Source organism: Vicugna pacos, chromosome 2, assembly GCF_048564905.1.
Source record: "Vicugna pacos chromosome 2, VicPac4, whole genome shotgun sequence".
Lineage (NCBI taxonomy): Eukaryota > Metazoa > Chordata > Mammalia > Artiodactyla > Camelidae > Vicugna > Vicugna pacos.
Window position 1 is genome coordinate 10,065,150 of NC_132988.1, and position 144,179 is coordinate 10,209,328.

General features: G+C 39.2%; 1 protein-coding gene across 1 annotated transcript in view; it reads left to right on the plus strand.

Annotated features, from left to right (window-relative positions):
* Positions 1 to 6,306, plus strand: part of CPE (carboxypeptidase E) — a 120,429-nt gene extending 114,123 nt beyond the window's left edge. The window contains exons 7-9 of the mRNA XM_006213184.3: positions 364 to 463; positions 3,588 to 3,706; positions 5,263 to 6,306. Coding sequence (XP_006213246.2) covers positions 364 to 463; positions 3,588 to 3,706; positions 5,263 to 5,361 — 318 coding nt within the window. The 3' untranslated portion in view covers positions 5,362 to 6,306. The remainder of the gene's footprint in view (positions 1 to 363; positions 464 to 3,587; positions 3,707 to 5,262) is intronic.
* Positions 6,307 to 144,179: the final 137,873 nt, after the last annotated feature.

The following is a 144,179-nucleotide window of genomic DNA, read 5'->3' on the forward strand; positions in this document are numbered from 1 at the left end:
CAAGTGACCACATTTATAATAGAAAGCAATGAAATGTGTGAAGATCAGAACTATTTTACAGAGTTAACAGACTTACTTCTTTTGTTTCATTTTTTTTGTTTGTTTTGATGGTTTGGAAGATACTGCAGGGTCTTTGACTCAGAATAAGATACTGGTTTTCAGGGAGTTACTTCTTATTTGCCTGCTTGAGAAAAAGCAGAGTAAAGAGTGCACAAAAAAATTCAGTGACGTTTGGAGCATATTTTGATTCTTAAACAAGGGAGATCTGCCGTATTTTGCTAGAAAATCAGGAGATGCTTGATAGGAAGCATGTTTTTAGGTTGTTTCTAATACGAATGTCTTGGTTCTTCTTGACCTTCACAGATACACCGAGGAGTTAAAGGATTTGTTCGAGACCTTCAAGGTAACCCAATTGCCAACGCAACCATCTCCGTGGAAGGAATAGACCATGACGTCACATCCGGTGGGTGTTTTCCGGGTGATCCGAGGCTCTAGTATTGCACAGGAGAGCCTGATGACTTGTTGCCATAGATCTGCTTCTTATACTGTTCTAAGCGGAGCAATTAAATGCCTCATGTCTCTCTACCTCGTCTCTCCCCCAGCATTGCTCTAGTTAAATTTCCTTTGGGGAGCAGGTCAGGCAGTGAGGAGGGCTGCTGTGTTTGGAAGTCGGGGTGCAGCAGGTGGCGCCCTTTCCTCAGCTGTGTCTCCCCAGAGCTCATCAGAGAGTCTCTGCAGTGCTTGAGGCCAAGAAAGGTGGACCAGCGGGAGCCAGAATAGCGTGTCTTTCTGATCTCTCCTAGGAGAAGTGCTGATGAGCTGCTAACTGGTGGCCCTCAGGCGGGAGCAGAAGAGTGGGAAAGGAGATAACTGTCAAGTGTATTGTGTGGCTAGGATTTCTTCCTTTAATCCGTATCCTAAACCCAGATGTATTTAAGGCTGAACAGGATGTTACAGGGTCGAGGTTAATGTTTGTCATTTCTGGGTTTAGAGCCCCATTTCCACTTGCCTAGTTTGGGGAAAATGATGCATTTCCCTGGCAAACCTACCTACTCCTGGGAGTAAGCAGCCGTCCTGCTCATTTGAGCGTCACTCTCATTTGTTGGGATCTTTTCAGCAAGAACAGGATCTTTTTAGCTATGAACTTTTTACAGGTTTCTTGACCTTAGCACTAATTAACCTTTAACTTATTTTCCAAACATCCTATACCATTACTTCTTTCTTAACCTCCACATTTATAATTTGTATTTTTTAATCTGTAACATTCATTCTCTAAAACTCCATTTGTTTATTCATTCAGCAATTCTTATCAACCCCACAAAGTGCCAGCACACCTTCCCAACCAATATGCCCAAACCTGTGCTGAGTGACTGCTCCCTCGCCCTCAGGGAGGGGGTCCTGAAGGACCCCAATGTGTCTCCTCTGGCCACAAGAAGCTACTTCTATCTGTTAACTCTAGTGTGACATACAAACAGTATTTTCTTTGCATTTCATGATGTGGAAACTTTAGGAAAATCTGATGCTGGGAATAAATATAGGTAGAAAAGAACGAAATCTGAGGACTGGGCTCGGGGACACTGCAGCTTGTCGAGGGCAGGGTAATAAGGAGGGACGAGAAATGGAGTCTCAGGTGGAGAGGAAACCCAGTGCGTTGTCCTGGGAGCCTGGAAGGGTTTCAGGAACGAGGGAGGGCTGACCAGTGTCAGCTACAGGAACCTCGTGGAGGAGGCCGTGTGGAGAGTCCTGACAAGTCTGTTTCAGTGGACCAGTGGGGGCCTCACTGGGAAGGATCTAAGAGAGACTAGGAGAGACGTTAGAAATGGAGAGTGCTGGCAAGTCTTTCCAGAAATTTCGCTGAAAACGAAGAAGATAAATGAGGCACTGGCTGAAGGAGATGTGGAGTCCAGAGGGAGACTGGAAGGGATGGTGATGGGGGCTCACTTTTCCCCAACTGTTTCCATATTCACAGTGAAACACAGTGTGAAGCATCAGCTGAGAGTGAGGATGCAGAGGAAGCTTTAGAGGTGTTAGGAGAAAGGAGAACGCGTGAAAAGAAAGTCCACTAGGCCTAGCTCTTCAGAGTGTGGTACCCAGCAGCAGCCGGATTCAGTGTTGCCGTGAGCTGGTTAGAAGTGCAGAATCTCGGGCCTCACCCCAGAGCTGGTGAACAAGAGTTTGCATTTTACCATTTCCCAGGTGATTGGTCCGCACCCATCTGGGAAATGGGGGAGTGAAGGGAGCCTGGAGGAAGACGGGGCAGGACCCAGGCCTGTGGAAGGCTGCTGTTGGTGGACGGGAGACAGCTCAGCAGGGTTTGTGTTTTCTCCAGCCTCCCACAGCCACAGGGGCAGGCGTAGGGTAGAGAGGCGGGTGTTACCCAGCGCTGGGGGTTTGCCAGGCCTGTAAAGCAGATGGGGAACAGCAGACCAGCGGAAGGCTACGTGTGAGCGTGGCTGACTGGGGGGGTTTGGGAGCCTAAGCTGCGACAGGAGAGAGGTGGGGGCTCACGGGGAGGAGGGGGAGTGGGCACACAGCTCGGAACCCTCTGGGGGCGGTTGAAGATGGGTTCCTATGAGGCACGCCAGGCCGGCTGTTCTGAGTCTTTAGCAACCTCAGTTTCTGACAGGTGCCTGAGGGTTTGTTATCCCCCCAAAAAGGAAAACAAAAAGTCCTTGTCTTACCCGAAAGACAAGATTACAGACGGGAGATGGAGAGCGTTGTGTAGTGGAAGATTTTAAAGGATTTATTTAGGAAAAAAGAAGTACCCCTCCAAGAGCGGGTGGTGGGCTGATCCAAAGGGCGAAAGCGTCGATCTTTGCCCATTTTCTTACATCCTCGCTTAGAGGTGGTCTTTTGATTGGTTGATGGCTCTTGCGCCTGGAGTGCTTAGTCATTCATGTTTGGCCTCTTTGCACATGTCCTTACCCATGACACACACAGAACAACCCATGAGGGGCGGGGCTAAATGGCAATGTTAATTATATTACAATGAGCACTAGGTCATGTCTGGTTAGGTCCTTGTCGCTATGTGCAGTTGCGGCTGTTGGGTCCTGACTAGTTTCTTGTTGGCACTCATTTAGAGGAAGTAAAGCCCCTTTATGCTGGAGGGGGCATAACACCATCTTCTGGACCCTCCTCCCTCTCCTCCACCTGTCTGCCTGGTGCCCCCACTTACCTAACCACCTAACAGGTTGGCAAGTGCCTTTACGCTGCGCTTTGTGAGACATTGACCTAGACTCTCAGAGAACCAGGGCTTCACAGCCAGATACTTGGCAAGAACTGAAACATGGTGCCAGACAGTCGGATCCCACTGCCTGGGGATTTCATGTATCTGCTTACCTGTGCTACTGCTGACATGATTACAAAGATTCATTATCTTAGAAGATTTATTAGATAATCTAACATTAATATCTGTAAAATTGCCATAAGAAGTGATGCCCTCTAGAGATGTGACACTCTTTTCAATGGAATTTCATCAAATTCTATGACCATCTACTTTAAAGACAGAGAATCAAAACTGAACTAAGATGGCATAATTATGCATTTCACATATGTGCCTGTGACTTGGTATTTTGTATTCCCCACAGCCAAGGATGGTGATTACTGGCGACTGCTGGTACCTGGAAACTATAAACTTACAGCCTCTGCACCGGGCTATCTGGCAGTAACAAAGAAAGTGGCGGTTCCTTATAGCCCTGCTGTCAGGGTAAGTGATCATGACAATAGCTAAGACTTATGAAGCACTTACTGCGGGTCAGGCATATTTAAGGCTCTTATATTTAATGTTCATGATAACCCTAGAAACTGTCACTATCCCCATTTAACAGATGAGAAAACTGAGGCCTAGCAAATTTAAGTGACTTGCCCAAGGGCTCAGTGGTTGATTTAATACCACTCAATGTGAAGCCCTGTTACCATTTCCCAGTTTTTGAAGAGATCCTCCAAAAAAATGAAATAAAACTTTAAAACATTCAACTTTTATTTGCTGACCCTTGATTTTAATCTAAGTGATAGTCTGTTCGATTTATCTTCTTACTTCTAGCACTTGGAATAATACCTTACACAGTAAGTACTTGGAAAAATAAATTAGTCCTGCAGGGTAATTTTAGGCCTTAACTAAACATTTATTAAGCACCTGCTATAAGCAAGGCCCTCTATGCTAAGCACTACCAAATATGACACCTTCTTTAAGTAGATACCATGTATCTTACTAGGAAGGTGATGGGGAGGAGACCACAGGTCTCTTGCAGCAGGGTGTTACTACTGTCCTGTATCACATCACTGGGACTGTGGAATGGCCTACAGGGTTTCCAATTAAATGGCTTACTTGAAGTGAATTTATTGTGTTTCTGTTTAGGCACCCAAACTTGGGAGTATAAATGCTTGGTTTTTAACCGGTGCTTTGGTTTCGATTGTGTGTATGCGTACATTAGGTTGTATGTGTATTAGAATCGGGAGGTAAATTTGGGCAAATGAAACCTGGACAAATGTAGCTCCAGAACCAGGTTGAGAAAGGTTCTGCTATTTTGACCCTTAGCCTTTCTAGCAAGTGTTAGTTCGAGGAGGTGGTGAGTAACAACTTTCCTAATAACCAGAGGTGTAAGTGTCCGAACCAGAGAACTCTGAGTTCCATCTGGAAGGGGGGTGGGTATCTCGTGGGCCCAGGGAGGACTAGCGTTGGGAGCTGCAGAGCCTGAACAGTCCTTTACGCAGAAGTGCATGAACTCTCCATACCTGATGAGGACGCCCAGTTCACATGCGAGCTGAGTTCCTGGACCACTGGCCTTCGTGGTGGTTTGGGTATGTGTGTGTTCCCATCAGTTCAACAGACTCAGGATTCTAGAAAGTGGAACCCTGTGATTTGGGACACCAGGACACTCAACTGCATTCTTCCATATTCCCCCAGCTTTTAGGAGAAAATTCAAGGTTGACAGGAGAAGCTCATTGGATAGTCAAAAGCAGAAGACAAATTATAAGTCATATCTTTTATGGAGGGCGGGGGAAGAGTGCTTTTAAATAATCTGCTTTCCAGCAATCCTACAAAGTTCCTAGATCAAAGCATATTTCAAACATAATGGCTTTGGATATTCTTGTCCCTGAAAGTATCTTTTTGCTTATCATGAGAGATTTTTTAGGATATACTTACATTCAGGAGGCAGGGTTGCGCTTTATTCTAGTAAACTATAAACCTGCTCTTTTCTAATTTGTTTTTAAAAGTGCATAATCAGTTTGATAACAACATATTCTTATTTTCTCCTTTAGGTCGATTTTGAACTGGAGTCATTTTCTGAAAGGAAAGAAGAGGAGAAGGAAGAATTGATGGAATGGTGGAAAATGATGTCAGAAACTCTAAATTTTTAAAAAAGCTTCTAATTAGCTGCTTTTAATCTCTATATAATGTAGTATGATATAATGTAGTCGTTTTCTTTTAGATTTTGTGCAGTTCATATTTAACATTGATTTATTTTTTACGCATTTAAATATTAATAGACATTACATAAATAGACTCTTAGGTAAAAATATAAGAACTTGGTCTATAACATACATTTTTCCTACATACATGACACGGAGGACCATAAAGAGATTTCAGTGATTTTGCCATTTTAGGCTTAGATGCAATATTTCACATGTTATTTACAGTAGAGAACTTTTTAAGTAATTCTAGCTTTTAAAAATTAGTGAGGCCTTTTAATGTAATCGGTGACAGTATCACGTAATGAATGCCATTGGAAAGGTCAACAGCTACAGCTTGAGTTGTGAACACAATATATTGCAAGATTTAATTAGTCCAGTGTAAATCGCCATTTGTCTCTTGTGCTGACCAGCTACATAAGCATGATCTTGTTACTGCATTCTTGACGGGAAGAAAATGTAAATGTTTAGCAAGAGGTTTTACGAAGGGAATAGAAATTGACTTCTTGCTTGTTCATATGGGGGCACTGCTATGGTATTATTCAGTCTGTTAACACTACTTCGGAGTGTAGGGTTTCTCTTGGTGGTAGATTGTCCCAGAATTGCATTCTGAATGAATAAAGGTTAAAAAAAAAATCCCCATGGTCTGTATTTTAATTCTCTGTGATTTTTTTGGTCTGGAATTGTGGTCTCGTGATTTTAAAAAAAAGCATGCCGTTGACAGTGGCCTCTCACTGGTCCATCCTCTGTACTTTGAAATGTATTACGTGACTGCTGCATGCCAAGCACAGTGCAAGCTCTGAGCACTGTTTTGGTGAACAGAAGGGTCTGATTCCATAGATCTTAGGGATCAGTTGTGGACACAGACTTTAAATAAACTTATGCACAAATGAATATGTGCTTATGCATTGTGATGAGTAAATGGCAGGAAGGACTGATATGTAGGGAAAGAGCGTCAGAGCAACTTCCGTTAGCCTGGATGAGGGCGCTCAGGGGTGGCCTCTCATGCATGTGAGCAATGCGGAATGCTTGAGCGCAGGGGGAGTGAGTGTGTGTGTGTGTGTGTGTTCGTGCGCATTTACGGTAGTGGTGGTGTGAATGCTCAACTCTCTAGGTGCAGATTTTTGTTAAAATAGTGCTGACTGTTGTGGGAACAGACCCCTGGCTATATAATGGCGTAAACACAATAGAAGTGTATTTCTTATTCAGGTTCCTGTACCGGGCAGAAGGCAGGAAGATGAGATGGTTTTTCTCTACGCAGTCATTCTTGGGTTCATTCTGACAGAAGATCTGCCAACTTGTACATTTTGCCACCAAGTTGCCTGCTGGGCATCTCCATCTAAGCTGGTGGGAAAGACGAAAGAGCATGGAGGAGCGTGTGGGGATGTCTGTATGGGCCACGTTACTTCTGCTCACATCGTATCACCTAGAATTGTGTCGTTGGGCCATAATAACTGCAGAGGAGTCTGGGAAACGTAGTCTAGCAGCACCCCTAGGTAGGTGAGGAGGATGTGGTCTTCGGCGAGCATTTAACAGTCCTCCAGGTGGAAGGAATGGTACGTCCATCGGCATTGGCATAGGAAAGAACGTAGCTCTCTGGAGGACTACAGAAAGGCCAGAATGGGTTGATCAGAGATGTGGGAGCTGGGAGGTAAGACCAGGGAAGTCGACAGGGACAAAATCATGCAGGACCTTATGGGCCAGAATTGAAGATGTAAGATTTTATTATTTTTAGAATCACTGAATGGTCTTAAGCTAGGAAGGGACATGATTGAATTTTAAGTTTTAAAGGTCATTCTTGCTGCTGTGTCAAGAGTAGAAGCAAGAGTAGGGACGAGTTAGGAAGCTATCGCTGGGGTGGCAGTAGAGATGAGAAGAGGCTGGTGAGGTCGTGCTTTATTTCAGAGGTAGAATTGACAGACAGCTCTTGGTGAGAAACTGGATGTGGGTGATGAGGGGGAGGCAGGTGTCACAGATGACATCATGTTTCTAACTTGAGCAAATGGGTCCATGGCATGTGGTGTTTTGAAGAAGCAGCAGATTGGAAAAGGTGAGAAGAAAAAATGTCAATATTGGAGATGTTAAGCTTGAGATGCATATGCTTGTGAGATGCACAGATGGAGGTGCTGAGTTTATGGTTGCATGGTCTGTGTGCGAAGCTCTAAAAGAGGAAGTAGAGATTTGGGTGTAATTGACATACAAATAAAGCACTCTATTATTTAATTATCCAAACCAGGGCAGTTTTGAGAATGAAAGGGGCACAGCTAGTTTTGCCAGGACAGCAAGTGCAAGCCAAGAACTGCCTGGGGCAAGCTTGGGAGTCGGCTCTCCTGCATGTCGGTGGTGTTTAAAGTCCTGGGAGAATATAACATCCCCTAGGAGGAGCCCACAGAGTTAGAAGGAGAACAAGACCCAGACTGAGCTCTGAGGAACTTCTGAATTCTGCTCCTTGTGGTTTATATGCCAGTATAGCTCGTCTATGCTTCAGGAAGAAGCGGTCCTGACTCTCAGTGGTTTAACTTAACAGTAATTTCATGGAATGTGTGTAGGCCCATGTAAGTCTCCAGGGGGGCTGTCCTGCACGCGGTGACGCAGAGTGGAGGATGTGTCAGGCCTGTGGCTCTGTGTTCTCAGCATAGCTTCCTCTGCCTCTCGTCTGGGTCACAGGAACAGACACCTGGGGTCACTGCCATCCACGGCTCACTGGCCAGACCAAGGCATGTAGCCTTGCTGGACCACGGCGTTTGTAGTCTCCCCTTCAGGTCACCAACATACCTTTGCTCTCCTTTTTCCAAATACAGGTTTTAATTAACCCCTCCACAGGAGCGGGTGCTTACAGTCAGATCAAATCAAGGCTTGAGATTTTTGTGGAATCCCATGATAGCCTCTGTATCAGGCCTGAATATGGTCACTCTTGCTTCAGAGACTTATGAACTAAAAAAGACAGGTTGTATGAACCCCCCACACCCACTGCATGATGACAGAGCAGAGTCAAGATAGTGTCAGCAAACACCCCTTTTGGAATGGTGCGCTCTGCAGCATGAGAGGGGTGCGGCGCTCACTGTGTTACTGGAGGCAAGTTCCTGTGCCCGCCGCACCATGAGACCAGACAAACTGAAACATCGGAGTTTGGAGCAGAGAAAGGTTCAGTGCAGGGCCCAGCAAAGAGGACGGGGTGGCTCATGCCCCAAGCAAACCCTGAACTCCCCGAAGGGTTTCAACCAAGCATATATAAAGGCAGGAGGTGAGGGGGGCAGTTCTGCAGGGTATGTGATCAGCTTGTGCGCAATCTTCTGACTGGTTGATGTCGAGGGAACAGAGCGATCAACAGTATCAACCCTGAGGCGCCAGAAGGTCTGGGAGGGGGGCACGTGCTCTCCATCACCAAGTTGTTCATTTCTTCCTTTTGGTGGTGGTTTTCAGCATCTGAAACATTCAGGAAATACACATGAGATACTGTTATGTGGATGATTCCGGGAGGAGCTACAGCAGAGGCCATGGGGAAGGGGTCTGACCCTGGGAGGCCTCACGGGCCTTGCTCGGCCACAGCTGGTCTGCAGAAATTCTTACGTCTTCCTGAGCGGGTATTTCACAGGCCTCATCTCCCGGGGATGGAGACGGTTCCTGGCTTCAGAATAGGTTCTACACTCTGGAAAGCGCTTCCTTCTCTCATCATTCCCCCGGCCATGGCCTCGCCATCTTGAACTTCTCTCTCATTCACTCAGGACCTAGGTTGACCGATGCCCCACCCAGCAAAGCTGCACCATCTGGAACATGGGACCTCCCGGGTCAATGCAGCACAGGGAAAGAGAGACCCAGGAACCAAGGACGGACTGGCCTCAGGCCACAGGGGACATGTCTGCCCTGCTCACAATTCACTGGGCAGGACTAGTCACGTGGCCTCGCCTAACTGAACGGGATGCTGGGAACAATGGGCAGGGGGGCAAGTAGAATGTCTCTGCCAGGTGGCCATGCAGACCGATTGGCCACCCATTCGGCTGTTGGAAGGAAGGTGTTAATTTCATGTAGCCTTGCCCTGCAACCATTTGCGAGTATGATACAAGGTTTCAAAGGTCTGAGCTCTCCTGGTCATGGTCTCAACATGCCCTGATTTTATCTGATGAGGAGTCTAGAACTGACTGCTGTTGAGAAGGAAACTCCTTTCATTTGGTCAGTGTTTCTATGTTGAAGGGCCCCTACTGGAATCAGACTCTTGGCTACTAGTCCACTACTCACTCACTTCTTCCTACAGAGAAGCCAGCCACTTAATTGTTAGGTGATGACAGGTGTTCCACCAATTGGGTAGAACAAATCTATAAAAGGAATGTAAGCCTTTCCTTTCCCTCCCTTCCCTGCCCCAGGCAGAGGCAGCTCTGGACTCTCCCTTGAGAGCTGAGGGAGGCTTTGAGTGTGTGCACTGGGGTGCAGGGCGTGCTTGTAGGCACAGCAGGCTCTTTTGTCCACAGATCTAAAGTTACTTTCTCTAATTAGTTTATCAATAATAAAACTGACAGTGCAACCTGTCTGTTGTTTTCCTATGTCTTTTTTTCCAGCTGGTTCTGAATTCGTGGATATTGTATATTGAATCTCTAAAACCTTTAAAAGACATAAATACTTTAATATGTTAAGTGTGGCTTTTTTTTTCAAAAGTGAGATAGAAGGGATAAGTTAGAAGTTTGAGATTTGCAGATACTAACTACCATATGTAAAATAGATAAACAGCAAGTTTCTTCTGAATAGCACAGGGAACTATATTCAATATCTTGTAGTAACCTATCATGAAAAGAATATGAAAAGGAATATATGTATGTATATACACAACTGAAACATTATGCGGCACACCAGAAATTGACACAATGTTGTAAACTGACTATACTTCAATAAAAAAGAATGCAAATTTAAAAAAAATGTGAAATGAGGCCAGCACCTCTTGCATTGTTTTTTAAACATTTTATTGATACACAGTCGGTTTCCAATGCTGTGTCAATTTCTGGTGTACAGCACAGTGATGCATTCTGAACACTGTACTTCTCTCATCTCCAAGATGATACTGACCTTTTTTTAGAGGTTATGTCACATTGTTGCCTCACATAAACTTACCATAAATGAAAACTCTGAATTAAGGTTTTTTGATTTGGTTTGAAACTACAGGTTGGGGCAGACAAGAACATGGAGGATGTGAGAACTGAAGGGTAAGTTAAGCAGATCGGATTATGGACAAGAAAAATTGTGTTAGGTAACAAAAATCAGAAAGGGAGGGGACTGGACAGTTGATTTTAATGAAACCATGAACATATTTGAACTTTACTCTCCTCACTGACAGGGAAAATCAGACCTTACTATGGAAGGAATAGCTAATCTCAACTCGCATTTGGATATTCAATTCTTCACATAAACAAAGACGAACTTTACTTGCAGAAAGAGAACTATGAACTCTGATATTCAGATTTTATTTATGCAACCTCTGAAATCTTTCCGCAGTTTGGTGTCATGGGAGACTAAAAACCCATCACTGTCCCAATGTATGACTCAACTTCACTTTTCAGAATCCTCCTGACGGTTGTCTTCTGTGGTTGGGACTGAGTGGCGTTTGGAGTGTCTGCCTCAGGAAAGTCTGGACAGAAGACACACTTTATGTCTGTGCTACTTCCTGTTTTGGCTGTTCTTTGGCAAACATCGTTCTATGTACTTACACATGTTCTGATTCTTCATCCTTTATTTCTTTCTAATAGACAACCTGTAGATCAACTCAGTCATAACTTGAGTTTCTAGAATAGTGTGGGACATACCTTTAGTTTCATGTGATAATTTAAATCACTGCAAATTCCCTGAGAATCAGAGTTTTTAAAAACAGAGCAAAACTCGGGTGCATCAAGGGTCCTCAGTGCAACCTAAGCAGGTATTGAAATAGCCTGTAATGGTTCAGAAAAGAAGAATCACCTTGATCAAGCTTATTGGAAATGTTTATGATGCCAGGAGCCGTGAGGCTGGTTCTGTAGATTGCTTTACTTTCTTCTGCCTTCTAGTTTTTAATCTATCTTGTCTTTTTTCCTCTTTTCCCTTCCTCCTCTTTTCTTCATTCTTTCCTTTTGATGTCTCCTTCAGCAGTTACCAAGTGCTCATGCTGTGGTCTCATCTCCATGGTCCATGGCCATGGTCCCCACCGCTGCAGTAGCCATCATTACATGACTATCATCCTTCCCACTACTGAGCATGTGTCTGTGCCAAGCGCTGCGCCGGGCCCTTGAAAGGCCATATTTTGAACCCCACCTGCAGGACTTTAAGATAGGAAGTGTCACAGCATCTCTGTTTAACAGATGAAGAAACAGGTGCAGAAAAATTCCTCACCTCACACAGCTGGTAAATGGCAGACCAACACAAACTCCTGATGGCTTTGAAGTGGGAGGAAAGGGGTCAGGGCACAACCATGGAAGGAACGACACAGCCACTGAGGACAGGACACACTGGTTAGAACCAAGATGGCAGAAGATTCGACTTCCAGCAGACCTTGAGCCTCATGGCGCACCCACAGGTGCCATCACAGTGCCTAGGCTGACCAAAAAAGGGCAAAAAGTGTGCGGGAGGTGTTTCCTGGACGTCCTCACCCTTTCCCCAAGGTAGTTGGAATAATCCTCTGCTCATTAGCATAAAATTTACTGACCCCATAAAACCTAACAACTCCACACCTCGTGGTCTCTCTCTTGCCTTCTGAGATGGCCCACACTCTGTCTATGGAGTGTGTATCTGCTTTTGCTTTAAACTAAACACCCCACACCTATTGGCTTCTCTCCCTCTCGCCTTTCTGAGATGGCCACATTCTGCATATGGACTATGTATCTCCTAGGCTGCTCTCCCTTCTGAGAGAGACAGACCCCACTCTGTCTGTGGAGTGTGTATCTCTAAATAAACTTGCTTTCACTTTACCACGCCTTGCTCTTGAATTCTTTCCTGTGCGAGGCAAGAACCTATTCTCCTGCAACAGCCTGACCCTGGGTCCATCCTGTTTCCACTCTACCCCATTTCTTTAGCATGACCTGGAAAGAGTTGTAATCTCCTTGATTAAACACATCTTTGTTTTATATTCCTTTGACTACTCGCACATGCCAATTGCTATACTTTGAATTTCTGGGGAGTATTTATTACTTATTCTGATAAAAACCCTTTAAAGATAACTTAAAAAATTTGCAGATGAACACAGTGAGCCTATTTTATAACTTTGTGCTACATGGAATTTCTGTGAATCAGTTCCATTCATTTCCCCGTGGACATGGTGTTGTTTGGCACGGATGTTACGTTTGGTCTGACATAAATGCTGGAGAGACACACATTTCGGGGTTTACCAGGGCGTGTCAGAAACTGACAGCAAAGCAGGGCGGGTGAGTGTTGACGGAAATAAACACATAGCCTAAAAGTTGAGAGTTATACTTTATTTGATGGGCATTTCTGAGGACTTGAACCCCTTCCGAGCCCAGGATGACAGCCTCTCAGATGGCTCTGAGGGACTGCTCTGAAGAGGCAGGGGAGGAGCCAGGATATACAGGAGCTTTACAACAAACACCAGGTTGTTGGAACACTAAAAGTTTACTTGTGAGCTAAAGAAAACCGGACATCTCAAGTTACAGAATTTAGTGCTTTTCTATGTATGGGAGGGAGCAAACATTTGGGCTCATTGAAATCATTCCTTTGACAAGCATCTAGCTATCCAGGGTCTGTCCTTTCACATTCTGAGTCCCCTCTGGCTGCAGAGGCCGGGCTGCAGGCTTGTCTTCACTGGGGGGTGGTGGCAGCACTGATGGCTTGATGGCTTCAGCATTCTTTGTTTACTGATATGGTTAGTAGAGTTTTTGGTTCACATGAGGAAAGCAGAGCCTGGCACCATGGCTGCCTCCTGTGGCCCCTTCCTCCATGGGAGCAGGGGTTTCTGGGGTGGCCGACCCACTGTGGATTATGGTTGCAGAAGTTGTGTTTGTCCTGAGGTTGCAGTCAGGGCCAACTACAGCAGGGGTGGAGGGAGGGCAGTAGATGAGGTAGTCGGGGCCCTAAGGTCAGGTAGAAATTGATGGGGACAGCACTTCACTAAAGGGACGAAGGGACTCAGACTCTCGTGTCAAGGCAGCTCTCCAAGCAGAGTGAGGCTTCTGCTCCCGGACAAAGGTTCCTGGTCAGACTACAATCTTACGAGGAAGGCCGGCAAGGAGAGGCCTGTGATGCACATAGTAAACGAATTAATATGTGTCAGGCATTTGCAAAACTGCCTGGCATGGAGCAGGTGCTTAAAAATGTCATTCTTCTTATTATTATTATCACTCAACAATATGTTATTCTTACTCAAAGGTGTATTACTTTACTTTTATTACTACTGCCATTATTGCAAGGTAAATTATGAGATTTGTTACTGAGAAACTGGGGCCGTGGAAGAAATCCCAGCAAAAGACCCACAGGTGGGAACCAGTGCTTGGAAATGAGGTGAAAACAGAGGTGTGATGGTGCAACCCAGGGATCTAGGTAAGACTCTTGGAGCTGTTTAAATACCCCTCAGTTAGATCGGGATCAGCGTAGGCACCTGAAGGTGACCTGAGTCTGATGATAGTTCAGTGAACAGCGAAGAGAAAGAGCTGTGGGCATCGTGCAGAAGAGTATTCTTCAGTAACAATTTTAGTGTCAACTGTAGCAGTACTTGAAAAACATAAAATTATGTAAAATAATTATTCGTATTTTTCGACTCTATGTTGTGTTTCATCAGTAGCCACTTAATATTAAGGCCAGAATTCTTAAGCAGTTAGATAAGTTGGGGCACCAGGCAGACAGGTGGGGGAGAGGGAGGAGGGTCCAGGAGATGGCGGTGTGCCCGCTTCCAGCATAAAGGGGCTTTACTTCCTCTAAATGAGTGCCAGCCAGAAACCAGTTAGAACCCGACAGCCACGCCTGCTCGGTACCATAAAGGACTTAACTGGACACAACCCAATGCTCATTGTATTATAGTTAACATTTCAGTTTAGGCGCCCCCCCCCACCATGGGTTCTTCTGTGTGCATCACGGGTAAGGACGTGCACAAAGGGGACAGACATGACTGAACACTCCAGGGACAAGAGCCGTCAATTAATCAAGAGACCCCTCTAAGCGAGGGTATAAGAGAAGGGGAGACAAAAACTGCCACTTTTCCTCCCTTGGATCAGCCCGCCCCCCGTTCATGGAGGTGTATTTTTCCTTTTTTAAATAAATCTTTCAAAATCTTTTGCTACACAATGCACCATTTCCTGACGGTAAACTTATCTTTCAGGTATGACAAGAACTGAGGTCTTTACCTTTTGGGGTAAGAGAATGATAATATGAAAAAGAGAAATGAAGCCCTAATGAGTCTATACTTCAGGATTTGTGAAGTTAGCATCCAACCTACATTGTGAAAACTTGGTGTTTATGAAATGTCTAAACAGCCATGTGGAGGGGACAGTGGTGGAAGATGGTGGACTCGGGGTAACTGGGCGTGGATGTCTCTCCACGAGTACCTGTTGGAAGGATGATGCTGTGAGAGAGGAGAGGTGCACGGTGTCGGGTGAGTAGCCTGCTGGTGAACAAAGGTGTCCCAACACCGACCTACAGATAAATCAGAGCCCGATCAACAGCAAGCAATTTGCCACTTTTAGAAAACTTACAGGAAAGACAATGCTGATGAAATAGACATAAACAACCCTGCTCGTTTTACTTTATAAACACGGCAACTGCTGTAAAACTGGAAGAAATACAGTCCTTTTCCTCATATTTCTATTCTATATGATTTTTCAGAGTTAAACTGTAGCTAGTTCTGTGTGTTAAAATTGATCTGGCAGAAATCCTATTTGTGGACGTGAAAAAAACTGACTAATGAATATTTAATGAATTTCTAAGAAATCACTGATTGATTTTACCATAAAACAAAGCATAACACATGTACAAAATATGTAAACCAGAAAATGATACGACTTTTTTGAATCAGTGGTTAAGTTAGTCAAGTTTCAGGAGTTTTAGTGTCATAATAATGCATTCTTCTTATTGTCCTGATTAGATGACTTACAGTTTTTCAGTGAGCGTTCTGGCCAAAACTCCTGTTTCTTTTTACCCACATTTACACTAATATTTACTCTAGAAATTCCTGAAACATCAGCCCTGACACCAACAGGCCCACTTCCATCTCTGCCCTTGCAGTGAAACCATCTAAGAGCAGCTGGCCACAGTCATTTGCCCACACCTACCTTTGCTCCAGAAACTTCCCAGCAGGTTTTCCTCTGTGTTTATTTTAAACCTTACACTTGAAGAGCGAGATGTTGAGAAGAACACGTTGAGCCTGACCAGGGCTCCTTGCATCTGCTGCCCGGCTCCTCTGGGCACGTGAAGCGGGGCTGTGAGATCCGGCGTCTGGTCAGGGAAGATGAAACCTGCTGTGGTGCAGCCTTCTTCGCTTTAAACCTAAAATATCTTTCCCTGTGCACTGAACACATGGAGGTATTTCAAAGCCAAGTCTGTGTGTAATTAAAGAAAGAAAGCGCCAGCTGTGAGCGGACACCTCACGGTCCAGCCGCACGTGCTCTTTGTCAGTCTGTGGGCAGCGCCAGCAAACACCCAGCGCTGACAGGCAGATGTGAGAAAAGGATTAAGTGCTGGATTTTGGGTTGAGTCCTTTGTCCAGTGGATGGTCCTTGCAGGCTCCTGCCTGCACAAACTTGGTCATGTTATCTCTTCTTTTAGTCACCTGCACAGACGTGAGAATGTAGCCCCCGGGAATCAGAACACAAGATAACCCAAACTCTAGCACCGTAACTGGGGCAGCTCTGAGCCACCCATCCGTAACCTGTAACTGGCCTACTTCAGGGATTGGATAGTGTGCCCAGTAGTGACAGATGCTTTGGGATTGTACCTAAGCAAAAAATGGAAAAGCAGAAAGTCATTTTTTCCCCACACTTAGGGATCATTTTTTGGAGTTTTTGTAACACGCAGCATGTGCCCGTTGCTCCTGCGTTTCTACTTTTCTGTTTCTGCCTTTGTCTCCTTCTTCCTCTGTCTTTCTTTGCACGCTCGCACTCTTTTCCTCTGCGCCCTGGACCTCTCTGGGTCACGACGGCGTTTAGCGGGGAAAGCGGCTGAGGTCCAGCAGCAGGTGCTCTGCCCCCCCCCCCACTGGCCCTCCCTCGGGAAGGGCCTTCCTTGGCCTCAGCCTTTCTCTGGCAGCTCACCTGCTAGAGGACCCACCTGACCTTGTACTCAACCTCTGACTCCCCCAACCCCAGCCCTGACCCCAGGAGCCCGGATCCTAATTCTGGAGTCTCCTGGTTTATCTGAAATCAGGTCCCTGAATGAAGCAGAAATTTAGTAAAGAATGAAGTTCCTTCTTGCATTATTGACAAATAGGGGAAACTGTAACCAAACTAACCTAGCCTCAGGAAGAATGAGTTTGGAAAATCAGGCAGCATGGTGGGCTGGACAGAGCCCTGGGCTCTGCTCAGGAGGCCTCGCCGAATGACAGGTGAGGTGGCCTTGGCACCTTCTGGAAGCCGTCTCCTTATATTTAACTAGAAGTTGTTATTAAAATATTTATTAAAGTTCTTTTCTGATAATCCCATAAGCCTAAAAATAGGAAATTCACTATGGAATGTAAGGGAAAGCCAAAAGGGAAGACACACTAAAATCTTGAGATTGTGGTGTTGAGTATGTTCTGGATAAAACGTGCCATGGTTCAGAAATAGCTTTGTAAGGGCTGGTAAAATGTGGCCATAAGAACGTTATGGCTTCGAAGTGTCAGTACTGTTGACTCCTTGAGCAAGACAAGCAATCAAGTCCTTATACACACGCTCTCCACCCCTTGCCCCTCGCAGAGTGGATCTCAGGAATGTAAAGGAGCCCACAGTCTGATGTCGCAACCCTAGGGGAAGAGGCTCAATGAAAACTGACACTATAACTGAGGGCAAGGGCCAGGCGGTGAGGGCAGGGAGATGACAGCTGGGTGCTGCAGCTGGGGTCACAGCCCAAAGGGGCGATGCTGCTGTGGGACCAACTGCTGCTTCTGACATGGGAAGAATCTCTTTCTCCACCTCCATCTCCATCTGTATGTTGACTTTGCGCAAGAGCTGTTACCACATCAGTTCAGTATCAGTTGCATCCACTGGGGTTTCAGAGTACCAGAACCCTGAGAGGATCCTGTCTTTGAACCAGAGATGTGACAAAAGAGGACAAGTAGGCAGATGGTGCCACTTTGACCTTTGTCTACTCTCTGTGTTACTGAAAGCAAGTTTTTTCCCCGCTGCACCGTGAGGCCAAACTGCAACATCGAAATTTGGAGCAGAGAAAGGTTTACTGCAGGGCAGAGCAAGGAGGAAGGGGTGGTTCATGCCGAACTCCCTGAAGGGTTTCAGCAAAGCTTATTTGAAGGCAGATGACAGGTTAGGGGAGTCACAGGGTACATGATAAGCTCCTGCATAATTCTCTGATTGGTTCATGCCGAGGGAACAGAGCGGTTAACACTGTCAACCCCAAGGCGCCAGAAGGTCTGGGGACCATGTACTCTCTGTCACGAAGTAGTTCATTTCTTCCCTTTGGTGATGGTTTTTAGCATGTGAAACACTCAGGAAATACACACGAGACACTATTATCTGGGTCCTTCCGAGAGGCGCCACAGCGGAGGATGTAGGGAAGGGTCTGACCCTGCAGAGTCTCACAGGGCCCTGCTCTGTTACACCTGTATTAAATAGTCCTGTTTCTTTTTCATTTTTGAGAACCTTGTGTTAAGAAGGCCCACTTCTTAGAGAGGGCTGAAATAAGCTATCTTTAAATTTCTCACCATGGCTTAGAGGACATTTTGAAATAGTTTTCCTGGTGCTTGTCAGAATGAGATTATGAGATTATTTAAATAATAGCTACTGTGCTACACTGATATGTGTGAGACCTTGGTGATGTATATTTCCATGTACATATGTGTGCCAAGTAAGAGCAAAGCAGTTACGATGCTATGGGTGGACATCGTGTGTAACTGCTTGGAAAAAAAAGTATTTCTGAATTTTAAAAGGGCTATTAATCTCTCCTTGCAGTAGATTGTTTTGCTAAAAGACAAAAGCAAGAATGTGACAGCAGCCAAATGAGAAAAAAGACCGTCTGGCTTTGGCTGCTTTGTGGCTACGTGCAGCCATGCGTCCTCTTCACTGTAGAAACACACTTAGTAGAGCTCAGATCATGCAAACTTTTAGTTTTAAAATATCGCCTTTGATGTGAACTTGGGCTAATTTTTGAATGTCAAACTTTGTTACGGTTTTGCAAGTTTTTTTTACTCCCTTTCCTTTAAAAACCATTGATTAGAAGACAAAAACGAGGCCAGGGGATGTAGGTCAGCCAGTGACTAATCTTGCACGATGTGATACAACCCTAAACCAACAGCAGTCCCACTGCTATTCCGTGGCATTTGGTGCCTCGTGTTTGCTGGAAGTCAAATGTCAGCGGAGGTTCCTTTCACTCATTTTTTTTTCTTTTTCTTCAATATCTGTGCATATTTTTGATGGTCAGTGGAAAGTGCTTGGCACAGGGCCTGGGTCCTCGCAAGTGCTCAGCAAATCCTACCTGTTAAGTCTGCCTCTGGTTTATTCTGAATGCTTTTAACAGTGGATTTCAGGACGTGTGGGAGAGAGTGTCACAGTCGGCCAGGAAATCAAGGCCCGCTGTGTACCTGAGGTCTAGAAAAAATTAAGACAGGATAGAGTGAGCTCAGTTTGCATGAGGGGAAAACGATGAACCTCCTCATCCTCTTGCCTCGTCCTGTTGGGTTTTTTTGGCATCCTGACCCAGCAGGCACATGTGCCCTCTGAGCTCGAGGACAAACAGGGCCTGGTGGGGCAGGGTGGGTGGAAGGAGCCAGCTGCATTTGAAACAAGGGGCAGCAGAGTGGTGGATTTGGTACTGGGACGAGGACTGGGATGTTTCTTAAGTGTTTTTTTTTTTTTAAATTGAAGTACAGTCAATTACAATGTGTCAATTTCTGGTGTACAGCACCGTGTTTCAATCATACACACACACATACACACATATGTTTGTTTTCATATTCTTCTTCATTATAGGTTACTATAAGATATTGAATATAGTTCCCTGTGCTCTACAGAAGAAATTTGTTTTTTACCTGTTTTATATATAGTGTTAGTATTTGCATATCTTGAACTCCCAGTTTACCCCTTCCCAGCCTTTTTCCTCTGATAACCACAAGTTTGTTTACTATGACTGCGAGTTTCTGTTTCTGGTTTGTAGGTAAGTTCATTAGTGTCTTCTTTTTTCTTTTCTTTTCTTTATTTTTACAGTCCACATATGAGTGATATCGTATGGTATTTTTCTTTCTCTTTCTGGCTTATTTCACTTAGAATGACAATCTCCAGGTCAATACATGTTGCTACAAATGGCATTATTTTATTCTTTTTTATGATTGAGTAGCGTCTTTATCTGGTCATCTGTCGATGGACATTTAGATTGTTTCCATGTCTTGGCTATTATATATAGTGCTTCTATGAACATTGAGGTGCATGTATCTTTTGAATATGAGTTCCCTCTGGATATATGCCCAGGAATGGGATTGCTAGATCATATGGTAAGTGTATTTTTAGTGTTTTTAGGAATCTCCATACTGTTTTTTATAACGTCTGCACCAAACTGCATTCCCATCATTCATGGACTTCTGAATGATGGCCATTCTGGCTGGTGTGAGATGATACCTCACTGTAGTTTTGATTTGCATTTCTCCGATAATTAGTGATATTGAGCATTTTTTCATGTGTCTATTGGCCATTTGTATGTCTTCATTGGAGAACTGCTTGTTTAGGTCTTCTGTCCATTTTTGGATTGGGTTTTTAAAGCTGTTGGAGAGAGACTTTGGTGAGAAAAGTGGCTGCTCTTCATCAGATTTCTGCTGCAGATGCATTAGGTAGATGCTCCCCCAGGGCCACTGCAGCCCAGTGGGGACATTCACTGTGGTCACCTCCTCGGGTGCCCTAACCTGACCTGCAGGTGTCTTCATCACCCTGGTGAGGGCCCAGAGCAGGAATGCCGCTCGGGAGAACAGTGAGTCTAGGAATGGACATGGGCTTTGGGGGGGACAGCTCTGGGTTCCAGTCCAGGCTCAGCCACTTAGAAACTGTGTAATATTTGACAAGTTGTTTAATCTCTCAGGGACTTAGTTTCATAATCCAAAGCACAAATAAAAACACCTCCTTTGCCTGGTTTTCATGAGGGTAACTTGAGATAAAGTGTACAAAACCTCTGCTTAGAGGGACTGATTAACATCATTTTCCTGCACAATTTCATGATTTAGGGAAAGCAATCTTCCACCTTTTCAAAAGACCTGTGATAAGTTAAAATAAACTTAAATATGGTTACCAAACTATGTAATTGGCTGAATTTACGTAAAACAATAAAACTGTTTCTTAACTGAAGAATGAAAAGTCCAAGATCCTGGTCTAATCAAGAAAAAAAAAAACCCAAATACAGGTTGGGGATGTTTTTTGTTTTATTTACGAAATAAAGAAATGGCAAAGGAACGCTGAGGCTGTCTTGGTGATGACGTTTGTTAGCTCAAGGCAAAATAAGGCTTCCATTAGCAAGTCAGTTGTAGGTTGATATATTTTTGTGAAGGAGGATATTGGGTAAGTTTTAGAATTTTTGTCTAAGATCAGCAACTCATTTTTCCAGAGATCTCATGGAGTCAGGTGATGTCAAACAGAGAGAACTCCGAAGTGGGGTGAGAGGGTTATTCTAGAGCAAAGCAGTGGTGGGAGGCATGGTTCCCGAGACCCAGGTGGTAGCAGTTGTAATAATTCTCATGTTGGTAATAGTGATGATGATGATGATGATGATAATAATAATAATAATAATAATAATAATAATAATAATAATAATAGTAGTAGTAGTAGTAGCAGCAGTTGTTGGCATTATTGGAGAAATTACTGTGTGACAGGGAACTAGTCAAGCACATTTCCTGCCTTTTCTCCTTTACTCTCCGTAACCAACCCGAGTACTACTTCTGATCCCCATTTCACAGAGGAGGAAACCAAAGCATGGTTAGAAACGCAGTTAAAGGATGTGAGAGATGTGGACTGTGGAGCTGCGTTTGCAGGTCCTGGTGAGAAGCGTCATCCAGTGTTCGGCTTCTGCTAATAATCATTAGGATGTGCAAGTGTCAATAAATCCTTCATTAGAATTTACTCAGACCAAATGTGTTAATAAAACCTGATTTCACTAAAAAAATAGCTGAAAATAAATAAATTGTTAATGCACTTACAAATTATTTTCCCACCTCATATTCCAGGAATATTTCTTTAGCTCAGGGTTTCTCAACCTCAATACTGTAGACACTTTGCAGTGGGTAATTCTCTGTAGTGTAGGCTGGCCTGGCAGCCGTGCGATGCTTACCAACCCCACGCACTAGATATGAGTAACACCCCCAATTGTGACCACCAAATGTCCCAGACATTGCTAAATAGCTCCATGTGTGTGCAGGGGATGGTGGAGGTGGGGGATAATAGCCCCTGGCCGAGGACCACTGCTTTAGAGTCTTGAGAAACTCTTCTAAGATAATCCTGCAAATGTCATATATATAGGCTGGTTCCAGGAGCATCTCGCCTTGGAACCTGGGCATCTTGCCCAGGAACGGGTCATCCAGAAAGGGCAGCACCACAAAACTCACAAACACTAGGGAGTACAAGGTCTTTTCCTTTAAAAACACAACTTGTCCCTCGTTTGCAGAAGCCTTGCAGCTGGAAGCGTCTTTCACATGTCACCTTTTGTCTGAAGCACAGTAACACCTGCATGTCCGTCGATGCTGACACAGGATCCATCACCTATTATATGCATGGTCTATTAGTTTTCCAGGGATGCTGTGATAAAGTACCACAAATTTGGATGGCTTAAACAATACAAACTTATTGTGTCACAGTTCTGGGGATTAGAAGTCCAAAATCAAGGGAGAAGCAGGGCCTTGGTCTCTTCAAAGCCTCTCCACCTTCTGGTGGTGGCTGGGAGTCCTTCGCACGTCTTGGTTTGTGGGTGCATCACTCTGGTCTCTGCTTCTGTAGTCGCACAGTGTAATCCCTGGTCTGAGTCCAACTTTTCCTCCTCTTACAAGAACACCTGTCATTGCAACCTACAGAACGGGAGAAAATATTTGCAAATGACATGACCAGTAAGGGACTAATTTCCAAAATATACAAACAGCTTAATATAAAAAAAACCCCAAGCACTCCAATCATAAAATAGGCAGAAGGCCTAAATAGACAGTTCTCCAAAGAAGACATCCAGATGGCCGAGAGGCACATGAAAAGATGCTCAGTATCACTAATTACCAGAGAAATGCAAATCAAAACTACCATGAGGTATCACTTCGCACCAGTCAGAATGGCCATAGTTGAAAAGTCTATAAATAATAAATGCTGGAGAGGGTATGGAGAGAAGGGAGCCCTCCTACACTGCTGGTGGGAATATAAATTAGTGCAGCCACTATGGAGGACAGTATGGAGATTCCTTAAAAACCTAAACAGAGTTACCATATGATCCAGCAGTCCCACTCCTGGGCATACATCCAGAGAAAACTCCAATTCAAAAAGACACGTGCACCCCAATGTTCACAGCAGCACTGTTTACAACAGCCAAGACATGGAAACAACCCAAATATCCATCAACAGATGACTGGATAAAGAAGCTGTGATATATGTATACAATGGAATACTACTCAGCCATAAAAAGAATGAAATAATGCCATTTGCAGAAGCATGGATGGACCTAGAGATTATCATATTAAGTGAAGTAAGTAAGAGAAAGACTAATATCATATGATGTCACTTATATGTATAATCTAAAAAAAGATACAAATTTTATTTACAAACCAGAAATAGACTCATGGACACAGAAAACAAACCATGGTTATTAAAGTGGAAAGGGGTAGGAAGGGATAAATCATAAGTTTGGGATTAACAGATACACACTACTGTATATAAAATAGATAAACAACAAGGACCTCCTGTATAGCACAGAGAACTATATTCAATTCCTTGTAATGAGCTATAATAGAAAATAATCTGAATATATAAAACTAACATTGTAAATCAACTACACTTCAATAAAAAATAAACTTAAAAAAGAAAGACCACCATCCCTGGATTAGGGCCCACCCTACCCAGTATGACCTCCTCATAACTTGATAAGAGCCACAAAGATCCTATTTCTGAATAAGATCACATTCACAGGTACCAGGGCTTAAACTTGAATGGATCTTGTCTGGGGACACAGTTCCACCCACAGCACATGGTGCAGTCCCATGCGATACAGAACTTAGCAAGAATCCTTGTGCTGACTAGTTTTGTTTATCCTTCCAGACCCACTCTGCTCTGGGCTGCGTCCACCAGCTCTTGGTCTTTAGGCTTGTAGGAGGTGATGCCCCTGGTAGGTCGGCAGGAGATGGGTCGGCAGGAGGAATGTGTTTATTCCCTGGGCCGCCTCCCTGCCCCTGACACTGTGGGCTGGCTGTGTTCCTCTGTCAGGTGGCCCTTGCTACACGTCCGCCATGTCCAGGGCCCCTCCCCTCGTCCTGGTCCCAGGGTGGAGTGAGGGCTCTGCTGTCGCTGACCCGAGTGTGGCCCGGCCCTGTCAGTTTCCCTGGGCCAGCAGGAGTCTGCTCTCTGGCCTCTGCCAGACCCTGACACTGCAACACTCAGCACTGTGACAGTTTGTTTAGAAATAATGTTACAGACCCAAAATGAGTTCCAGATTCCTGTTTCTTCTCCCTCTTCCGTGAGCAGATCAAGATTCTGACAGGCTGGCTCTGGGCCAGGGCGGATGAAGACATGCAGTCTCCTCCTGCTTGGTCTTCCTGACAAGAGTGTGGTGAAATGGACCTGGCGGGCAACAGTCTTCCCTTTCACGAACATTGTAGGTTGCTTTTTAGCCTAACAGATCTCGTTTGCCTTCAGCTGCAGCAGAGCATAGGTGAGGACAATTGGTCTCTTTGGCGTCAAATCATTCAGAGCTTGTAAATCGTTCATCAAAATGGGAAGAAGTTGCATTTCTGGCTTGGTCTACAGCAGCCACAGCCAAATTAGGTGTCATTAAGCAGCTTTTCATGCATGTTGGAGCTTAAGGGTCAGGCGTGTCAGTGGCTCCTTCCCTCCTTTCCGCCTCCATCCCCTCTCCCTCTGTGAATGGACAGACCTCCTGGGTCTAAGCCCACTCACTGGAGCCTTGCAGCAGAAGTACCAGTGAGCGTGAAAGGATGCCGATCCTGCTCCTGGAAAAGGCAGCACATGATAAATAGTCACCTTCTTTGTTCCTTCCATCTTCATTTCTCCTAATTTCAAAGGAAGTGGGGAGGGGTGGGGGAAGGGAACTTTGGAAGGAGGAGAGAAGACATTATAGGTCTTGCGGTAGAGCGATGGGCTTGTGCAGTTTTTGCAGCTTTGTTGACTTGTGCAGTGTTTGGTTTGACAGCAGTGCCTTGAGTGCACCCTCCCTCGCCCCTTATGTCCATTCGGCTCTCTGGAGGTGTGCAGTGCTGGACTGGGCTGGGGGAAATAGAAGCAGTAGCTGCCTATTAAGACTCAAGGAGAATCCTTCCTTCCGAGCTATCCAGCCAGCTCACCAGTGCAGGAAGGGAGACAGCTCAGGGCACTGGCCGCTGGCTGGAGTGGTCATTTCTCCCAGAGCTCCAGGGAGTGAGGAAGGGTGACCAAGCCCAGCATCAGGTTTCATAAACAAAGGCGCCTCAGAATTCCTGAAAGGACAAAAAGTTACACGGGTTGTAGTATCACCCTCGTCTGTCAAAGTATTGTATATTCTAAAAAATTTCTTTGAAGCCCTTGCCTTCCAATTAAGTATTTATGATTGAATAAGCACTAAGGAGAGAGTTTAGGAGTAAAATATCTTAAATGCTACTTAATCAAGACATCAAGACCTTAAATGCTACTTAATCAAGAAATGGAGACCACTTAAAAGTACTGTGGGGAGGTGGAGGAGAAACCTCAGGCTGTTCCATTTGGACATGACCTAAAGGATACTTCCTGTTGGCACATCAGTCACTTCCTGCAACACTTTACAGAAGTCCGGTCTCCTGGGGGCTAGAAGTTCCAACACCCAAGGGCTTGACTTCACCATTTCCTTTGGTAAAGTTTGCTTAACAGGCATTTTCACCTATATAGATATTTTATTTCACAACAATCCTCTGAGGTAGACCAGGCAGGTATGATATCTCCATTCTTAGATGAGGAAGTTAGGGCTTTAAGAAGTGAAATGGCTGGCCCTGGATCAGCTAATGAGGGCTGGAATAAGCTCTTCTACTAATGCTCGATCCACTGAGTGTACTGTTTCTCCTGACGATGGAGAGCATCTGCTCTTGAGGACATTGTGCAATGAGAATTATCAAAAAACTCTTTGGAATGTGGGGTTTGGAGGCAGGAGCTATTTACAGTATTTGAACCAGACACAGAAACTGCTCCAGCTGAGCAGATATCTCAAAGAATTCTCGGAAGTGGGAGTTTTTTTTTTTTTAATCTAGAAAATTGTTGCATCTTTTATGAGTTAAGGCCTAAAAATCATACGGCTGACATGACCTTTCTTATTTTACAGATGAGAAAACTGAGTCTCAGAGATGTTTAGTAATGTGTAGTAAAGAATTTAGACTTAATATCTATGTATATGTATGACTGAGACATGATTACACCAGAAATTGACACACCATTAGTAAACTGACTATGCTTCAATTTAAGAAAGAATGAATTCAGACTTGCCCAAAGAGAGTGCTGGCCTTTGCCCTGGACTTCTGGGAGGTAATCTATGCCATACCTGATAGAATGTCTTCAGATAGCATAGGGGCTGACCACACCTGACATCCTCAGGTGTCAATTGGCTACACCAAAGAGACCAACCATGAGATATAGGGTGGAGGTGATGGGTACAAAGTATTAATCACTTTGGATGCAGGGTTCAACCATGAGGGAAATCAATCAGTGAAAGGCAGTCAAAGGCAGACTAGATAATGCCAAAGAAAGAATAAATGATTTAGAAGACAGGATAACAGAAATCACCCAATCAGAACAGCAGACAGAAAAGCAAATGAAAACCAATGAAAGCAATGTAAGGGTCCTATGGGATAATATAAAATGTGCCAACCTATACATAATAGGGGTCCCAGAAGGAGAAGAAAAGAAAAGGGCATTGAAAAGATATTTGAAGAAATCATGACTAAAAACTTCCCAAATCTAAAGAAGAAATCAGATATCCAAGTACAGGAAGCACAGAGGGTCCCAAACAAGAAGAACCCAAATAGACCTACCCCAAGACATATTGTAATTAATATGGCCAAGGTTAAAGATAAAGAAATTATTCTAAAGTCAGCAAGAGAAAAACACAGAGTTAATTTCAAGGGGACCCCCATAGACTTTCAGCTGATTTCTCAGCACAAACACTGCTGGCCAGAAGGGAGTGGCAAGTTATATTCCAAGTCCTGAATGAGAGAAAGTTGCAACCTCGGATACTCTATCTGGCAAGACTATCCTTTAGAATAGGAGAGAGAAAGAATTTCACAGACAAGCAAAAACTAAAGAATCCAGCAATATTAAACCTATGCTAAAAGAACTACTGAAAGGTCTACTCTAAATAGAAAAGAAGCCAGGACTCTATAGAAAGGAGAAAACCATAATTGGAAAGGCAATAACCACAATGAGTTGCAAGAGAATAAACATGAAGATGTAAAGAGGAGTTCAAAATCATTAAAGGTGGGAGAGGGGAGCAAGAAAATATAATAGATTTTCTTTTCTTTTTCTTTTTGTTCTTTTTAGGATGTATTTGAGCTTATATGACTATCAGTTTAAAGCAAACGGATATAGTGGTGGGTAATATACTTGAAAAACAGAGTAACCACAAATCAAAGCATACAACAGAGTCACAAAACCCAAAAAGAAACCAAGATAGTACAAAAGAAAATTATCAAACCACAAAAAGAAAAAGAAAAGAGTAAAGAGGAAATACCAACTCCACCTTCCTGAAGGGAGAAGGGATTTTTGTCCTTATTTAGTCTGGATCATAAGTGTCATGGTGTCGGTGCATGATGGGTACTTCTGATCTGCAAGGCTAATTTTATTGAAATGAGGGCATAATAAACAATTGGTTATATCTGTATGCTGGCGATAGCTCCTTTTTCCCACATTTGTCAGCCTCCAGGCTTCTTGTTACCCTAAAATGTGTGATCACTTATCTGCCCAGAGTTCCTGCTTTTCCTTCTCTGCCCAGGGACCCCTGTAATTACATGGTGTGTGGTTTCCTGCATTTGGCCTGTGCCCCTCCTTTTTTGCCCAATTCCTTCCATTTGGCCGGTGTCCCCCTTTCTCTGCTCACATCTAGCTATCTGCCTGCTCTAACATGATGACCACTTGTCTTGGGGTAGCAACAGTGGGAATCAAAGTAGAGACCCCAAATCCAGAGTGAGGAAAGTGAGGGAAGAATTTTTGTGACAGAGAACTTCAGGAAATGGCTCTGGGTCCTACCTGCTGAGCTGCTACATCAGGGTAAGTGAGAGTCAGCTCCCAGGCCAGGCCCAAGCACATACCTACTGCAACTGAGCAGGACCCTGTGGGGCCTTCCCCCGACAGATGCCCGCCCCCCCCCCCCCACAACCCCATATCTTCTGCTGCAGCTCCTCTCTGAAGTGCTTGGATAATCATATCTGATGGACACTTCCTGAGTTGTTTTGCAGGTGGGAAAGCCACTCCCAGATGGAAGAAGTTAACTACCTGATGATCACGAGCCCGCCAGACCTACCGGCACTTAAGGATTGGCGATGCTAACCACTGTGACACCACTCTGTTACCTCACCATCAACAAATCAGAGAATTGTGCACCAGCTGATCACATACCCTGTGCGTGCCCTCCACTCCTTTCTGGCCTTTAAAAATACTTTGCTGAAACCATTTGAGGACTTTCGAGTTTTAGCGCACAAGCCACCCCTCCTCCTTGTTTTGGCATCTTCAGAATAAATACTGCCCTCTCCTTCCCCACAACCCGGTGTCAGTAGATTGACTGTACTGTGCATGGGTGAGCAGACCCAAGTTTGGTTCGATAACATTACCATGGCATTTGCACACAGGTATTTCCTGAACAGAATGAAAGCAAACCATTTAATAAAGTCAGAACTCAAGCCTCAGATTATTATTAGGCATCAGAAAGTATGATATATCATAGCTTAGGCTACAGCAGAGGCAGCACACTTGAAAGCACAATTAGAAACGCAGCAGAGTTAAAAGTGAGCTTGGAAGGTTAAAAGCAAGACCTGAGGGGTGGGAAAAGTACCAGAGCTCAGGCGCAGAGATCACAACACACAGGTCTGCAGAGACCACAATCTGGCGACAAGTGCTTGGAAGCATTCATTAGGGCTTAAAATATTTGATGGTATTTCCTTCTGTACCTAAGAAGATCAGAGGTTGAGGGAATCCCTTCAGTGTGTGCTTTGTAGACAGCTTGCATTCTTCCCTCCAGGGTAGAGCTTATGTTAATAAGTCCCCTTCACAGATGTGTGCCTGCCTCTAATGACTAGCATTCTCCATGTCTTTGCCCTGTAGGCTTCATTATTACCTTATGGATAAATACAGGAAAGGGGGAGATAAAGATGACCTTTAACTGCATCATTTATGGTAAACATTGATGCAGAGTGCTTTGGTTACAGAAATTCTGGTCACAAGGTGTGTTGGGGACAGGGAACAGAAAACATCATGCAGAAGCAGCTGTGTGGGTCTGTAAAGTCCCTGTCACCCTGACCTTAATAAGCCAAGCATTTGACTCACTCAGAGTTGGAAGGCACCTTAGCCCATTCCTCTTGCCAGGACTTGGGCTTCAGCAGCAAAGTAGTGATTTTAGACAGAGGAGGAAAGAGACTGGAGTCCTGCAGGTCAGCCGTCGAGTTTCAGAGCTCTCAAACACTTGGAACATGGAAGTGTTCTAGAGAGTGCAAAGCTCTACACAAGTTGGCAGTTATCCCAGACAAGTGGAGAGAGGCTAAGGGGTCAGGAAGTTCAGAACTTAAGTTCCTGTTCTGCTCAACACCCTGCCTTGTTATACAAGGCACTGGAGACCCTCCACGTGATCAGGTTCCATCTCTAGTCATTCTTCTTCTGCTTTGTTCCACTGAAGCCACTCTATCCTATCACCTCCTAGAACATGGCAGGCTCTTTCCCATCTGGAGACACTTGGGACTGTAGATTCCTCTGGCTAGAAATGTTTCCCCAAAAGGGAAAGGGAAAAGACGCCAGTTCTTGTCTTACCCAAAAGATAAGACTACAGACAGGAGATGGTGCGCTGTGTAGCAGAAGATTATAAAGAATTTATTTAGGAAAGAAAAGCGCACCTCCAAGAATGGGAAGCAGGCTGATTCAAGGGAAGGAAAAGCAGTGGTGTTTCTTTGCCTTTTCTCTTACACCCTCCCTTAGAGGTGGCCTTTTGATTGATTGACGGTTCTTGCCCCAAGCGTGCTTGGTCATATTTGTCCCTTTTATGCATGTCTGTACCCATGATACACACAGAAAAACCCATGGGGGAGCCTAAACCATAATGCAAATTATATTGCAATGAGCACTGGATCATGTCCTGTTAAGTGTTTCTTGCTACCGCGCAGCTGCGGCTGCTGGGTTCTAACCGGTTTCTTGCTGGTACTCATTTAGAGGAAGTAAAGCCCTTTATGCTGAAAGTGGGCATAACACCATCTTCTGGACCACCCTCTCTCTTCCGCCTGTCTGCCCGGTGCCCCCACTTATCTAACCACCTAACAGAAACAGACCCTCTTCCCCCACCAGGCACTTTCGTCTCACATTCTGGAGGATGGAAGTCAAAGATCAGGACCCAAGCAGGTTCAGTGTCTGTGAGGGTGTCATTGTCACTCATTGTCACTCACCTTTGACTTGTGCATGAGCCATACAGTTTGAGGTCACTAGATGGCAATGTAACACCAATGAAAAAGCTAGGAAAATACTTCCAAATCCAAAGCAAGTTTGATATATGCTATCACAGTTTGAAGAAAACTCTATTGAGAGGCGTTAATTGTGTACTAAGAGTAAAAAAAAAAAGGACATCTATTTTTTTAATAATAAAAATGAAAAATCAGATTGCTCTCAAGAGTGAAAGCTTATCTAACTTCTCTTCTTTCAGCCTTCAGACAATCCAGGCTTGTAACTCGGTTTTTCTATTTAGAATACACTGAACTAATCTTGTAAGATTCTTCTTTCTTAGTCCCTGAAGAAGTTTTGGTACCTCCTAGATAAGCAAGCCTTGGAAGAAAGGAGTCCATATGGAACTTTGTTGTTGTTTAGGGACATAGACAACAGACAAAGTAAGCTAATTTGATAGCATATTGGAAGGTAAGCGCTGTGGAGAAATATCAAGCAGTGGAAGGACAGAGGTGCAGTCAAAAGAGGGCCTTACTGGGAGGCTGACATGTGCTTGAAAACTCAAAAGAAATGGGAAAAAGAGCCGTAGGCAGAGAGTAGCAAGTGCAAAGCCCTGGAGCAGGAACACATCTGGTGAGTTCGAGGAATTGCACAGAGGCCAACGTGGCTGGAGCGAATGAAGGGAGATTTAGGGGACTTGTCAGGGAGATAGTGAGTGACAGGTCATGCAGGGCCTTGTTGGCCATTGAAATGTCAACTTGGACTGGAGTCCGGGAGTCATGGCTTCTTTACAGAGATGAGATCTCATTTTATTTTCAAGAGGATCGCTCTGACTGTTGTGATAAAAATGTTTTAAGGAGTCAAAGAAGGAAGCCAGGAGACCAGAAATCCAGGAGAAGATACTAGTAGCTTGGACCTGGGTGGTAGTAGTAAGAGGTATTGAGAAATGGTAAAATACAGACTGGATTTTGAAGGTACAGCAACAGAATTTCCTAATGGATTGGATGGGACTTTTTTTAAGAGCTAAAGAGAGGCAGCATGGTTGACTGACAAACATTTGGGCTGACCAACTGAAGTGCAGAGGAGCCATTAATTGAGATGAGGAACCTGAGGGAGCAGGTTCTGGGGTCAAAGACCAGGAGATCAGTTTAGAACGTGTCATGATTGACATGTCTGTTAGTCATTCAGAGATTGATGCCTTGTTTCTCTAGGTCTGTGTTGAAGGTACAAATTTGGGAGTTGACTTTATTACCATGTCATGGTATTGAAAGCTACAAGCTGGGTGAGTGAGTGACTTAGGGGTGTGTGAGGGGGAATGCAAATCTCTGAAGAAGACGTTCCAGGAGGGATCTGAAGGCTGCAGAAGTTAGTTGAACGGAGAGTGGTAGGAACTCTCTCCTCTCAGTGGCATCACTAATCAGCTAATCTACTGACAGAGTGAAAAATGAGGGAACAGTCTAATGATGGAGACTTCATTAGATACCAGACAGGAGTCTTGGGGTGAGAAGGTAGCTTTCCTCTAACAGATCTATGAACTTTCAGTGCAGTACTGAAGTAGGTGGAATCCTAAAATATTTCCTAAAGAATCTCATATAAAAATGAGGTGTGATCTTTATCATTGAAAATGACCCTGTGACGTGTATGTGTGGTAGCAATGGAGGTCTGAAGGCAGTTGTCACTGAGAGGTGACAGCACACATTGCCCCAGGCTGCTTGGGGCTGAGTTCCGGGGCTGCCACTTTCAGGCTGTGTAATTTCAAGCCGGTTGTTTAAGCTTTTTGTGCTTTAGCTTGGTGTTCAGTGAAACAGACATAAAGCTGGTTTTGCCACGAGGATCAGATGAGAGTATGATGTTACTCAAAGTGCTTGGATGATAGTAAGGCTTCAACAGCAGGAGGTAATTACACTTTTTATTGCTGTGAATCACCGTAGAATTCATTTTTAAGATGAAGAATACGGAAGCAGTCAGATATATTTCTGGTTGAGAAAAACAGACCATATTGGATAATAAAACACCTGTTTACCACTTACTATGGCTTTACCTGAACTTTTAATTAGTGAGACTGTAAAAGAATGCCAGATATTGAGAACTGACTACAAGTAAAGCATTGCACATCTATTATCTTTTTTGTTTTTTTTTTATCTTTACCATCTTGTATGGGAGGTGGAATTTACCCTATTTTGTAGATCAGGAAATTGAGGCTTAGAGTCTTAACTAAGGGCACAAACCTAGTGAGAGGCAGATCCATGATTTGAAAGAAGTTGTCATGTTTCAAGTTCTTCAAATCACTGTTCCAGCTTTCTGCTACAGCACATCCTGTTTGCTTTCAGCAGATCACGTCTGAAGCACACCGCTCATAACTGACGGCTCTACCACAGCAAGTCCCCTTCGAGGAGTAGGAAGAAGAAAACCACATGAGATCGTACTTGTAATTTCAAATGATAGTACAGACAAATGCACTCCCCCTCCCTCCTTTTTTTTTCTGCAGAAAACAAGGCAATTATGTTTTCAAATTTGCTTCTGTGAAGATTTCAAAACCTTTGAAACCTTTCGAAATCAATGGGTAATTTTTCCATATCCACTGGGATTTCTAAATTAAAAAAAATTTTTTATTTGTTTTTTTGGGGGGAGTAATTAGGTTTATTTGTTTATTTTTTTTACTGTAGGTACTGGGGATTCAATACAGGACCTCATGCATGCTAGGCACGCACTTTGCCACTGAGCTCTACCCTCCCTGCTCCAACTAGGTTTCTAAACACAGTGAGACCTTTAAGACATCGTTAGCCTGACGGTGCTGGAGACGCTGAGCCAGGCCCTTCCTTCTCCATCTCAAACACACAGATGGTCCAGGTGTTTAAAAGGCACAGTAGCACTGAAAAATGGCAGTGGGACCCTTCACTGACTTTGTGTTCCAGAAAGATTGGCTTGTCACCCACTCTCTACAGGTCTATTACACTTTTATGTTATTACTTTCTTTAGCCTTTAGCTCCCTTCTGAAACTAGCCAAAAGCCACAACTCTTAAGTCCTCTAGGCATGGGTTAAAGTGGGCTCTGCTAATGTCACTAAATATGGGAGTGAAGTGTCGTCTGTACACTATTTAGCTGTTTTTCTTTGCATCAGAAGCACTGCCAGTGCTTAAAGCTTACAGAACTTACTGAGGCACTAATATTTGGTAGAGCATCTTGTTTTCTATACAGGTTCTCATGCAAAATATCAGATTGCTTATTGCCTGTGAGATGAGAAATTATAGGTAGATACATATTGGTTAACTCCGTGTGTTCTCCAGGCTGCTTTCCAAGAAACAGCTCTAGGGCCAAGGGGAGCATTACTCTGCTCACATTTTCCTCTAGAATTACATGGTGTGGGGTCCAAAAAGGCCACACTTTTGAGTACATCCAAGTCACTATGTGCATGTTCCCTTTTTGACCAAAATTGCGCCAACACAAATCAAACTTAGAAGCTTTCTATAGTTCCAGGTGGTCAGAATCTGAGCATACCTGACTGCCATTTCCCACTGGAATTCCCGCCAGCTAGGGCCTGATCTTCTGCCCAAATGACATCTACTTTCCCTCTAGGAAGTTCTGACTCCTGCACCGTGTCTATTGCCAATTAATAAAATGAAATAAAAATATTTGTTTTGTTTATAGAGTTCCTGTCTTTATTTAATTTGTAGTATTCAAAGGGAGGAGCAGAAAAGGTTCTTTTTAAATCACAACACAGTTGATTCATAATACTGTGTTAGTTTTAGGTGTATAGCAAACTGATTCGTTATATATATATATATTCACATTATTTCTCATGGTAAGTTATTATAGGATATTGAATGTAGTTCCTTGTGTTATATAGTAAACCCTTACTACTTGTCTATTTTATGTATAGTAGTTTGTATTTGTTGATTTTGTGTTCCTAATTTATCCCTCCTCTCCCCCTCCTTCCCCCTTTGGTAACCATAAATTTGTTTTCTATGTCTGTGAGTCTGTTTCTGTTTTGTATATAGATTCATTTGTATCATTTTTAAGATGACACACTGACTCCACATATAAGTGATATCATATAATATTTGTCTTTCTCTGTCTGTCTTACTTCATTTAGTATGATTTTCTCTAGGTCCACCCATGTTGCTGCCAATGGCAATATTTCATTCTTTTTTATGGCTGAGTAATATTTTATACCATACCTTCTTAAACCAATCACCTGTTGATGGGCACTTTGGTTGCTTCCATGTCTTGGCTATTGTAAATAGAGCTACTAATATCATTGAGGTGTGTGGATCTTTACAGATTATATCTTTCATCTTTTCTGGATATATGCTCAGGAGCGGGCAGGCTGGATCATAAGGTAAATCTATTTTCTAGGTTTTTAAGGAAACTATACTGTTTTCCATAGTGGCTGAACCAATACACATTTCACCAACAGTGTAGGAGAGTTCTACTTTCTCCACAGACTCTTATAATAAATAAGCAATTCATAGACTTTTTGATGATAGGTGTGAGGTGATTCCTTATTGTGGTTTTGAGTTGCATTTCTCTGATAAGTAGCTATGTTGAGCATCTTTTCACATGTCTGTTGGCCATCTGTATGTCTTCATTGGAGAAATGTCTGTTTAGGTGTTCTGACCATTTTTTGATTATTATTATTTTTGATATTGAACTGTATGAGCTGTTTGTATATTTTGGATATTAACCTCTTATTGGTTGCATCATTTGCAGATATTTTCTCCTATTCTGTAGGTTGTCTTATTGTTTTGTTAATGATTTTTTTTTGCTGTGAAAAGGCTTTTAAGTTTGATTAGGTCCCACTTATTTTTGTATGTATGTATGTATGTATGTATGTATGTATGTATGTATGTATGTATTTAATGCCTTGGGAGACTGATATAAGAAAATATTGCTATGATTTATGTCTGAGAATGTTTTGTCTATCTTCTCTTCTAGGAGTTTATGATGACATATCTTATATTAAGGCCTTTAAATCATTTTGAGTTTATTTTTGTATATGGAGTGAGGGAGTGTTCTAGTTTTCTTGATTTACATGTAGCTGTCAAGTTTTCCCAGCCTCACATGCTGAAGATACTGTCTTCTCTCCATTGTATATTCTTGCTTCCTTTGTTGTAAAGATGGTTCAACATACACAAATCAACCAATGTGATACATCACATTAACAAAAGAAAAGACAAAGACTATATAATCATATGAATAGAAACAGAAAACAGAAGAAGCATTTGATAAAATTCAACATCCATTCATGATAAAAGCTCTCACCAAAGTGGATATAGAGAGAATGTATCTCAATATAATAAAAGTCATTTATGACAAACCTACAGCCAATGTAATACTCGTGGTGAAAAGCTGAAAAACTTCCCACTAAATTCAAGACGAGGATGCCCACTCTCACCACTTCTATTCAACACAGTATTGGAAGTCTTAGCCACAGCAATCAGATAAGAAAAAGAAATAAAAGGTATCCAAAATGGAAGGGAAGAAGTAAAATTGTCATTACTTGCAGATGAGATGATACTGTATATGGAAAACCCTAAAGACTCCACACAAAAGCTATTAGAACTAATAAATGAATTCAGCAAGGTAGCAGGATACAAGAGAAATACACTGAAATCTGTTGCATTTATTTACATTAACAATGAAATGTCAGAAAGAGAAAGTAAAGATGCAATCCTATTTAAAATTGGGTTAAAATACAATACATAGGAATAAACCTGTTCAAAAATATGGAACATATATCTATATTAAGAACTACAAAACATTGATTAAGGAAATGGAAGGTGATTCAAAGAAATGGGAAGATATCCCATGCTCTTGGATTGGAAGAATTAATATTGTTAAAATGGCCATACTGCCCAAAATAATCTACAGATTTGATGTGATCCCTATCAAAATACATTTTGATATTTTTCACAGAACTAGAACAAATAATCCTAAAATTTATATAGAACCACAAAACACCTAGAAGTGGTAAAGCAATCCTGAGGAAACTTTCTAGTTTGATGTAGTCCCATTTGTTTATTTTTGCTTTTGTTGCACTTGTCTGAGGAGACAGATCAAAAAAAAAATGGCTAAGACCGATGTCAAAAGTGTACTATCTATGTTTTTATTTAGGAGTTTTAATAGTTTCATATATTACAGTTAAGTAATCAATTTTGAATTTGTTTTTGTATATGGTGTGAGAAAGTAGGCCAGTTGGATTCTATTGCATGTAGCTGTCCAGTTTCCTGAACACCATTACTGAAGAGGATGTCCTTTCCCCATTGTATATACTTGCTTCCTTTGTTGCAGATTAACTGACCATATAAATGTGGGTTTCTTTTTAGGCTTTCTGTTCTATTCTATTGACTTATGTTCCTATTTTTGTTTAATATTTTCTAAAATGTTTTCTTTATCTATTGAGATTATCATGTGATTTTTATTTTTTAACTTGTTAATGTGGTGTGTCACGTTGATTGATTTGTAAATGTTGAACCATTTTTGCATCCCTGGGATAAATTCCACTTGATCATGGTGTATGATTCTTTAAATGTGTTGTTGAATTCAGTTTACTAATATTTTGTTGAGGAATTTTGCGTCTTTGTTCAGCAGTAATATTGGCCTGTAATTTTCTTTTTTTTTTTTTTTTGTGGTGTCTTAGTCTGATTTTGGTATCAGGGTGATGTTGGCCTCATAGAATGAGTTCAGATGCATTACATCCTCTTCAATTTTTTGTAACAATTTGAGAAGATAGGTGTCAACTCTGAATGTTGGCAGAATTCACCTCTGAAGCTGTCTTGTCCTGGACTTTGGTTTGTTATGGGTTTTTAAAATTCATGATTCGATTGTTTTTCTGGAGATTGTTCTGTCCAAATTTTGTATCTTCCTGATTCAGTCACAGGAGAGTGTACATTTCTAGATATTTATCTATTCTAGGTTGTGTATTGTATTGACATATAAATTGTTCCTCTTATTAATAGTAACCTCATCATATTTCTGTGGTGTTGGTTGTAACTTCTCTTCTTTCATTTATGATTTTATTTATTTGTGACCACTCTCTTTTTTTTCTTGGTAAATCTAGCTGAAGTTCTATTTTTGTTTATCTTTTCAAAGAACCCGTTTTTAGTTAATCTTTTCTGTTTACTTCTTTTTAGTCTATATTGCAATTATTTCTGTTCTCATATTTGTTATTTCTTTTCTCATACTAACTTTGGGTTTTGTTTTTTCTTCTTGTTCTAGTTTCTCTAGGTATAAGATTAGATTGTTTACTTGGGATTTTTATTATTTCCTGAGATAGACTTTTATTGCTATAAACTTCCCTTCCCTGTTTTTGCTGCATGCCATAAATTTTCAATTGTTGTGTTTCCATTTTAATTTTCCTCCAGGTATTTTTTGATTTCTTCAGTGACCCTTTAGTTGTTTCATAGCATATTGTTTGGCCTCCACATGCTTGTGCTTTTGCAATGTTTTTTTCTTGCAGTTGATTTCTAGTCTCATACCTTATAGTTGGAAAAATTAGTGATATGATTTCAATCTTCTTAAATTTAGTGAGACGTTTTTGTGGCCTAGCATGTGATCTATCTTGGAGAATATTCCATGTGCATTTGAAAAGAACATGTAATCTACTGCTTTTGGCTGGAGTGTTCTGTGAAGAGCTATTAAAGTTATCTGGCATAATGTGTTGTTTAAGGCCAGTGCTTCCTTATTAATTTTCTGTGGAAGATCTATATATTTATGTAAGTGAGGTGTCAAGGTTTCCTGCTGTTATTGTGTTACTGTTAATTCCTCCTTTTATGGTTGCTAGTATTTGTTTTATGTATTTAGGTGCTCCTATGCTGGATATGTATATATTTACAATTGCTATTATCTTCTTGTTGGATTGAATCCTTTATCATTATGTAATATCCTTTGTCTTTTGTTAAGCCTTTCTTTTAAAGTCTATTTTGTCTAAATATTGTTACTCTAGCTTTTTTTAAACTTTCTTTTGCATTTGAATACCCTTTTTCACTCCCTCACTCTCAATCCGTGGGTCTTTAGATCTAAAGAGAGTCTCTTGTGGGCAGCCTACAGAAAGGTCTTTTTTTTTTTTTTTTAATCCGTTCAGCCATTCTATGTCTTTCGAATGAAGGATTAGCCCATTTGCATTTAAATTAATTATTGATAGCACATAGTTATTGTCATTTTATTAATTTTTTTTTAGGTTTTTTTTTCTCTTTTCTTCTTCTCTTTTCTTTCCTTGTGATTTGATGACCATCTTTAGTGTGATGTTAGGCTTCTTTTTACTTTGTTCTGTGTGTATTTATGATAGATTTTAATTTGTAGTTACCTTGAGGTTCATATATAACCATATATATACACATATATTTGTGTATATATATATATGTATATATATATATAAATGTGATCATTTTAAGTTGATAATTTAAGTTCAGATAATCTTGTATTTTTACTCCCTCCCATGTTTAGTGTTTTTTATGCCATGTTTTTTATCTTTTTGTTTTGCATAGACCTTAACTTCTTATGGTGGATATAGATGATTTTACTATTTTTGCCCTTTAACCTTCCTATTAGCTTTATAAGTGGTTGGTCTGTTACCTTTACTCTATGATTAGCTTTACCAATGAGATTTTTTTCCTTTTGTAAATTTTATGTTTCTAGTTATGCTCTTTTCTGTTTAGAGAAGTTCCTTTAATATTTGTTGTAAAGTTGGTTTTGTGGTGCTGAACTCTTTTAGCTTTTGCTTGTCTGTAAATTCTTTATGGTAGCCTTGCTGGATAGAGTACTTTTGTTTTAGAAATTTATTTTTCACTTTCAACACATTGAATATGTTTTGCCACTCCCCCAGCTTGCAAAGTTTCTTCTGAAGTGAGCTGACATTCTTATGGGAGTTCCTTTGCAGGTAATTAGTTGTTTCTTCTTGCTGCTTTTAAGGTTCTCCGTTATTAATTTTTTCCATTTTAAATATAATGTGTCTTGATGTGCACCTCTTTGGGATTATCTGTTTGGAACTCTCTGTGCTTCCTAGAACTGGATGTACATTTCCTTTCCCAGATTTTAGGGAAGTTTTCAGCTATTATTTCTTCAACTAAATTCTCTGCCGCCTTTTCTCTATCTTTCCTCCTTCTAGGACTCCTATAATGTGAATGCCGGTATGCTCAGTGTTGTTCCATAAGTCTCTTAAACTATTCTCATTTTAAAATCTTTTTTTCCTTATTTCTGTTCAGCTTGTGTGATTTTCACTACTCTATCTTCCAGTTTGCTGATACATTCCTCTGTATCATCTAATCTACTTTTGATTTCTCCCAGTGTTATTTCTTTTATTTCAGTTATTGTATTCTTCAACTGTGTTTGATACTTCATTATATTTTCTAAGTCTTTTTTGAAATTTTCTCTATGTTCATTCTTTCTTCTCCGGATTTCACTGAGCATCTTTGAGATCATTACCTTTATTTAGTAGATTACTTATCTCCACTTTGTTTAGTTCTTCCTATAAGGTTTTGTTTTATGCCATCATTTAAACATATTTCTTTGTCTCTCCATTTTGCCTAATCCTCTGTGTCTATTTTCGTAAGTTAGGTAAATTTCCTGATGTTGGAGAATTGATCTTATGTAGAAGGTGCCCTACAGAGCCCAGCAGCACCCTCCCCTTTTGTCACCAGAGCCCCTCTGTGGGCTGTGTGGGCCCTGCTGTTGTGGTGGTGCTACTGTGGTAATGCTGGTAGTGGGGGCTGGCCTTTGGCTTGGTTGGCCTGGTTGGCTGCTGGTCCCCTGATGCGTGGGGCTGAAACCTGAGGCAGCTAGTTGTGGGGGGCAGGGGAGCCTGGGGCTGGTGCCAGCTTATTGGTATGAGGGGCTGGTTCCCTGGGCTGGTGCTGACCTCATTGTGCAAGAGGAAGCCTCTGGCACTAAGAAGTCAGAAGAAGGACACTAAATTGGTGCTTGCCAGCACCAGTGATCTCATGGTAGAACAAGCTCACTAAAATGGCTGCCACCAGTGTCTATGTCACCAGAGGGGAGTCCCAGTTTCCTCCTGCTCCTCCTGAAGGCTCTCCAAGATCAGCAAGTGAATCTGACCCAGGCTCCTTCCTAATTACTGCCTCTGCACTGGGACTTGGTGTATGTGAGATTTTGAGTGTGTCTTTTAAGAGCAGAGTCTCTGATTCCTACAGCCCTCAATCTCTCCCATATGCAAGCCCCACTGACCGTCAAGGCCAGATGTTCTGGGGACTTGTCTCCCTGGTGCACAACGCTGGGCTGTGACCCTGATGTGGGGCTTGGATCCGTCACTCCCTAGGGAGGACCTCTGCGGTTGGGATTATCTTCCTGCTTGTGGGTCATGGACCAGGGGTGGGAGTCTTGACTAGACTGAGTCTCTGCCTTTCCTACCCATCTAGCTGTGGTTCCTTCCTTATGTCTTTTGCTGTGGAAAATCTATTCTACTAATCTCAGGTCATTCTCATTGATACTTGCTCTGTAAATAGTTGGAACTTTGGTGTTCCTTCAGAAAGGTGTGAGATCAGGGTCTTCCTACCTTGCCATTTTGGCAACTTCTCCAAAATAGCTATTATTTTTGAAATTACTTTTTCTTTTCTTGTTTCCCTATTCTGAATCAAAGTTGTTGTGAGCACTGATTTTTTAAAGTTAGTAACTCCCCATGTATTTATGTAGTGTATACCATGTTTATTGAACTCTGTTAACTATTATGAGAGAAATAAAATTGACGAGATTCAATTCTACCATCTAGGAATGTACAGTTTTCTATGGAAGAAGATACACTCAGTTTATAATACAATACTACCAGTTTGTGTCTCAAGGAATTAATAAATACTTTTAGGGGACAGGTTAAGATCAGTGGTGGAGAAGGATTTTCCTCTGTGTCTTGAATGTGCTTTCCTCCTTACATAGTTAAAAATAATCCCATTAAATTATTTCAGAAAACTAAAACTAAAACTCTATAACATATGACAAAATTTCATTTATTTTTATGGCATTTTATAGTCTTTCAAATAAAATACTTAGCAAGGGTAAGGATAGAAAATTAACTTTACCTGGGAGCTTCTGGATGGTCTTTGAAAAGGCATCACCACCTGAGCTGGTTTTGATGGGTGGAGATGGGAGGAAAATCTCTGCAGACAGAGAGCCACGCACTTATGGGGGAATTAAGGGCACATTGGGAGGTAGGAGGGGTTGAAGTTTGGCTGAAGAGTAGAGTAAGTGAAAGCAGAGACTGAGAGTCTGACAGGTGGGTAGAGTCTTATCATGGACATCGTTCAAAATCAAGTGAAGGAAGGAATTTAGATTTTATTTTCTGCTTCAGCAGTTCCCAAAGTCAGATCTGCAAAGTGCTGGCCTCATGAGATGAACTGAGTGTGAGATTTACATATCTGAAGATTCATTACAGGCCTTACAATATTTAATATTGTAATGAGAATTCCTATAGTAAAGACCTTTGCTTTACTTAATTTAAACTGGCATTTCCTAAAGGCTTTTAACTCCATAATCTTTTAAAAATAATAATGTGAAAGGAAGTACTTGGACCTACAGAGAGCTACCGCTGATGTAGCATAACTATATGCCACTATTTTGTGTGTGTTATGTGTGTTTGCCCATTTAACCCTTATGACAATTTGAGGTAAGTACCATTATTATTATCCTCGATCCCATGTGTGAAAGCTGAGGCACAGGGAGGTTAAGAAACATGTCCAGGATCACAAGATAATAAGTAGTAAGTCTGGGACTTGAGTCAGTGTCCATGATTTGACTGCAGGGTCCATGTTTTTCATCAGTGTAATTAACACCTCCAATGGCATGAGGTGAGGTGGGGAGCTCCTGGTTTCTGAGCAGGAGAGTGACATGCTTATTTATCACTGATGTAAAGAAGATAATGCTGGTTGCTTTGCAGAGAGGATGAATAGGTTGAATCCATTAGGGAGTATTTTTTTCCTCCTTATTTTACTGTAAAAAATTTCAAACACAGACACAGAAAAGTTGAAAGAACAGTACAATGAAAACCTGTATGCTCAGCCTCTAGATTCAATTGTTGACATTTTGCCACATTTGGTTTATGTATTTTTCCCTCCTGAACCATTTGAAGGTAGGTTGTAGCCATCATGCCTTGTCACTTCCAAATACTTCAACATGTGAATCCTAAAAATAAGGACATTCTAGGAGGTTGTGTTAAAGTCCAAGTGAGAAGTAGTAAGCACCCAAACCAAGGCAGTTGCAAGACAAAAAAGAGCTGAAGCAAAAGAGTGTGAATCACCCATTTGAAAATTGGCCAGAAAATAAGAAAATGCTCAAAGGATGATGGAAACATGTCAAAAAAAAAAAAAACCACAAAAAACCTCATGAACTGACTAGAAAGGGATCCAATGAACCAAATTCAGGACAATTTGAGCTTCAATGATAAAGAAGCACAGCCAATATAAAAATTCCTTGATTTCATGATAATACTAGAAAGAAAGAGAGAAAACAATGGATAAAGAGAGAAAATAAAAGCTCTTTTTAAAATCAGAGTGCCAGCTAATAAATGCAGAAGAAATGACAGAATTAAAAATTTTCTGCTTTATAAACTTCCCAGTGTAACAATAAAGTGTGGAACATCTCTGAATGCCAAAACTATTGGATGCCAGGTTATTGAAAGACAGAGTATCGACATGGTTTCAAAGCATTCCACCACATATGACTTGTTAATCCCAATGGGACAAAATACGCCTTTACAGTGGAGAGATCTGGCAGCAAACACTGAACAAAATGGTCGAGTTTGGTACTGCCGCTAGCAATGGCGTAGCCGGACATTAGGTTCTTTCTGATGTGATGCAGCGGGGAAGTATAAAGCATCACCTTCGTGGGATTCTTGCTGGAAATATTTTATCTAAACCTGCTGTAGAGACCATCAAACAAATTCAGAAGGTAGAACATTTTGTAGAACAATTGGCCTGGATTCATCAAAAGATTCAGTGTCATAAAGATCAACGGGAGATGATGGAAGATTAAAGAGATGTGACATCCAAGTGTAATGTGAATTTGGTTTGATCTTGAATTTAAAAGAAAGCTATTAAGGACATTTTAGGACAAGTGGCACAGTTTGAGCACGGCTTAGAGGTTGAATATTGCTATTAACTCATTTTTAAGGCCAGGTAATAGTGTTGGGAAAATGTCCTTGTTTGTGGGGATGTGTGCTGAAGTATTTAGGGGTGAGTTGTCTTGTTCACAAACTACTTTTGGATGGCTTGGCAGAAGAAGGTATTTGTAGGTCCCTAAATAGAGATGAAGTAGGTGTAACGAGATGATTGACAGTTGGTGTATAGAGAGAAGGGATATAACAATGTGCATTGTACTGTTCTTTCATTTTTGCGTGGATTTGAATTTTTTCAAAAGAAAAAAAATACTATCTATGGGAATCATTGGGAGAAAATATTTTCTCCATCCTCTTTTCATGCCTCTTACCTTCCTACCCTTAGTCATTGTTCTAGGAAGTGGAAGTTCTGCTTTGACTTGTTAGTTTTGACCCTTGTATGGAGTTTAGGTCTGAGGATTTAGACTGACTCCGTTTCTCAGTAGTGACAAGGATGTTGCAGGGACAGCAGGTTTGGACTTCTAGGATACACTTTTTTTCCAGACTCATCTTTGATTAATACGGGAAGCGATAGGAAGGGACTTTGAGAAGACCTTGATTCTTGTTATCCTCTGCAGCTGCAATAGTGGGTTCCAGAAGGCCAGTGACAAAATCTGATAAAATACATAGCATATTCCTTATGGTTCAGGGGAGGGCTGGAAAGATTCCTGGTGTGAGTAGAAGGGAAAGACCTTGAGACTTTTTACATGTACATCTGTTAGAGCCATCATATCAGAGCATTTTATAGCATTTTGTTTGCTTCTTTTCATTAATAGATTTTGGCAATCCTGACAAAGTAGTCATACCTTTTGAACTACTTGCAAGAGATGTTCTTGAGTGCCTTCTTCACAGGAAAAGATGGTAGAGAGAAAAGGGGGGTTATTTTCTCACAAATTTGTTTTCCAAGGGTAAGATAAAACTCAAGTCACAACGCTATAGTTGTCATAGGTCTTTTGAAAAAGCAGCTGGTAAGTAACAAAATTTCATTAAAACGATTGTTGGATGAAGGAGGAGAAGATGTGTCGTGATGAGATTCTTTGTTAAGTGGTGTTTTTGTACTAAGACGACAGATGTAAATAATGGGTGACCTCAATTGAATACCTTCTATGTACTTCCTTTTAATATAATACTTTGGCATTACTTTACTATTTTTTCTTCAGAAACTCAAGAATACTTTAATGACTCTATCTTAACATTCTTCATGTTTCTATAAAGGGAGAATGTCTGACTTTTACCTTTTTATTGAGTTTAAGAAGTATTTGGGAGATTGCAATTCTGGTAAGGCATTGGCTTTTAGTTTCCTTCTCTCTAAGAGCAATGACACAGCAGATTGAAGATTAATGAGGTTTGGAGAGTACTGGTATGTACAGATTTTATTTGATGTCATTGAATGAATATGCACTGACTACCCATCATATACCAGGTACTGTGTCAGTGCAGGTAAAAACACAATAAATGGCATTGCGCAGGGTCTATTTGGTGACTGTCAGTGACACAAGATCACATTTGAAGGTGTGCTTGGCTGATTCCTGCTCTGATGGTCTTCTTGGACTGACATTACTATCCTCTTTTTTATAGTATATTAAATCCATAAACAAGAGTACTCTAGCCAGTCCCTTCTTGGACTATTCTAATTTTGTCTCTCACAATTTATTGGGGGAAATGAATTCCATATGTTTAGTAAAGTTGTTCCAGAATGACCTCCTTTCTGACTCATTTTTAGTATTTTGGGATTTGGTGGTTTGTGTTTATGGTCAACAAATGTGTGCTCTTCATGACTTTAATGTCCTCTTTAACACATACACTTTTGCAACCACTTTGTCTTGCAGATGTGAAAATTTTTGCCTTCTTAGCCCATTCTAATTTTTAATTTACACATGTGTGAGATGACTTGTCAGTCTTGAGTACCATTAGCTTTCCATCCCAATCCTGTTTTCTATCAAAAAAGAATGTGTAAATTCCTTTAGGGAGTAGATGAGAGCAATTTTTCTTTCCTTTGAATAAAAATACATAAATATTTAGAATTACTCTTGCGAAGTTCTAGATCAATCACCCAGGGCTAATGCATCACTTAGGGAGTTTGGCTAGTGGCGTTCTTGTGAATGGTCACCTGTGTTTACAGAGCTCTCACCATCCCAGGATTCTGCTCTCCTTGGGGGACCCAACATCATTGGTCAATTTAACTTCTTTACCTCAGCCATGCTCAGAAAGTCTTGATGGGACAATATTCAAACTGCATTCTCATTAAAATTTTCTCTTTCCCTTATCAATAAGCAAAGATCATTTAAAAATTCTTTATTAGTTCTTTCTCAATAGTATGTACTTTATAGGAATGTAGTTTATCATTTATTTCAGAAAAGGAGCTAGGCTTTATTTTGAGCCGTTCAACCAGCATTGGACTTGGCAGTTGGCGAGACTTCTACTCATCTTTGCCAGCCATGTTTCATATCTGTTTTCCTTCTCATTTTCTTCCTCCAAACCTTTAAGTCAACTCGCTGACAGTAGAGTTGCATGCATGGATTTTAAAAAGTATTTTTCCATTTAACATATTTCAATTTTTGATTTTGTTTTCTACTCTCCAGTATCATTTAAAATAGTACTATTCCATTCAATACATATGCCACCATTTAATCTCCTGTATTTGGACATTTTCTCATTGTTCATTACTTTAATAGCATGGAAATAGTTATTCCTGTAGCTAAAATTTTGAAAATATCCATGACAATTTCTTAGGTCAAAATCTTGGAAATGGAGTTATTGTGTCAAAAGTAAGCACATCTTAAGGCTTCTTATACATATTTCCAAACATAATTATGTGAGAATGCACATTTCCTTTCACCCTTGACAAAACTGGGTGTTATAAAAAAAAGCCTCTGCTTGAATAAGATTTATTAAAATGAAATCTCATGGGTGTTTATGTTTGTCTTTCTTTTATTATTGGAAGTTTGATAATTTTCATAGATTTTGGTTCTTATTATCTTCCCTTGGGAAAACATCCAATACAATGATGAATTAGGGCCTGAACTATCGTAATTGTGAAGAGGCAGTCAGTAATACCAGGAGTCTGAGTAAATGCTCTTACAGAAAGATAAGAATAAAAAAAACCCCAGAAAAATTGGCCTCAAAGAAAAGAGAGATAACGAAAGTAAAAGAATGGAACTAAAACTGCGAAAAATAAAACAAAACGAAAAACATACTTTAAGAGGGATGAAAGAATTTACATTCATGATTGTGCACAGAACAATGAATAGATAGTTTGGAAGCAAAACTTAAAGAAATCATCTACTTTATATATGTGATACAACTCAGCTGCTGGAAACCATGCAAAATGTTTTGAATTGCCCTTAAAATATCGAAAATGTTTTCTGAATGATTTATATTCTTTCCACTGTAAATTAAAAATGAAGAAAATTTAAAAAGTTTTCCCAGAAACCAGATATATATCACATCTTCCTTGTCCAGTCATCTGTTGATGGACATTTAGCTTGCTTCCATATCTTGGTTACTGTAAATAAATAAATTCGTGCTTCTATAAACATAGGGGTGCATATATCTGTTTGAATTAGTGTTTTTGTTTGCTTTGGATATATACCCAGCAGTGGAATTGCTGGTTCTTATGGTAGTTCTACTTTTAGTTTTTTGAGGACCCTCCATACTGTTTTCCATAGTGGCTACAATGACTTACATTCCCACCAGTGTACTAGGATTGCCTTTTCCCCACATCCTCACCAACATTGGTTATTTGTGGTCTTTTTGATGATAGCCATTCTGACCAGCATGAGATAATATCTCATTGCTGTTTTGACTTGCATTTCCATGGTGATTAGCAATGTTGAGCATCTTTTTTCTCTGGAAAAATGTCTGTTTAGGCCTTCTGCCCATTTTTTAATCAGTTGTTTTTTTCTTTTTCTTTTTCTTTTTTTGGGGGACTATGTTGTATGAGTTGTTTATATACTTTGCATATTAACCCTTATCATTTGTATCATTCACAAATATTTTCTTCTCTTCAGCATGTTGTCTTTTTGTTTTGTTGATGTTTTCCTTTGCTATGTGAAAGCTTTTAAGTTTAATTAGGTCCTATTTGTTTATTTTTTATTTTGTTTCCTTTGCCTGAGGAGATAGATCCAAAAAATATTGCTACAACTTATGTCAAAGTGTGTCCTGCCTATGTTTTCTCCTAAGAGTTTCATGGTTTCAGGCCTTAGACTTAGGCCTTTAATCCATTTTGAGTTTATTTATGTGTATGGTGTTACAGATGGATGAGAGTTGCTAAATCCTGTTTGACTTCTTTATTGCTCCACTGTTTATTTATTTATTTTTTTGGTAGCACGTTGTTTACTCTCCACCCCATAAAAAGACCTGCAGGACTCCTAGGCAGGGCCGCTTCTCTCCTCTTAGCACCGTCTGGTTCCCTGGCCCAGAGGCTCTTTCTAACTTTTTGCCTCTAAAGCGGCTAACTTACACCTAGAATTCTATTGGTTCCCTTAGCTCACTTCTGATTGGTTATTTCCTTCACTCCTGATTGGTTATTACTCTCACTTCTGATTGGTCCACTTCTCTAACTTCTGATTGGTCCATTTGTAGTACTTCATTTGCATGGAGCTCACTCTTGATTGGTCTATTTCTACATAGCTTGTTCCTGGTTGGTCAACTTCTGTTGTACTTTATTTGCATATGATGTTGCAAAGTGTAAAACTGGCAGCCTATAAAAGGCCTGTGTAAACCTGCAGATGGGATCCAGAGCTTGAAGTGTTAACTTCTCTGGGCCTGCTGGCATAATAAACTTGAGTTCTCCCAGTCCCTGAGTGCTGTTTGGTCTTTCACGTGGATCCAGGTTGCTGTCACAACTGAGCTGTAACACATTTTTCTGCAACAGTTAGGAAAGATGCTTTGTGTGATTTCCATCCTTTTATACTTGTTGAGATGTGTTTTGTGGCCTAGCATGTGATCTATCTTGGAGAATGTTAACTTGAACAGAATGTGTATTCTGCTATTTTTGGAAATAATGTTCTGTAGACATCTATTAAATCCAACTAGTTTAATGTGTCCTTTAAGGCTGGTGTTTACTTATTGATTTTCTGTCTGGATAATCTGTCCCTTAATGTAAGTAGGGTGTTAAAGTCCCATACTATTATTGTAGAATTGTCAATTTCTTCCTTTAAGTATGTTAATATTTGCTTTATATATTTAGGTGCTCCTATATTAAGTGCATGTATGTTAACAAATGTTACATCCTCTTTTTGTATGATCCCTTTAGCATTATATAATGCCTTTCTTTGTCTTTTAAAAAAGATTTTGCTTTAAATTCTACTTTATATTAGTATTGCTGTCCCAGGTTCTTTTTCATTTTCATTTTTGTAAAATATGTTTTTTCATTTTGTCACTGTCAGTTTGTGTTTTCATTAACTCTGAAGTGAATCTCTTCTTGGCATCATATAGACATGTTTTGTTTTTTATCCAATTAGCCACCCAATGTCTTTTGATTGAAGGTTTTAGTCTATTGTCATTTAAAGTGATTATTGATAAGTATGTACTTATTGCAATTTTGTTCCTTGTTTTCTGGTTGTTTTTGTAGTTCTTTGTTTTTTCCTTCTTCGTCTGGTCTCTTTCCTTATGATTTAATGATTTTCTTTAGTCATGCTTGTTTTCCTTTTTCTCTCGTTTTTGTGTATCTATTGTAGATTTTTGATTTGTGGTTACCATGGAGTTCATATATGTTGACCTAAAGTTTTATCTACTTGTTTTTAAACTTTTAGCCATTTAATTTTAAACACATGCTAAACAGTCTACATTTTTATATCAACATAAAGATGTAAAATATGACATCAAAAACAGATATTTTACTTCTTTATATCTATCCCTTAACTGTTTATTGTAGTTACAGTTAATTTTATAAATTTTTGTCCTTTTATTTTTGTACTAGTTTATTTAAGTAGTTGAACCATAACCTTTCTATATATTTGCCTTTTCTAGTGAGTTTTTCCTTTCTTGTAAATTCTTTCTTCTTCTTGTAGACTTTTCTTTTCCAGTTAAAGAATACCCTTTATCACTTCTTATAAGGTCAGTTTAGTATTGACAAACTTTTTCAGTTTTTGTCTGAGAAGTTCTTTATGCACCCTGGGGTGTGTGTTGGGAGGGTCCCAGCAAGCCAGTCAAAGCCTCTGGTGGTTAGTTTTCAATCTGTTTCCTCTGCACTTCCTGGATGTAAGCAAGCATGTATGTACACTCTTCCCAAAATGGAATCTTGGTTTCTTACACCCCTCAGTTAAGACCCACTGGTTTTCAAACCAGCTTCGGGACGCTTCTTCCTGGTGTCAGACCCCCATGGTGGGGATGCCCAATATGTGGCTCAAACCCCTCACTACTCAGGGAGGGTCACCACCCATATAATCCCCCTCCTCTTCTGAGTCCCCTCCCAGCAGCACAGGTCCTGACCTGATCGCCTCTACTCCCTCTTTGCCTGACTGTGTGAATGTTTACAACCTTGGTTCTAAAAGATCCTTTCTACCAGTCTCCAGGTTGTTTTTAGTTAGCATTACTCCGCATGTATTTTTAATGTCTTCATGGGGGGAGGTGAGCTCAGGGTCCTCTTATTCTGCCATCCAGTTGTGTTTTTTTAAAAGAATATCTTAGTATACTGGTTAAGTGGGAAACTGTAGTCAGACTGGCTAGCTAGCTTCTTATCCTGCCACATATTAGCTGTGTAGCTTAGGCAAGCAAGATACCTATCTCCTGTACTTCTGATTCTTTATCTACAGAGTGAAGATATGGATGGCACCTAGCTATAGGACTGCTGTATATTGAATTAATATATGTATAGGTTTAAAGTAGTACCTAGCATGTAGTGCCCTCTCTATAAATACTAATTTTGATTACTAGCAGGCTACTTTTAAATTTAAGTTTAATAGAGATTTCAGTATCTTCATGATGCATAGGCATACATTTAAAGCAGGAGTACTAATCACACACACACACACACACACACACACACACACACACACACACAGCCCTGGAATGTATCTTTTAGGAACATACTATAGTTTTCTTGGCATAAACAAATCTCTGCTTGGGTAATATGGTTGTCCAAACTTTTCACTTTCACGATCTGATTTTAATAGTGTTTGTAACACAGGCAAGGTTCTTTATGCTTCTTTTCAAATCCTCTTAGTTTTGTCTTGAGATCTAATGTTAAAATATATGAAATAGTTCTGGTTATCATTTTGGTTTAAAAATGATCTTTTTGTTGAAATACAAAATGAAGGTGTAAAGATATTTGTTATTGTCAAAGATTTCCTGTTCTTTCTGGCTGGAAACCTTGTTTCAAACTTTGGGCTCTGAAAAAGACCCATTATAGTTATATGTCTTTTCAGTCAACAGCATTCATTTGTTACTTGCTGTCTGTAAGAAATTTTGTTACGCACATGCAGAATACAAAGAAGTTTAAGAAAAGTTCTTAACTCTTACTGAGTTGATGGTCAAAGAGAAGAAAGACAAACATACCAAATGCTAAGCAATTTTAGACATGCCACTGAAAAGAGTATGCTGAACTTCCAGTTGTGAAGTTAGACAGTTGAGATAGCCATTTCATTGCACAGTGCCAATTTATGCCAAAGGGAAAAGCACTCCGTGTAAAAGTTCATCTCTTAAGATGGAGAATTTTTTAAGTTTGGTGTTTTGCTTAACTTTAGAACAGCTGGATTTTGGTTCTAGGTTAACAGTTTTCCAAGAGTCTGGCAATCTTATGTGTGTGAACAGGAGTGAGAGGAGATCTGGTTGTGACATTTCGGTACTTTTGAGAAACTTTGTCATCTAAATTACAAAAGGCTACCTGTCACAATGGTTCATCTAATAGGCTCTGTAATAATTTCCTCAAATTATTATCATAAACTTCATATATGCATTCTAAACTTGTAGATTGTGTTAGTGTGATAAATATTCAGAATGTTCCCAATTTCTTCTTTCTTTACTATCTCATTATACATAGCACAGGGGAGAACTTGTGGCACATTAGTCATGTCTCTGTAAAAGATATATTGCTTTGACTCAAAACTCTGAGCACAGAGAAAAGCAACTGGCAATCTCACAAGTTAGAGACAAGCTTAGTAAGAAAATATTATTTGTCAGCAACATTCAGATGTTGTTTGGCCTTTTATTCTTGAGTTGATTATATTTAGTACTCTTAAAACTTAAACAGTTATGTTGAACATGCCATGTCAACTTAATGAGCTGGGTGCAAGTTCAGGCACAGATCTCATGGGGCCACGTGTCTGGTAAAACATGGCAGCCTCCTCTTTCCTGGCTCACAGCCAGCACAACACAATCATGCTGTCAGGCGAAACAGCCTTACAACTGGCTTTCCTCAATTCCTACAGCTTGTTTAGAGACATAGGTCAAAAACAAGTCTCAGTGGTCCTTGGTAAGTTGTCTATGAACTTGCCTGCAGGACATCTGCTGCAGGAAGCAAACTCAGCAATTAACCAGGGAGCTTTATTAGCTGGCTGACTAACTACTGTTTTTCCTAGAACCGTCTGGCATGCATGTTGTAACAAGGCCCTGATTAAAAATATAACTGATTAAGGTGGAAAACGGTCACAATGTTCTGTTTAAAAAGTGAAATGACTCAAAGATGACTTTTTAGTGTGGATGAAATCAATGACATTGCCCTGGTAATGTGCTGAACCAGTGATGGACTCCCAGCCATGGTTTTATCAAGCAGTTGAGAATTGCAGCCTGGAACCTGTGACAGTAGCATGATCTATGATTAGCTTCAAGATGACGTGTTTTAAAGTTTATGTGCCAAGACAGAGAGACATTATTCATGGGTATGTGTAATAGTGAAATCTGAAGAGCACAGGAAAAATTATCAACGGTTATTTTCCAAGTTCATGCAATGTAAACCCATTTCACATAAAACTAGCATTGGCAAGTGCGAACTGCTCACAGGTAATAAAGTGGCTATGGTTGCTGAAGGGGAAAACTCGATCCTTCCTGATTAGGAGTCATTAAAGGCAGTAAGTGATCCTAAATTTACTGTCAAGACACAGTTATTGACTGTACCTTGCATTCTATTTTATCAGTTAATGTAATTCTTCAGAAATTCTTTGCTTGCATCAAAATGCATTTGAAAAATTATTATTGATATTGACATTTATTATTTGAAAAATGAAGGAAGAAAACATTGAAAGAACTGGCCTGTATCACTTAATTTGCTTCTCCAGAGTATGTTGTACACGTCTTAAAGTCAATACAGTGCCATTAAGTTTGTTTTGTGCCCCTCTAGTCTACCTCACTCCTATCTTTTGTATTTAGCATAATGTGTGGTATACAGTAAACATTTTACCTGTTAATTTATTTGACAAGCAATTATTAAGCACCTACTGTGCACAAACATGATGCTAAGTGCTCATGATTCACTAGTCAACAGACAGGGGGCCTGACTTAAATGACTTTGGAGGGTCATGCAGACAAAATTAAGAGGAATCACAATGGCATTCAAGAGTGGTGCTATGAGAAATACGGTGGGATTGGAAGAAATTAGGAAAGGCTCTTTGATGGAAGTGATGTCCAACTTGAGGTCATAGGGTTAAGAGGACGATGAAAGTGAAGAAGATTTTGGGGAAAGGGGCCAGCCATGGAATGCCTCGAGGCCTGAGAGACAGTCTTTTGAGCCTGACGTTTTCCATGTTGAGGGCTGTGTGACAGGAGACTTGAGAGCTTATTTGTTGGATTTCTTTTTACTGACAGCAGAGAAGTTAGCATTGATATGACATAAAGGAAAGCATTGTCCAACATCCTCCTCTGATTTGACCACTCTTACCTTTAAAATACTAGAATTTGAATGCCTATTTGAAGTACTCAAAAATCTTTATTCATGTTTGGTAGGATGGACTTTTTGATGATGGTAAAATTCATTTTATCTTGATTACATATTTTTCTACTTAAGCTCTAAAGAGCCACGAGTCTGAGTCTCAGTATTCTCAGAAGGGTACAGTACGGCTAAGTGTAGGGCATGTCTATAGAGGAGATTAATCATGAGGAACTGGGCTGGAGAGTTAGACACAGACTGAATAATGGAAGCCATTCCCCTGCAGAGTTCAGACTTTATCCAGGAAGATTGTTCCATTGATTTTGTTGTTGTTGTTTTGAAAGGATCACCCTAGTGGCAGCTGGAAAATGGAGAGGAGGAGGAAAGATTGGTGGCAGGGAAAAGGTAAGATATTGTCATGTATGAGGCATGAGGAAAGCCCAAATAGAGGGCATGGGAGGGTAAATGAGGAGAAGAACATGGGCCACATAAGGGAAATGGACTTGAACATGGCCGGTGAGCAAAGGAGAGGGTCGGAGAAACCCCTGGGATTTTGGCTTGGGAGACAAGGTGAACGACAAAAGCATTAATGTTGGGCATATGGAAGGTCACGGCTGGGGCACAGACACGAGTTCCATTTTGAAAAATGTTCGCAGTGCTAGAACAGGTCTATCCCAGAAGTGGGTCTGTGATTGTGTCATTCATTAGAAGAGAGGTGAAATTTGAAGGAGTGGATTAAGCATGCAGGAGAGAAAATAGAATTTGGGTGCAGGCTAACACTGAGGACTTTGCCAACCAATGGGTAATGTTCCTCCTCCCCTGCAGCTTGAAACACATGTGGAGCTGGCACAGGGATCAGGCAGTTAATGATGGAAACATCACCCTGATTACTGGTAAAGTTGATCAGAGAACATAGCTCGATTTCTGAGGTCAGAACACATTGCTGGGGTTTCACCTAGTAGTCAGATGTCTTTTCCTTGCCCCTGGCTTTGGAAAGGAGAGCAAAGCAGAACACAGGCAGACTAGAGAGAACAGACATCCCTGCCCGAAGCTCACCAATCAGATAAGCCACCCTTCCTCCCTTGAGGAGGACAGGAAAGACGCTGGGTGAGTTGTTCCAGGTAAAGTTCCTTTACCTGAAAACTTGAGGTCAGAATAAACAATCTCCCAATAACCTTCATTTGGGAGAAAGGCAGAAGAACAGAATAGAAAACAGTAATATGATGCTGAGGAGGAGGCGGGGACAGACTAAAATGGCTAATAAATGTTGAACACTTAACCATGTGCCTGGAAGCCTTCCAAGTTCTTTATAATCCTTTACCCTTCTTTTTTTCAAAATGGATTTTTGACACTTTCCTGAGCGTCTCAAGTAGTTTTTAATTCAAAGGAGGTAATTTTTAATTCTTCCAGTCTTATTAAAGTGTAACTAATGTAGAGCACTGTAATAAGTTTAAGGGGCATAGCAGAATGATTATGATTAATTGCTACAATAAATTTAGCGATCCATCATCTCATACAGATACAAAATAACAAAAGAGAAAAATATAAAAACTTTTTCCTTATGATGAGAACTCTAAGATTTACTCTTAGCAATTTTCATATATAATATACAGTAGTGTTAATTATAGTAATCATGTTGTAAATTACATCCTTAATACTTATCTATCTTATAATTAGACGTTTGTACATTTGGCCACCTTCATCCAATGTACTCTCCTTTCACCCTCTGCCTCTGGTAACCAAAAACCTGATCTCTTTGTCCCTAAGTCTGTTTGTTTTTTGAAGTATAATTGACTTACAATACTATGTTAATTCCTGGTGATTTGGTATTTCTATATATTACAAAATGATCACCGCTGTAGGCTGTTACCATCTGTTATCATCAAAGATTTTAGTTATTGCTGATTATATTTCTCACATTGTACATTTCATGCCCATGACATTTATTTTGTAACTAGAAGTTTATACTTCCTAATGTCCTTCATCTATTTCGCCCATCCGCCCCATCCCGCTCTCTTCTGGAAATCACCTGTCTGTTCTCTGTACTATGACTCTGTGTTTTTTATGTTTATTCATTTGTTTTATTTAAAAATTTCCATGTAAAAGTGAAATCATACAGTATTTGACTTTTTTCTTTTTTTATTTATGTATTTATTTTACAATATCATGTTTTTTAAATGGAATTATAGTTGATGTACAATATTACATGTTACAGATATACAATATAGTAATTCACAATTTTTAAAGGTTATACTCCATTTATAGTTATAAAATATTGGCTGTATTCCCCATGTTGTACAGCACATCCTTGTAGCTTATTTTATACCTGACAGTTTGTACCTTTTAATCCTCCATCTCCATCTTGCCCTTCCCCCTTCCCTCTCCCCCTGGTAACCACTAGTTTGTCTCTACTTCGTGAGTCTGTTTCTTTTCTGTAATATTCACTAGTTTGTTGTATTTTTTTTAGATTCCACATGTAAGTGGTATCTTACAGTATTTGTTCCTCTCTCTCTGACCCACTTCACTTAGCATAATGCTTTCTAAGTCCATCCATGCTGTACACTGTAAAATAATACAACATTTTAAATCAATTGCACTTCAGTTAAAAAGCAAGCAAACAAAAAACCAATCCATTTAAAAAATGGGCAGAACTGAATAGACATTTTTCCAAAAGAGGAAATGCAGATGGCCAACAGGAACATGAAAAGCTGTTCAATATCATTAATAACACCAGGGAAATGCAAATCAAAATCACAATGGCAATCATCAAGAAGAACAAAAATAACAAGTGTTGGCAAGGATGTGGAGAAAGGGGAACCCTTGTACACTGTTGGTGGGAATGTAAATTAGTGCCGTCTCTATGGAAAACGATATGGAGGTTTCTCAAAAAACTAAAATAGAACCACCACATGGCCCAACAACTTCACTCCTGGGCACACATCAGAGAAAAGCGAAAAGTTAATTCAAAAAGATACATACACCCTGCTATTAACAGTAACATTATTTATAACTGACAAGATATGGAAGCATCCTAAATGCACATCAGTAGATGAATGGATAAAGAAGATGTAGCATATCTATGTAATGGAATGCAACTGACCCATTAAAAAGAAGGATATCTTGCCATTTGCAGACCTTCATTCACTTTTTTTTTTCACTTAAAAAACCAGCATTTAATAACTGGCATAAACATTTCCACTGCATCAAAAACAACAAAATATCTAGAAATAAACTTAACCTGGGAGGTTACCTATACTCGGAAATCTGTAAAATATTGATAAAGGAAATTAAAGATGATACAAAGAAATCGAAAAATATCTTGTGCTCTTGGATTGGAAGAATCAACACTATCAAAATGGCCGTACTACTCAAAGCAATCCACAGACCCACTGCAACCCCTGTCAAAATACTCACGACATTTTTCACAGAACTAGAACAAACAATTCCAAAACTTATATGGAACCATAAAAGACCCTAAATTGCCAAAGCAGTCTTTTATAAGTCTTTTTTTTCCCTCAGTCTTTTTGTTCTCTTTTCTTAAGATTTGATGACTAGAGAAGTTCCTTTAATATTTGTTGTAAAGCTGATTTAGTGCTGAATTCTTTTAGCTTTTGTTTGTCTATGAAGCTTTTGATTTCTCCATCAAATCTGAACGAGAGCCTTGCCGGATAGCGTATTCTTGGCTGTAAGTTTTTTGCCATCATTACTTTAAACTCTTTCTCAGATAAATTACCTATCTCCTCATCACTTATTTCTTCTTCTGATATTTTATCTTGTGCCTTGGCCTGGGAGATATTCCTCTGCCACCTCTTATTGTCTGTCTTTCTATTTATATTTTTAGGTTGGTTAGCTATTTTTCTCCACCTTGGAGAAGTGGCCCTCTGTGGGAGATGTCCTATGTGTCTCAGCAGTACACTCCTCTCTTGTCACCCAAAGGCCAGGGTCCAGCTGGTCCCAGTGTAGAGCCTGGTTTGTGTATCTGCCCCCTGGTGGATGAGGATGGACTAGACGCTTACGTAGATTTCCTGGCAGGAGGAGTCCATGCCTGCCCACTGCTGGGTTGAAGGCTGGCCCTGGCCCTCTGGTGGGTAAGGCTGTTTGTGACTCAGGAAGTCTGCTGATGGGTGGGGCTGTGTTCTCACCCAGTATGTTGTTTGGCCTGGGGCTTCCCAGCCCTTAAGCCTACAGGCTGTTGGGTGGGGCTGGGTCTTGGCGCTAATGATCTAATCAAGATGCCAGCCTCCAAGAAAGCTCATGCAGATGAACACTCTGGGAATGTCTGCCACCAGCTTTTATGTCCCCTGGGTGAGAAGCAGCTGTCCCCCACATCCCCAGGAGACCCTCCAAAACCAGAAGGCAGTTTTCTATGAAATCATTGCCTCTGCCCTTAGACCTGGCACACATGAGATTCTGTTTGCTTTCCAAGAGAATGAAGTCTCTGTTTCTCCCAGTCCTGTGGGGCTTCTGGAGTTAAGTCCCACTGGGCTTCAAAACCAGATGTTCTAGGGTCTCCTCCTCCCACTGCCAGAACCCTGGGCTGGGGAGCCTGACATGGAGCTTAGAGCTCTCACTCCTGTGGGAGGGTCTCTGTGACTTAATTATTCTTCAACTTGTGGGTCACCCACCTGGGGGGTATGGAGCCTGATTATAATTCGAGCATGTCCCGCCTACCATCCTGCTGTGGTTCCCTCTTTATGTTTCCAGCTGAAAAAATATCTTTTTTCTAGGTTCCAGTCTTTTTTTCCAATGGTTGTTTAGCAATCGCTTGTGGTTTTGTTGCAGCTGCGAAGAGAGGCGAGATTGTGGACCTACTACTCCGCCATCTTTCATACACTATTTGTCTTTGTCTAGCTTATTTCACTTAGCATAATATCCTCTACATCCATCTATGTTATCAAAAAGGCCAAGATTTCATTGTTTCTTATGGCTAATGCCATATATATATACACACCACCATGTTTTCCTTGTAGTTGATTTTTAATCTCATACCATGTGGTCAAAAAGATACTTCATATGATTTCAATCTTCTTAAATTTATTGAGAATTATTTTTTTGTCCTACTTGTAATCTACCTGGAGAAAGTTCTATGTGCCCTTGAAACGAATGTGTATTCTGCTACTTTTGGATGGGTGTTCTATATATATATCTATTAAGTCCATTTGTTCCAATGTATCATTTAAGCCCACTTCATTGATTTTCTGTTTGAATGATCTTTCCACTGATGTAAATAGAGTGTTAACGTTCCCTATTATTATTTCATTGCTGTCAATTTCTCACTTTATGTTTGTTAATGTTTGCTTTATGTATTTAGGTGCTCCTATGTTGGGTGCATATATATTTACAGTTGTTACCCTTCTTGTTGGACTGATTCCTTTATTATCATGTAATGTCCTTCTTTGTCTCTCTTTAGTTTTTTCTTTTTTAAAGTCCACCTTGTCTGATATAGATATTGCTACTCCAGCTTTTTATTTTTTTTATTTCTTTTTATTTCCATTTGAATGGAATACTTTTTACATCCTCTCACTCTCAACCTGTGAGTGTCCTTACATATTAAGTGAGTTTCTTGAGACAGCATATGGTCCTTTTTTTAAAAAAATTCATTAAACCACTCTATGTCTTTTTATTGGAGTTTTTCTTCTATTTACATTTAAAGTAATTACTTATAGGTGTGTACTTATTGTCATTTGGATGATTGTTTTCTGGTTGTTTTACAGTTCTTTTTTGTTTTTTTCCTCTTTTGCTCTCTTTTGTGACTTGATGACTACCTTTAGCGTTATGTTTGGATTCCTTTCTCTTTTTATGTTTGAATCTATTAATGGCTCCCCTCCCCCCACTTCTCTGGGAGGACCTCTGCCATTTTGACTGTCCTCTCGTTTGTGATGCCCACCTGAGGGCGTAGGTCTTGACTATCCTGTGTCTCCACCCTCCTTCCCTTCTTGTTGAGGTTCCTTCTTTATATATTTAGTGGCAATTTTTTTTTGCTAGTCCTCAGGTCATTCTCATTGATAGTTGCTCTGTAAATAACAGTAATTTAGGCGTGCCTGTGTGAGGAGTTAAGTTCAGGGTCTTCTTAGACTGTTATCTTGGCCTCTGTGGGACTACAATTATTGGCTCCTTTAATGCTCACTACATGCATGAGGTGTAGGTAAGGACATGGAGACACATGTAAGCTGCTGATCCAGGATCTGAATCCAGGCAGTGTGGTTCACAAATTGGTCTCTTGAGGAGTATTATTCTTAGGTAGTGGAGGAGGAGAATAACAAATAGCAGAACATGGTGACATGAGGCTGCGACAGGAGGGGGTTCATGTTCAGTATAAAGTGCAGCAAGAATTTAACTACATACAGATCTTCAGCTCCACGCTGTGATTTGTATACTGTGACACTGTGAGCAAGACAGTTGTTCATTTCAAGATCTCAACATGAAGAACAAGTTAACTAGAGCATTAAGGTAAACACCTTAAGATCTTGAATCAATCCATTTCCTAATATAAAGTCTAAGTACAGTGGTTTCTTCTGTGTAGACACAAACTTTTAACATTCAATTTGACATGAGTGGTATTAAATAGATGTTTAAGTAAAACAGAAAACCCAATCTAGTTGTCCCAAGTGATCAGACTAGTTGTATAATCCTGATATTTTCATTACATTTTGTACAGTCAATGTGAGAAGGTGAATTGGGACTTAGATTTCAAAAGACTGGGGTTTGAGTCCTGCATTTGTCTTAAAAAATCAAATCACATTTCTAACCCTAGTTCTTTTATAATGGGGCAAATAATACATACTTTTCAGATGATTCCTGCAGTGATATGAGAAGGATGCTGTGAATCGTGAACCTTTGAACCACATTTAGAAGATCTCTGAGTCTTGTCTTTACTTTCATTGTCAGCTGGTGATGCTAGTAAAAACACCATCTCGTGAACTAGATTCCTTGGATCTTTCTGCTGCGAAAAATTGGGAAATCAATCAGATGTCCCTATTACTTTTTTGAAATACCTGTTTTTAAGTACCTTTCTGCCTAAATTACAGGCTTCAGAGCAAGATCTAGACATCTTCATACTGACCTGTGTGCTAGGGCAGACATGTTGAAATCTTTTGACTTATTGAAAGCATAGTTCCACATTATTCTCAGTAAGGTAATAGCTGAGATGCAGTGTGTGCTGCTCTTTAAGGTGCTGTCCTGGGCCATCTGTCTGCAGTTTCTTCTGCTAGTCTCCTCTGGAAATTTCAAGATGGTATGGTTGTCCTTAATTTTTTATTGGCAGACAAGTTAAGAACACAATATAGGCTCTGGTCTCCCAGAACAAGCAAAAGCAGCTTTGTAGGCATTTCTAATTTACGGCATCCTGTGTCTCTGAAGATCTTTGGTACAAATATCTGTAAATTTTGAAATTTCTGTAATTTCTCTTGCCTGCCAGATTTTAATTCAGACAGTAGATGCTTCTGACTACATAGAAAACTAGCAGCAGTGTGACATTGAGGTTTTTAAGAATATGCTAGAAAAAGTGATGGCTGTGGTCATGAAATCAGAGTGAAAAACTGCCTGCTCGCTTGTTTTATGAGGTCTCTAGCAGTCTGTGCTCCCACGCACACACAAGAGTGCTCAGCTTTTATTCTACACCATTTGGTGTGTCATTAAACATATAGCATCATTAAACATTTATTTATTTGTCCGTATAATCCAAATGTAACAGCTGCCAGACACAAGCAGTCGTGCTCAACCACATGTATGTTTACAAAAACAGGTCATTTCTGAATATGAAGACCCCTTAAGACAGAGCAATGTCAAGTTTGAAGTGACCCAAGGTAAGGAACATGCTAATCATCATCGTGATGATTGTGGTCCTGCTTCCGGCTCCCAAGTCCTGGAGGATGTTTATATGTACATATAGATCCCTGACCTCCAACTCCCAGACAGTTCTGGATAGAAAGGCCAGAGGTCACAGAGCTTTGTCCCCCTCCCAAGGTCAGCAGTAAGAGAAGTCATGCTTCCTGCTGCGGGGAGGAGAGGGGAGAGGCTGGAGAGAAACTGAAGTGTCGCCCTCTTTGAAGTTCCCTCATGTGTTAACAGGAGGCCTGAACAAGTGTCCCCTCAAACAATCAACACCTGAGGGCAGGGCAGAGGGACCGCAGGCAGCACAGTGATATGATGGCCATGCACTCTGTAGGCGGCTTGTCCAAATCAAGGGGCAATCAAGGTTTTCTTTTTCTTTTTTCCCCCAGTGCCTCCATACTCCTCTTTCTGACCTACCCTAGGCTTAGTGGAGTTGGGCAGGGCGGTCTCCCTTCAAATTTTCTGGCATCAGAGTCACAAACATATCTTGGCGCCTCCATTGTCTTTTGGAAACTTTAATCCCGCATTGGAGGAAGGGAGCAGGCTCAGCCCTGTCTAGCTCTTCTCCAGAATCTTTTCCTGATGTGAGAAGGGCTTCTCCTCCTGGGGGTGGGGGTGGTATGTTATCCAGAACCCTTCCACGTGCTCTGGTTAACTTTTATGTATGTTCCAGTCCTTTACCTTGGCTCCTTGGGTCACACAAATTCCTTCTTTTTGGAACAAAGCTTTGCTCTCCCAAGTCAAAGCCTTGTCTCCAAATGGGGCTTTTAGAGCTTGTTTTGTTAGCATAAAAATGAACATTTCTTCTTTGGTTCTGGGTTCTGCCTTCGTCAAATGAAGGACACCTCCGTCCTGCTGAGGGCAGGTTGTCTATTAGCAGGAAATACCACATATGAAAACATCAGATGCTCTTTCTCAGTGTACGTCTGAAGCACCACGTTGAAAACAACATTCTCTCCCTCCCACTCCCACTTACACAGGAAACATTGGCTCTGTTACCTCCTAGATCACATCGTTGCCTCATTACATCCTCCCAGTTCTAACTACAGCTCTAACCCCTATTGAGTTGTGTGTGCTGATATGATAGGTGTATATCTTGGACTGAGCAGCCCCAGGGAGAAAAGAGGTCTTTGAGCTACACGTAAACTAAAGGATGCTCCGGAGCCTCATGACCTGCAGTAATTTCTGTTCTGGCTCCTCTGTCTCAGCCACGCCATGTGTCTAAAGCTCTTGACATATCTTCAGAAGAATAAAGAAACATGCCTTCATCATTTAGGCCCATCTCCTTCAGTGCCTAGAGGCGAACACAATGGGCCCAAGATCAGGACACTTGGCACAACTCACGTGCTCACTTGTAAAGCTATTGAAGATGAAATGCTCTGATTCAGGGACAGCTTCAGATGACTTTCGGACTCTTCTGAGATCACATCCTGGCTCTGTGACCAGCACTTACAAGTATAATTAATTTTTCTGGCAAGGAGTTAGTGGAAGTGGTGATTTTACAGCTGAAATCTGCCTTGGGGAAAGCGTTTTAGGAGTGAAACATGTAAGATGTCATGCAGAACAGGCTTTCCTTTTGCCCTTCTGGACACACACCTGTCAGCTGTAAGCCTGGGCTCTGTGCCAGTTTACAAATGAGGATTATAGATCTGCTGGGTCCAGACAAGGACATTCCAAGCCCAAAGGCCTCTCCCCGCTTCTCGTGCTCACTCTTCTCTGAAGAGGTGGGGAGGCAAAAGTTATTCTTGTTTCTTTGTGGGCGAAGCTTTGTCTTTATAGACCGCATTTCTGTTCCCGATGTATCTGTTTGTCTTTCGGCCACCCGTTCCCTTGTAATCACCTCCAGAAGCCGCGAATGGGTGTCCTCGCTGTGGACTCTTGTATCATCACGTGTGTTTATCAGTGCTTGCCTCACACTTGTCCGCCCCCTCGGCTCACAAACACCATGGGGAGTTACCTGAACATCGTCGGTCCTTAGCCCGGTGGCTGCCTGGTACCCCGTGCTGCTGCGGCTGGGGAGACAGCGGGCTTTCCCTCCACTTAACGCTCTTGGAAAAGGCCCCTTATCACGACTCACAGGAGTTGGATATGACACTTTATTTCTCTATCTAGCTAGATATGGCCTTGCACTGCCATTTAACTTTTGTTGCTTAACCCATGAGAGCATTTAAGATATCTTTTTGCTTTAAAAGCCTGGTAGTCTAAACATCTAACATGTCCTTCCATATATTCCAATATTAGCCGCTGGAACTTGCTCTCCAGTGAGAACATTAATAGGACAAAAATACATTTGTCTTTATATCCCTTTAGGAGGAAATTGATGAACACTCTCTGTAGTACTTACGTCCTTAGGACACAAAAGAAGTGACAGTTTTACTCCGTGGACTCAGCAGTTTGTAATTATCATCAATGTTGATGACTACAGCAAGAATACTCCCAAAAGCTCTTTTTAAAAATTTTGTTTTGGAGGGAAGAGTTAATTTGGTTTATTTATTTATTTATTAATGGAGGCACTAGGGGTTGAACCCAGGACCTCGTGCATGCTAAGCACACGCTATATCGTCTCTCCTCAAAAGTTCTTTAGTAGAGGATTTTTCCCCTAGCATTCTCTCATTTGGCATCTCAGAGAATTATCCACTCAGTGATAGAGTGTGGATTTTTCTTTGCTGAATCTCTTCCTGGATAGTTATTCTTGCTTCTTGTCTTCATCTTCATCTCCGTCTCCTTTCTCTTCCCTTTCTCTTTTCTCTTCTCCTTCTCTTTTCTTGTTTTCATTAAGTCTGAAGGCCCTTTTCCCCTCCTCTCATTGCAGAGTCACACTTTAGTTACTTTTTGCCACACCTGTATACCACATTCTGGGCTGCTTGCCGCCTTGCTAATGTTTCTGCGTTTTCCTTTGTAAGCACATGATCCCTTGTCCTGTGCAGAGGGTTTCATTGCCTGCAGAACCCTCATCCTTGTAATTCTAGGAGCCTTGTACTTCCCTGGGTATTTCTGACTTGAAGTTTGGCCAATTGTGTCTTACAAAGTCAGCAGGTTTCCTCCAAATATTATCACTAAGTGTTTCCTATGTGAAATCCTGTCCTTTCCAGTGTACTTGGAAGAAGGAAATCAAAAAAAGCAACATGGGTATTTATATAGGACTTTTATCCTTACAGCCAACTGCTTGTGGATCCCTAGATAACTTTAGTGGGAGTAGACTCCTGATGGGGGCTGGGCAAATAAAAGTGAGATGGCGAAAGTTATTTGTTTGTTTGGTTTATTTTGTTTTTAGCTTCTGTTTCTCATGTGTTTAATATTTCAAGAACAAATTTGAACTTTGGCTCCACTTGTGCTGTTTACATTTTTAGTCACATCTTTATATCAAAGGTGATACGCTGATAGGATAATTTCCTTATAAAAATATTTGCAGCTTTTAATTGCAGTTACTTAGATGTATTTAAAACATTTTTTTTAGTTGAAGTATATAGTTGATTTACAATGTTGTGCTAGTTTCAGGTGTACAGCAAAGTGATTCAGTGATATCTATGTATCTATATCTATTCTTTTTCAGATTCTTTCCATTATAGGTTATCACAAGATATTGAATATAGTTTCCTGTACTATACAGTAGATATATTTTTAAAATCTATTATATATATATAGTAGTGTGTATATGTTAATCCCAAACTCCTAATTTATCCCCTACTTCCTCTTTGGTAACCATAGTTTGTTTCTATGTCTGTAACTCTATTTCTGGTTTGTAAATAAATTCATTTGTGTCATTTTTCTTTTCGGATTCCACATATAAGTGATATCATATGATATTCATTCTTGTCTGACTTACTTCACATAATGTGATAATCTCTTGGTCCATCCATGTTGCTGCAAATGACATTATTTCATTCTTGTCATCCATTCGTCGATGGACATTTAGATTGCTTTCATGTCTTGGCTATTTTAAATAGTGTTACTATGGACATTAAGGTGCATGTATCTTTTTGAGTTCAAGATTTCTCTGGATGTATGCCCAGGAGTGGAATTGCTGGATCATATGGTAAGGCTATTTTTAGTTTTTTAAGGAACTACCATAATGTTCTCCATGATGGCTGCGCCAATTTACATTCCTACCATCAGTGTAGGAAGGTTTCCTGGTTAAAGTCTTTTTAAATGTTCCATAGGGAGTAATCAGGCTTGTGTGACCTCAGCAGAGTTGTTCTGAGTTAGCTCCCTCAATGTTAGGGAATTTGAATAAGTTTCTAGAGTTCAAGGCATTTCTATGTCCTTTGCAGAGCGGAGAAATACAGAGCATGCAGACTACCCCCAGGTCTTTAAGCAAGTTTCTAATAAGTTCTGTAGAGCGGCTTAGTCCTGGGAAGGATGCAAACTGACAATTGATACCTACTTTTCAGTCTTAGGTGTCAGAAATGGGAGGGTGGGGCAGTTCTTGGAGATTGAACAGTAATTTTTAAGCGGGCATGACCGGTAAGGAAATGGCCAGGAAATTTTTGAATAGAAACTTTGAATTCAAGTTATGAATTCAAGAACAGAAATGTTGAATATGGAACATAAAAGTAATGTTGAGTCTTTTGAAACTTAACTCTTAGAAGACTTAAGAAAAAATACATTTCAGTTCATGTATTTCCATGAAAATATTACGTATTTTTTTGCTCCTTAAAACTTTTGTATTAGTCAAGAGAATATAAGAAACAAGAGACAATGAGCACTACAAAAGGGCCTATTAAAATTATTAGGTTGGACTAAGTTTAAACTATATTGGATCTTTCCTTCCTCCCTCCCTCCCTCTCTCCTTCCTTCCTCCCTTCCTCCCTCCCTTCCTCCCTTCCTCCCTTCCTCCCTCCCTCCCTTCCTTCCTCCCTCCCTCCCTTCCTCCCTCCCTCCCTTCCTCCCTCCCTCCCTCCCTTCCTCCCTTCCTCCCTCCCTCCCTCCCTTCCTCCCTCCCTCCCTCCCTCCCTCCCTCCCTTCCTCCCTTCCTCCCTCCCTCCCTCCCTTCCTCCCTCCCTCCCTCCCTTCCTCCCTCCCTTCCTTCCTCCCTTCCTCCCTTCCTTCCTCCCTCCCTCCCTTCCTTCCTCCCTCCCTCCCTCGCTCCCTTCCTCCCTTCCTTCTTCCCTTCCTTCCTTCCTCCCTTCCTTCTTCCCTTCCTTCCTCCCTCCTCCCTTCCTCCCTTCCTTCCTCCCTTCCTTCTTCCCTTCCTTCTTCCCTTCCTTCCTTCCTCCTCCCTTCCTCCCTTCCTTCCTCCCTTCCTTCCTTCCTCCTCCCTTCCTTCCTCCCTTCCTTCTTCCCTTCCTTCCTCCCTTCCTTCCTTCCTCCTCCCTCCCTTCCTTCCTTCCTTCCTTCCTCCCTTCCTTCCTTCCTCCCTTCCTTCCTCCCTTCCTTCCTCCCTTCCTTCCTTCCTTCCTCCCTCCCTTCCTTCCTCCCTGCCTTTCTTCCTTCCTCCCTCCCTTCCTTCCTCCCTCCCTCCTTTCCTTCCTTCCTTCCTCCCTCCCTTCCTCCCTCCCTTCCTTCCTTCCTCCCTCCCTTCCTCCCTCCTTCCTTCCTTCCTTCCTCCCTTCCTTCCTCCCTTCCTTCCTTCCTCCTCCCTCCCTTCCTTCCTTCCTCCCTCCCTTCCTTCCTCCCTTCCTTCCTTCCTCCTCCCTCCTTTCCTTCCTTCCTCCCTTCCTTTCTCCAATCAGCCGCCGGTGTGGGCTCTGGAGGAGGGTTGGATTTATGTTTTGCATTCCTGAGTTCATTTTTCTGGGCCAACACTTCCACCTTCTTTCAACCTAATGTAGACTCGATATCTTCTGTCCTATGAAAACATCTGATAACCTAGTCAGCAGTAAAGTGATACTAACAATATTTCGCTTCTTTCAGAAAGACTTACATTTCAGCGAAGCCCAGGAAAGGTCCAATGCTACAAGCAAAGAAAGGACGACACTAGCAAACTCTCAGGTTTCTTGGGTTGACTGAGCAAAGAATGCAGGCAGTAATTTTTCTCTCAAAGCTCAACACATATACATCTACTGAGATAGGGAATGGAGTACCTCCCAGACGACTGTTCTCTGTTCCAGGCCACAGGAATCCCCATTATTTCAAAAGTTTTCTTTTCCCATAAAGTGGAAGGTATTTGTCTGGGCAATTGTACTCGGGAGTAGCTCAAAGTTAGCCAACTATCCCGGAACAGGTGCCAAGTGTGAAGCAGGGAAGGGAGAGATTTGCTTAGAAGACAGAACTGGCTCTGGTCTTCCCCACGGGGGTCTGCAGTGCATCTCGGATGAGGTGTCAGCAAGACTGTTACTGCCACCTCCCTGCAGAGAAGCAGGACTCGATCTGGAAGTGAGTGAAGGAGAGTGAGGGGGTTAGAACATTTTGGGGACACATCTTTAGCTATCTTTAGCTATTTTCCAAATAAAGTCTGGAGAAATATATGCTGGTGTGAATCACAGTTCATTTTCATAAGGTGCAAATCTACGTCTGTTGTTTGACCTTGGTTGACTGTGAAAAACGAATCTCAGTTTCAATTATGAGTAGTGAGCGCAGTAGAAAGAATAAAGCAGATTGTTACACTGAATAAATAGTGTTGTACTGAAGGTGTGCACAGGTGTTCTGTCTACAGTGAGTGGAATTTCCAGGTCATAATTAAAAAGAATCACATATTACAGTAAAAGGACAAAGAGATCATAGCGTGTATTAAAGCATTCATAGGCAAAATAATGATTAAGCAACTAGTATATTGCAAACAAAAGTACTTTTTCGTGGGAGTTCTATATGCTTTGGGACAGTGTGGTTTAGAAAAGTGTTTTCGAGTGTGACCTTTGGGAACAGAAAGTCATGGGTTTAGATTCTGGCTGAATGACCTCAGGCAGTCACTTAAAGTCTCTATGAGGCATTCTCATCTGCAGAAATAGGGGTAACAATTATTATGGTAAAGAATGGCTTAGACTCTCAGATTTTAATTTATGCCATTGACCAGGGAATCATGAGAGACCCACAAAACATTTCATTCTGTTCTGCTTGCATTCAGATTAGAGGTCTTTTTCCTTATTACATACACACCACATGAACACATACATGCAAAGACTAAAGGAGTTGAAGAAATCCCAGAGACATTAATCCATAGATAACTAAAAGTGATGAGAGCAATGGAGGCAAATACTGCAGAAAAAAGGAGTAGTAAGTATTGTGGGGGAAGAGACGCTATCATTTTTTATTTTTTAAGGCTTTTCTTCACTAGTATTTTTTTTCCCCCCAAATCGAGGTACTGGGGATCAATCCCAGGACTTTGTGCATGCTAAGCCCACACTCTACCACTAAGCTATACCTGCCCCTGGGAGGTTATCATTTTAAATAATGGCATTTAAAAAAATTCCTGAGAGATAAAAGAGATGAGCCACGTGGATCTGCGGGGAAGAGGAACTGAAAGTACAGGGGTTCTGTGTGGAGCCTGCCTGGCTTTTCCAGGAATAGTGAGGAAGCCTGTGTGTTGAAGTGAGGTGAACAATGCAGACTGAAGACATCGGAAGATACGGGATCAGAGCAGTGGAAAAAGCCAGGTCATTTAATGCCCTGTAGGCTGTTGTAAGGATTGTAGGTTTCCCTGTCACTGAAATGAGATGCTATAAGAGAGTTCTGATGGGATCATTTATGTTTTAACAGGGTCACTTTGGCTGCTGCAATGAGAAAAGACTGTAAAGAAGCAAAGATAAGGGCCAGGAGACTGGTCGGGAGATTATTGCCGCAATCAGCACAAAAGATGGGAGTGGTTCCCAGAGAAACAGGAGCCTAGTACTTTGTACTCAGATGGTATCAGCACAGGGTGCTGACAGACTGGATATGTGGTGTAAGAGAAAGGAAGGTTTCAGCCTAGGCTCCTGGAGGAATGGAGTTGCTATGTACTAAAATGGGGAAAACTTTAGGAAGTGAAGGTTTGAGAGGAAAGACCAAGAGCTCAGATTTGGACACGGTAAGTTTTAAATGCCTTTGAGGCAGCTAAGTCCAGTGTCGGATGGGTGTTTGGGTGTGTGAATCTGGAGTTCAGTGGAGAAGTCCTGCCTGGGGTTATACATTTGGGAATCGTTAGCATATACATGATATACAAAGCCATGAAGCGGGATGAGATCATCAAAGGAGCGAGTGTGGAATGAGAAGAGAGCTTGTCTGAGGACTCAACTCCAGAGTACATCACTATTAATAAACTGGGGAGAAGAGGAGGAGCCAGCAATGGAGACTGAGAAAGCATGGCCAGTGAGAGGAGAGAGAAAGCAGGTGAGTATGGTTCGCCAGGCATTTGAATTAATCAAGTGTTAACAAGGTGGGTGGAGTAAAGAACTGACTCAAGTACTGCTGAAAGTCAAGTAAAAGATAGCTTGCAAAAAAATAGAGCATCGTGTTTTAACAACTTGGAGGTAATTCATGAGCTAGGCAAGAACAGTTTTGGTAGAATGAACAGAATGGTAGTTGTGAAATAATAGAACCACGTGTACTGGTCTCTGCCTCCAGTTCCCGGCACAGAGCTCCTAAAACCTGCGTAATTTCCTAAGTGATTAGAGCACTAGGAACATCCTTTGTCCTAATATTTGGTCCTTGATTCTGTTTCCTGACACGGAGCCCCCGAGTCTGTTGGAATTTCCTGGGTGACAGGAGTGTCTTTTGTTCCAGTGAGGTTACTCTGGGTGGGTTCCTGGGCAGCTCCTGGATGGGGCACGCTCACCAGAAAGACCCAGCCATAAGTCAAAGTTTGGAACTTTCAGCATGGCCACCGTCCTCCTCCTATAGGAAGGGGAGAGGAGCTAGAAGTGGAGTTAATAATCCATCATGCCTGCATGATGAAGCTGCTGTAAAACCCCCAAAAGGACATGGTTCAAAGAGCTTCTGGGTTGGGAAAGCATCTAAATGCTGGGAAGGTGGTACACCCCAACTCCACGGGCACAAGAGCTTCTGCACTTGGGACCTTTTTAGGTCCCCCCCTATGTATTTCTTTACCTGGCTGTTCATCTATGTCTTTATCATATCCTCTAATGAACTGGTAAACATAAGTAGGTCTTTCCTTGAGTTCTGTGAGCTCTTCTAACAAATGAGCAAAGGCAGGGAGAGGGTTATGGGAATGCTGATTTATAGCTGGTTGGCAGACGCACAGGTGATAACTGATTGTTATCTGAAATGAGGGGGTCACTCTTGTGGGACTGAGTCCTGTGGGATCTGATACTCTCTCCAGGTACATGTGTCAGAACTGAGTTACATTGGAGGACACCCAGCTGGTGTCAGAGAATTGCTTGGTTGGAGAAAAACCTGGTGTCAGAAGTGTTGTGAGTGTGGTAACAGGGTGAGAGTGAAGGAGACACACAGGAGGAGTGTGTTTTCCCAGTGCAGTTGTTGAAAAGGTTGATTAGAGTGGGCTCAAAGAAAGAAAAGAGGGGTACTGAAGACAGGGAACTCCTCTGAGTTATTCAATGTAATTGAAGAAGAGAAACAGAGCAGTAGTTAGAGGAGTATGTGAGATAAAGCAAATTTTTTGTTTAAGATGGGAGATATAATAATGTTTATGTGTTTTTGGAAAAGATTCAGTACAGAAGGAAAATATGATGGTACTGGAAAGAAGTAGGAGAGTCACGAAGCAATATTTTCAAGTAGATGAGAGGAAGTGGGAGCTTATGCATAATGGAGTGTTTGGGCTTTGCTAGGATAGCAAACAGTTTCTCCAAAGTTACAAGAGCAGGAAGAACATATGGGCATAGATGCAGGTATCTTGGTGGATATAATGGGGGAAGCTTATGAAGATTTTTTTTTGCATTGCTTCTATTTTCTCTGAGAAACAGGAAGCATGGTTTTTATTTGAGAGATTGGAGGCAGTAAGAATGAGAATGTGACAGAGAAACATGGAAGAGTTGCCAAGCAGCCCCAAAGGTCTCCCTGACGCTGAATGAATCATCAGTTTGGGCATGTGCTTGCTCTTGGCCCCATTCATTTGGGCGGATGCAGACTCGGTATAGCGCTGAGTCAGCTTTAACCAAGAGTAGAAGTTTGCCAAGTATGAAGCAGTAAGAGAGAAGGAAGGAATTTTAAAGTATATGCCAAAAACTGACTGTAATTATTGATCATAGATTTCAAACTGTCCAAAGAAGTGGATGAGAAGGTGACGAAGGTGAAGGACTGTGAAAGAGTTTAGACCGTTGTGGGACAAAAATTTTCAGGGCTTGGGAATAGAAGGAATTAGCAGGAATTAGAGAGTGGTGGTTAGTGACAAATGCTTGCTATGAAGATCAGGATAAGGGGTTCGAATTTTATTAATTAGAAAGAAGAGAAATGACGAGATCTGATTCCTCCTCCTCCTTTTCCTTCTCCTTCTTCTAACTCACTCTAGCTGTTTTGTAGAGAATGAATTATAGCTGGGGAAGGGGAATACGAGCAACAGTAGGAGGTGATGAGAACTGGACAGACTTGGGATGTATTTTAGAATGAAGTTCCCAGAACTTGCTAATGAATTGGTTATGGGAGTGAGCAAAAAGACAGAATCAAATATTATTCTTAATTTTTCTCCAAGAGCCACTGAGGGACAACTGGCCCTCTGACACGGGGGCTGAAAAGGAGCATAACCTCTAGGAGGTGAGCAAGAGCATTTTTTTTGAAAATATTAATTTTGAGATGTTTATTGGATACCTAAGAAGAAATATCGTATAATGTGTGTATAATTCTAAAGCTCAAGAGAGAGATCAGGGCTGCAGTCTGAGGGTGAGCGAGAGCACCTGGTTGGAGATCATCATTCTAAGTGAAGTGAGCCAGAAAGAGAAAGAAAAATACCACATATCACTTATATGTGGCTTCCAAAAAAAAAAAAAAGACAAATGAACTTATTTACAAAACAGAAGCAGACTCACAGACATAGAAAACAAATTTATGGTTACCAGGGGATAGGGGGTGGGAAGGGATAAATTGGGATTTTGAGATTTGCAGATACTAACTACTATATATAAAATATAAACAACAAGTTTCTACTGTAGAGCACAGGGAACTATATTCAATATCTTATAGTAACCTATAATGAAAAAGAGTATGAAAAAGAACATACGTATGTATATGTATGACTGAAGCATTATACTGTACACCAGAAATTGACACAACATTGTAAACTGACCATACTTTAATTTAAAAAAAAGTAAACTAGTGGGTCTGCGTGAGCTCACTCAGAGTGAAATGGAAGAGGAAATGTGCGATGTGTTCATCAGTGAGCACAGGGACAAACATAAAGAAGGGAAACGAATATCTTTGAACAAATAAAAATCATGGTTAATAAGCAATGGATTTGATTTTCAAGGAAGGCATATGATCCTTTCTTTAATTCCTCGAGGAACAGAAAACAAAACCACCTTACAGAATGTTGGGCAGTAGGAAGAAAATACATTTTTTTCCTTCAAACTCCTCCAATCCTCTGTGCAACATCTGCTTTAACCAGGTCAGACATTTACCAGAGTCAGTAAGGAACCGATTCCCCACCCCCTCCCCATAGTTTTGGTAATAGAACAGTTACTGAATGCTCTCAGCATATTCTAGTATTTTATGAGTCAACTGACATTTCTTTTCTTTTTTTAAAATATATTTTTTTATTGAAGTATAGTCAGTTTACAATGTTGTATCAATTCCTAGTGTACAGCACAATACTTCAGTCATACAGGAAGAGACACATTCCCTGTGTTATACAGTATAAACTTGTCATTTATCTGTTTTGTATATAGTAGTTAGTATCTGCAAATCTCAAACTCCCAATTTATCCCTTCCCATCCCCTTTCACCCCCAGTGACCATAAGTTTGTTTGATATGTCTGTGAGTCTGTTTCTGTTTTCTAAGTAAGTTTGTTTGTCTTTTTTTTTTAAAGATTCCACATATAAGTGCTATCATATGGTATTTTTCTTTATCTTTCTGGCTTCACTTAGAATGACATTACCCAGGTCCATCATTGTTGCTGCAAATGGCATTATTTTATTCTTTTTTATGGCAGAGTAGTATTCCATTGTATAAATATACCACAACTTCTTTATCCAGTCATCTGTTGATGGACGTTAGGTTGCTTCCATGTCTTGACTATTGTATATAGTGCTGCTATGAACATTGAGGTGCATGTATCTTTTTGAATTAATGTTCCCTCTGGATATATACCCAGGAGTGGGATTGCTGGATCATATGGTAAGTCTATTTTTAGTTTTTTGAGGAATCCCCATATTGATTTTCATAATGGCTGCACCAAACTACATTCCCATCAACAGTATACGAGGGTTCCCTTTTCTCCACACCTTCTCCAGTTAATTGTTTGTGGACTTTTGAATGGTGGTCATTCTGACTGGTGTGAGGTGACATCTCATTATAGTTTTGATTTGCATTTCTCTGATAATAATTGATATTGAACATTTTTTCATGTGCCTATTGGCCATTTGCATGTCTTCATTTGAGAACTGCTTTTTAGGTCTTCTGCCCATTTTTGGATTGAGTTGTTTGTTTGTTTTTTCTTATTAAGTTGTATGAGCTGCTCATATATTCTAGAAATTAAACCTTTGTCAGTGTCATCTTTTGCAAATATATCCTCCCATTCCATAGGTTGTCTTTCTGTTTTGCTTACGGTTTCCTTTGCTGTGCAAATGCTTATAAGTTTCATTAGGTCCCATTTGTTTATTTTGGCTTTTATTTCTATTGCCTGGGTAGACTGCCCTAGGAGAACTTCCATAGCCCCAATTTTTCATTTGTGCTGTGTTTCTCCTTTCCATAATTTGATCACAGATGACATCCTTCTTCTTACCAGCTCCTGGAGATTTCCCACCAAAAAAATCACTAAATTTAAGGGACTGTAGGTTCATCTTCTCTTTGATCCTTCATACTGCTTGTTTTATCATCATTCTTCAGTAAAATTCAAAACAAGATCCTAGACATGGCCCACGGTTTGCAGGACCTGCCTGCTGCTCCTGCTGCGCCCCTCCCATTTCAGTCCCCCCGTTTTAGGTGCTCTGTGTTTGGCCTTCTTTCAGTTCTCACCTGTGTCACATTTCTTGCTAACAGAAGGCTTTCACACCTGCTGTTCCTTTTTGCCTAGAACTCCATTTCTGCTCTGCCTACCTCAGTAAATTAGTACAAATTCTTCAGAGGTCAGCTTAAGGATTCTTTCCATGACCCCACAGACTAGCTCAGGGTTTCCCAACAGTGGTATTAAGACACTGTAGAAAAGATGATTGTTGGTTGGGAGAGAAATGCCCTATGAACTCCAGGATGCTTAGCAGCATCTGCCAGTTGTACCCCTAAGTTGTGACAGTAAAAAATGTCTTCAGGCATCGCCACATGTCTCCTGGGGGGCAAAATTGCTTCCAGTTGAGAATACTGCCCTGGGTTAAGTGCTCTTGTTATATACTGTCATATGCTTTACTCTCCAAGTCGTGCTAGTATCTTAATGACCATGTTTAAGTGCTATTTTGCCTACTGAAATGTAAGTGCTATGAGAAAAGGGATCATTCTTGTTAAAATTTCCGTCCCGAGTGCCTAGCACAGTGCCAGTTGCTAAGCATAATGGGCTAAATTGTGTCCCCTTAGAATGCATATGTTGAAGTCCTAGCCTCTAGTATCTCAGAATGAGACTGTATTTGGAGAAAGGACCTTTAAAGGGACAATTAAGGAAAAATGCAGTCATATGGGTGGGCTCTAATCCAGTGATGTTCTGGTAAGAAGAGGAAATCTGAGCACAGACATCTGTGCACCCAGAGGGAGGACCATGTGGAGACACTAAAAGAAGGTGGCATCTGTAAGCCAAGGAGAGAGACCTCAAAAGAAAGCAGCCCTGTCAACACATTATTCTTGGAATTCTAGCCTCCAGAACTGAGAAACAATAAATTTCTGTTTTTAAACCGCCCAGTATATGGTATTCTGTTGTAGTAGCCCGGGAGGGGACTCTTTTTTATGTCACACTTTTTAATATACTATACAGTTAGTATCCCTTGTAAATCAATTAGGATGTCTTTAGCTGCAAATCGAAAGACAAATAAATCCAATAACCAAATATTGGGAGGTAGGTGTTTCCAGGCTTGGTTAATTCATTGGTTCAACATGTCATCAAGCATTCACATTTTTCTAGTTTTTCATTCTGTCATCGCCAGTTATTTGGGATTCTAGGCTACCCCTCTCAAGATCTTAAAATACCCTTGTTCCAGGCATTGCATCCTGACAGAACAAAGTTGAACAGAAGAGTAAGCAGTGTTACTTTCTTTAGTTGAAGAATAAAAAGGATAATTTAAAAAAAAAAAAACCTTTATGAGGTTTTCTCCCCTTCCCGAGATTCCGCTTATGTCTGTCGCATTATTCCAAATTGGGTTTCATGTCTATCCCTAAGCCCACCATTGGCAAGATAACCACAATTGGTTTGGACTCACCAGGATTTACCTGTGGTTTGGGGATAAGATTACCTTCCCTGGGAGGTGGAAATATAAATAAAATTTGTGTTTTGTTTGTAAGGTAGGAAGGGAGAACTCACATTGGTTGAGCAGGCAATCAAAAGTGTCTGCTGTCCCACAGAATAGACATGAGTAAACTCATGTAGATTAAGTTTTTAGTTTCTAGCTTCTGAATTCTCACTTGTCTTCAGTTCCCTCTCAGTGATGTAAAAATGTCTTTGGATATTAAGTCCATTTTGCATTTACAATCTATGTTGGTTTTAGAGGAAAATGTGACTCTCTTAATTCTTGCTATTAAATCCTCCACTCTACCCTTGATCATAACAGCTTTTGCCTATTGCTCAGTTTGAAAATTTCATTTTCTCACTTCTTGTCTCTAACCCAGATTCAAGCTGTAAGTAACAGTTCTTTTCCTGCAATCAAATTCAAATATTGCTGTGCAATTCTTCCCCTAAATACATCTTTCTACTGATATTCTTCCACCAAGCCATTTCCTCTGTGCCCATTGGAGTCCATGCTTCTCGGCATCTTCAGTTCTTTTCACAACATTCTTGTCTTAAGTGATGCCTACCTTTGATTTCTCCCAAGAAGTCATCTCAGTGGAGGATTCTCCTGTCTTTCTTTCCAATGGATCATGAGTCAGGAAGTGGGGGCAGCCATTTTCTCAGTTGCCTAGTGCTGTTTCTAAGACTTTACACTTGATTTTTTGTTCTAAACTACTCCTTTTTAAAACTTGAGTATTCCAAGTAGATAAGCTTCCACTTTCCTTTCCAATAAACTGGACAATGAAATATTTATCAAGAACATTAAGTACCCATATCATATTCTTCCTGTCCATTCCTCATTCTTGCCATTAATGATTGTTCTAGCCTCATGGCTTCTTTCTTCCTTCTCTCTCCCTCCCTCCCAGCATATCTCTCTCCTTCCCTTTATCTCTCCCTCTCTACCTCCCTCTCCCTCATTTTCTCCTGTCTCTTTCTTTTCCTCCCTCTTCCTTCCCTTCTTTTCTTTCTCTTTTTTCTTTCTTTTCAGCTTTACTGAGGCTTAACTGATGCGCAATAAGCTCCACACATGTTTAAAAGGTACAATCTGATAAGTTTATGAGTTATCTATTACTTCATAACAAATTACCTCAAAACATAGTGGTTTTAAACAACAAACATTCATTATCTCACTGTTTTTGTGGGTTGGGAATCTGGAAATGGCTGAGCTGAGTACTCTGGCTGAAATCAAAATGTTGGCCAGAGTTACAATCATCTCAGTGTGTAACAGAGGGTGGATCCACTTTGAAACTCACTCCCATGGCTGTTGGCAGACTTCAGAGATCCCTTTCCAAGTTCACTCATATGGGTTGTTGGCTGAAAATATCAGTCACTTGCAGTGTGAACCTCTTCATGGCAGCTTGCTTTCCCAAGGGCAAGGTTTGAGAGAGAGAGGGGGGAGAGAGGAAATGTTTCAGGCTGAAACCATAGTTGTTTTTTGTAACCTAATCTTCGAAGTGACAACCCATCATGTCTACCACATTTTATTCACTAAAAGTGAGTCACTATACACCTGAAACTCTAATATGTTTTATGTCAACTATGCCTCAATTAAAAAAAAATGAGTCACTAAATCCCGCTCACACTTAAGCAAAGAGGATTCCACAAGGGCATGAATACAGGGACATCTTAGGTGCTGTTTACCACAATGAGCTGTGACATATGTACACCACGAATCACCACAACCAAGATAATTGGCATTTCCATCACCCCCCCACCCCAATTTTTCTCATGTCCCTTTAGAATTCATTCATCCTTCCACCTTCTTTCCCTGGCAAGTACTACTCTACCATTTTCTGTCACTATAGATTGAATTTTTTGGAATTTCATTAAATGGAATCATACACTGTGTACTCTTTTTCGGTTTGGCTTTTTATTCAGCATAATGATTTTGAGAGTCATTTATGTTGTTTACATCAATAGTTTGTCCTTGTTATTATTGAGCAATATTTCATTGAATGGATATACACACTTCGTTTATCTCTTTACCTACTATGGGCATTTGAGTTGCTTCCAGTTTGGAATTATTGTGAATAAAGCTGATATGACCATTTGCATTCAAGGTCTTTGTGTAGAGGTGATGGTTAATTTTATGTGTGGACTTGGCTAAGCTATTGTGTCCAGTTGTTTGGTCAAACACATCTAGAAGTTGCTGTGGAAGTATTTTTTAGATGTGATTAACATTCAAATCAGTAGACTTTAAGTAAAGCAGATTATACTCCCTAGTTGATAAACCTCATCCATTCAGTTGAAGGCCTCAAGAGCAAAGACTATAGTCTCTAGAAGAAGAAATTCCTCTCAAGACTGCAACATAGAAACCTTGCCTGAGCTTCCAGTCCTTTGCTCTGTGGAATTCAGACTCAAACTGCAACATCAACTCTTGCCTGAATTTCTAGCCTGACATCCTGCCACACAAATTTCCAACTTGCTAGCTCCCAAAGTTGTTTAAGACGGTTCTTTAAAATCTCTTTCTCTTCCTTCTATTTTGGTACTGAGGGTGGTTCTAGAGGAGTAGAATCTTAAGGATGAGTTTTCTGAATTGGTTCTCAGCTTTCTGAACTTGGTTCTATAACCTTATTAGATTTTAAGGCACTAATGTCTGTATTTCTAGTAGTAAAGAGAGTACTGACAGGCCATGGCATGATCTAGCAATAGAAATATGCAAAGATCACCCGATGCTGCTAAGCAAATAGTTGTAACAGGTAAGGTTCTGGGTGACCATGTATTTGATGCTTATCTTAGTCACCTAAGGCTGCCATAACAAAATACCATAGATTGGATGGCTTAAACGACAGGAATTCATTTCTCACAGTTCTGGAGACTGGAAGACCAAGTTCAAACTTCTAGCAGGGTTGGTGTCCTGTGAGAGTTCTTTCCTTGCGCTGCAGGTGGCTGCCTTCTTGCTGTGTCCTTACGTGGCCTTTCCTCGGTGTGTGTAGGGAGAGAAAGAGAGAGAGAGCAAGCCCTCTGCTGTGCTTCTCATAAAAGCACCAATCCCATCAGACCAGGACTCTTCCTCGTGGCCTCATCTAACTCAAATTATTTCCCAAAGGCCCCATCTCCAAACACCACTACATTGACAGTTGGGGCTTCAACATATGAATTGGGGGGGGGGCAGGACACAAACATTTAGTCCCTAACAATATGTTAGAGCACTTTTGTCAAACATTAATGAGTATAATAAGATAGGACAGTTTCTCCTAATCATGCTGGGCAACGTTACAAGGGTCCTAAAAATGCATTAGGAATCTTTCCTTTTCATTATCTTCTTTTCTTTTTTGTTGGGTCTTTATTCCTCTTGGTTGACTTCAGTACTGGACAAGCTCTTCTCTTGTGTTGCAGAGGGAACCCCTTGGTTCAAGGCTTGCTTGGGTCTGGCCTGAGGCATTTTAAAAAGAGAAAGTGGCTCTTTCTTAACCCTTAATCTTTAAATAATATTCTGCGAAGAATTTTGGTTGGCTTAGACTGGGTCACATGCCTATCCCCAAATTAATTACTGGAGGATGTGTTATTCTGATTGGCTGGCCCAGGACTGTATGCCTATCCTACAGCTGAAGATCTTGGTCAATCTTACCAAACCATGTGGACTTGGTGGAGCGGGGTGATTCTGCAAAAGTAATACAAGAGTTCATTTAATTGCGAAAAGTGAAAATGGATGCACAGAACCTTCTAAAACTCCTCTAGGTGCTCTTTGCTTCCACCTCTGCTCTTACTACAATTGGTACCTGCCTTAATTAAAGTCATTATTGCATCATAATTTTCTGTTAGTCCTATCTGAGTCTCCCTGTGATTATAAATTCTGTGGGGGCAGAAACTGTTCATTTTCATCTTCATATCTCCATTGCTTGGCATAGTTTTCAGTTTATAGTAGTGTTTAGCAAATATTCATTGCTGGATTGTGTCTATTCAGTTTTATCTAGTTAATTACTCTCTTGTTGGAGGTGTCATGGTCCCTGAACACTTGATATTCTCTCATTAAGTAAATCCTTCTCAGGTACCTTTTTGAAAGACAAAGTCTTTTAAAAATTCATTACTTAATGGATAAGAATCTGAAAAAGAATATACACATACACATATAGGTAGTATAATTGAATCACTTTGCTGTACAATTGAAATTAGCACAACATTGTAAATCAACTAGACTTCAATAAAAAGTTGTTAGTTTTGGGAAAAGAATCATTATCTACCTCTTACCAAAGAGTCTCTCTTTTTAAATTTCACTTTCAAGTTTCTTAAGATAGGAGCTGGGACTCTGCCCCCTGTTTTCTGCCACCCACTGATTAAACCCTTATTTTATTCTCTATGTTGTCACCAGTTACGTTCTTGTTGTAAGAGCCCTTGGTCATTTACCAGTTCTTCTTAACTATGCCATAGCACCTGGCATTGACTTTCCTTTGGTTTTCACTGTTCAGTGCATATTGCTGATTTACATCCCAGCTATTTGCTTATTAGCAAAACATTTTGTGCCTGTATATAATGTGTAATGTGCTATAGGTACCATGGATATAAAGAGTAATGATCTTGCCATCAGCAGCTTTTAAACTAATTGTTCACTTCTCATTTCCAATAGAATGTATACCCAGATGGTTAGAATATGCTACTAACTGAATTTTGTATCTACAGATGTCCTTGCCAGTCAATTCAAAATACTGCTAAAATTTTTCCAACTAAATTTGCTCTTTTGCTCAGGAGCCTGAGCTCCCTGGCTCTTCATTGCCTTCTCTATGGGATTCAGACTCCCTTGGAGGGGGCGTGGCTGCCTTTGTTAGGACCGCCCACTTTGACAGTGTAATCTCTTCTGCCTTCCCCACAGTACAGTGCCTGCTTCATAGTTTGCTCTCTAAACATTGTACTTTTTTTTTTAACATTTTTTTATTGATTTATAATCATTTTACAATGTTGTGTCAAATTCCAGTGTTCAGCACAATTTTTCAGTCATTCATGGACATATACACACTCATTGTCACATTTTTTTCTCTGTGATTTATCATAACATTTTGTGTATATTTCCCTGTGCTGTACAGTGTAATCTTGTTTATCTATTCTACAATTTTGAAATCCCAGTCTATCCCTTCCCACCCTCTACCCCCCTGGTAACCACAAGTCTGTATTCTCTGTCCATGAGTCTTTAGATTCCACATATGAGCGATCTCATATGGTATCTTTCTTTCTCTTTCTGGCTTACTTCACTTAGAATGACATTCTCCAGGAGCATCCATGTTGCTGCAAATGGCATTATGTTGTCGGTTTTTATGGCTGAGTAGTATTCCATTGTATAAATATACCACATCTTCTTTATCCAGTCACATATTGATGGACATTTAGGCTGTTTCCATGTTTTGGCTATTGTAAATAGTGCTGTTATGAACATTGGAGTGCAGGTGTCATCCTGAAGTAGATTTCCTTCTGGATACAAGCCCAGGAGTGGGATTCCTGGGTCATATAAACATTGTACTTTTGATTTTCACATTCATTCTACATGTAACATGTGGGAATTAGTTTCCCTAACATCTCTGCCTTTTGAGGCACTTCCAACCAATTCCAACTCTAGTTCTTCCACGATGCCTTCCTGGACTTCCCACTCAGACGTGATTACTCCTACCTCTAAGTGTCAGCAGGACTTAGATTATGCTAATCTTTAGTTTTTGGAACCTAGAGGAGCTGCATTTAGAATTTACCCCAGATCTCAGGTGGGCAAGAAAAACTGCTCAGTATCTGCCAGCTCATAGGTTTTAACTCAATAAATATGAGATGAATGAATGAATAAATAGCTGCTGTAAAACCAGCCCTGCAGGACTGTAAAATATTTGCCCAAGAATGCTTCCATTGGCTACATAGAACCCAGTATGGAACTTTTCCACGTGGCTCTGAGTGTCATGCCAGAAATAATACACAGGCTGTCAGCTGCCCCTGAGCAATTCTTGATGGTCTCAAACAGAGATGAGGGAGATGTGGAGCAGGGTGAGACAGGAATGAGCAGATCAGCTCCACCTCTCTGAGTGCTTAAGAGTTCATTACCTTCTACAGAAGGGAGGTCATCAAGTGGAAAAAATACTGTCAGGCAACCATCCATTCCGGGGTTCTGGTCATGCCTCCGTCTGTCATTTTATCTCTAATAATTAGATAAGGGTGTAAACAGAATTAATTGAAGTAGCGTGGTTACCTGCCTGCATCATTTTCATCCACAGAGTCCACTGGAGGACTCCTTCAGATGCTACACTGCTTAGGAATTATACGTGTTACTTTAATTAAAAGGGATAATTTGATAATAATCAAATTGACTAAGAATTTTATTTAAATATAAGAGTAAATTAGAGCCAGATTATAGCAGTGCCAGTTTAGTTTTAAATCACCAGTCCCTTCTCATCAGGGAATTTATAGTCATTTTCTACCTCCTATTATTAGTGGAATAAACCCCGTTGGCTGTGCCAATACCTCAAAGTTGCTTTTGTGACCTGTGTATCTTTATCTATTGTTGCTTCTGTGTCAGAGGGTGCTTTCAGACTCCTTTTGAGGTTCATTTAATTTCTATTCAACCCCAGTTCCTTTAACAAGACTTCACTGTCTCTGCTGTGACTCCTCATACATCCATGACCCCTTTGTCCCATGGTTTTTATTTGTGGTTGACATTTTTTCTTTAGAACTCTCCCTTTCTTACAGTCATGCTCTGTGTCCTGTGCAACAATAAAATCTCTGCCCATTTCTTTTCTGCACAGACTTCCCCCACCACGCTTTGCACTACACAGTGTTGTCTTTTTATTTTCTCATCCACTTCTCAGTTCTCAGCCTGGAAATAACTCTATCTTTCTGGTGTTACTGCTATTTCTCTACTACTAACTACACTTAATTTATGCTGACAGCATTCATATTGAAGCTTATACTCCACGCATCTCTAGCATCCTTCAGTTTATTCCTGACTCTTTGCTGGTGAAAGGATTTCATTCTTTTCTCCAAGGAAGCCCTGTGTTTTAGAAGCAAGACTGGTATTTGACAGAAGACCCAAGTATCTTGTGTTCCTGGGAGGCAAGAAGTGAAAAAAAAAAAAAAAGAAAAAAGAAACAGCAAAAAGCACAGACATATACAAACTTTTTTCTAGGAGATGCTTTAAGTTTTTTCTTTTCCTTTATTTACAGAATTTCAGGTTTTCAGCAAATATACAGCAGGAAGATGTGGACTTCCTGCCTCTGGGGATTGCAAACTTCCCATTGAGCTCTGCCCGTCAAGCTCCCTTTAAGTTTTATGATCACATACTTAAAAATGGCATAATATTCAACTAAAATGTGGCATAAGGTGGCAAGATCTTAAGTTTATTCTCCGTTTTGTTGTGTGCAATACAGATAATGCTTGTTCCACAATTATGTTTTTAAATGCACATAATTTCTTTTGTCTTCAACAAACCATTCAGCTATGAAGTTTTAAATTTTACACCCATCAATTTAGAGTTATTGTGAATTGGGAAATGGCTTTAAGACATCTATGTAGGAAAAAATGATCCCCTTTTATCAGGAGCCTGAACTATTCAGACAGATTCCCCCTGGTCAAAGACCATATGACAGTGTTCTCAGGTATGGTGAATAAATGAATAAACGAGTAATGCTAATAGACATGGAGTGAAGCTGCCAATGCATTTCATCCCGATCTTCGGAGTAATTTAGAACTTGCTCTGTTTTTTTTTTTCTTTTTAAGAAAAACTGTCCATCAAGTTCAAACATACAATGGATAGTGTGGATAAAAGACCATCAGGCATTTATATGAAACCACAAGACATCTTTTCACTAGCTATCTCAATTTGGGATTTGAATTCAAACTCATCAAAGGGAAAAAAAGATCTATTAACACATTACACAGTCTTTAAAGAAAAGAATCAGTATTTTACTTTTTTGACAGTTGAATGAAAGGATTTAGACACATTTCAAATGGAGAAAAAAGGGCTTTAATCCCTTGATGGAACAGGAAGACAATCATACTATACTGGGAAGACTGCACAGACTGTTGGAGAGAAACCACAGAATATGCAGCCTCAGCCCCATCAGATCCGAGCACAGCAGCAGCTTGTCTGTTGGCTTGTTTCCTCTCAGCCTGGTTCACCTCCCACAGGCTTTACAGTAAAAGGAAGTGTAAACCCTCATCTGAGCAGGTGCTACTCTATTAGAGACGACTTAGAAGGTATAATGAGGAGGGAGGGAGTGGTGTATTACTTTAACCAGATTGCAAACCTGAAGAAGAATAATGAACGTCCCATTAGCTAAATAAACCGGGGCGGGGGGGTGGGCAGGAAGAAGACAGGGGCATGGTGCTTACAGAAGAGTCACTTTTTGTTGTGTATGGTGTTCATGATACTAAACAAATACATGTTTTCGTAAATGTCCTTTTCTGTGCACACGAAATATAGTAGGCATTCAACTATTTGTGGAATGAAAATAAGAATACATTATGTATATAGAAAATTTTGGTCTAAGATGATCAGAAACAACTTGTCAATCAGCACCTTTGACCTTTGGGACCAGATGGACCTTTGGGTGAAGGGCTGTCTCATGTATTGTAGGGTGTTTAGCAGCCTCCTTGGCTACGAGACCCATCAGATTCCAGGAGCAACTCCCCCTGTTGGGAGGACCAAAATGTTTCCAAATGTTGCCAAATGTCCCCTGGATGTCATAGCTCCTCTGATGGACAACCACTGATGAGAAAGGAAGTTACAATGAGCACACTTGGATTTTACCTACATAGCTTTCTATTCTTTCTATTTGGAAGGCTAGTTTGTGATTGGGTAGGAAGGATGGGTTCACTTGCATTTTACCTGTTATCAAATTTATGTGAATATATTAGTTTGGTAGGGCTGCTGTAACCAAGGACCACAAATTGGGTGGCTTAAAGAGCAAGAATTTGTTGTCTCCCAGTTCTGGGAGCTAGAAGACTGAATCGAGGTGCCGGCAGAGTTGGCTCCTTCTGAGGACTGTGGGGGAGAAGGTCTTCCAGGTCTTGCTCTCTGCTTCTGCTGCCTCAGGCGTCCCTTGGCTTGAAGACAGTTCTCTCCCAGTGTCTTTAGACGATCTTGTCTTTAGGGTGTCAGTCAAACCAGTGTCCAAATTTCCCCTTTTTATAAGGATGTGAGTCATACAGGATTAGGGCCAGCCCTAACGACCTCGTTTTAACTTGATTACTCTGTAAAGACCCTATCTCCACGCTCTGAGGTACCGGGGGTTAGAATGCCAGCATATATTTGGGGGAGGGGGCACAATTCAGCGCACAGCAGTGTAATCCCAACTACTGTGCCTTTAGTGCCGCAAATGAGACCCTGGCATTTAACCACTAACTGCTTTAACTTTTACTTTTTGTTCACCTCTCTGTCACATCTCTGCTGCCTAGGGGACAAAAAACGGTGTGATGTATTTTGTAAGAATCTTTACAGGACTCAGAAGAGTGCTTGACAAGGTTTTATCTGAATGAAGAAGAAATGCTCCTTTATACAAAGGTGGCTTGTCACTTTAGCTCTAACTGACATAGAATCACACCAATGAACTTGTCTATTTTCCTCTTAAGTCAAACCAGCACTGGGCTCCTTTTGAGTAACCATTATTCTTTAAGCTTATTTTAATTTTTAATTGAAAGAATTAAATATGCAAATAAAAATGAGTGAACAGAACACATTCAAATAGAATGAGAATATGCATAATAAATAATCTCTTCAATGCCTGGTCTTCTTGTCTAAAGGCAACTGTTGTTGACAGTTTCCTGTATGTCCTTCCAGAATATTCTCATGTACATAAAATTTGCTTATAATATTTTCTACATCCTCTGACTTATTCCTCTGAAGTTCTAAACACGAACTGCTTGCTGTAATTCCCCCAACTCACACACACACTAAAAAAAGCCAAGAAATTGTAGGTGGATCACATATTCTCCAAGACAGAGTTTCAGAGTCCATGATTTGTTTAGCTATGAAATAAAAGACATATGCTTGGGTTGAGTATAGAACCAAACTTAAGAAGAGCAATCTAAAGGCATTTTTTGGGATCTGCCACCACCCCAAAAGCCATAGACATTAAAGAATGCTGACTATAGAACCAGAGCAGTGAGCCCAGCTGTGTAAACCATCAGGAGCCTGGATATTCTAGGACGCTCCTAGAGGAGGCTGGGGACTGAGGAGAAAGAAGTTCCTGAAGAGCCAAGAACAATGCCAGAAAGCCAGGCTCTTCTTGAAGCCAGCATCCTCTCTGGCTCATGAGCACCCACAGACATGGACAGGAATGAGATGTTTGACAGGGGTGCGTCCCCTGGTGCCGACGTTACATACAAGGCATTACTCTCGGGGCCGAGGGTACTGCGGTAATAAGATACAGTCCCTGCTTTCTTGGAGCTTATATCCTGTGCTGAATCAAATAATCAACGAATCAATAAATACACCTATAGTGTAATGTCAGGTAGCAGTAAATATTGTGGCGAGAAATAAAGATGGATAAGAGGATAAAGCCCTTGTTAAGAAGCTGACACTACAGCAGAGACTTGAATGTATTTAGGCAGCAAGTTATGCAAAGGCCAAAGGAAGGTCGTTCCCATCACGCACTGGAAGGGCAAGTAAAAAGTCTCAATTTGGGAAGAAGTTGGCTTCCTTGTGATTTGGTGGGCTCTCTGTCCTGGAACTGTTCAGTCTGCACTACCTGCCAGGGACTCTAAGAGGATAATCCCTGCATTAGTTATGAGGTTGAGACTAGTCAACTTTGAGATCTTCTGGCTTTAAGATTCTGTATATTTGCTTGGCATAACCATATGGCTTAGAACTTAAATAAGAGACACTTAGGAGGAGAAAAGATGCAGAAGTCTCTTTGGGGAAACAAACAATAAAGCTACAGGTTTGGAGACTGTTTATTCATGATCTTGCTCCCTGCTGACACTGAAATTTGGGGGAAATATAAAAACAGAATGAGGGCATGATGAATCAGGAGTTAAAGAAAGTTAGTTCATTTAGCTACACACAGACATATAACTACTTTCCAAATGATTCAGAATCTGTGGGAAATGACTTATAAGAGCAGATACGAAACTTTGTATGGGAAGTAATTTTACAGGAAACAATTGTTTGTAAGTTTTGCATGATGCATCATTTTAAATTAGAAAACCAGAGATAGCTGAAAGGGTATTTATAGAGTTCTTTGAGCTCTTCTGAAGAAGAGCATGCATGCCACAGATTTTCACTTTCATTTTCGTTTTTTTAAACATTTTTTTTAAACATCAGGCAGGCAGCACATAAAGGTCATTAGAATCAAAATTTATTTACTGTTGGAACTGGAAAAAATGGACTGATATATGTTTTTGTGTCTTTGGAGTCTTAGCAAAGACAATATGTTGAAAGTTAAATCGAAGGGTGTTGATACTTACTAGCAAAACTTCTAGAACTGTAACATGGTATTTTATCTTTTGGAGTGAAAACTAAATGCCTCAAGTAATAGGTAAAAATGTGGGCATATTTCAGCATCAAAGTTTGGCATTCAAAGTAGACTTACATGGATAATATTCATACCTTATATTCTGACTTTCATCAAGTAGGTTTGCAAACCTGGAGGAGCTGTATTGTTTTTTCCTTCTTCCATACGCATCTCCTTTTTCCCTCTAAGCAGAACACTTATTGAAACCAGTGAAAACTATACACAGAAATTAGGAAGCAAAGCAGTGAAAGAATGGAGACCAGGAGGCTTGACTGCTTCTTAACAGAAGAGGAAAACTGAGTGACAAAAGGGTAAGATATTTGTGACACATCACGTTGTGAATCAGAAGATAGTGCCAGGAATTGAACACACACGTTTCTAGTCTCTGGGCCAACTCCAAGCTAATTCTCCTCCTTAACTGACATTTATGGAGAACAGATGTGGTGCCACTGTGGTTTATGTGAAATTAGTTCTGCCTCCTTCTTTCCTGAACACATATGTGTATCACACATGTATACATCGCTAAAGAAGGACCATATTTTCCCACGTTCTATTTGCTGTATTTCTCTAGTAGCCTGAGGGATGTCCAGAAGAACTCGGGAATGAGGCCAAGGGGTCAGTCTGAGATGGAGGTGGGGAGATGTCACGCTTTCAGCACACGTGGTTACTAACATTGTTCCTGCTTTGCTTTTATTTATTTTTTCTAATGAGGATATTGTCAGGGAGATCCATGAACCCAAATTGTACAAAATATAAAAGATTACAGAAGAGAAACAGCTGCTCAAAGCCAGGTTTACTTTTAGGACTTGTCTTATGGAGACCGCATGCCTTCAGTCTGATGAAGACTGAGAACAATTTAACAGCGAGTGAAATACAACAATTAACAGAGCACATGGGGACGGGCATTATAGCTGAAGGAAGAATACTGTACTTCGGGGATGGCAGTTTACAAAATGATATGTATATCGTTCCACCCTTAATTTTTGTGGGCTTGATCCTTATTTTCCTGTAATTGGTATGGACATAGTAAACTTGTGGAACTTAGGAGAACCTAGGTGAGGAAAAACTCATAATGAGAACTCATCTCAAATTTACCCACAGTAATTAGCTCTTAGACACCATGAACAAATTGAAATGATGGATAAGCCATGGAATAGAATGTCTGTTCGGAATATCTGACCTCCAAGCGTTTGCACAGGCTTCTCTTTGTGCCAAATACTTGTCCACACCACCTCGATTGTCTGACCTTTAGTTACATCTCAGCGTTGCTCCGGACATCTGCCCTGGGAGTCCTTCAACGCCCCTAAGGCTGGGTTAGGTGTCCTGTGGGCACATGTATGTAGCTCTGGTTGTACTTCTTACAATTCTTGTTGATTTCCTTGAAGACAGAAGTGGTCTTTGGTTTACCCAGCACAGCGCTTCCTAACCTGAAATTATTTCAGATTTACTGGAACTTGGAGTCAAGGGGAAGCATCTGGGAAGAACTTCAGCTGTAAGAAGGGGTCAAAGTATGAAGGATCTTAAAAACACATTTAGGAGTTTGGTTATGGTCCAAACATCTACTCAGTGTAAGTTAGAGCTCATAAACATCCTAAAACATAGTAGTAATTTACCTTGCTAACAAATCGTAGGGGAAAAAAAGAAAATCAATTGATTAAAATACATATTTTATACCAGATATCAGGAACCCATGGGATGCTATTTAATTTCTGCTGGTACATTATCTTTCCAGGCATATATCTGACATTTAATGGAACGGGGACCAGCTGTTGTTCCTACTCATAAAATACATACTCAGATGCTCGAGAGGTGGGCAGTGTGGTGCCGAGATGTGTGCTTGTTCTGCACAGCATCCTGTCCTCTCATCTTTGCTCTGCGTCTGCTGGGAGCCTAAGCCAGGGCCAGTTTTTACTTTGAAGGTTCCCCTGGCTTTGCCCTGTCCACATTCATTTGGATTCAACTATTCGCACTCAAAAGATCAGTGATATAACACCCAGCTCCTTGGAACAATGACAACTCTCCCTGCCCTCTTATAATGGAAGAAATTCGGACCAAGAAATTGTCTTTTTTTTTTTTTGTTTTAGATTCTTTATAAGAGTAACAATATGATTACCTTCTGAAGATTTTGACATGTTTTTGTTTTAAGGAACAAAGACATTTCTCTGGCTTAGAGTATTTTAAGCCATGTAAATCTCTTTTGTTTATATCAATCTCAAAATGTTTGTAAGCAGTGTCACTTTGGTTTTAATTTTCACAGGACTTGTAATCTGGTCTGGTAGGTTTTGTGGGCAGCAAATAATGACCAGCTGCATAGTTTCCTTAAAAGGACATGACAGTCTCTTAATGGGTTCCTGCTACTGGGGCTTAGGACCATTGAATTAGTAAATCTTACCTACCCTTTCGATGCCAACCTGTAACAACAGTATAGTTCGTGGACCACGAAGGGTGAGTGATACTGCAACCCTGCTGGGCTTAACATTCTGATGCTACAGGAGATCCTGGGGAAACTCAGATGGTCCTTGGGCAGGAAAAGAATGCAGGAATGGCAACATCTGAATGGGTCTTGTATGGGCACAACAGGAAGTATTAGGAAGAAATAAAACCCCTCTTGGGTGCAGCCTGAAAAGTGATGCTTGAGGTCACCTTGTTTATAGCAAGCATAGGGTTGAATTTGCTCTTTATGCTTTGATGGTTTTCAAGAGAAGGTAAAATATCATTTATGTAAATTTTTAAAAAGCAATTTAATTATCACATCTTATAAAATGTGAAAGCTTCATTAATAGTAACAAACATGGTATTTTGAAAAACAGTTATACAGTCTGCAGTTTCAACAAATTAGCTTTGAATATTAACTTTAAGGTAACTTTAAAAATATTAAAAAGGGAGAACAGATGAAGAAATAGAGGTCTGAGTCATCAAACTAACTTTTCCCTAAATGAAGGAACTTAGGAGAAAAATTAAATATTTAGCACCATTTTAATACATTATTTACAACTGATTCAGTAATGTGTTAAATTGAGATCCAGTAGGAAAGGAAATAAACTTATCTGCCTCCAGGTTAACCTCACATCAGTGAAGCGCTGGGGTGGATCACGCCCATTGCATTTGTTTCTCGTGGCTGCCAAAACAAGTTGTCAAAACCTAACAGAGACTGATCTTCTCACAGTTCTAGAGGCCGGAAGTCTGAAATCAAGGTACTGGCAGAACCACACATGCTCTGAAGGGCCTGGCGGGGAATCCTGCCAGCCTCTTCCAGCTCTTGGAGGCTCCTTGGCTTGTGGCTGCATCACTCCAGTATCTGCCTCTGTCTGTCTTCAAGTGGCCTGCCTCCCTCTGCATGTCCAAGTCCTTTTCTGACTTCGGCGAGGACACTCTCACTGAATTTAGGGCTCACCCTAAACCGAGGTGATTTCATCTTGATCCTTAACTAATTACATCTGCGAAGATCCCATTTCCAAATAAGGTCACAGTCTGAAGTTCTCGGATGGACAAGAATTCGGGGGGCAGAGGGAGGCTCTACTCAAGCCACTACACTGATTATAAATTAAATACTGTCGAAAGATAAATTAGAATCTTTTGGAGTGCTCCGGTCTTTCAGGGTTTTAGGTCGCTGCTTAAGAAACATCATAAATATATCATACTTAAGGAATTCTCGAGATCAGGGAAAAAATCAGTTTTGAAGTGTAAATACCAAAGTTATTAGAAACAAGCGTTTCCTAAATAATAGATGCCCCGAATTTCTAAAATTAGATCAGAATTTACTCCTAAATGAATCACACAAACGTATTTGCTTTTCTATTGACGTTTCGCTAGATCTTGATGTAAAATTTTTAATTCAGGGAGAATTTGCAGTAGATGTTTGTAGCCTTTTCCTATATTCAAGTGATACAATCGAAAGTGTGACCCAATGCAAGTTTTAGCTTCTTAGACCTACATCCGACTATCTGACTGTTTCTCAGGTTGTCAGAGAATTTCTCAGACATCAGAGTTGAATACACTAATTATTCCTAAGTGTTGAATTCCCTAAGTCTTTACCTAAAATAAATAGACTTTCAGACTGCCTTGCTCCCTATTCTTGGACCTGTGAACGGAAGGAGGCGGTCAGCGCTGTGTGCTTTGCGTATTCCGGTGCTCGGAGCAATCAGAGCTTTATGACAAATGTGCATTCTTTTCGCATTTGATGAATGAATAATTTCAGGGCTGCTGTTTAGAAACGTCATTTCAGACAGATAATGTGAGCACACGGACCACGATGGATAGTGATGACTTCGAAATATCTGAGAAGGAAAGCCTCTCATTCCGTTTTCCAAAGTTAGGATAAAGCCCACCATCTGGTCAGGGCCTTGATTGGGGACCGTGGTTCTCAGAACCTAGTTGAGCTTGAGGACCCACCTTCCAGACTCCCAGGAAAAGCATCAGTACTCCAGGGTGGGTGACGCCTGTCCACGGATGACCTTTCTTTTGCCATTTTCTCTGGGAAGAAAGAGCACTGGAGAGACTGGAAGCCCACCCTGCTGCTGAGTCTTGTCTCACACTGACTGGGCCTGAGCACCGCACACCCTGGTGTTGCTGCAGTGTGGCACGGCATGTCCTCCCTGGTGCCACCAAGACCTCTGACACTCTGTCCAAAAGGCTACGGTGCATCTCAGATGCTACCAGTGTTCCCTACGAATGGACGACCTTTGCGTTTTAAGGGTTGAGGCCTCGATTGTCAGGGCACGTCTGGAGGTTAGGGGTGTCTGTGTGGCTGTGGCCTGGTGCGGGCGGGACCCCGGCAACCTGTCTCGCACCCATCCCCGGGGAGGCTGAAGGAGGACTGCTGAGATGAGGGCCCATGTGTCGTAAAGCCCTGGGCAGAGGCTCACTCAGAAGCCCTACGGCAGCTGTGGCCCTGATCCTCTGTCTCGTAGCTGGGACTTTTCACAAACCGTACATAAGTTTTCTGGGTTTCAGGTTTCGGCTCTGAAAGTAAACCTGGGAGGCATTAGCCATTTCTTTTAGTGCGAAAGAGTTGGATTCTGTATTTCTGAGATTCTGCATTTAGAATATTAAATATATTGCCGCACAAGAGATGGATGGCCCACTCAGCAAGGGATAGGTAACTCTCTTTTCATGATATGCTTTCTTGTGTAACAGAAATAGGACAAGCCTGGTTCAAACTGCATTCTCTACACGATAGGTTTGCTTGCCTAATCTCACACCAGAGTCCAGATCCTAGTTATCAAGGACGGTCAGACACCGGGAGGGGATTGCATCAGCGCTCCTTTGCAGCCTTTGGCCCCCTCTGTCTCTGGAGCCTTTGGCTGCTGGCTTTGTTCCAGCTGCCATGGTGGCAACCAGGTCTGCACACACCCAATGGACATGCAGAACCCAGTGAATACTGTGATCTTGCTGCCTTCTAATGGTCAGCTCTTTCAAACCCAGAGTTATATGGGAGGAGTCCATTGGAGCACACAATTATTCCCTGTTTATTATCAGTATATCAGAGCATTGTACATAGTAATGACCACTGAACAAAGCTAAATTCTCTAGACAACATAGTGTTAAGCCTTGAAGAAACTGATGCTAAACTCACCAGCTCTAATGACACAGTAGCGTGGCTTCACTGAGTAACATGTTGTATCATATTTGGCTACCGGTGGGGGTATAACTTCGTACAGCATTTTAAAAGTAACATTTCTTCATGTTTATTGAATGTTAATGCTTTTCATTCTAGAATTCCTGTTTCAGGAAGATATGCTTGTCAGTAATCTGAGAAGGCAGTGCAGAGAAATGGCTATCAGCATACACTTGGTAGTCAGAGTAGTCAAGTTCAAACCCTGCCTTCTCCACTTACCAGTTGATATTAGGCAAGTTACTTAACCTCTCTAAGTTGTACTTCACTCATGTATAGAATGGTGCTAACTATAGTGAGAGTTCAATGTGGTAATGCATGGACTTAGCATAGCGCCCAGCAAATGGTAAGCAGTACATAAATGCTGGCCATTATGACTGTTAAATCTGCCCAAAGATGTTAAATTCAGTGTTATTTATAATTACAAAAAATTGGAAACAAACTAAATGTCCAGTAATATGGAATACAGTCAATTTTTTAAAAAATCATTCATGCGGTGGAATACTATAGAGCAGTTAAAAGCAATATTTTGAAGAATATTTAAGACCAAAATGTTCAATGTGAAAAAAAAGCTACCATATGCTCCATGTTTACTGTATGACAGCCTGCGCTAGTTTGAATATTTTAAAAATCTGTGCAATAAATCTATAACACAGATACAGTTTTTTCTATTTTGCAATTGAAGAAATTGAGCCTAGTGAGAGTAAGTTACTTGCCCAAGATCATATCACTGGTAAGTGGTAGAATTTGATATTGTACTATACTTATATAGAAAACAGATCAGAATCATATATATGTATAAATATAATAAAATATAAATATATATGTGAGGAAAGTTCTAGATGCTAAGATTTCAGGCAAGTTTATTTTTAAATGTTTTTATATTTTTCAAAATTTTATGTATATTAGTTTTAGTAAAAGAAAAATATTAGTAGATCAAAATACTAGAAAATAAAGGAGGTGGTGTGGAGATCAGGGGCTGACAGGAGTGAGCAAAGACAATGCAGAAAAGGAGGCCAATTGCCGGTGTGTCTGGTTAATGAGAGGGGTCCTGTGCTACTCAGCCAGAAGGGAAATAGAGGACAAATGAGTGTCTTGATCAAGTGTATGGACCAACACTTCAGTTAGCAAATATTTCATGGGGAGGAAAAATGTGCTTTGAGGTTAATCTGATATAGATTAAAGAGAGATGGTTTTGTCTATATTGGGTTTGAGATTTCAGGATGAGATATATAGAGGTTTTAAGGAATTTGGGGATATGGGGACAGTAGCTTTTGATAAAGAGGAACACAAATTATCTTTGAAACAGAGAGTGAGTTGCAATCTCTGAGTGAGAGAAATGCAGGCTTGGGGAAAACACTGGCATGTGGAGGAAATGGAGGAGAAAATGAAGCAGAGAAGAGCATCCAGAAGTATCGTTCGTGGGAACGAGGAAGGCACTGTATTCCAGGAAACAAGGAAAACAACTTGTTGCTGAGACGTAAAGGAAGATGAGCGGTGAGAAATTGTAGTTAGATTTGGTGCTTAGGATTCACCCATGATTTCAATAAGTTAGTGGCAGCAGAAGCCGTGTTGTAAACAGTTAACACTGTGTGGATATGAATCAAGGTTAAGAGGAGACGACTATTTCGAGAAGTTTGATGATCAAGAAAGTTTATGTCTAAGGTGAAGAGAGAAGGACGTCAGCATAGGGAGATAAATTATAGTGAAGAAGATGCTGAAATTGTATGAGACAAAGAGGGAAAGAGCTGGAAAAAGTCCCAAGGAATGTTGTAGAGAATGAGATTAAAATGAGTGGATGAACTTTGGCAAAGAAAAGACACCTTTCCCCCACATCCTTAGGCATCGAAAAGAACAAGGAGAGGACTGCAGATGTCCAGTGAGAATTTATAGATACAGCGAGAGATACGCAAGTTGAGGGAGCATGTTTCAGATGGTTGCAATTTTCTTGGCCAAATAGGAAACACAGTATTCTGCCTAGAATAAAAAGAATAAAAGATATTGGATGGGATTGGGTGTATAAAGACAGTGGGAAAGACTTGTAAAAACCATTGTGGGAAAATGATGTAGAGCACTGCACCACAACGGATGGACTGATTCCTGGGTAGCAGTACTGTTCCTCTGACCTTGGAGATCGTGGTTTTGCAGTTCTGGTTGGTTAGTTTCTCAGCAGCGCTTAGGAGCCTGGAACCATGATCAAGAAATGGTATTAACAGGTAGTACCTACATAGCGGTCTAAAGCTTATAAAATGCTTGTGCACGTGATCTCTCATTTGGAATAAACTGGTAGCTGCAATTAATCAAGACCGGCAATGGGCAGGATAGGAATTACCCTGCATTGTTAGAGTGGGCACTCTTGAAACTATTGTCTCCAAATGCAGAGGGAGGCCAATGAAACCATGTCAGTGTGTAGATTGCGGAGACTAGGGGTTGTAAAGAGGTTAAAGGGCACATTTTATAGCAGGAGTGGGAAGTGTGGAAAGTTAAGATTTTGTGGTCAGAGAGGAATTGCATTTTGCTTTATGCCATATGTTATAGAAAAAAAATCCCCCAAACATCTATCTGGTTATCTCAAAAAAAAATTTCTATTGATTTCTGCAGATATTTTATCATACATTAAATCATTATACTTAGATTTTTTTAGGCTTGAAATATTGTTAAAATATCTTTTAATTTTATAAATATTTTGAATATAATAACCTGATGTTACTGGCTTTTCTTTGAACAACTAAATTATATCATGGTTATATCTTTATCTGAATATATCTATGTCCATAGTTATGTCCATGTCTGTATATTTATCTATTTATGTATCTATTTTTGATTGATTGGTCTTGCATTAAGCCTACACAGTAACTTAGGATAATTGATATTTTATTATATATAGTATTTGTATCCAGAAATATAGTATGCATTCTTTTATTTCTCTAAGTAAAAATAAAAACTCCCTTAATATTTTAGGTCCTATTAATCATGTTTGATGTGTGTGTGTTTATTTTTACCTGGACACATTATTAAATTCTTAAAATAATTTGAATAATTTGCTTTAGTTAATTTTTTGGGGGATTTTACAGATAAGAATCATAAAAGAAAATGGTTGTCTTCTCTTCATATTTCCAATGTTTAATTTCCTTTGTTTTAAAACCAGAATTTTCATTTTCTCACTTATTATAGAAGCAGAATTTTTAAAAATAAACTTTTTGTTGAAGTATAACAGAGGTTAGTACATGAATGTAAGTGAAAAGCTCAGCTAATTTTCATGAAGTGGACATACCAGGTAACCAACACCTGAAGCTACAAGATTATCAGCACAAATCCCTTCATGCCCCTGTCGGTCGCTCTTCCCACCAAGGAAACTGACTTCTAACGCATTAGATTACGGAAGGGCATCATATAGCACATTCTCTTTTGTGTTTGTCTTCTTTTACTCGACACCAAGTTTTGAGATTCTTCTGACATATGTAGCAGTGATTTATTTATTTTCAGTGCTGTGTAACATTCAGATGTATTATATTTATCTATTCCATCTTATATGATTATTTGAATTGTTCACATTTTTCGACTTTTACAAACAGTGTTGCTACAAACATTCTTGTACATCATTTTTTGGGGTGTTCACTCTGGAATGAAATCACTGGCTCTTCAAGGTATACAAAAGGTCATGTGAAGTAGATACTGTCAAATTCTTTTACAGAGTGATTTTACCAATTTATTCCAATTTATTACCACCGGTGTAAAATAGTTCAAATTGCTCCACATGCTCACCGACACTTGATACTGTCACATTGAAAAACCTTAGCCAATGTTATGCGTCTGCTGGATTATGGTCATTTTTTTCATTTAATTCTCAGTTTTAATGAGGTACAATTTGGATGGGATAAAATGCACTTGTTTAAAGTTATATCAAGCTTGATAAATTTATACATCTGTAAAATTGCCATATCAACCAAAATGGTGAAAATTTCCATCACTCCCAGAAGGTTCCCTTGTGCCTCCTTTCAGTCAATTCCCTCACCACCAGCCCCAGGCAAACATGACCTGATTTCCGTTGCTTGATGTTGGACTTTGTATGAATGCAATCATACAGTAAGAACTTTTGTGTCAGCTTCTTTTATTAAAAATAATGTTTTTAGTCAATGTATGTTTTTATTTGTGTCAGCAATTCATTTCTTTTTATTGCTGAGTACTATCTCATTACATAGATATATACCACAATTTATCCATTCACTTTCTGATGAGCATTTAAGTTGTTTCAAGTTTTAGTGTGCTAAGAATAAAACTGCTATGAACATTCATGTCCAACTCATTGTATGTGGTCATTTTCACTAAGTGTATCATATGACAAGTGTACATTTAATTTTATAAGAAGATTCTAAGGTCTTTTCCAAAGTGATTATACCATTTTTAGACACCCATCACCAATATGAGTCCAAATATTCCACAGAATTTTAAAAACAGTATTAATCAATTTGAGTTTATATTTTCACTTAAAAGAAATGCCTTTAAAATGCTGTTTCAGGATTTAAAATAGGTATTTTTAAATCGTGTTAACAAGTATTGGGAATGACGTATTGAAATTTAATAGATAACTCATGTGGTGTAGTTCAGTAATTTTAGGAAACCACTCCTCGCCAAGTCCACAAGACCACATGGAAGGAAAACCCTGGGCGACCTAGGCCTGTGTTTGTGGAGCTGGTTCCTAGCTATCAGTCTGCCCACGCTTACTTTGTTTCCATTCTGTCCACCTCATAAATAGTAACCCCTATTTTCTGGTTCCTCTTGGTACCAAGTCCCTTTAGCACAATCTGCTGTTGGCCACCGTCCCAGCTCTAATCAGCTGCCTTTATTCACAGACTCCACCAGTGTTTCTTCTTGGTTCCCTGCTTTCAGAAATACACACATGTCAGCAACTTCTTTCTAATGGCCTTAGGAACTTGCCATCAGTTTACTGCTCTCCGGGGCTTCTCAGTGGGGCACAGCTGAGTTTCACAGTCTGTTCCTGAATCTTTTCAGCACCTACTAAATTTATTATATCTTTTTCTTATTTAATTAAAATGCTATTTAAAATGACTTCTTTAATATTGAAAAATTCTTGTGTTTCTGAGAGAATTATGCTTAGTTATAGTGGGATATTTTATATAGTATAACTAAATTCTGTATGTTAGCACATGATTTTAAAAATGGATTGTTCACATCTATGTTCATAAGTGAGGTAGACTGGTGTTAACTGAATTTGAGTAGAGAAAACACATTTATTTTATGAAATACATTAAATAATTTCAGAGTATTTTTTCTAAGTTTTTTCATATGAATTACAAGGAAAACATCAATTTGAAAGCTTGAAAGATTTCTCTAAAGGGCTTGTCAAATTTAACTGACTTCCTTCCCCAGCTGTGGTTGAGACTAGCTCTTGAATGGCTTTTTCAATTTGTTACTGAAATAGTTCTCTGTAAGATCTCCCAGTTTAATGCTGTAGATTTGGTATTAAAACTTACTAGAAACTTAATGCCATTCTCATTTTGATTTTCAAATTTATTACATTTATGTGCATATCCTTTGAATTTTGAACCATAAACTTCTTTCATAACTCTGGTTATTTATGTCTATTAAATAATAAAATTATACAAATTACGATTTTTCTTTTCTGGTAAAAATATTTTAGCTGTATTTATTATATTTATATTCATCTTTCAAAAACTTTTAAAAACTGAATTTTTCTTCAATTCAATTATTTTACTAGGAAATATTTCCATTTACAAGTGTTTTAATTTATAAACTATCATGGCCAATGAATTAAAAGTAGTAATTAATACGTCCATATATTATTTTAAATTAAGTTTTTTTGTGTGTGGCTTAGTAAATGGTCATATCATGAGTACTAGTGTACATTGAAAATAAGATGCATTTCTTTTTTCAAGTTGACATTTACTATGTCAACTTATTTTATTAATTAATTTTATTAATGATAGTTCTTCTTGTTCTTTTTTTAAAGTATCAATTATAGACCAACCTTGAGCAAAAATTGTATCTCTGTATATTTTCCTTGTATTTTATTGGATTTGAATTAATACAGTTTCTATTCTGTTTACTATATATTCTTTTCATGTATTTTTATTCATTATTTACCATGCCTTCTAAGTTATGCAGATTTCTATCTTTTATAACACTTTTGATAGTCATATTGCCATGTTTTCTTTCCTCTTATTCAAGACTAATTTAGCCTTACATCAACACTTCTATGTAGTTTTTATTTGTCTCATTGTCAGAATTTTGTTGCAACTTTTTAGTCTCTCTGATATCCTTGGCCTTTTTGTGTGAGAATTTAGCAATCTATAGTTGTGATCACCATATTTGGTCAAATGTGTGACATTCTGCAATTAAGGGAGCTCCAAGTGTATGAAAAATAGTGTGTGTAATCTATGAATCCAGAAGTCTGTGGAAGGGTCTTTGAAACCTGAGACATGAGAATTGTGAGTGGAAGAATAAGTTCTCATTGACATCTAGTAAAAATTAAAGTTTTCTTCTAACAGGACCACATAATGTAACAGGAATGTAAAGTATAATAAAGTATTTTGCATATATGTTATAATATAAATGCAAAGCATGCTGTTCTTCTATAACTATATACAGCATACATTTAATAAAGTATAAAATAGTAAAGTAGTATTCATTAAAAAAACACAAACATTTTCTTCTTCTTCAATGGGAATTGTTTAAAAGTTGTGTAGAATAAAATCAGACTTCTTATGTTGGGGAGCGGAAGCTGTAGATAGTCTATGAATAAAGAATATGTCAATGTGGCAGGCTCATATTTTATGCATCCTATCACTAATAAAATAATATTCATCAACCATGCTGGAGGAAAGACTGAATATCTTTCTCTTCTCTCTATGGAAAATGATGGTAAAAAACACTGCTATACCAGAAAAGTTCTATATCTGTCAAAGAAATTGAATTCATAGACACCCCCAAAGAAGAAAATTTTAGGCCTAAATGGCTTCAATGGCAGATTTTACCTAGTTTAAAAAAGAAACAATATAAATCATACATAATGTCATTTAGAAAATAAAAGAGAATGAACTCATTTTATAACCTCAGCATTATCCTTATTCTAAAACCAAAGACATTGCAAAAAAAAAAATGAAGACTAATGTCTTTCATAATCATATATGCAAACATCTTTAGCAAAACATTAGCAAATCAAGTTCGACAATATAAAATGTAATAATACAGCATGACCAACAGGTTTATCTCAAGAATGCAGGACTGGCTGAACATTGAAAAAAATCAGTCAATACAATTCATATCATCAGATTAAGGAAGAAAAATCATATAATCATTTCAAAAAATGCAGAAAAGCATTTGATAAAATCTAACACCTATCCATGAAAAAAAAGTCTTAGCAAACTGAGAACTAATTTGGAAACTAGTAAGGAACTTCCTTGACTTAATAAAGGACTTTGTTATAGGACGGGGAAATTTGGACACAGAGACACCGGGAATGTGGGCACACAGAAAAGGCCATGAGAGGTCACAGCAAGAAGGCAGCCATCTGCAAGCCAAGGACAGAGGCCTCAGAAGAAATCAGACCAGTTGGCATCCTGATCTTGGACTTCTGCCCTTTGGACCTGAGAGGAATTCCTGTTGTTTAAGCCATCTAGTCTGGGGTACGATGTTACAGGAGCCCTAGCAAACTAATTCCCAAAAATCCAACAGCTAACATCACACTTCATGGTGAAAGATTGAATTCTTAGCTATGAAGACTGAGATCAAGGCAAGGACATCCTCTTTCATAACCACTATTCACATTCATAGTGAAAGTCCTAAGCAATGCAATAACATAAGAAAAATAAATAACCAGTATTGGATTGGAAAGGGAGAAATGACACGGTCTCTATTTATACTCTATGTAATTTGTACACAATCCTAATGAATCTATGAAAAAACTCCTCTAACAAGTGAATTTAAGAAGATCACAAGATACATGGCCAATATAAAAAAGTTCTATTTCTCTATATTAGCAATGATCAATTGAAATGGAAATGAAATTGGTACAGTTAACAATAACACCAAAAAATAAAATACTTAGGTGTAAGTCTGTAAAATTATGTGCAGAGTCTATATGCTGAAAACTACATAGACTGATGAAAATTATCAAATAAGATCTAAATAAGTAGAAAGATACCCTGTGTTCATGGATTGAAGACTAATTATTGTTAATATGTTAATTTTCTTTGTGATCTATAGATTTAATGCACTCTCAATCAAAATCTAAAACAAAAAATATTTTTGTAGCTAGTGATAAACTGATTCTATAATTTATATGGAAAGAGGCTAGAATAGCCTTTAAACAAAACACCTTTAAATGTCAAGAAAATGATGGAAGAACTCACCCAATTTCAAGACTTACTATAAAGTTACAGAAATCTGTGTGGTGTTGGTGAAATTATAGATGAATGGAGCACATAGACCAGAATAGAGAGTACAGAAACAGACCCACAATAATATGGTTTTTATTAACAAATGTGCTAAGGCAGTTCAGTGAAGAAAAGATAATCTTTTCAACAAAAGGTGCTGAAATGATTGAACAACCATAGGCCTCCCCCCACAAAAGTACCTTGACTCATACCTTGTACTTTATACAAAAAATGACTCCAAATGGATCATAGACTTAAGTATGAAACCTATAAGTGTAAAAATTCTAAGAGAAAACATAGGAGACAATATTTGTGACTTTGAATGATGTAAAGAGTTTTTAGAATTAGCTCTTTGGTGACTTTGTGATGGAAAAGCACAATTAAAATTTGATAAACTGGACTTCATCAAAATTAAAAACTTCTTTGCAAAAGTCACTTTTAAGAAAATGAAAAAAAAAACACGGGCATGGCAAAAAACACTTCAGATCACACATCTGGTAAAGATATGATACATCTTTCATATATATGAAAACTCTTAAGTAATAGAAAGTAAACACTCAATTAAAAATGGCAAAAAGATTAGATCAGACTCTTCATCAAACAACACACATAGATGGCAAATAAGTGCATAAAAGATGAATCATTAGAAAAATGCAGATTAAAATTATATCACTATACACATACTAGGGGAGCAAAAAACAATCAGATGAACAACAGAAAAAAAAAAACCCAACAGTAACAGTTGCTGGAGAGACTATACACAAGTGGAGCTTCCATATATTGCCAGTGGAAATGCAAAATGAGAGCCAGACACTTAGAAAACAGTTCAGAAGTTCCTCGTAAAGGTCAGTATACACCTGCTACATTACCTAAAACTTCATCCCACAGTGTTACACTCAAAAGAAGTGATAACTTAAGTTCCCACAAAACATTTCACAGGTGTTTTATTCACAATTTTCTCAACTGGAAGTAACACAAATGCCCTTCAAGGGGGAATCTTATAAACATTTATGGAAATTCCATACAATGGAATTCTATGGGGCTATAAGAAGGAAGAAATTGCTACTAAATGCAGCAACATAGATGAACGTCAAGTGCACTACACTGAATGAAAGTAGCCAGACTCACAAGACAGCATAGATGATATCAATTTTTGGAAAAGGGAGATTTATAGGAAGAGAAAATGGGTCAGTGATTTTGAGGGGCTGGTCATAGAGGGCATTTTGGGGAGTGATGCAGCTGTCCCATATCTGGATTATTGTATGTCAAATTCATAGAACTATACATCAAAAAGAGTACACTTAAATGTATGTAAATTAAAAAGTGTATAAAGCAAAACAAAAAATCATTGTTCTATGAAGAGGTGATCAAAAATATCAGATAAAAATAGGAAAAAATATTGTAGACATGTGTTAGGTAATTAATAGAATTTTTTGTGTGTATTTTTGATGTTTTTGGTGTTAATTTAAAAATTTTGTTATGTTATAGTTTCCTTTTTTTCCCCCACAAAAGGAAACTTGGATCAGCCTCTTGGCATTTAATAAGTGCTTGTTTAAAGAAGTAAGTAATGATCTACAGATCTAACAAAATACTAACCTGTATTAGTAAGAATATACTTAATACTTATACTATTATTAACACCAATACTTAAACTATTATTAATGCTTATACTATTATTAATACTAATACTACTTAAAGAATACTTATACTTATACTATTATTAATACTAATACTACTTAAAGAAACCATTCTTTAAACTTTTTGAATTCTATGCATATATCTCAATTTAATTTTTAAATTGAGGAAAGTCTTGACACTTGCAGGGTTTCCATAAAAGGGAATAGAGAAAGTAAGAAATCATGTACTTAATTTTGCCTTTCTTTTTTTGTTGTTATTGTTCATCTCAACTCTTTCTACATATGAGAATCTAATTTAACATTCTGCAGTTGTGTTCATTTATGACTTCATTTTAACACAAAATATTTGATAATTATATTTATTACAATGATATTTCTCGTCTTGATGTCTATCTTCTCATTTCCACAGAAGCTCACCATTAATTCAGTGATCATGAGACATCGCTACAATAATACTGCCTTCACATGTGTGCTCTTTCTTAAAGTCAATCATTAGTTCTCTTGAATATGCAATCAAGATTTTTATAGCAAAGCTACTTGATTAGTCATTTTCCCAAGGCTTTGTTAAATTTGAAAATATCTTTCTGTTGTGCAGAGATGAATAGTAACTTGTCTATATTTAGTCAATATGGATAATAGTTTATTCACAGAAGTTTCTGAAACTGTCTCTCATTGTTTTCTGTTGTTATTTATTTCTGCACAAATATAATTTGATTTTGCTGTTTGAAACATATAGAATTTTACTTTTTACTTAAATTCTGTATTTCCTTATGTGACTCTTGTCTTTGGGGTTCCTTTGATCCCCAGTTCCTCACCCTCACCCACTTCTATGGCTCTGTTGGCCCCAATTCCCTAGCCTACTGGCTCTCTTCCCCCCCACTCCCCTTCCTTTCCTACATCCTGCTCATTCCCCATCTCATGAAGATTTACCTGCCCGAGACATCTGCTGGGGACTTGGTGACAAATCCATGCAAATCAACTTACTCTGAAACCCTCTGTTCTCTCCCTGCCCCTGATGTAACCAAAACACAATCAATCAGGTACCTTCTAGAGACAGCGCCTCCCATCAGCACTTCCCTCAAATGAGCATTGAGGACCCACAGGTTTCGAAAGCCTCCAGGTTGCCTTGCAGTGCACCTGCTGCTCAGTACCTCCAAAGACCATTTGGATCAGGTTTACGCCCCTTCACTTGCTTTTTAGTGTTCTTCTTCAGCACAGAGCAGGAAGCTCTCAATCTGTGAAACCACCTCAGAATAAAACCATCTCAATCTGGCAGTTAACTGCACATGGGAGTATTAGACCCAAATAAATATGTTTACAGAGAAGGTCCCTCTCATGGCCTTTCCTAAGGCACATTAGGCACCAAAGCTCTGAGAAGGCCCAAAGTACGAAGGCTCGATTAATGTTCGCTTACATCTGATGTTTCCCAACTTATCCGGCTGGTTAAACAATCATTCTACAGAGACTGATTAATTTAAATAAAGGGAAAGAAAATAAATTCCGTATTTCTTAGAACATGCTTGATTTCAGTGCTCTTATTGCTGAATTATCTTATTATTTCTTTAGGTGTTGATTTTATTGCATTTTATCCCATTCATTTTTTTAAATCCCATTCATTTTGATTTCTTTGGGAATTTCTATTATTGATAATGTGACGATGGTGCAGCTGAGTTGTATTTTTCTTTTTTAAATCCATCCAGTCACTCTGTGTCTTTTGACTGGAGAATTTGATCCATTTACTTTTAGAGTAATTATTGATCAGTAAGCACTTAGTAATGCTATCTTACAGGGTTTTTTTGCCTGTTTTGTAGTTCTCTTGTTCCCTTCTTCCTCTCTTGCTGCCTTCCTTTGTGAATCAATTATTTTCTGTAGTGGTATACATTGATTCCTTTCTATTTATTGTTTGTGAATCTATAAGTTATTGTTTTGTGGTTACCATGAGGCATACATAAAACAGCTTATAGATATAATAGTCTTTTTTTTAACATTAATAACAATTTAACTTTAACATACAAAATCTTTACCTTTCTCCTACCCGCCTTTCATATTTTTTATTTCATAGTTCAGATCTTTTTATATTGTGTATCCATTAAAAATTACTGTTGCTGTATAGCTATTTTTAATACTTTTGTCCTTTAACATTTATACTAGAATCAATTGTTAACACCCCATCATTTTACAGTATTAGAGAATTCGGTATCTGAGTCTATGCTTGTGTTGTATATTTTCACATGTTTTTATATTATTAGGTAGTGTACTTTCATTTCAGCTTGAGTAACTCCTTTTAAAATTCTCTGTAAGGCAGGTCTAGTGGTGATGAAATCCTTTAGTTTTGCTTTTTAGGGAAAGTATTTATCACACTTTCATTTATGAAGGACAACTTTGTTGGTTCAAGTGTTCTTGGTTGGCAGTTTTTCTCTTTCCACACTTCAGAAATATCATTCCCTTCTCTCCTGACCACTTCTGAGAAGTTGGCTGATAGCCTCATGGTGTTTTCCTTGCATGAGAGCTTTTTTTTTTTCTCTTGATGCTTTTAAAATTTTCTCTTTGTCTTTGATTTTAGACAGTTTTATTATAATGTGTCTTTGAGAAGATTTTAGATTGTGGATTGAAATTTGGGGTGTCTATTAGCTTTATGAACCTGGGTGTCCAAATCTATCCCCAGGTTTGGGAAATTCTCAGCCATGATTCTTTAAATAAGATTCCTGTCCTTCCTTTCTCTCTTCTCCTTCTGGGCCTCCAATGATACAAAAATTGTTTCTTCTAATGGAGCCCTATAAATCATGTAAGATTTCTTCATTCCTTTTTTTCTTTTTTATTCCTCTTATTGGCAGGGAATAGGTTCTTGCCTTGTACAGGAAAGAATTCAAGAGCAAGGCATAGCAAAGTGAAAGCAAGTTCATTTAGAGAGATACACATCCAAAGACATAGTGGAGTCTGTCTCACTCAGAAGGGAGAGCAGCTTAGGAGATGCACACTCCATAGGAAGAATGAGGGTCATCTCAAAAGGAAAGAAAGAGTGAGATTGAGAGGTGTGGGGTGTTTAGTTTAAAGTATAGGTAGATACACACTCCATAGATAGAGTGCAGGCCATCTCAGAAGGTAAGAGAGAGACTGACCACGAGGTGCAGAGTTGTTAGTTTTTAATGGGCTTGGTAATTTCATATGCTAGTGAGCAAGAGGATTTTTCCAGCTACTTTGAGGAAGTGGCATGGATTTCTAAGAATTGGGTCCCTGACCACTTTTTGACCTTTGATGGTCAGTTTAGGAACTGTGATGGTGCCTGTGGGTATGCCATCAGGCTCAAGGTCTACCAGAATCCAAATCTTCTGCCTTCGTGGCTCTAACCAGACTGTCCTGTCCTCAGTTGTTGTGTCACTCCTTCAATGGTTGGGCCCTGCCCTCTTCCCTCCTGTCTCACTCTGATTGAATAATTTTAATTGATCTGTCTTCAAGCTTCCTGTTTCTTTCTTCTGTTTGGTCAATTCTGCTATTGAAGCTCTCTATTGAATTTTTCAGTTCAGTCCTTTGTCTCCAAAATTTCTGTTTGGTTCTTTTCTATGCTTTTATCTCTTTGTTGAACTCATTTTGTTCTCATATTTATCCCCTGATATCATTATAGTTTTTAATCTGTTTTCTCTTGAAGCTCTCTGAGCATCTTTTGAATTCTTTTTCAGACAATTCTTGAATCTCCATTTTTGGGGGGACCAGTAACTGAAGTTCACTGTATTTATTTGATGGATGGTTTGTGATCCCTGTAGCTTTGCATAGGTGTCTGCACATTTGAAGAAGCAGTCACCTCTTCCAGAATTTATGGATTAACTTTGACAAGGGAAGGTTTTTGCCTGTGAGCAGAAGCATGCTAGAACTTACTGTGACTCTGGACTTAGTGGTGCAAGGTGTCAGGTACAAGATTGTGTGGTGGCAGCAGGCCCAGGGGGTTGTGATGTCTTTTTGGCTCAGGCCAGTAGGACCCATAGCATCTACAGTTGTCTGGCACATAGTATTTTGGGTGGGTTTGCGGTGCTTGCAAGGACTGTTGGGGTTCTCAGCAGAGCCTTAAGTTCCAGTGGGTAGGGTCCAGGGCAGGTCCAGGTTGGGGCCTGAGCAGTGGTATGCATAGATTCAGTGTAGGGGGCAGCTACAGGTACCTGTGTGGTGGCAGTGGCCAGTTACAGACACACATGTAGTGATGGGGGTCAGGGCAGGCACCAGGACCCACTAGAAGCTGCAGGAGCTCTGACGGTCAGTATGCATTACCCTGGTCATTGCGTCTTGCCACAGGGGCATGACAGTGGAGGCTGCTGACAAGGATCAGGCTGGGGGTGGCAGTGGACAGCTGGAGGTGCTGGCTACAGTGGTGCAGCCCAGTGACAGAACACAGGGCTTGGTCCAGGCCCACAATAGCTATGAGGACCCTGGCAATTAATGTGCTGTCCTGTGACCATGCAGCCTGCCCCCAGAGGTGTGCACTGCAGTGGGGAGTGGTGACAAGTATCAGGACAGTGGCATGCAAGTGCACAGCTGGGAGGGCTAACCCTGGCTATGCACATGGTGATGGGGATCAGCCGCAGTGATCCAGGTGGTGTCTTATACTCATGCAGCTGCAGAGGCCTGGCCTGGCTGCCTGTGCGGCTTCTGGGCTCCAGTGGGGCTGGGGGGCAGGGAGTGAGGAGGTATTCAGATGGTGAATGTTAACACCTGTGGGGCAGAAGCTGGTGAAATCTGCAGAGATTCGTAATAGCTACACTGACCATTGGTTTCCTCGGTGATGAAAGCTGCTGGGTTTGTCTGCAGACCAGGTCACTGGGAACTCCTGCTAAGTGGCTGCTACTGGTAGACTTCCTTGTTTCTAGCTGTCTCTATACATCTCAGCTTTGCCAGTCTGGGTCGGATGAAACCAAGGTAGGACCATCACGTGGTGTCCTGAATGGCTCAGGAAGCTGGTTGCTCACCCCACTTTTCTCTTCCCAGTGAGGAAAACTCTTTCTAACTGGCAAGTTCCCTCTCGGCTCTGAGCAGTGCTGGCTTGGATAATGGGGTGATGCAGGCAAAAGCTGTCTGCCTTTCCTTCTTATTCAGTTATTTTTAAGGTTTTTGTTGTTGAAATTTCTCAAATGGACTCCCAGAGCCTCCCAGTGCTGTTTTTGTCGTGGACAACTCTCTAATTGTTCATCTTCTCAGGGGGATGCAGGCTGGGGCCTCCTACAGCGCCATTTTGGTGATGTTCAGCTATCTTCCCCTCATTGTATACTTTTTATATCATGCCCTTCTTTTATCTAGGAAGTCTTATTATTTTTATATTACTTTTTAGTGCTGAAAAATATTTTCATAGATCCACGATTAGATTTGTCCAATGGTGCATATTTGAATATAATTTATTAATCCTTTTGAACAATAAATATATTCCTATTTAAATTATTTTACATGGATTTAATGGAAGGAAAGTTTTGCCACTGCTCCTCATTCAACCATCATTACTAAAGCTGCAAAATCTACATGTGTAGTAAACGTTTTAATTTTTATTATTAAAGTTATAATTATTAGTATTAATTATAATTTTGAGCCATAAGATTGTAGACATTTCAAGCTTCTTGATTGTTGGCACTTACTGAGCGCAGCCTTAGGCTGGAATGCTCTGTGAAGTGGTGCTTTGCTTGTGTTTTGTCTGTTCCTTCCCTTGCACTCAGTTTGCATGTTGCTAAAATCATCCCCTTCCTTTCTCCTTGAACAATGTTGAAAGTGTCATGTGTTATAAACCAAGAAGAAGTTAACTAAATTCATTAGAAAAATGTATAAAATATGAGTCTGGGGTTCTGCATAAGAACTTGACGGCCTATTCTTAAATGAGGTACGTAACTTTCAGCAAATGAACATTGTCACACTTAGTGATTCTGTTCAGGAACCTTATTTTCTTATTTATTCATTCTCTGCTACACTTTAGGTGATTGGGATTTCCAGATAAATACAATGTTACTATACTGTTTTTCAAACGTGTTCTCTCTGGCTTATAAAGTGACTTCTCCATTGACTTCATAACACAAAGAGACAAATCTTCTTTGACAGAGAAGCTGAATCTTCCTTTTAACCTCTTGAAAGTTGAAGGGATAATAATGTTGCATTTAATGCTAATTCATCCTGACAGTCTTACTCAAAATTTGGAGACGAACATTTCCCAGGGGGCAAGGTGGTTCTGTGCCCCATGAAATATGCTGGGACTTCTGGACATTCACTTGATACATCAAAATCACTCAGCTAGGTATTTACAAGGAATGTTTGCTGTCTTCTGGATGAAAATCATATGTCCAATACTTGAAGAAATCTTGTGTAAGGCCCAAGAGAAACTGATAGTAAATCATCAGCTACTTTTAATGGAAAAAAAGAGTGAAGAAACCCAAGGTCACTTAAAAAAAAATTCCAGGGCTAATGCAAAGAATATCACAGATGGTTTCTCCTAAGGGAGTGCCTTCCTTTGGAGGCATTTCCCCCCCCACCCCCGGGGCTACATTTAGCATATGAAGAAAGGTCCTATTGAATAAAATGCCAATTGTTCTAGTAGCTACTAGTTAATGAGGTCATTAAAGATCAATGATGTGGTATTTCTAACACAAAATGGAAAAAAGCTAATAAATATGTTAATAGTGGAAAATGACAGCTGGTTATGGATATTATATATCCCATTGGTTTAACTAATTTTACCTGGTGTCATTAATATAAAAAATTTCAAGGATACAAGGTACATATAGGAAAAAAGAATGACAAGATTACTGGTCCGGCTAAGAGACTGAGGATGGTGGGAAAACACTAAGACACAAAGGAAGGTGAAAATGTGGACAATCCTGGCTAGTCAAAAGATCCACTTATAAAAACTAAGGGAGGTGAAAACATTTGAACTCTTTGCATCATATCTCCTATTAGCAAGTCGATTTAGCATGACATTTAAGAATATGAGTTCTGGAGTTAGACAAAATTATATTTGAATCACAGCTCTTCAACTTTTGTTGAAGAGCTTTGTTAGGTTAGGGATGTTAGGAAGGTTAAATTAAGTTTCTCTCTCTCTCTCTCTTTTTTTTTTGTATCGACTGAGATTTTAAAAAATCTGTACACAGAAAAATTCCATCGTAAGCACCTTAAACATTAAAGAAAATTTTACATAACAAGGATATTGGAGACAGGGTCATTTCAGGGTTGATTAATTCAGTGGCTTACCAGAATCATCAAATTGTCTGATTCTTTTCATCTTTCTGCTTTGCCATTATCATCCTTTTGGCTTATTTTTATACACTGTCACCACAATCCCAAGAGACAACTGCAGATCTGAGAGTTACATGAAGGTGAAAAATGTCCAGAAAAGGGGGTGGCTCTTACTAAGGGATTGCCAATGAAGACAGTCTTTCCCAGAATTCCCACAGCAGATACCCTCTGATCTTGTTGGCCAGGACTATGTCAAATGCTGATTCCTGGCAAGGTCGAGGGGACTGCCTCAATGAGCTGTGACCAGTCATGGTATTGCCCCATGCTTGGAGAAGAGCCCAGCACCCTATGCACATAGTGACAGTGGGCCAGTATTCAAACAGGTCGTGTTTCTGTGAAGAAACAGGCTGTCAGAGAGCCAACAAAGAGTTTCCGTCCTGGTGTGCAGGCATGTGATATCCTCCTAAAGTGCCTGACATAATCAGCAGGGAATAACTACTAGGTATTATTATAAATTTGGGACATATATGTTTTGGTGTTTTATTTAAGAATATTCAAATCTGCCCTAGGGAATAAGAAGACAAATGAAACTCAGTATTGATAATTAGTAAGGGAGTAGATTCTGAGGCAGTCTACACATAGCTTAATCAAAGGAATGAGTGAAAACAGCATACATGTACTGGACAAAGATACAAAAAAAGGAAAGGACCCAATAAGGTCTTTGAATATTTATGACTTGCAGGTTATATCACCATGGAAACCCATTGGTGGAATCCATTCTGGTCCCAGGTATCTTTCCTGAAACAAACAGAGCAAAGCTATGGCTGCTCAGCTAGTTATTGGTGAGTTATGGCTATGGCAAGTGTACCTGTTCATGTGCGCTTCTGCTAGAAAAAGAGTGTGTTTATTCCAGGCATCTTTCATTGGCTGAGTTCTCTTGTTCAGTCTCAACTGTAATATTTATAATCACCCTGGCTACTGGAAGGGGAGATGAAGTGGGTAGAAGGGGAGGTAGTCAGAGAGAAGAGTGTATATTGACTAACAAAAGACTCAGGTAAGGTGATGCTTTTACTCCACATGCACTCTGTTTCTGTGTGTGCATGCATGCGTGCGTGCGTGTGTGTGTGTTTATTGAGGTATAACTGACATATAACAATTATATTAATTTGCAGTGTACAACATAATGATTTAACATTTGTATACAATGTGAAATAATCACCACAATGTCTAGTTAACATCTGGTCCCAAGTGTTTTAACCTACCCCATTGCTTTCTCCTTGCTTCTCACTATGTGTTTTAAATTGATTCAGTAAGCTGTGATTTGAGCATCTGAATTTGGTTAGTGAATCTTTCAGAACAGTTTGCCTAGCTAGTGGTAGTAAACTCAAAGGCTACAATACATCAGGGTAATTTTCTGTTGAGACAATATGTTGATACAGAGAACAAGAAGGTCGGGGAGGGGACAGTAGAGATTACCTACCTCAGCTCCATTATTTCACATGTAGAAGTGGAGGGATTTAAAAATGTATGCCTGCCCATGTCAAGCATAAGCCATATGATAGTAATTCTAACTGATACTTCACTTTTTCACTGATATTTCATTGTGGGCACAGAAAGGAAGGAGACAAATTTAACGAAGTGATAGTGTTTTGGGATTTAAAAACTTTTTGGTAACAATTTATACAATGATTCTGTTCCTTTTATAAGTACAGGGTATTACTTTCTGATAGGGGTATGCTATTTAATGACTTACTATTTTTTTCCGGTTTTATAAAATCAGAATTTTTAGTCTAGCTCATGTTTAAGTTATGGGAATTTCAGAGAAAGAAGTCTGATTGGTCATTAGGGATGTATTCTGGTCAAGGTGGCTCAGTGACTTCATGCTTTGCTCCAAATACAGAGCAATAAAAGATGAAGTATAAAAGAGTTAACCAAACACTAGAGAAACCTTAGAAAAATGATGTGAAGGGCTGACCCTATTGGGCTTCAAATACGCAGGTATGCAGTAGTAGCTCTGAGTTCTACTCACTGCAAAGGGGACTAAAGTGTTTGTGGGGACAGTGATGAGTGCTCTACACACTGTTTCAGTTCTGAAAATGTGATGACTATACGGTACCTAGGAAGACCCTTGTGATCATGCATGAAGCAAGGTACCCACATGTTCTGTGTCTAGATCTGATATATTGCTGCAGGACAGATAACCCAAAATATCACTACAAGAGCTAGTACTGGAAAGACAGCCCTTGGGCTGAGTGGAAGAGGCACAGAGGAAGCGAAAGTGAGATCAAAGTAATAAAAACTCTCTGACTCACAGTAGCCTATTAACAGAATTTTAAAAATGTACAAAGAAACTTAATACTAAGCAAATGGCAAACAAAAAATATAGTCAGTATGTAGATTCATTTTAAATAAAATTAATTTTAAAGAACAATTTACAATCAGTCAGTTTAGATGTTTTCCATAATAGACTAATTGGTCCCAGACTAAGCACCCAACAAAAAAAGATTATTAAACAGGACAAGTTATATGAAATTAATTTTTTTTGGAGGCTAGATAAAAGGCTCAAGAATATAATCCCTCAGTTGTGGGTAACACACGAAGGGAGCTCTGTGATGGCCCTGGCTTTCTGTTTGGAGACACTGTCTCATCCACTGTGCAAGGAAAGGATACCTAACTAGAGGACAGTGGTCTTGCTGAGCTGATGGAGCAGAAATTAGAGTTTGGGCGAGTAAAGAGCTGGATTGTGTGAGAAGAGCTGCCATGGAGGACACTGCAAAGAGCTCATGAAATCGATATTGCGCATGTTCAGGGCAAAACTCCACAAGAATAAGCAGAAAAACCAAAACAAAACAAAACAAAAAAACGATGAAGATGGAAAGGGAGAAGGAGAAGAAGAAAAACTGCTGGGAGCCGAGAAGGCAACAATTTCTGTAGTTTGTAAAAGGTTGGGGAATATTCAATTGCTAGCTACCCAGAGTGGAGAGATCTCAGCGAGCGCTCAGGATTTCAGTAGCGTTCCCAGGTAGGCTGCCCCTTAGGAGTAGAGCTAATTTCTCCTTAGAGTAAAGAAAACTCGAGACCACCCTAACAAAGTTTGGAAAGAAGCCTTGAAAGGATTGAGAAAAGTAACAAACAAATTAACTACCTGGCAGAACAAACCTTAAAATTCAAGGAAGACATGCAACAATGTCTGCCCGTATGTGTAACATACACTAAAAGTTACTAGCTATGTGAAGAAGAGAAAAATTTGTGACCCATAGGTAGGGAAAAGGTGAGCAAAAAATCAAAATATATGCAGCATTATGGATATAATGTAGTTAGCATACAAGGACTTTAAAATAGCTATTATAAAGGTAATTGAGGAATTAAAAGCAAAGATAAATATAATCAGGGAACAAAAAGGAATCTCAACCAAAAAATCGAAACCATAGAAAAGAACCAAATGGAAATTTCTGAACTGAAAAATATATTATATACAATGGACAATACCATCAGTTCTACAGCTGTAAACTTTAGTGTCCTTTTGGTTATAAATAAACAATTACATAATCCCTTCTAAGTGCACTTAAAAATGAAAAGGAAATATAAGAATCCAGGACTTAATCATACCATGAAGGACTTGGAATCAAGAACTGAAAAATCAGAAATTGAGGCAGCTATTCACTCGATTTCTCTTAACTGTGGCCAAATGATCTTGTGTCTCAATTTCTTTCTGTATATGTCTTCAAAACTCACTTTCTCTGTGTAGCATGGTTTTCTCTGCCAACATGGCTGTCCCATACCACCTAAGTTTAAATACTTAGATCCACCTACAGACTAAGGAACCTGTTTTCTCTTAGTCTCAGTTAATTCCTGTAAAAGAGAATCTAAGTCAGGTGTTTACCCCTGGTTTCCTCTTCCATGGCTACGGGGGCCAATTAGTGCTGCCGGAACAAACCCGATTACCTTGGCCACCCAGAAGTACCTTTCTGCGAAGAGAAATATTTGCTGAATGAGCCCACTGCAAAACCAGCATTTTGAGGATATCAAATATATTCTGGTAATGAGTTATAAGAAAAATATGCATTTCACAACTTTAAAAAATGACATTTACTAAATACCATATTATTAGTGAATTTTGAAATCTTTTACAAAATACAGTGACGTCCTTTTTTCCTGTGAGTTCTTTGAAAAGTTTAAAAATAATTTATGCAATTGATAAAAATCAACAGCCAGAACACTGGAATTTGACACAACACTGTAAAATGATTATGAATCAATAAAAAATGTTAAAAAAAAATCAACAGCCAACCTCTGTGTTGATTAAGAAGATAGACAGCGCCTCCTTCTCTTGGGAATAATGACAATGTTAAATCATTTAATACAACTTCATGTCAAATGACTCTGCTTTTTAGGGTCTAATCATCAAATGTAGTAAGAACAACAGCAAACTAAGGATTATATTTCTAAATCAGAATAGTTTGGGACAGTGCAATTTTCTTGAACAAGTATAACTGTCTACATTTTGTCTACAGGGCTGAGAACTGAACTACCATCCTCTGTTGTATGAGTTTTGGACCAATAGTAAGAGCCATTAAGTACCCTGTGTTACCAAAGAAAGAATGCTTCTGAAACATGAAGAAATAAAGGAGACAGGCTGTTGACTTCCTGATTTTCTTCTTTGTTCTTATTTCACTGATTTGGGGAAAAAATACAGGAGTTCACGCAAAAGCTGAAAACTATTCATGGCTGTGTAGAGCATCCCACAAGAGGAAATTATAGGAATTAGGGTCTAGAGATAATATGTAGATATTTAAGTAACTAGTCATAGTAAGTAACTAATAACATATGGCGTGATGAACAAAGGATGCCAACTGGATTAATTTAAGTGAAACACAAGTAGTTCAGGTGAGAAAAGAGCATATTCTTCAGATGTCTGCTGGTTGGAAAGATGTGCTGTGGTAGAATTAGAAGAGAACGAACATGATTCAGTTGTGGGTTCTGATGCCCAGATGAGTAAAGACTCAGGGCGACAGTGTTAAAGGAGAGATGAGATTCAGTTATTTTGGCCTCACTGTTTTGTCATGCTTACCATGTGAGATCACTTCCCCTTTTAAAAATGTCTTATTTAGCTCTGCCTTGCTTGGTTTGCACGTTCAGCAATGCTGCGCATTGTCGCTTCATTTGGCACTAAGAGCGACCATCAACTGTAAGCTGAGGATGACACTGCCCTTTTGTGAAGAGGTTTGGGCTGCCCTTATTTTGCGAATAGAAAGAGTACTGACTTCTAGTAAAACTTGGGAAGCCCTTAGTAAGGGCTTTATCGTCTCATTAAAACTTCAGTAATTAGGGAAATCGGTCAGCCATCGTCTCACTTTTGTGTGTGTGCTCTCTCACTATGTCAATTTGTCCATTCGCTCATGCGTTTGACGTGTTCACAGGAACTTCTGCCTAAAGCAGTGAGGAAGTTGAAGCATAGATTCTTATTAGGCTGATAAAATTAGACAGGACAAACCGTGCAGAAAAATTCATTCGAAAAAAGTGGGTAGTCATTCTATAGTCATTCTGTTACTCTATAGCAGGCTTTTGAGAAAAGTTAATTGACTTGTTTGGGTGTCAAAGCATCTATTTTCAAATAAACTGTTCTCTCTGCTTAGTTAATTTGCTTATATATTAATGTAAACTATGGCCACTTTTTCACAACAAAGGATAATACCCAAATTGCACTATCATCTTCCTGGGACTATTGCCATGGTAATCACGATAATTCATATTTATACCCTTGATCTACAGTTTTCAAAGTATTTTCAAATAATCCAAATCGCTAACAGGAAAATAAAAAAAATTAAATTATAGTGTCTAGTTAAAAATTATATTTAAAATGTGATCAGAAGAAGTGAGACCTTTATTTCATTTTGACTTCTTTTTTATATTGAAGTATAGTCAATTTTAAATGTGGTGTGAATTCCTGGTATACAGTATAGTGATTCAGTTGTACATATATATATTCCTAGAAAAATCATTTCTAAAGAATTTTTATTGACAGAAAAAATGTTTCTTATGGAATTTTAGTTAAAATGAATATATAATTCTAAATATAGTATGGTGCTAATTATATACATAAATATACATATTACTATCTTATCCTAGTTTCTATATATATATTTATTTCTATAAATACATCTATATAGCCTGGAAGTACATATACCGAGATGTTAAAGATTAACTCAATACAGTTTTTATTATATTTTTTATACTTTCCTAAATTTCTCATTTGCTACAATCATTGAGTACTTATATTTTATAAAAGTGTTATTTATAACTAACTTAACTCTTGTACTTAGCTAATGTAATGGTTGAAAAGAGTAAGGGAGTCTTGAGATGTCTCCCACCAACCCAGGAGACTGGGCGCCTGAGAGGACCTGCACTTGCTTTAGGCAGTAAGATGTGTGACATTCACACTCCTCACGCGTGGAGCACCAGAAGAGTGCACAGTGAAAGCTCACTGCAGAAATAGAGAACTGGGTAATGTCATTAAGATGGCAGCATAGGTCATTTCCAACCTCAGTCCCCCTCACAAGGATGCCAGCTAGCAACTATCCATGGATAAGATACCACTGTGAAAATCCCAGAACCTAGGGGTAAGGCAGAAGCACCCTCTTGGATCACAGGGACAGACAAGGACATCATTAGAAGGGTAAGAGAAGCAATTTGACTTTCACCATATTGTCCCTCCCCGAGGCTGGCACAGCACTGCACTGACAGGGCAGCCATGGGTCTGCAGTGTCTCCAGTGGCAAGAGAGCCCGAGATGGACATTTAGTTACCTCAGCATTAGGGGATGCTTCCTGCGAGGCCCACCTGAGATAGGGATTACTCATGGGAACCACTGGGGGAGTCTAGGAGGCTTGACCACTGGGGATCAAAGAGAAATGGAGCAGGGGGCCAGGGCTTACATCAGCCAGCACTCAGGTCTTGGCAGACTGAGTTCCTGCTCACAGTGGTGTCTGAGCAGAGACCCCATCCAGCAGCTCAGGCCATCTGCAAAGCCAAATTGGTGACCCGGTCTGGCCAGAGAGCTCACCTGGTGGCACTGCCTGATTTGGTCCCCAGCCAATGGCCATACTGGCCATGGAGCCAATTCTAGACCCCCACTTGGACAGAGGAGCAAATTTAAAGTTACACTCAACTGCTAAACAAAATGTCCAGTCCTGCCCCTTGGAAAGTGTGGCCATAGATGACACTGAACACCCGTGGAGCACATCGTACAGCCTCCTTGATCCTGAAGACCAGCCTCCAGCCCTGCTCAACTCTGGGACATAGCCTATGCTCTGCCAGATACCAGACCGCAACCTGAGGCCCCCATCTGAACATGACGTGCAGCTGAAAACACCATCTGGTTGGGGAACACAGCCTGAGAACCCACCCCCCCAGAAGCAACTGCAGGGTCCAGCCACAGCTCTGCCCAATCAGGGGGTCCTAGCAGGGCCACCGCCCTGCCAGGGAACACAGCCTGCAAAACCTCATCAAAGAGATGACTGCAGAGAGAAATTGAAGAATACACAAATAAATGGAAAATGTTCATGGATTGGAAGGTTTAATATTGTTAAAATGTCCATACTACCCAAAGCAATCTAGATTCAACGTAATCCTTATCAAAATTTCAATGGCGCTTTTACAGAAATAGAAAAAAGAATTCCGAAATTTGTGTGAAACCAAAAAGACCCCAAATAGCCAAAAGAATCTTGAGAAAGAAGAACAAATCTGGAGGCATCCCACTTCTTGATTTCAAACTATATAGTAATCAAACAGTATGGGTACTGCCAAAAAGAAAAAAAAAACAAAAACCAAGCCAAACCAAACAAACAAAAAACAGACACATAGGCCAATGAAATAGAATAGGGAGCCAAGAAATAAATTCATGCATATATAGTCAAAAAATGTTTGACAAGTATTCTCAATACTTAATGGGGAAAGAATAGTTTCTTTAGTAAATGATGCTGGGGAAACTAAACATGCATGTGAAAAGAATCTAAGTGGACCTCTATCTTACACCACACGCAAAAATTAGCTCAAGTGGTTAAAGATTTAAATTTAAAACCTGAAACTATGAAACTCCTAAAACAAAGTTCCTTGACATTGGTCTTGGCAATTATCTTTTGGCACTTAAAGCACAAACAACAAAAGCAAAAATAAAGTGGGAGTATATCACGCTAAAAATCTTCTGTGCAGCAAAAGAAAACAGAAAATCAACAATGTGAAAAAGCCATAGAAGGGAAGAAATAATTTGCAAACTATATATCTCCTAAGGGATTAAAATCCAAAATATGCAAGGAACTCACACAACTTAAGAGCACAAAAATAAATAATCTAATTAAAAATGGGCAGAGGACCTGAATGGACATTTTTCCAAAGAAGACATACAAAGGGCCAATGTTACATGAAAAGGTGCTCAACATCACTAATTATCCAGGGAAATTCAAATCAAAACCACAACGAGATATCACTTATATGTGGAAGGCAAAAAACAAAAACAAAAACAAAACAAAAACAAAAAGACACCAGACTTATAGAAACATAAAATAGATTAGTGGTTACCAGGGTGGAGGTTAGGGGAAATGGTTCAAGGTGGTCACAAGGTACAAACTTCCCGTTATAAGATGAGTCAGTTCTGGCAAGGTACTGCCCAGAGTGGTGACCAGTTAACAATACTGTATAGTATACCTTGAAAATCGCTAAGAGAGTGGAACGGAAAATTTCTCACCACACACACACACGGTAACTGAGATGATGGATGTGTTCACTAACCATATTGTGTCATCATTTCATGATACATATGTATATCAAGTCATCATGTTGTGTACCTTACACCTATGCAATATTATATGTCAATTACATCTCATTAAAGCTGGGAGAAAAAGAATAAGAAGAGTCTTAGGAAAGGTTAGCTGGATTTCAATATTAAGCAATGTGAGGCTTACTCAAAACTCCGTCTCTGGTGCTTAGAACAATAATCTCCCTTTCATTTTTTACCAGTGATTTACTCTTAGATTTAAACCAGCACTATCTAATTTGGATTTGGCAAATGTAGAGCTCATTCTCCTTAGGGCTGCTATCACAGGACTGCTGGTTTTGAGAACCATAGATAATTGAAATTTGGAAGATGTTACTTAGGATTCAATCAAATTCAGTCTTATTATAAACTTCTCATTATCCTGAAAAAACAGGTATAATAAATTTGAGTAGGAATACCTGAATTGAACAATTACTGATCAGGTAGATGTCCAAAATTTGGACATAATTTTGGAGGATAAGATCAAGGGAACCGAGATTCCAGTTGAGATAGGCAAGCATTTTACTGCTCAGCTGTGAAATCCCTTGGTGTTTTCCCCTGCTGAATCCTAGAAATAGTCCTTTATCTAGAAAAATTCATTTAAAAATAAGCGAAAGTGTTGTTTGAAGATGTTCTGACTTGGAGCTGTTGTAGACTTATAAAGACACAATAAGTTAGATATATACCTCCAGCTCAATGTCTATCTCAGTTGACAGAACTAAGAGGTTCTTCAGTTCTTTGAGGATGCCATTGGACTACTGTGAACTTAAAAGTGGCTCAAAGACAATTTACTACCTGTTAAAAATGGGTTAAGTTCAACTATTCCAAAATCAAAATTATTATTTTTAAGAGCTGTCTCCAGACACTTACTTGGCATATATCTAGTAGTTCTGTATACCAAGTTTATCCTGAGACCAAAATGTTTGAGAATGCCTCCTCTAGGTAAATACATTTACAATATGCCCATACCTGCCAGTAAAGAGCTGGTACCTGCCCCACACTTCTATTTGACATAACAAGAACTTGCTTCTACTGAACTGTGATTTGACTTTGTAACCCCATGTTGGCCTGTGCTAAGATTCATGACAAGAAACAGTCCTATGGAATTCATCATTTTATGGATCCAAGGAAGTATTTGGAAAGAGGTTGACAATTTTTATTTGTAAAAGTGCACACATATTTTTTGAGGTCAACTAGAGAAATTTCTCTAATTGTTCAATATCATAAAATCTTTGGCCTCACCCCAGCAACTGGTTTGTTTTTATAGGCACCATGAATCTTGCCATTTCTCCTGTTCCTCTCTCTCTTGGCTTTATCTTTACACCAAATGTTCAGCCCTCTTCTAGCCACAGTTTTGTATATTTTCTGTCATGCATTTTCACACATTGATCATCCGGCTTTTTCTGACTTTGGTACTTTCCTTTTGTCCCAATTTCTACATTTATTTCCCTCACACGTATACACACAAATTCTTTCAAGGCAATAGAAATGTCTATTGCTTGGTTGCCCAGGAGAACATTGCTGAGATTTATGTAGGATAATGTTTTGCCTAAAGCAAAAATAAACAAATGGGACCTAATTAAATTTATAAGCTTTTGCACAGCAAAGGAAACCATAAGTAAAACAAAAAGACAACTTACAGAATTGGAGAATATTTGCAAAAGATTAAACTGTGAAGGGCTTAATTTCCAGAACATAAAAACAGCTCATTCAAGTTAATAAGAAAAAAACAAAAACAAAAACAAAAACCCAATCCAAAAATGCGCAGAAGACCTAAACAAGCAATTCTCCAATAAAGACATACAAGTGGCCAATAGGCACAAGAAAAAAATGCTCAATATTGCTAATTGAGAAATGAAAATCAAAACTACAATGAGATATCACCTCACACCAGTCAGAATGGCCATTATTAAAAAGTTCACAAGCGATAAATGCTGGAGAGGGTGTGGAGAAAAGGGAACTCTCCTACACTGTTGGTGGGAACGTAGCTTAGTGCAGCCATTATGGAAAACAGTACAGAGATTCCTCAAAAAATTAAAAACAGACTTACCATATGATCTAGCAATCCCACTCTTGGGCATATATCCAGAGGAAAATCTTAATTCAAAAGTCACATGCACCCCAATGTTCATAACAGCACTATTTACCAAAGCCAAGACATGTAAATAACCTAAATGTCCATCAATGGATGACTGGATAAAAATATGATATATTTATACAATGGAATACTACTCAGTCATAAAAAAGAATAAAATACTGCCATTTGCAGCAACATGGATGGCCCTGGAGAATGTCATTATAAGTGAAGTTAGCCAGAAAGAGAAATAAAAATACATATGATATTACTTATAAGTGGAATCTAAAAAAAAAAAAAGACAACTTATTTACAAAACAGAAACAGACTCACAGACATAGAAAACAAACTTATAGTTACCAGTGGGGAAGAGGGTGGGAAAGGATAAATTGGGAGTTCGAGATTTGCAGATACTACTATATGTATATATATATATATATATATATATATATATATATATATATATATATAATAGAAACAACAAGTTTACACTATATAGCACAGGGAACTATATTCAATGCCTTGTAGTAACTTATGGTTAAAAATAATGTGAAAACAAATATATGTATGTTCCTATATGACTGAAGTATTGTGCTGTACACCAGAAATTGATACATGGTAAACTGATTATGTCAATAAAAATATATATGAAAAATAAAAATTAAAAAATGAGAAAAAAAAGGAACATCTAAATAGAGTTTTTGAATTGATTCTCACAATTCTGTGAGAGAATTGCAGTTGATAGTGTCCCGAATTTGGTGGAAGAAACTAAGTACTGATTGGTTTAACCAAGGTCACCTGGCTGATAAAAGTAGCTAAGGTGAGAACAGATTCTAGATCTTTCACTTTCAATTCCACATTCTTAAAACTACCAATTACTTTTTCTGAAGCTACTTTTGAAGGAAGCATCCAGTGAGGTCTCTAAACTCTTTATGATGACTAAGGAGCATCTCTGTAGTAAAATGGATACTACTAACTCAGCCGAGTTAATCCAGCTCCCTGAATTGCTGAAATTTGAGGAATGAGAAGTTCCAACGTTTTGTGGTTCAGATTATATTTGCATCTATTCAGCATTAGAAAAACCCTAAATTTTACATTTATTTTAAAGTTAAATAACAGAGGGCATAAAATTCTTAAAAAAAAAAATCCTTAAAGACTTTAAAATTCTCCAGTAGCACAGTTACTGTTACTAAGAGTAAATTGCTTACATGGTATCAATATGTCCTGTATCAATTTACTCTTTGCTGTTTGGCAGATTGAAATACAGGTTCTAAGACGTATCTTTATGACTGAAAAAAGTGAAGTGGGCACCTTGTAGATTTGTTTTATTTAAAATACATATTTAGTTAAGATCATTTCTTTTCCAGTTACTTTTTTCTTTGACATGAGCTAATATACCTAAGATTTTTTTTCTTAATCTATAGCTTATTAAGCACATAAATAGTTTGTTGTAAACAATATTAAAACTCTTCCCTATTGGTAGCCACAAATAGAAAAAAGAGAAGGGCGAAGCAGTCTGAAATTGAATTAATAAAGAGAAGGAAAGTGAGCTCACTATAGAAAACTATGTGGTAGCTTTTTTGCTACCACTTGGTAGGTGGTCTGATAGCTTTCCTAAAATAGTAATACATCACAGCTTTCCCTAGAACTACCTCCCAGGCAACGTTCACTGAAAGTTTAATTTATTTTCTTTGATGGGATTTGAACCGTCTCAAACCGTTCACAAGGAATTTATAATTCTTATCACAGAGAGCCCAAATGATTCAGTTTGGATCTTTTATATCATGTGTGGGTGGTAAGTCGGATACAAACCAGATGCCTTCCTTTTGAGTTTGGATACCCATTGATAAATTTGTGTCTGAGGAACCAGTAAAATTCACCCAAGTCTGACTATATTGGGTTAAATCATAGAAATGTTTCCATGAAGTGTGGAGACCAGTCACTAGAGGGTCAGTCAGGTCTTCCCAGCACAGAACGTTTTCTGTACTTGCATTGCTTTGGCTTTGTCACTTTGGATATTGGCATGGGAACCTGTTCTTTGTGGTTTAAGAGTTTTTAGTTGCTTATTTCTCAACTTAAGTAATAATCCTCTTTAGCTGACAGCTCTTTAGTTACTGTAGAAAAGATTGTGTTGTCATAAACACAGCTTTAGAATTTCAGGTCGGGTGGGGGAGGATCAGAGAGTTTTTTTAAAAACCTCATGTTTCCACCCAAACACACCCACCTAAGTACTTACAAAAGGCACAGGAAAACAGAAGCAGGGTCTCTTCCCGGCTCTGCTTTTCAAAGTTCCTTATGTGGAATCAGATGCTTTTAATACGTTTCAAAAGAGTATTCCATTTAACCTCTAAAAAGGAACAAACCACACAATTCTGCTCCTCATTTTTTTCCCCTCAATTTAATCATTTGTTCCAATTTTCCTACCTTTGAAATCAGATGATTCAGCTCTCCTTTCTGCCTTAAAAATTTGGCTTGATTCAAATTTCAGAAGCTAATACTTGATTCCTCAATTTTCCTTATTTTTCTATCTTAATAGTTTTCATATGTTTTCTATCATTTAATTTCTCTTCTGATTTGGATCTCTTCTCCTTAAGTTTCTATTAGGTTTACTCTCTCTTTTGTCTGTTTTCTTTTTTTGTGGAAATCTTGTTCTCCATTCCTCCTCCAAGGAGATGAGCCTTCTCTCCCATGAGTTCACGCTGTTTTAAACTTCCACCACCTGTGTTCCATTTTGTACTCCTGAGTCTGCAATGAGATCTTATTTAAAGCACGGTTCAGATCTCATCTTTTAAGTATTCCTCCACCTAAGCAGGTTTCTAACTGCCTCTACTCTGGTGATATCTCAGTTCTGCCCATTCTAATCTACCTGCTTGAGTCACTTCTTCCGTCCTCTGTCTGATTGTTATGGTTTCCCAACATACCGCAGCCGGCAGAGAACGGGCTCTGGGTCCACACCACTACGGATTTGAAGCTCAGCCCTGTCACGCTGTATGGCCTTAAGCAAATTACTTTGCGTCTGAATTTCCTTCCCTGCAAAATGGTGGTCATAATAACTACATCACAAAATTTTGAGGATGATTAAATACAAGCATACAGGACAGAGTCATACTGAGTGTTTGATATTAGCATTCTTTTCAGCCTTCAGAAAAATTTGCTGTTACAGAGATTACTAGGAAATCAGAGTGTGTGTAATAAGCTGCCAGTTTCCAAGAGAACATACCTTGGTAGCATGCTATTTCTTTTTTTTCCCCATCATGCACACCCATTATTTTTTAAAATTAAAATTATGAAATATTTCAACATAAAAGTATAACAATTAATAAAAACATGTGCATATGATTATCCATACTTAGTTTGAACAAACGTTAGCATTTGCCATAGTTAAATCAGATCTTGATTATAAAGAAATAAAATATCTTAGATTTGGTTTGAACCCTCTGTGTCCCTTCCCTGATGTCATTTGTGTCTCTGTCTTTCCAGAGATACAGCCATGCTAAATTTGCTCTTGGTCATTCTTATTTATATCTTTATACTTTCATTATATATGTATACATCCATATGAAATATAATGTTCTGCATATTTTAAATAACATGTACATAAAATACTATATATATTCTGCCACTTGCCATTTTTTTTGAACAGTTTTTGTTGAGTGTACCACATGGGCTGTGTTGTGTTGCTCTGTTCTGTTCATTTCTGTTGCATCTCTAGTCACACTGTGGCTCAGCAATAGTGCAGTGGTGATCCTCAGTGGAGTGGGTGATTCTAGTCCTACCTGAGGATAAAACCTGATTCAACTCTGGGGATGGGCTCAGCCCAGTTGCTTGATCTAGAGACACCCTGGGACCTTAGGCAAATTTGGGTCTCTTCTCCAGGGAGGCACGTTGCTTACACAAGGAAGAACCTAGGAAGTCACACAGCATCCTGACACCAAGGCCTAGGACCTCTCTAGTGAGGGGTGGTTTGGTCATAACTCTGGATGATATTTATTCTCCTTTAGAAACTTTCTCCTTAAGGGTTTTGCTAAGTGAGTAAAAATATATGCAAAATTGTCTAGCTGTTTAGAAAATGGTTTATAAATGGCTCTTGTGGATTTTAATCAAAGAATTTTAAGATGAATCTGGCATGGCTCACTACCTAAGACAAATGTATAAATGTGATTCTCTACACTAATTTTTCCCTCACTTTATTTGCATTAAATTAAGGGTAAATAATGTTATTATTGTATATTGCTTAACAGGTTACACAACCCCTTACATGTCTTTATTGGGCAAATAGTAGCTAATTGAAATTAACCATTTTTTGAAATCAAATTGGGCCCACACAGTAACTCTAGGTGATAAGAGTTATTATCTCCCATTTTATACAGGATTGTATTAAAAATTAGTTACAAATGCAAAACAATCTCCAGGTTAGTCTTTTAATTAGATCTTAGCAATGTTAGGACAGCAGTTGAACAACTGGGAAAAGTGGTGAAAACATTTTCAGTAGAAGGGTCTGTCCTATTTCGAAGTTAGAACTGGATTTAGAGAAAGCCGGGGGCATAATTGATTGTTACGCTTTAAAAAGCATAGCATTTTGCCTCAAGGGTTTTTCCCTGTACAAATTTGGACCAAACATATGTAACTTTCTTATGGAATTAATTGGGAATGCTTTGAAGATTTTCACCTCTTAAGTATAAAATGTCATTTAATAGGGATTTTCAAAAGTTAAGTATAATTGACATATATTAGTTTCAGGTGTACAACACAATGATTTGATACTTATATATATTGTAAAATGATCACAATATGTCTAATTAACATCTCTCATACATAATTACATTTTTTTCTTGTGATGAAAACTTTTTAGATCTACTCTCTTAGCAACTTTCAATATACAATGTTATTAATTATATATATATTTATAAAACAGTGTTATTAATTATAATCCCCATGCTGTATACCCTTGTGAGTTACTTATATTATAGCTGAGATATTTATATTTATATTATAGCTGAGATTTTATACTTTTTAACTTTTAAAATGTTATTTAATAAGAATTGGGTTTCGATCAGTACTCTGGATAGGTATGGGGTACTACCCTAGTTCTTTTTCTTTTTTTTTCAATCAGCCCTGTTATTGATTTAGAAATTAAGTTTAAAAATCTCATTTTTGGAGACTCTGGGAAATGTCAAAGTGAGCTTAAACATGTAGTGTTTCGGTATTCATTTTTAAGAATTGTTTAGCTCTGAAGAATCTTCCAGGATTCTACATTTTTTTCTGTTACAAGTAGTGAAAGAGAAACCTTTGTAATCAAAATTATGGCAACAATTACAGTGACACAATTAGAATGGTTGCCATTTACTTACTAATTGAATTCAATTATTGACCTTGTAAATGTATGGGTAATAGCTGCTGAGTATGGCTGTAGAAAGTCTATCATTTTTGTTTCTGGTGATAAACAATTTATGCAGCCATTAAAGTAGTATTTTTAGAACTCTGGAAAGGAATGGCATTTTATGTAAGCACTATCCGTGGCAAATTATTTCATCATGTAGAATTGTGCTTTATAAGTACAATGGCCTAGATCTCTGTTTATTTAGAGAGAGAGAAGGAAGAAAGGAAGAAAAGAAAGGAGGAAGATATTACCTCCTTGAGTTTCAAATTGGATAATAATAATAATAATACAACAATTGAAAAACACATGCTTAATGTTGACCATATGCCACATACAGTGCTGTGTCTCAGTGCTCTACATATACAGGACTGCGATTTCTGATTCTAAAGTTCAAAAAGTTTGTGTTTTGCTCAGTTAGCAGCAAGACCGGGTATGATCTGAACGCACCTGGTGGCCGGAACTGTCCTGAATGGATAGCGTTTAATTTATGATCTTTACTTATCCCACTTAAGGCAAATAAAATATTGTGTTTGAATGCAGCGTTATACAACACATGCCATAGGTACCATATTATCTCCCTAAAAGAAGAATCATAGCTCTAAATTCTGAGACACATCTGAGGACTAGCAGTCCTGTGCTAACACAGTTAGTCTTTGTGATAACCTTATAAATTTGGCACCATTATTGTCTTCGTTTCACACAGAAAGGCTTTGAAATAGAGAGATCAGTAGAGAAATATTTACCAATAATGGCTATTTCAAACCCTGCAATTCTGTGGTTAGAAAATTCTTTGAAAAAAAAAACATTTTAAAAGTGTCGTCACTCTTCATGACATCTTTTAGATTTACCAGAAGAAAAGGGAGATTACCATTAATACTTACATGTTAAACCTTTTGGGATTTATTACGATACTACTGCTACTGTTTCCAGGAAGTTACAAATGGATTAGAATGAAAATGTAGGAATCTGTTTCTTCTGGGTGGTTCCTGCTGCCAGGGTATAATGGTTCCCTGCCATGTGGAGCTCTGTAACGTAGTCCCAGGGAAATAGCTAGGGAGGAGACAGCTCACACTGGGATCATTTCACTGACATCTGGCTTTATTTTTGCTACACATCCAGTAACTATTACGAGCTTTTAAATGTAGGTATTTATTGAGATTCAAGTTTAGACTGCAGTGTAGTCATGTTTTTACATCAATTTCAAACATCTTTCTGTGTGTAATGAATACCATATTTAAGTTTTACCACATTTCAGATTTTCAACGTAACTCAGTAATTAATTCCCCAAAAACTCATATGATTTGCTGTGATTTATTGATCTCTGTGCCCTGATATATTTCATAGATGATGGCAGTGCACTCCTAACTGTATTGAAGAGGAACTATCAATACAAACCTAGGCTGTACTATGGTCCTTGTCAAAGTTGCTGCCTTGGGCACTTTTACTAATTGTGAATGCAGCAGGATCCTGTCATAGCCTCGAGAGGGCATGCATGCAAAGGTTAATGCAGAACATCTTACCAATTACTGGAGCAGAGGGTCGTCTCAAATCACACCGCTGCATGGGAGGAAGCCAGCTGCCCTGCTGAAGGGTGATACTGTTTATAATGCACATGACTGCTGTTGTGATAAGCTTCCCAGAAATGTGTGGAGGAAGGATAATGTACTTTAATTCAGATTGCTTTGGAAAGTTGCAGTTTTCCCTTGGCTATCATTGGTATTTAGCATGTTTTGATTTGTAAAACTTTCAGTGAACAGAAACCTCAATGGAAGAGAGTTGGGAGAACAGAATGGGGAGCTCTCATACCCTGTGATGATAGCTGAGCCCAAGAGGAAGAAGACAGACTCCTTTCCTGGAAAGGACGCAGCCAATGAGGCGCCATGGACTCTGCTCATTCATGCCCTCCCGACTTTTCCTCTTTACAAAAGTGTTCTCTCCTCTTACTGTGTGGGAACTTGCACGGGGCTTACCATGGTGACAGACCCCAAACTGCAATTCTCTGCTGATCCCAAGTAAATCCATCTTTGCTGGAGGGTGGTTGTTTCAGGTCAACAGACTGAATCACTTTAGATCCATCTGAAAGCTGCCAATGATTTGAGAAAATCTCTTGACCTGCTACAACTGTTTGGCTCACACTTTGAACGATTATTCGTACTTCCTCCCTGTCTACCTACACTCATTTTTGCCATCTTCACATTGTCACAATAGGTTCACATTCACATACCTGTAAGGAATATGAATCTCTGTCTTTCCTTTCTCTCCCTCAATTCTCTCTCCTGTGCATGTATGTGTGCAGGTACCATGCACACACACACACACACGCACACGCACAGCTTTCCTTTACTAGCATACAGGATTCTTTTCTTATTAAATAATGTTATTGGATGCTTCTCCTTATATTTTGCAGAGAAAAAAATTTTATCCTTTGAAAATAATCTAAGTTTTTTTTTTAGCAAGAGTCTAATTTGATGAAGAATCAGAGGCTAAAGGAAGCCGTTATCTCTCTGTCAGTCAGGGTTGTTAAATCTCACAACATGTTATAAACATATGAAGAAATCACGTGTGAATGGCAAGCTATTTGTGTGGTGAGGGATTATTAATTAAAATTTTTCTCAATCAATTAAATTTAGTCCTTGAGATTCTTCAGTCAAGGAAAGTATTCAGAATGGGGAAAATATTTTGCACCTGCTTCTTCAGCCTTGCCTCTGGGGAAAAATGAAAAATATTAAGTGTGACCTTAAAAAGGCCAATGCAGCTTTTTCCCAGATAAATTGTGTCTAGTCATTTGGGACTCTCCCACTGAAGAAGAAAGATGGTTAAACGGATAGTGTCTAAGAGAACAGTTGGTTCTGTTTGACGCCTCAAATTAAAGTCAATTTCAAGTTGATCTCTTTATTAAACCTGAGGAAATGGTCAGTTTAAGATTGAGCAGAGACTGAGACAATTGAAATGCTAGGCTCTAGTGTTGTGTGGTGGGTTAGATACGAAAATAGTTCCTAGATTTGCTTTAAATCTGTGCTTTCTGAACTATGTGCTGAGGCAGCCCAGGTCTCCGCATCAAACTGAGAGCAACGCCAGGACATGCATACATTTTCAGGGGGAACACAGCAATATTCTGCCCCACTGGATCACCACGTGATGCTCGTGGTAGTTCACAGTTTCAGCGTTGGATCACACTACCTTTCTTGTGCAGATCTTTATGAAGCTGGCTTTTTATTGATTCCTAACTTGTTACAAATGGAACTATCTGGCATTTCTTTCCATCCAGGGGTGCCATGGACAATTTACTGAAACACTAAGAACTGCCATGAAAACAGACAGTTTGGGAATCTTTGCTTTCATTCCCTCTCTGTACGTATATAATATGTGTATGTATGAATATACATATGTATGTAAAATGCACATATGTTAATGGCAGTTTATATTTATGTATTTATTCTAATACATAGTTTTATAGAACATTACTGATAATTTGGGTTATTAGACTACAGTCTCCTTGAATTCATACTTCATGTTCAAAGAAAGTGATTCTGTTTAGACCATAAGACTAAGTCTTACCATTCACTTGGTGCACTTAACCAAAGTACACATCTAGTGCTTTGGATAGAAGTTACAGAGCCTTCCCTTCTATCGTGGCTCTGAAGTGAGACCATATCAGCATTCCTTTGATTTTCTCATTCAGTTCTTGAGATTAAAAGAAGCTTCCATTGGTTCAGTTGAGAATTCTCTCCATTTTCAGGGGGTCATATTTAGAGACTGCTCTACCTCAAGATGTCATGTTTTGACTTCTCTTACAAGGTAAACAAGCATTAGGTTAGTGAGTGGGATACTAGAACCAAAGATGGACAGACTCTGAAAGTGATAAATTTGTGTCATAATGTTGCAGAAAAACGTGTTACAGCTCAGTGTTACAGCTCGGTGTTACAGCAACTTGGATCCAGGAGAGAGACAAAGCAGCACTCGGAGAGTTGGAGAACTCAGATTTATTAGGCCAGCAGGCCCAGAGGAGTTAACACCCCAAGCTCTGGACCCCTATTTGTAGGTTTACACAAGTTTTTATAGGCTGCCAGTTTACACTTTGCAACGTCATATGCAAATAAGGTATAACAAAAGTTGACTAATTAGGAACAAGCTTTGTAGAAATGGACCGATCAGTAGTGAGAGAAATAATCAATTAGGAGTAAGCTTCATGCAAATAAAGTACTACAAATGGACCAATCAGAAGTTAGGGAAATGGACCAATCAGGAGTGAAGGAAATAACCAATCAGAAGTGAGCTCAGGGAACCAATAGAATTTTAAGGATAAGTTCCACTTTCCTAGAAGTAAGCTGTTTCAGAGGCAAAAAGTGAGATAGAGCCTCTGGGCCAGGGAACCGGAAGGTGCTGGCAGGAGAGTAGTGGCCCTGCCTAGGGGTCCTGCTGGTCTTTTTTATGGGGCTTCCCACCTCAATAACATTGTATTTACCCAGGGTATCAGTTTTGTAACTCTTTTCCAAAATCCCTGAGTCTTAGGGCTGTAAAGTGAATGAACAATTTTACATGTTGTGACCTAATTAAAGTATCTTGTTTGCCTGCCATTCTACCAAATAGATCAATTCATTTGGTATATCAATTCCCTCTAAAAGGAAAATTTAGATCCTAAATTCTTGATGTGTTATGGCCTTTGGACAATGGCCACCATTTACAGACCTATCAAAATTATAATAGTAGCTTCCTTCTCAAATCAGAAGGATGCTTGAAACTCAATTTACTCCTACCAGTTTTACATAACTTTCAGTGAGAATTATCTCCAAGTACTTGTTCAGCTCTCCCTCTGTCTGCATGGCCCATTACACTCTTTTCAGCACCCTCTTTGTCTGCTTAGTTTTGGCTGTCACATGTGATCTGAGCACTGCTTAATAGCTACAGCCTTGGCTCCATGATGCAATTAAAATCTGATGGGGGGAGGGGAGCTGCTTTGGAAACTTCCACAAACCAGTCCTTGTCTTAGCACCGCTAGCATCTACCTCCTGCAGTCATTTCTTGACTCTCTAAGATTCTTTACTAAGATGTTGGACAAAGGTATAGGTCTTCTTCACTTTTAACTTTGAGGCATCTGTCCCTGTGGTCTTAGGACATATGTAGACCTTGAGTGGCAAAGAGGGAGAGATGTCACTTATACAAGTAGTTTAGAGCAGTGGTTTTCCAGTCTTTCAAAGTAGAATCTTTTTTAAATGAAATTTTGAAGAGCTCAACTATGTAAGGCAGGCAGAAGCAGAATTAGTCTGCTAAATCAGACATGACCAATTATGCTCATTTTCTTCTTCAAAAATATTCTCTCTCCTTCTCCATGTAAGAAACATAGGCCTGAGGGGAAGATCTTTTGGAAAGAATGGATTAAGACATGTTATTTTTAAATTTAGAAAGAGAACTCACCTGATGCTAAGGAAAATTTCTGTTTAGAAGATATACAAACTGTTCCACTCTCAGAAGCTTACGCGACCATTTAGAGTTTGGCATAGAGCAGGATTTGGCAAACGGCAACCTGTGGATGAAATCTGGCCCATCACATGATTTTGTAAATAAAGTTTTATTGGAACATACACATTTGTTTGTGTGTTATCTATGGATACTCTCACACTACATGGCAGAGTTTAGAAGAGACTGGGTACCTCACAGAGCCTAAAATATTTACTGTCTGACCATATAAATAAAAACAGTTTTGCCAGAAAAGTATTTCTTGGGAGCCATACAGTTAGTACTCTAAGTAAATAGTATATACTAACCTACAACTTATGAATTACAAATAAGAAATTAAAGCTACTCGAGCAACTGTTATGGTTTAAATTCAGTTGTCACTATTTGCACTCTAGAATACATTGGCACTTAAAGTTGACATTAAATTTTATTTTTATTTTATTTTATTTTTGTTCTGATAAAACTTTGTCACTACATTTCCAGTTTATACCTCAAAAAAGGTAAAAATTTTCCACTGACATTCTCCATTTATAAAGGGCTTTCTTTGAAGATTTTGACAGTATTAATATGATATAAAAGTTACTCTGTAACAAGGAAGGAAATTCTCTCTTCCCCAATCCAGTCTTTGAATAACCCTGGATCAATGTGTACATGCAGTGTCCTTGCTTTTATCTAATATGAAGAAAGCTAACGTGCTGATGGCCTCGGAAAGGTTTTCCAAGTTGGCCCCAGATGAAATAAACTCTCCTTAAAGCAAAATAAATGGGATCCTACAATGCTATTAATACAGTACATGCCATTAACAATGCCCTTCCATTTTTAATAATACATTATAGCAGAAAGAAGTAAATAGAATAATCAGCTTTTACTACTGAGAAAGATATGAAGATTTTACTCCATCTATTATTTCTCTTTTAAAGGAATGCTCCCTCTAGACTCTATTCTTTAAAAAAATGCCAGTAATAGATAATCTAAGAAAAGGTGAAGTCGTTTGCTGACTTTCTTCAAAGTAAAGTGTTTATTTAGTTGATTCATAAAATATTCCAAACTGACTAAAGGCTTGAACAAATATTTGATTTCTTTTTTTTTTGGATCAATGATAATTTCTATTCTGTGTATGTCAGCCTATAAAAGCTATTAAGTCACAAAATACTGTGAAAATTCGGATTCTTTTTTTTTTTTTAATATTGTATGGCTTAGGAGAAGCTATAGTATATAGTGGACAATAAAAAATTTGAAGGGAAGAACATTTTCAAATGTCAAAGGAGAAATAAACTGGTTGTCCAATGGGTGGGTATTATTGGAGGAAATTCAAGCATTTGTTGTTGTTGATCTGTCAATTATGCTTGTTGGATAAATAGCTCCATGTAGTACTCTCTGTTAAGCTACATTAGGGCAATACTATGAGACGTGTGTATTGGTGTGTGTGAATTCAGACATATAATGCATAACAGTCGCATGTTTGACATACTCATTGAGTGTAGCCAGTCATGTGATTGATTTCAGGCTATTTGGAGGTTATATATATACATATATATACACATATGTATATATATATATATATATACAGAGTATAAACATATGTATATATGTAAACAGTCTTACACAGTCCTCAGAACTGATGATCTCAGAGGAAAAAGAAATTCTTCTTTAGTCCCCAGCATTTAATTCAAACCTACAACTGGCTCTCCATGACCTTTCACCAATTATCCATCTGGACAAATTAATATGTCCAGGCATTTTAAGTACTCTGCACAGCTCAAGTTATGTGCCCACTTCTGTGGAAGGAGAGAACAAATTCTTTTATGGATAACAGACCCAAACACCAAAGAAGGTAATACATACAATGAAAAGAAGGATTTTGCAGTAGAAGAATGGGGAGGGATGGTGGCAGGCAGAAAACACAGATTATTTCTCCGACTTCTGTACTTGAACTCTTGATCAAAATAAAATGTTTGTGGCACTCCCAGTGTTTGACCAGGACACATCAATTAGTCTTGACACTACCTCTGAAGATAGCTATTTGAGTGGGCTTTAATGCAAGTGCCTGCCCATAAAAGTCATTGGACAATTCTTAGAACAAGTCTCCAGATTATTTTTCACATTCTTCTGTAGTGAATTATGGAATGTCAAGGATGGAAAGAGAATTTAGATCATACATGGAATCCAATAACTCCTGTGTTTTGGACAGCAATATTTATTTTTTTAAACTTTTTTATTGAGTTATAGTCATTTTACAATGTTGTGTCAAATTTCAGTGTAGAGCACAATTTTTCAGTTATACATGAACATACATATATTCATTGTCACATTTTTTCGCTGTGAGCTACCACAAGATCTTGTATATATTTCCCTGTGCTATACCATATAATCTTGTTTATTGAACAACAATATTTAAATTACAGGATGTCCTATATGTAACATTAGTAAACACTGACTTTTTATGAAAGTTGAAGAAATTACTGAAGTTATCTTTTCTTTTTCCTATGTTTTCTAAACTACTAAATGGTTAGAGTATGATTTTGTTGGAAGATATTGTGTTAGAGATGTGACATGTTGGAAGCTTCTTATGTAAATATCATACAATTGAATTATTTGCTTTTTGAGCATGTGAACCAGAATTAGCCAACAATGACCCAAAAGATGCATCTCAAGACTTTTTATATAATTTATACCCATATTCAAATGAATATTTTATATACCATATAATTTAAATCCATCTAAAGTTCAGGTACCTGGGAACTATAAAGGTATGTGCTTTCACAAGAAAGAAAAAAGTAATTAAATTATTTTTATTAAATCAGGCTTCCAAATTTTTCTGATCATGCATTTATATAAATAAAAATAGTATGAGTGAGTATATCAATATATACTTTTTAATTCATAAATGATAGACACTACTCTATAGTTTAAATATAAGTAAAGCTTGATTTCTTCATATTTTAAAATTAAAAATAAGTATAAACAGATGTTCTCTTTTCATCCCAGGAGATGCTCTTCCATACCCTCCTTTAGAGACCACTGATTTGAATGAAAACTAGGAAATAAGAAAAAAAATAGATGCTATGTACTTTATTCCACTTGAAATTCTGTTAAATTGTCCACATAGTAAATTTTCTTTTGTTTATTGAATTATATCTCCTCATGGGATGACTTGGGTTTTGGTCAGTATTGTTACTTCATGGAGTTGGCCTACAAAGACTTGCCAGTACTGGTCATACAGGTTATAACGCTGTGTGTGCATACATGTACCTGTGCTTTTTTTTTCCCCTTGGTTTTTCCTGATTTTAACCCTAAAATTCAAAAATTTTGTGAGATGATCTTTTGAGTACCTTACCATCAGAAGTATTTCCAAATGCTCCAAATGGTAGAGAACAAGTTCCAAAGATGAACCTGGAGGCACCATAAAGTAGAAGTTAACCACAGTTTCCTGCATCCCTCTTTTCTTCCACAATTATGTTCATCATTTGAATCTCCTCACTGTTGAGTCTTTCAATTACGTTTCTGTCAGAGTATTTAGGAAGTAAAGCTTACCTCCCAGGTTATATGGGCTTAAAATATGAACTCTACACAAAAACAGATACAGATCAGTGGAACAGGATAGAAGGTCCAGAAATAAACCATGCACTTATGGTCAATTAATCTATGAAAAAGAAGAAAAGAATATACACTGGAGAAAAGACAGTCTCTTCAATAAGTGGTGCTGGGAAAACTAGACAGCTACCTGTGAAAGAATGAAATTAGAACATTCTCTAACACAATACACAAAAATAAACTCAAAATGGATTAAAGACTTGAATGTAAGACCAGATACTATAAAACTCCTAGAGGAAAACATAGGCAAAACAATCTCAGACATAAATCACAGCAATATATTTTTTGAACCAGCTCCTGGTGTAATGAAAATAAAAGCAAAAGTAAACCAATGGGATCTAATTAAGCATAAAAGCTTTTGCACAGCTAAGGATACCATCAACAAAACCAAAAGACAACCTACAGAATGGGAGAAAATATTTGCAAATGATGAGACTGACAAGGGACTAATTTCCAAAATATACAAAATACAAAAAAAGATAAACCCAATTCAAAAATGGGCAGAAGACCTAAACAAGCAATTCTGCAATGAAGACATACAAATGGCCAATAGGCACGTGAAAAAATTCTCAGCATCACTAATTGTCAGAGAAATGCAGATCAAAACTACAATGAGATATCACCTCACACCAGCCAGAATGGCCATTCTTAAAAAGTCTACAAAGGATACATGTTGGAGAGGCTGTGGAGAAAAGGGAACCTCCCTACACTTTGGTGGGAGTATAGATTGGTACAGCCATTATGGAGGACAGTATGGAGATTCCTTAAAAAACTAAAAATAGACTTACTATGTGATCCAGCAATCTCACTCCTGAGCATATACCTAGAGAAAAATATAATTTAAAAAGACACATTCACCCCGATGTTCACAGCAGCACTATTTACAATAGCCAAGACATGGAAACAACACAAATGTCTATCAACAGATGACTGGATAAAGAAGATGTGATATATACATATACACACAGTAGAATACTACTGAGCCATAAAAAAGAATAAAATAATGCCATCTGCAGCAACATGGATGGAACTGGAGATCATCATTCTAAGTGAAGTGGGTCGGAAGGAGAAAGAAAAGTGCCATATGATATCACTTATATGTGGAATCTAAAAAAAAGAACACAGATGAACTATTATTTATAACTTAGATGATTGATTTCTTGAATACGTGTACGCACATATGACTGTCCTTTATGATTGGATTACCGCATTCTGTTGATTCTTATTTGGTGGTTGGCTTTATTCCTTTGACAAATATGTAAGTTTAAAAAGCTAAAGTTCTACACTTTTCTTAGAAACAATGATCAGTACATGTATGTAAACTAAAAGTAAATGTGCAGTATATTGTATATATGTATTTACATGCAATATATTGTATATGTGCAGCCAAATTTTAACAATTCTATCTAAACTGAAAAATGAAAAAAAATATGAACCCTTGAACACCTAAATTACTTCAAGTTTCAAAGACAATTCTGGTGAGAGTTGATATATTTCACCACAATTCTTTTTCTTCTTCCTAAACCTTCACTAGAATAAAGTCTTTCAGAAAATGTAATTCTTTAAACTTTGAGTTGGGGAGTAAGAGAAAGAATTGACATGGACACAGAAAGGATAAAACACACACCATAAGAGTTTGTTTTAGCACATATATATTTAAAATTTTCTAACTGTCTAAATCAGATCTGCATAACACAAATGATTTGAGAAGATTGTTGCTAAATAAATATAAATTTAGGCTACACTCATATAACTCCATACCAAAAATCAAACAATCCAATCAAAAAATGGGAAGACCTAAATAGACATTTCTCCAAAGAAGACATACAAATGGCCAATAGACATATGAAAAGATGCTCAGTCTCACTAATTATCAGAGAAATGCAAATCAAAACTACAACAAGGTGTCACCTCACACAGTTCAGAATGGTCGGCATTAAAAAGTTCACAAACAATAAATGCTGAAGAGGATGTGCAGAAAAGGGAATCTTCCTACACTATTGGTGGGAATGTAATTTGGTGCAGCCACTATGAAAAACAATATGGCAATTTCTTAAAAAACTAAAAATAGAGTTACCATATAATCCAGCAATCCTACTCCTGAATGTATATCCAGAGAAAACTCTTTTTGAAAAAGATACATGCAACCTAAATGTCCATCAACAGATGACTGGATAAAGAAGATGTGGGGGGTGTGTGTGTGTGTGTGTATATATATAATGGAATACTACTCAGTCACAAAAAAGAATGAAATAATGCCATTTGCAGCAACATAGAGATAAGCATATTAAGTGAAATAAGTCAGACAGAGAAAGACAAATGTATGATATTTATATGTGGAATCTAAAAAATGATACAAATGAACTTATTTACAAAACAGAGACTCACAGACATAAAAAGCAAACTTATGGAATATGAAAATGAATATATGTATGTATATACATGACTGGGAAATTGTGCTGTACACTAGAAATTGACACATTGTAACTGACTGTACTTCAATTTAAAAAAAAAATAAGAACAAAACAAACCTATGGTTACCAAAGGAGAAAGTAGTAGGGAGAGATAAATTAAGAGTTTGTGATTAACAGATATACACCACTATATGTAAAATAGATAAACAACAAGGTCCTACTGTATAGCACAGGGAACTATATTCAGTATCTTGTAATAGCCTATAATAAAAAATATGAAAAAGAATATATATGTATAACTGAATCACTGTGCTGTGCACCAGAAACTAACACAACAGTGTAAACCAACTATTTATCCTTCAACAAAAAATAAGCATAATTCAGGCTATAATTTGGCCCATCTTTGAGATTCAAATCATTTAATAAATCAATAAATGTTAAAAAATTTTCATTGTTCAAAACTGAGTATGAAAATATATTGTTGCCCTTCAAAATAAAACATTTTTGTGAATTTAAATATTCTAAAATAAAACACGTTGTGTTTAATTTACTCATGATAGGTTTGCTTAGAATTCTTTTTCTCCTTTTTAGTCATGGTTTTAGGAACACGTACTCTGATGTAATTATACAATTATAGAATTAAAACGATTGGGAATGGCCTTGAACAGTAATTTAATCTACTCCCCTTCAGGTAACACTATGCCCAAATCATTTCAGATAGGTGAAAATCTACTCTGCTTTTAAATTCCTTCTCCTCTGCTTGGGTTAAATGGTCGCCCTTGAAAAGCTATGTCCATGTCATAATTCCCAGAACCTGTGAATGTGACCTGATTTGGAAAGAGGACCTTTGCAGATCTAGAGAAACTGGATTTTTTAGCCTCTTCTTTATATTACATCCCCCGCCCCCCCCCCCCGAATTTGCTTTCTGTTTTCTAAAAGCTAAGCTGGCTCTTTCTTCATTCTTGTATTATACTCAGAACTAATCACAGCCTTGCACTTCGTGTTTCTCTAAAAAATATTATTTGCCTAAAAATGTTAGTCAAGTCTCCAATTTTCAAGTTGTAGTATAAATAAGAATCATTGGTAGATTATTATAAAATGCAAATTGTTTGAGACCTATATCTAGGAATTCATTTGGTCTGATGCAAGGCTCACAAATTGGCATTTATTTTTATTCTTTTTAGCAACTCCCTATAATTCTAATGCCGGGGGTTTGTGTGCAACACTTTGGGAGAAAAGCTCTTGTCCTCCCTGGCTCATCTGATGGCAGTGGGCTCTAGTGAAAAACCAAAGTATCTAGGCTTTACGTCTCAATTATAATTCAAATTCCATTTTTTTCTCAAACTAATTTCTATGCAATTAAACCTAATTTTTTTTTTTTCTGTGACTGTGAGAACTAGTGCTTATTCCTAAAGTTTTCAGGGCTCCTCAGCACTTTGTTCTGTTTGCTTGACAGTTTAATTCATTTTCCCCGTTAGGGATTTAGGAGAAATGGGTGGGGAGCCCTTCCCCATGTAGCTTTCCCCATGACCTGCACACCCTCTCCATCATCTCCCCTCCTCCCTCCTGCACCTCCCAGTGCTGGGGCATATGATCTCGTTCTTCCAAGTCAGGATTTTGTACGTGAACATCACAAATAAATAATGAGCATCTTTGCTATTATTAGCTCAATGTATAGAAATCAGAAGGTAAGCTATTGTATTAGAATTGTATTTAATTTTTCATTCCTCAGTGTTCTAGGAGCTGGATGGATCACTCTGGCAAAGAGCAGGTTCATAGTTTCACTAGTACTTACAGTTTCTTGACTCTTACTGGGAATCCTGAACTCCATTTTGATTTCCAGTTTTTAAATGAAGATGAATTTTTTATTTAGATGCACTGGGAGATACTGTTTCAGCTGGCTAACATCTGGATGCTTTCTCAGTGCATGCCGAAGTCAGCATTTCTAGCGCTGGGTAGTTTCTTCCAGGAACACAAAGTGCTTGTTATTTGCCATTTTTATTTTCTCTGACTTTTGAGAAAGATTGATGCTTCAAAAGTGCAAACTTAAAGGGAAAAATGAATTAAAGCTGATAGAGTTCAAAATGTTGGTATTCTTGATTGTTGTCTCCAGGGTTCATCCTAAAATTATTCTTTTTCAGAAGACCATAAAAGAACGACCAGGCTATATTATTCTTATTTCTTTTTATATAGACTACAGCTAGTCATTCTTGACTCTAAAGTTTCCACTTTATGGGAATCTCTTGGAATCATAGAATGCATCACTCAATCTTGAAGGGACTTTAGATATTATGATTTTAGGCTTCCTATGCAGTTCAGAAGCATTCTCTGCCAAATCTTTGGCAAAGTTCACACAGGCTCTTTCTGCTTAATGGGCACTATTCACAGTGTGCTTTCCTTGGGTGAAAATCATCTCCTCCATTGATTTAACTTGCAAGCTTATTATTAAATTCCATTCATAATATGGGAAATAGCTTCAATTATTCATTCATTGATTCATTAATTCAAGTTCATATCCACCACTTGATTCAAGAGATTCAGTATTATGGTAGAAGTGGGCTAGGGTGGTAAGCTTGGTAGTCAGACAAACCTGACTCTTTCACAAATTTATTTTATGTGACAAGTTAGTTAAATTTCTAAGCCTTATGTTCTTTATCTGTTAATGGGAATTTAATAACGGTATCTACTTCACTGAGTTGTTGTGAGGACTGAGTGTGTGTTGGGAAATTAATAAATTACTCATGTCAATTACTAGTATGAGTTACTAGTTTTCAATCACATTATAACAGGGAGAGAAAATGTCTCTATATTTTAACAATATACAGGGAGGGTAGTAAGAATCATCAGCATATCTGCGGGGAGTGGGACTCTATTAAAGTTCCCTTTGTTTATGCAAAGGAAATCAGAGAGGCTAGTCCATCTTTTTACAGAAAAGCTGATTTGAACGTTTGAGAATGGGTGAGGGTCATGGCTTCTCCGACAGACAGAGGTAGTCAGAGGGAGCTCCACCCCAGCAATGAGGTGAAAAAAGGGAAAACAGCAGAAAAAAAGCTCAAGAATTCCTGCCTGCCTCCCATGCATTCATTGATTTTTCTGGACTTTGTAAAAACGTTTCAGCAGTGACTTACATTTATACTGCAATGATGGCGGAAATGGTGGTCCAAGAAAAATAGAGAACATGAGAATATTAAAATTGTTATATATAAGATGCAAAATAACAAAAATTAGACATAAGTTATTCAATAAATATTTATTGAGCTCCTATTCTATTGTGGTTTCTAGAGATAATTCAGAAAAGGAAGATACAAAAGAAAGAAATTTTCATAACATTTATATTCTAGAGAGTGGATGCAGAAATGGTAAATACATAAATGCATCATAGTCAATCAGTAAGTACAATGTCAGGAGACAGAGTGATGGAGGACAAGACAGAGTCCTCTTTGAAAGGTGAGCATAAATCGGAAAGGGGTAAGAGCAGGCTGTGGGGAGATTAAGGGACAGCGCGTTTGGGGCGGAGGGAACTGTAACTGCACGCGTCCTGAGCTAGGATTATGCCAGGGTAAGTGAGTGGAATAGGATGCTGGGAGTGTGGAGGAAATGAATTCAAAGAGGCAGACTAAGGCTGCAGAGAAAGAAAAGGAAAAATAAGGGTAGGAACCGAAATTGAAGTCAGGAATGGTGCTTAATGAAGGTAACATTTAAATAAGTGAGGTGGATTAAAATCTAGGAGGCTTCTCTAGAGAGCTCTTGTGCAATAGTTTCTAGATGTTAGAAGATGAACGTGAGCACTGGGATGTTTTGGGGGAAGAGAGATGAAGTAATGAATCTGAAACTATTCAGGGAAAGAAGGGAAGGCTTGGTAAACTGGACCTAGAAGAAGGAGGAGAGGGCTGACCCAAAGACCATTGTGACGTCTAGAGTCGTGTTAATTGGGACAACTCTGTGTGGGTACCGCTGACAGAGAAGGCAGCTAGAGAACAATCAGATGATAATGAGCATCAGTGTTGTATATGCTTGGGGAGAGCTGGTGGCAACATACGCCAGTGGAAATTTCCAACGAAAAGTTAAGCCATTTATTCAAAGAATCTGGCAACAGAAGAGAGAAAGAGCACAGTACTTAGAGGATCCACAAAAATGGCATAAAAAACAGAGCTATTGGAGATGGATAAATGCAAGGCAACATCTTTTGGAAGTTAGAGAAGAATAAAATCTAGGATTCTGTGCTGTGAATGAATGGGTAGGTTATAGGATTTTTTAAAAAAATTGGAATATACTCAGTTACAATGTAACAATTTCTAGCATACAGCACAATGCCTTAGCAATACATATACATACATATATTTGTTTTCATATTCTTTTTCTTTATAGATTATTAGAAGATATTGAATATGCTTCCCTGTACTACACAGAAGAAACTTGTTCTTTATCTATTTTGTATACAGTAGTCAGTATTTGCACATCTCAAACTCCCAACTTATCCCTTCCAAACTCCCCTCCCCCCAGCAACCACAAGTTTGTTTACTATGTCTATGAGTCTGTTTCTGTTTTGTAAGTAAGTTCATTAGTGTCTTCTTTTTTCTTTTCATCTTACTTTAAAATTTTTTTTTTTTTAGATTCCAGGTATGAGTGATATCATATGGCATTTTTGTTTCTCTTTCTGGCTTAGTTCACTTAGAATGAGGATCTCCAGATCCACCCATGTTCCTGGCATTATTTTATTCTTTTTTTAATGTCTGAGTAGTATTCCATTGTATAAATATACTACAGCTTCTTTAACCAGTCATCTGTTGATGGACGTTTAAGCTGTTTCCATGTCTTAGCTATTGTATATAGTGCTGCTATGAACACTGAGTGCATGTGTCTTTTCAAATTAGAGTTCCTTCCAGATATATGCCCAGGAGTGGGATTGCTGGATCATATGGTAAGTCTATTCTTAGTTTCTTGGGGAATCTCCATACTGTTTTCCATAATGGTTGCACCAAACTGCATTCCCACCAACAGTGTAGGAGGGTTCCATTTTCTCCACAGCCTCTCCAGCATTTATAATTCATGGACTTTTTAATGATGGCCATTCTGACTGGTGTGAGATGATGCCTCATTGTAGTTTTGATTTGCATTTCTCTGATAATTAGTGATACTGAACATTTTTTCATATGCCTATTGGCCATTTGTATGTCTTCACTGGAGAATTGTTTAGTTCTTCTGCCCATTTTTGGATTGGGTTGTTTGGGTTTTGTTTTATTAAGTCATTTGAGCTGTTTATACATTCTGGAAATTAAACCTTCATCAGTTGCATCACGTGAAAATATTTTCTCCCATTCCACAGGTTGTCATTTTATTTTGCTTATGGTTTCCTTTGCTGTGCAAAAGCTTATAAATTTGACTAGGTCCCATTTGTTTATTTTTGCTTTATTTTTATTGCCTGAGTAGATTGCCCTAGGAGAGAATATTGTTAAGATTTATGTCCAAAAATATTTTGCCTATATTTTCTTCTAGGAATTTTATACTGTCTTGTCTTATACTTAAGTCTTTAAGCCATTTTGAGTTTATTTCTGTGTATGTGTAAGGGACTGTCCTAATTTCAGTAATTTACACGTGGTTGTCCATTTTTCCCAGCATCACTTGCTGAAGAGACTGTCTTTTATCCATTGTAAATTCTTTCCTCCTTTTTGAAGATTAATTGACCATAAGTCTGTGGGTTTATTTCTGGGCTCTTTATTCTGTTCCATTGATCCATATGTCTGTTTTTCTGCCAATACCACACTGTTTTGATGACTACAACATTATTATCTGAAGTCTGGGAGGGTTATTCCTCCAGCTTCATTCTTTTTCTTCAGTATTGCTTTGGCAATTCTGGGTCCTTTGTGATTCCATATAAATTTTAGGATTATTTATTCTAGTTCTGTGAAAATGTGCTGGGTAATTTGATAGGGATTGCATTAAATCTGTAAATTGCTTTGGGTAGTATGGCCATTTTAACAATATTAATTCTTCTAATCCAAGAGCATGGGATATCTTTCCATTTCTTTAAGTCATCTTTAATTTCTTTAATCAATATTGCATAGTTCTCCATATTTAAGTCTTTCACATCCTTGGTCAGATTTATTACTAAGTATTTTATTGTTCTGAATATGGTTTTAATGAGATTATTTCTTTACTTTCTTTTTTGTGATGTTTCATTGTTAGTGTAAAGAAATACAACTGACCTCTGTATGTTAATCTTGTATCTTGCTACATTGCTGAATTCATTTATCAGCTCTAGTAGCTTTTGTGTGGAGATTTTAGGGGTTTTTGTGTATAGTATCATGTCATCTGCATATAGTGACAATTTTACAACTTCTCTTCCAATTTAGATCCCTTTTATTTCTTTTTCTTGTCTGATTGCTATGGCTAGGACTTCAAATACTATATTGAATAGAAGTAGTGTGAGTGGGCATCCTTGTCTTTTTCCAGAATTTCGCAGGAAGATTTTCAACCTTTGAATAATATGTTGGATATGTGTTTGTCATTAAGTTGCAAGGCCCTAGATTATGGATTCAGGTTTCAGCCATGCCTCCTCCTGGGAGCTGCACACAAGCAATTGTGATGGCAATGACTGAGCCCCGCCTCTTTTCTCACAAGAATGCATCAACAATGGTGCTGGGAAAGTCCTCTGGGCTAACAGAGA